General features: G+C 34.1%; 11 protein-coding genes and 1 pseudogene across 13 annotated transcripts; 8 read left to right on the top strand and 4 right to left on the bottom strand.

The window, feature by feature from the left end:
* Nucleotides 1-1,447: 1,447 nt before the first annotated feature.
* On the top strand, nucleotides 1,448-2,448 carry LOC131170672 (zinc finger protein 10-like). Its single transcript, XM_058130317.1, has one exon. It carries the CDS (start codon nucleotides 1,686-1,688, stop codon nucleotides 2,238-2,240), a length of 555 nt encoding a protein of 184 aa, XP_057986300.1. The 5' UTR covers nucleotides 1,448-1,685; the 3' UTR covers nucleotides 2,241-2,448.
* Nucleotides 2,449-9,049: 6,601 nt separating this feature from the next.
* Nucleotides 9,050-13,592, bottom strand: LOC110644870 (bet1-like SNARE 1-1). The gene is made up of 6 exons (XM_021797828.2): nucleotides 13,373-13,592; nucleotides 13,162-13,241; nucleotides 10,382-10,529; nucleotides 9,511-9,567; nucleotides 9,363-9,422; nucleotides 9,050-9,276 (listed from the first exon to the last, which is right to left on the bottom strand). The coding sequence occupies exons 2-6, from the start codon at nucleotides 13,173-13,175 to the stop codon at nucleotides 9,187-9,189; spliced, it is 369 nt and encodes a 122-aa protein (XP_021653520.1). The 5' UTR covers nucleotides 13,176-13,241; nucleotides 13,373-13,592; the 3' UTR covers nucleotides 9,050-9,186.
* Nucleotides 13,593-35,699: 22,107 nt separating this feature from the next.
* On the top strand, nucleotides 35,700-42,522 carry LOC110644880 (deoxyhypusine hydroxylase). The gene is made up of 7 exons (XM_021797836.2): nucleotides 35,700-36,027; nucleotides 37,211-37,344; nucleotides 37,443-37,678; nucleotides 38,007-38,145; nucleotides 38,457-38,583; nucleotides 41,981-42,099; nucleotides 42,187-42,522. The coding sequence occupies exons 1-7, from the start codon at nucleotides 35,862-35,864 to the stop codon at nucleotides 42,220-42,222; spliced, it is 957 nt and encodes a 318-aa protein (XP_021653528.1). The 5' UTR covers nucleotides 35,700-35,861; the 3' UTR covers nucleotides 42,223-42,522.
* Nucleotides 42,523-43,147: 625 nt separating this feature from the next.
* On the top strand, nucleotides 43,148-56,105 carry LOC110644866 (poly [ADP-ribose] polymerase 1). The gene is made up of 20 exons (XM_021797825.2): nucleotides 43,148-43,506; nucleotides 47,508-47,557; nucleotides 47,647-47,830; nucleotides 49,300-49,486; nucleotides 49,611-49,926; nucleotides 50,070-50,265; nucleotides 50,336-50,500; nucleotides 50,583-50,643; nucleotides 50,764-50,827; nucleotides 50,910-51,161; nucleotides 52,566-52,803; nucleotides 52,907-53,019; nucleotides 53,094-53,170; nucleotides 53,317-53,477; nucleotides 54,031-54,222; nucleotides 54,326-54,434; nucleotides 54,547-54,629; nucleotides 54,798-54,935; nucleotides 55,251-55,433; nucleotides 55,763-56,105. Exons 1-20 carry the CDS (start codon nucleotides 43,363-43,365, stop codon nucleotides 55,808-55,810), a joined length of 2,961 nt encoding a protein of 986 aa, XP_021653517.2. The 5' UTR covers nucleotides 43,148-43,362; the 3' UTR covers nucleotides 55,811-56,105.
* A 1,920-nt stretch (nucleotides 56,106-58,025) lies between these two features.
* On the top strand, nucleotides 58,026-59,538 carry LOC110644865 (LOB domain-containing protein 16). The gene is made up of 2 exons (XM_021797824.2): nucleotides 58,026-58,498; nucleotides 59,038-59,538. Exons 1-2 carry the CDS (start codon nucleotides 58,208-58,210, stop codon nucleotides 59,380-59,382), a joined length of 636 nt encoding a protein of 211 aa, XP_021653516.1. The 5' UTR covers nucleotides 58,026-58,207; the 3' UTR covers nucleotides 59,383-59,538.
* Nucleotides 59,539-75,489: 15,951 nt separating this feature from the next.
* LOC110644864 (probable alpha,alpha-trehalose-phosphate synthase [UDP-forming] 9) lies at nucleotides 75,490-80,030 on the top strand. Its single transcript, XM_021797823.2, has 4 exons — nucleotides 75,490-75,686; nucleotides 76,640-78,685; nucleotides 78,777-79,050; nucleotides 79,179-80,030. The coding sequence occupies exons 2-4, from the start codon at nucleotides 76,689-76,691 to the stop codon at nucleotides 79,500-79,502; spliced, it is 2,595 nt and encodes an 864-aa protein (XP_021653515.2). The 5' UTR covers nucleotides 75,490-75,686; nucleotides 76,640-76,688; the 3' UTR covers nucleotides 79,503-80,030.
* A 2,419-nt stretch (nucleotides 80,031-82,449) lies between these two features.
* LOC110647309 (uncharacterized) lies at nucleotides 82,450-99,581 on the top strand (annotated as a pseudogene).
* Nucleotides 99,582-100,494: 913 nt separating this feature from the next.
* Nucleotides 100,495-102,850, top strand: LOC110647315 (30S ribosomal protein S16-2, chloroplastic/mitochondrial). Its single transcript, XM_021801082.2, has 3 exons — nucleotides 100,495-100,853; nucleotides 101,327-101,372; nucleotides 102,380-102,850. The coding sequence occupies exons 1-3, from the start codon at nucleotides 100,721-100,723 to the stop codon at nucleotides 102,600-102,602; spliced, it is 402 nt and encodes a 133-aa protein (XP_021656774.1). The 5' UTR covers nucleotides 100,495-100,720; the 3' UTR covers nucleotides 102,603-102,850.
* Nucleotides 102,851-103,658: 808 nt separating this feature from the next.
* LOC110647313 (uncharacterized) lies at nucleotides 103,659-107,363 on the bottom strand. Its single transcript, XM_021801078.2, has 6 exons — nucleotides 107,201-107,363; nucleotides 106,887-107,051; nucleotides 105,268-105,432; nucleotides 104,955-105,152; nucleotides 104,379-104,482; nucleotides 103,659-104,298 (listed from the first exon to the last, which is right to left on the bottom strand). Exons 1-6 carry the CDS (start codon nucleotides 107,274-107,276, stop codon nucleotides 103,774-103,776), a joined length of 1,233 nt encoding a protein of 410 aa, XP_021656770.2. The 5' UTR covers nucleotides 107,277-107,363; the 3' UTR covers nucleotides 103,659-103,773.
* Nucleotides 107,364-110,841: 3,478 nt separating this feature from the next.
* LOC110647306 (AP-1 complex subunit gamma-2-like) lies at nucleotides 110,842-126,442 on the top strand. Of its 2 annotated transcripts, XM_058140192.1 has the most exons (19): nucleotides 110,842-111,114; nucleotides 112,073-112,146; nucleotides 112,722-113,024; nucleotides 113,197-113,338; nucleotides 113,780-113,953; nucleotides 114,616-114,795; nucleotides 116,207-116,361; nucleotides 116,434-116,524; nucleotides 117,471-117,634; nucleotides 118,245-118,299; nucleotides 119,108-119,230; nucleotides 119,372-119,467; nucleotides 120,222-120,349; nucleotides 121,541-121,645; nucleotides 121,749-122,005; nucleotides 124,349-124,597; nucleotides 124,681-124,856; nucleotides 125,218-125,322; nucleotides 126,037-126,442. In XM_058140192.1, exons 2-19 carry the CDS (start codon nucleotides 112,142-112,144, stop codon nucleotides 126,130-126,132), a joined length of 2,604 nt encoding a protein of 867 aa, XP_057996175.1. In that variant the 5' UTR covers nucleotides 110,842-111,114; nucleotides 112,073-112,141; the 3' UTR covers nucleotides 126,133-126,442. The 2 variants fall into 2 exon arrangements, with proteins under 2 accessions (XP_057996175.1, XP_021656764.2); XM_021801072.2 differs by lacking the exon at nucleotides 112,073-112,146.
* A 1,438-nt stretch (nucleotides 126,443-127,880) lies between these two features.
* On the bottom strand, nucleotides 127,881-129,744 carry LOC110647303 (RING-H2 finger protein ATL47). Of its 2 annotated transcripts, XM_021801068.2 has the most exons (2): nucleotides 128,611-129,744; nucleotides 127,881-128,520 (listed from the first exon to the last, which is right to left on the bottom strand). In XM_021801068.2, exons 1-2 carry the CDS (start codon nucleotides 129,066-129,068, stop codon nucleotides 127,959-127,961), a joined length of 1,020 nt encoding a protein of 339 aa, XP_021656760.2. In that variant the 5' UTR covers nucleotides 129,069-129,744; the 3' UTR covers nucleotides 127,881-127,958. The 2 variants fall into 2 exon arrangements, with proteins under 2 accessions (XP_021656760.2, XP_021656759.2); XM_021801067.2 differs by having other exon boundaries at nucleotides 127,881-129,740.
* A 3,122-nt stretch (nucleotides 129,745-132,866) lies between these two features.
* Nucleotides 132,867-133,424, bottom strand: LOC110647314 (transcription factor PAR1-like). The gene has a single exon (XM_021801081.2). It carries the CDS (start codon nucleotides 133,245-133,247, stop codon nucleotides 133,020-133,022), a length of 228 nt encoding a protein of 75 aa, XP_021656773.2. The 5' UTR covers nucleotides 133,248-133,424; the 3' UTR covers nucleotides 132,867-133,019.
* Between the last annotated feature and the right edge of the window lie 10,755 nt (nucleotides 133,425-144,179).

Here is a 144,179-nt window from a genome sequence, read left to right as displayed (position 1 = left end):
GTGTATTACTGTAGGGATACAATTAAAGGGGAAAAGGGATATTATATTTAATATATTAGTAAAAAAATATAAAATTCTTTATAATTAAGCACATTTTCTAGCTAGGTAGATTCCAATTTTATAAACTTCTCAAGAAATTAAGCTTCGGATGATTATGATCAAAAGGTTGGAGCATGCAAATTGATTTTAGAATTTTTCTTTTTTAAAGGAAAAAGGCTAAGAGAAGAATATATATTTAAGAGATGTTGATTGTGATAACATAAAGTTGATGTGTTCTGTATTATAGTTATGGTTTAAAAGAGGATAGAAAAAAGCTGATACTTGAAGACAAACAGAAAATCCAAAAATGCTCTCTGTTCCTCATTTATCATCATGTATCAGGTAGGAAGGTTCCTCCATCTTTCCTCAGGAATAATGTGATATGCAAGCTCTAATTATAGCATCTCATTTCATGATTATGAGCTAATAATTTTTATTTATACCATATGCTTGTTTAATTTTGGTAAAAACTTGCTTTTGTGTCTTCTGTGGCTTCAGTAATGACTAAATTAGTGTGTGGATATATCATTTTTATTATTAATTTTCATTTAATCAGTGAGCATATGGGTTCAATAATAATACCCATAAATTAACTAATCACTAATAATATATTTCATTATAAATACTTTAAAAAGGAAAACTTTCATTGAAACTCGATTTACTGTGAATTCAAAATAAAATATGAATGATGATATTTAAAAAAAATAAATGAAACTTATATATTTATATTTTAATTTTATGATAGACAAAATTTAGGTAAGTATTTTTATAAAAAATATCAGTAAGCTTTAAAATGGATATGTGCGCGCGCGTGCAAGGAATGTACATATATATGATGCAAAAGTGATGGGAGTGGCTAATATATATATATATATATATACTGTGAGCTAAGAAATGAAGCTTTCCTTCATGTATTAATAGTATATATATTTCGCATTGTCCTCATCGCAAGTCGGCAATCTATGTGAATAGGTTTACCAAATAATGATAAATATAATTAGGTTTAATATATAACATTGGCCATAAATTTTCTACCAATTATCTTTAATCTGCTTTTATATGTTCATTGGAATCTCTTATCAGATTCAGAGAAAAGTACCATATAGAAATAATAGACTTCATGTAAATCATACAAGCATATATATATATATATATATATATATATATATATATATATATATATATATATATATATATATATTGGGTTTTATCAAATGTAAATGTATACTCATAAAATAATTAAATATAAAAAGGAGATAAAAATGACAAAATAAAGACCGTGTTAAGAAAGCCAACAGAGATGAAAGGAACAAGAGCTCTAAGAGGGAGACAAATCAAGGGGAGTTATGTTTTTTTATTTATTAAAGGAAAAAAAATGCTGTCTTCAAATTGAAAATTAAGCCGGCTATTTCAGAAAACCTCTCTCCGCAAAAATCTAAAGACTTTTCTCTGAATCCACACCTTCACTTGAACTCACACTTAGGTGTTGCCTATGTCCCTTATTTGTCTTTCTCTCTCAACCTGTTCTCTAAACCTTCATCTTCCCACCTATAACAATCTTTTTGTGTCTTCCTTACTCATCAAGCATAACCCACTTTTTTCCTATATATCTACTCGTTCTTTTGAAGCTTCCCTAGCTATATATCATGGAATCAAACCTTCATGAAGACTCCAAGAGCTCCAGCGAAGAAGAAACCGATCGATCCGAGCAAGCAAATGATGATATGGGCACAGGTCGCTCCTATGAGTGTGTTTTTTGCAAGAGAGGCTTCACTACTGCACAGGCTTTGGGTGGACATATGAATATTCATAGGAAAGATAGAGCCAAGCCAAGGCCTAGCTCAGTCATTCCTTCAATTTCCAGCAAAGTTGATGACGATTATTATGCAAGTTTAAGAGGCTATCCACCAATTCAGAGCTACCCACCTCACTATTCCACCGCTCATCATCACCATCATGAGGTACTTAGAAATTATCAAACATTTTTTCCAGCAGCGTCTACATGGGATTTTAGACCCCCACATAGCGACGATTTGTATGTGCAAAGCCCTCAGCTTTTGAATCCTTTCGAGGAGGATTGGCGAAGGAGTCTAAGCCTGCAAATTGGTCCATCCCATGTAGATGATAATAAAGGAAAAACAGAAGACGGCAGCGAAGCAGACGAGTTAGATTTGGAGCTGAGACTTGGTCATGATCCATAGTATTTATTATTCTATCAGGTATTTGATGAGGAACTTGCATATATGTTAATTATATATATAGCTGTATTTGATATATTATTGTACAGCTATGGATTTTTCGATGCTTCAAAAAAATGGGGGAAAATGTGGAAAATTATTATGTTGCTTAATTTATAAGTGTATTTTGGCATATCTTTTTGGGGAAATTCTGCTGGGAAGACGTATATGGTAGGAGAGGCAAGTTTTCCACTTGTACGTTCAGGAAGAAAGACAATAAATTATAATAAAAATTCCTAGTTAAATTGCAGATTTTGAAGGAAGTTTTATCAGTCTCCTTCATCCTCTATGGAACCCTATATTGATTTAGGGTTATATGAGATGTTCTTCTCTTTGCAAGTGTTGTCACTTTTCCCTTCAATTTTAAGTTGGAATTCTGCTTATATATATTGATCTAATTAAGCAAGATTTTGCATCATTGCATGCTTGATGATGAGGTTGATTTTTCTTCTATGATTTGATAATATAGACAAACCATTAGATGTGATGATCATGAATACAAGTGTGTGTATATATATCCTCTTTCTGTATGATTAATTAGAAACCCTAATTGCTTATTTCAAGATGGAAGAAACGCTTAATTAATATCCCTTTCTGTGCTCCAAATGTGTGCAAAATATAGCTTGCTTGTTAATTTATATATGTGTGCAAAATCTTAATTTCTTAGAGGAATATTATTTTGATTTATGTGAATTCTGATACATAACATATATATATATATATATAAACTCCACATATATAAACTTGAATTGAATAGCCTACTAGCATATATAATCATGTTAACAGCAAGACCTTTCTGATTATTTTAGTTCACACTGCAAAGCTAGCATTGAAATCAGAATTTTCTTGCAATATATATATGAAGTATGAATGATCATGGATATAATGGTCAGGAACTCTTTGGAATTGTTTGATTTTAATTAAGTTTAAAGAATAAATTAACAATTAAATATAGTTAATCTTGCAAAAACACAGACAAATGAGATAGTGTCAAAAATCTGGTGGAAAATGTGAGGCTAACTTTAGTTAAAAGTTTACCATAGCTAGATTGAAAACAGTAGTGCTTGAAATTCTTAATAATATAATGATGCATGAGACATTTGGCCTTTTTAGGTGTTCGTTTTTGGCTCTACATAAAACCTTTAATGGTCTAAACTAGCTGTTGTGTAGAACTTCAACTTCACCTCCATCAGGAATTAATTATATAGACAAAAGCATAATGCATGAACTAAACATTTGAGGCATATATTTCTTAAATAATCTTATTTTCTTTTCTAAAATTCTTAATATATATAGAAAAAATAGTTTTGTCTAGCGCCTTCTTTTGAAACTGTGTTGTGATTTAATGCTTATCAATCTTAAGAATGAAGGTTGCTTCTCCTCTATATATCTTACCATTTTGATGAAATTATTTTTTTGGTTTAGTTTTGCATATATATATATATAGAGAGAGATTTCAAGTTTAAATCCTACTATTGCAATTTCTAAAAACTATATTATTTATTGTCCTCTTATTTGGAATGTAGAATTTTACAAGAATTCAATTTAATTGATTTTTTTTTTTGTTAATTCTATGTTTGTAATGAAAGTATTTTATTCTTTTTAACTCAAAAAATTTTTATTTTTAAAAATATAAAAATAAATATTTGTGAGAATTCAATTGAATTCTTTTCTTGTAAATAATTTATTCCAAACATTTCTCTTAATATTGTAGTGCTGTAACAAAAGTAAATAAATGTAAAGCAACACACAGGCTAAAAAAATGTCTCTTTAGAATTTATTTGGTATTAACATAGTTTGAGTCAGGTAGAGTTCTAAATTCTTACTCATTGATCTCTTTTCTTTATATTCTGGTATTACTTGATTAAGTAACTACTAGTAGTCATATATATAGCAAGCCTAATAATACAAATTCATAATAAACATGAGATTTCATTTTTAATTTTCTTTTTCATATTTATATAATTAAAATAAATATAAAAAATATATAATGATTTAATTAATTCAGTCGATAAATGATATGATAGACTACTAAGTCTAACTAAGAATCTCACAAGTTGTTGACACTAATTTGTTAAGTTTGTGCTAATAGTAGAGACTTGATTGAATCTATTGTTTCATTATTAATTCAGTCCCATCATTATTAAATTAATTTCTTAATTAATCACAAATTCTCAATTAAAAAAAAGACAAAATTAAGTTACCAATTTAATTAATTATTCGAGTGGATTATCAAATCCGAAGGCTAATTAAATAGGCAATGTACATACGTGTATAATTATATATAACAGTGTTTTGTTTGTTTAGTTACTCACAGACCAAAATTTTGAGAAATAATTAAACTTAATGGTGCTGGCGAAGGCATTTCTCTTCAGCTTTTTTCTGACGTTTTATTATATATGTAGTCAATCAGTCATTCTCGAGGAAATGCATTACACAACAAACTTAAGGTGCCAAAGTCGTCATGGATTTCCATCCTATTTAATTATAACTATAGGGTAATTAATTAAGTTAATCAACGGATGCTACATATATATGTGTGTGAGTTCTTGTGAAAACTTAATTGGGAGTGGATTTATGTTCACGCAATCTTGTTGCTTACAGAAGTCCCGCTTCCATTTTTTTTTTAAATTATTTTTTAATCTTCTAATTTTTTTTAATTATATCATATAAAAAAAATTGGTTAAATCCAACTTAACCCAAAAGCTAATTCAAGAAGTATAGTCGATCCACTACCCGAATAGATATTTGAAGCGTGATCCAATTTCGAGACATGACTTTGGTATTATTTAGAGAAAATGTATTAAGTCTGGTTTAATACTTAAAATTAGTTCAAAGGAGAATAATAGCCCAAATCTTTATTTTTAAAACTCTTACATTATATCCAATTGAATTAAAAAAACAAGATGGAAACTTCGAACAAAAGAGCTAGAATGTGCTCTCCCAATAATCACCATGCAAAATTAGTGCAGGCTAGCAAAAGTATTTTTAGGGCATTATGTCGTTGGAATATTTTTTTTTTTTTGAAATAATTTAATTAGATGTGTAAACATGCAATTTTCCTTTTATTCGTAAATGGAAATTTTATTTATTTATAATCAATTCAGGAAAAATTTAATAAAACAAGTCAATCTAAAGTCCTGATCAAATAGACCAACACAAACATTCACCTAAAATATCAAGAAAACCTGAAAACTTCATGTAGATTACTATTGATATTTATTTTCCATTTACCATTGGTATTGTCAATTGCATGTTGATGGGCAAGTAACACGTATAGTTATAATGTATGCATCAATTTACATTTGAATCTTTGTAACAAAAGGCTCCAATACATTTGAAGCCCCAATTATGAGAAGAATCTCCTCTTGGACTTCATGAATTTAAAGTTCCTTCTAATTATAATATCATAATTTGATTGATTCATGATAAATATTAGTGGTATAACGCATCTGGTCCGTGTATTGCTTAGAGTGGATTTAGTTCCCATTTGAAAAAAAAATAATAATAAAAGCTTTTGAATAGGGTAAAAGTATTTTTTCTTAATTTATCATAATATCATTTTATGTTTATTTTACAGTTCATAGAAAATTAATCTCTTTAAAATTCATGACTGTCCCTCTTAACATAGATTAAATTAGCAGTTATTTTAGTATTATATATATATATATATATATATATACACACACACACAGAGATAAGACTTGGTCTTGAACAGGCATGCAGCAACTAAAGAAAATTTTGTTGAGAATGAGTAATTAATTCAGCCTGCAATGCCAAATTACTTGGTAACCGATTAAACAAATAGAAATTTCAGGGAAGGTACCAGGCTAATAAGATCTTAGGTCATAATCTGGTTTTAAGTTGGAAGGTTTGGCTTGGTTTTGAGTTGCATAGACAAGTCTGGGTCTTGGCCAGCTTCATTTCTTAATTTTCTTGTTTTTTGGATGCATATATAAAAAGTCAAATAATTCAGACTTTCTTTTTATTGAAATTTAATTACTTTTGGAGCTGATGTTTCCCAAGCCATAATTAGTAATCAATTCTTGAAAGACTTGAATGGCATTTGCATCATGGTATTCTAACAAAATTATCAAGATTTTTTATTAGGGTGTTTGCTTTATTCTATTAATTATAACTAAATAATCGAGCTGAGTATTGTTTTTTATAAGAGTGAGTTTAGCTTGATTATTTTTTGTTAGTAATTTTTTATTTTTAATTAAATTACATTTGATTTAGTAATTAAATTAACCAAAATAGTTAATTTTATATTAATTAATATATTAATTATATCTTATTAATAATATATTAGTTACAATTATTATTTTTATAATTTTTTTAATAATATTTAATTTGATTAACTTTATTTTTTAAGTTTAATTTAATTAATATAACTAGAATTAACTCAAATTTTAATTCAATTTGATTCGATTAATTAAATGATAAGCCTACTTTTTATTATTTATATTACTTGCTATTTATGTGATCTTTGTCTTTGAACATAAAAACCCAAAATTCCATTAATCATGTGATTCTATATACAGCCTCCTATGTAATATTTCTTATGTATTAAACAAAAAGTCTTCGGCTTCACGGCAAAACTAAAAGGTAGAAATGTACCGTAAAGTCTTTCTATTTAAATTTAAATTTAATTAATAATTTTAATATTTAATTTAAATTTGATTCTATTGTAAAATCAATTATTATCATTTAAAAAATGCCAATTCATTATATTTTATATATTTTTAATTGATATTTTATATAAAAAAATATATTTTTTACTAATAATTTACATTTTAAAAATTTAATAATTTTATAAATATTTAAATTATATTTATATAATATATTTTTATAAATATTTTTATAAAAATAAATATCTTATATTTAATTAATTATTTATATAAATATATTCAATTAATAGTTATTTAATCTATAAATTTGAATATAATATAAATATTATTTTTAAAAAAATTAATGTGTCCCAAATTCAAATATGTATTACATTTTAGATTGAATTGAATATCTGAAAATATTATTACACTTGTAGCCATCCATCCATACAAAGAAGAAAGGGATTATCTCTATTCCCACAAAAAGACAAGGAGAAGATCACAAATATTTTATTTTATTTTATTTTTCCTCTATCACATAATTAATTACTCAAGAAGATACCTAATTAAATAACTTAATTATCACAAAATTAAGCTTAAACATGATTGTATTTTTAACTTTTTTTTTGTCTATGTAAAAAGTTTTATGTATAATTTTTCTTTCCAATATTTTTTCTTTCACTAGCATTATTTTTTTACTTGTAATTTTTCATTTTTTTTATTTATAAATCTACAATGTTTTAATCAACCATTTGGAACCATCTAGGACCTGTCCAAGTTCGGTTCACCTCTGATTCATCGATTCTGACTAGAATCGGCCTGAATCAGAGCGCTGGCTACCATGTTTCTGTTTTATTGTCGATTTCCTTCTCTGCATTTGTGCAGAGCTGTAAAAGGTGTAAGCGAAATTTTGGCCTTGGCGGAAGCGAAATTGAGACTGCCAAGAGAGAAATAGACACGGACGTTTGAGTTTCATTGTCTCGTGGAAGAATTATGTACAAGTGTCTAGGTATGGGATGGTGACTTATGACACCGAGAGGAAGGGAGATGGAAATCCACAATAAAAAAATTTTAAAATAAAATGCAATTGAAGCAAAAGCCGAGGGACAGCTGGATCGTGAGAGTAAATCTACGGGTTACGAGACACAGAAAGAAAGAAAAGGGTATTGCTGGGTCATAATAGGTGGGGAGCTGGGCTACAGCTCGGGAGGGAGAAGGGGAAGGAGGGCTATAAGCATGTTTGAGTATTAAAATTTTACTTTATTGACTACCGTAATTTGAGTATATAATTTAAATCAAAATATTATATTTGTTAATAAAATAAAATTTAAAAATTACAATTATTTTAAATTAAAAATAAAGATTTGTTTTTTATTACAAATGCTATCGGAAGGCTAACAATGACATCCAATGAAGAAGACTGCACTAATGGATTTGCACAAGATAGGCGATAATTGTTGCGGATTTTTGGGGGAATGTGCTTGAATTCAGCCACCTGGCTCCTGATCTCAAGTTCATTTCCAATTTGAAAAAAAATAATGTTGATTTCGACGTTGGCGTATTTTTTTCAACCAGAATAGCGTGATTTATTGACCAATTTTCAAATAAAGGACCCGAAAGTCTGAAAGAAACATCCATTTGCTTTTCTCCAAGTGCTCATGGTCGCCAATTTTAGATTGGAAGATCTTATTAAAAGCGGCTTAGTTACAGATTGCAACAATAAGGCTCAAGTGTATGGCACTTGGCAGTCAATGGGTATTGGCGTAACGGGATTGCATGGGGAAAAATGATTCGAAGTCAAATCCAGGTACATCAACACGAATCTTTCCGAACGGAAAAGAGAACGAATTTTGTTGGCGTTGAAAACCTTCTCCTTGAATAGGACTTGCATATAAACAATGTCCAGGTAAACAAGGCATTTAGCCTTGTAGTAAAATGATAGTATCATTCATGTTCCTCTAAACCAAAATGAGCTGAAAACCAGACAACTATTGATTCACCTAAGACTCATCTCAGCAAAACTTAATAAGCTTGACTGAGCTCCGTAGCTGAGTATCTGGTTAAGAAGATTAAGCAGCCAAAGCATAGTAGGCTAATGTTAAGTGAAAAAGTGGACCAAAGAACTTTTTACGCCCATTCCATACATTTAACAAGTGTACGACATATTTCAACATCTTTATATAAAGTTTATAAACATGCCTGAATATCTCACAAACAGGAAGTACCATTGATTACAGTAACCACATAAAAGGATCCGGTTCTAACATGACAATAGCAACAGTATCATCAACTTATATTGATTACCTTGTCAGATAGTATACAATAAGGAATATGACAACAAAGGAAGCCACAAGGGTAAACATTCTCCGGCTTGATTTCGTCTCAAAAACCTTCGGTAAAAACACAATCATCATCAGTTATCATTGCCATTAAATATTGCAAACATGCAAGAAAAAATGATTATATAATTACATACCATCTTAAATCGATCCATAGTTCCTGATAGGACACCCCTGGATGAATCCATGTCATTGCCCTATATGCAGTAGATTTCACGTCATTGTAACCAAAACAATAGAAGCAGAACCAATGTAAAATTAACTTCATTACTGCATCATGTATACCATTCTGTCCAGCATGTGATTATGAGTCTCCACCTCCTCATGTATATCACCCGACAACTATAGAAATGTAAGTGCATTAAAATTTGCTTAAAGCATTCATAATCATAATAACTAAAACTGTGATACAGGCAGAAATGAATAAGGTCCATTAATATCCCATTGATTCTTTTAAGACATATTCTAATAATTGCAAAAGCATGTATGATACAGATTTTAAAAATATGAACAGAAGTTAAGAACTACATAAATAGGCATGCAGCATATAACGTTTAACTTAATAATCATGACATTGTTCATTTTTCTACATAAAAAAGATTTTCATTATCGTTCAATCATTTTCATGTTGGATTGCAGAGAAATTAATGTCATGAGTAATTACAAGAAGATTTATAGGAATACTGCACCAATCCTTCCAAACATAGAAATTGGTAAGATGATGTTACATATCAGCCTGCACACTTACTAAAAAAGAGGAACAGAGAGAGAGAGATAGAAATAGATGAGAAAAGAATAGAAATAGATGAGAAAGGAGAAGAGAGTAGATGAGAAGAGAGAGAATATTTCAGAGATGAGAGATATCTTTTATCATTAATGATCTTGGATAGTCTCTTCTTTACAATTAAGTTCCAATTTATACTTCTTTGGATCCTATAACTGCTCTTTATAATTACACAATTAACTGGAGAGTAATTACAATAGGAAACTTCCATTTCTTTTCCCCTTCATGTTGCAACTTCCAAAAGGAAGCATGAATTAGTAAAATAAAAAAAAATATACATATTACACACACGCGCACATGCAACATATATATAAGTCTATTTCTTATCCATTGCACTGACAAGCCTACTTTAATGTTTGAGATAAAACTCACTCTCTTCAGAAGATTGACTCGATCTTGCAATCCTTCCACAGCTCTTTCATTATCTTGCTCATCAATTTCATGGGAATAAGAAGATGAGGCCCTGATGCCACCCTCTTCAATTCCATCAAAAAGAGCAGCTCTATTGTTGCGGACATCTCTGTAGACCAAAGGAATTAGAGTATTGCCAGATGGCAAGATCACACACCACAAAATTATGAATTCAGTAAAGAAAAATGTACAACGCCCAATGGCATTTAAAGTAAAAATAAGAGGATGGACAGTTAAAGGATGAAGATCACATTCAAGAGAGATGCATGCAGATTATCCCATATAGCCATGGTACAGAAATATTCTCAGCTGCACCAATAAGAAGTGATTTTAACTTTTCCAGGAATGACAAGAAATGCATAGCATTTACAAAATGTACATACCAGATCTAAGAAAATGTTGACTTGCATTGAATTTCCAAACCAGGAAGATGGTTTGCTTTTGTAAAATATGAAACAAGGGAAAAATGCTAGAACACACAATTAGTGACTAGAAGAACAATGTATATCTCTTGCTGTGACATAACTATGAGTGAAGAATCAAATAACAAGAATGAAAAAGAAAGCATGTATGAAGACCATTAGCAAAACATATTTGTGTTGATGTGATCTACAATGGTATTGTATTACAAGTTCATGGCACGTGACCTGTCTAATAATGACGCTTTAACCTTGCGCCAAGGCCATCAGAGCTTTGGTCTGGGATTACATCATGAGAAGATGGGCTTCTATCATGATTTTTTTCATCAAAAGAGCATTGAGGATAGAATGTCTCAAGTATCAGACAACACCACAAGGGCTTAGGTGTAGTGATAAACTATGTGTATCCAATAAAACATGAATAAAAAACAGTGAATTAGTTGTCCAGAATCTTGATACATGTCTTTAGCAGGATAATTACCCAGATAAACTTGAAGACATAGAAGGCAGTGAAACATAACCTTATAGATAGTAACATATGAAATCAAAATGGAAACAAAGAACATACTTATTGCAACTCGCTATATTAAACATAGCTTTTGCATAAGCTGATAAGGACCAGGCACTAACTGGTTTATTGCAAAGTGATGAGAGACATGTTTTATGAGAGCTTAAATCTAACAAAGACCAATGAACTCTAAAATGGAGTGCCCATATTTCATATTCTAATTCTAAAGAAAACTAAAAGACCAGATCGATCCTCAAGGGTTTATCATGAAAGTTTTCATGGTAGATGACAGCATAACACCAGTTGCCCAATTCAACAAATAACTGACAGCTCCTTTCCAACCTGATCATGAAGTTACTGTAGATTTTCTACAACAATCAATAGAGAACTCTGTCTAGGTTCATAAACATATCAGCCACAACTAGAACCTCAAGAAAATATGTGCAGCTTTGACAAGCTCAAGCAGCCAATTACACCAGAAATCGATTAGCTCAAACAAAGGAGATTCTCAAGCTCTCATCCAGCTCATCCAAATCAACTAGATTGCTTTCTCTCACCCACTATTGGTACCTAATTTACTATACCTGTCTTATAACCCAATATGCATTACACTAAAATTCATTAGTTCAAATCTTCTCACAAAACCTAGGATGCTCCAGAGTATATACTTTTTGTAAGTCAAAGGGAATATTCTAGAAATATTAAGGATGGGTGTAGGCCTTTATATACCCACACAAACAATGCAGTTATCTTATCAAACAAAATTAGTGGCACTAAGTAAAACGACATTGGAGTAGAATACACAAAAACACCAACTGGAGTCAAAGTGAATAACCTGAGAAATAAGTACTGACACATATAAATTAAGGAAGCAAAATATCAAATTAATATAAGAGAACTGTCAGAAGACCAACTTCTTTATCATGCCGAATACAGCTATTCTACTCCACACCCAACATACAAAGGTTAACTGATCTAGTTTAGCGACATAAAAATATATTCAATAGACATGCAGTCCATTGGTGCAACACCACCGTAATTACCTTATTTTGCATCATATAGTCTCATAAAGAATCCATGTAACACAGAATGATTGAGCTTATTTTTCATCTTAAACCCACTAACTTATCATAAAATAGGACACCCAACAGCTTATTCTTAATCATGAATTAATATGGCCAAAATAAGTATACTATATGACTTTTTGCAAATCTTTTAAATGTAATTAATTAATAATAATAAAAAATATATTCACACACAGTGCGTCCAATTATTGCGTTTTGTCCAGCACAGATACTTCAGAAAGCTGAACTTTTACATAGCAATGTGATATTTGTGAAGACAGATTTAGATATAGTTTAAGTAGTAAAATATACTTCTCTGAAATACAGAGGACTGACATTTAATTAACTCGCATATGAATGATAGTTAAAATATAAGGAAACATAATTAGGAAGCAAACTTTAACAAACTTATTAATTTCCACTAGAAAAAAAACTAACATATGAAGCAATAACAACTAAGCTGAATCTAGAGTGGAAGAGCCCAAGGTGCCTAAGACAGACAGAACATAAAAAGATAAAAATAAAATTCAGGATGTTGTCATAATAACAACTAAACAGAACAAATCTAGGGAAAATTAAAATGTTCAAATTAGAACCAGAAAATCGTTTTTCTCCAAATTAACAGCAAATCAATCGACATTAATCCATATAGAGATCCAATTACTTAATCTAGATCAGCTGGATCAGATAAGCAAGTATTCAAATGTTTAAAAAAACAAAAACTCAATTTTAAATTGCAATTGGAGCAACCTCCTGGAATTCATGGTCTAGATATCACAGATTTCTGTTTGCTGAATTGCCTATGTTCCGATGAAGCAAAATTGAAACACCTGAAACGTCAAAGATCGAAAAAAATTACAAGATTATGTGATACACGGATCAAATTAAACAGGTTAATTCATATTAGACATGAGAGTGAAAAGAGATTAGTGGATGAGAGAGTCCAGATCTGAACTGATACCTTTTTTAGGAGGGACACTTCGATAGGAAAATGAGGGCTAAGAAGCTTGAAGGCACCTTTGGAGGGAGCTTCCCCTACTGAGTAGACAGTGGGAATGAGGAAAGGAGGAAGGTGAATAAGTTTGTTGGGAATATATAGGGTGAGGGAGAGAGGCGAAACGATCAGCAAAATTTGGTAAAAATTGCACGATGGGTCCCGCAGAATTGCGTAAGGTAGGTAGCATATGCATGCGGATTAGAAGAAGGATAGTCATTAATCTTTAAGCTTTGCGTGGAACCCTTGGCAGTGATCACATCTTCTGTGCCGTTCGATAAGAGGGGGTTTTGGACAAGCCTCACTCCGTTGCTTATGGCATGCCCATTGCCCAGGGACCCGTCCGGCCGGCTTATTAAAATGCCGGGCCAGAATTAAAATTTGGCCAAATACATGTACTACTTGGAATCGAAGTATTCGGGTCTGTTTACTAATAAAAAATTATAATAATTTTTAGAGAACTTTTTAATAAAATTAAAAAATAAAATTTTGAGATTATACATATTAATAAAGAGGAAAAAAGATAAGAAGTATCACGACCCTATGGGCCGGACTGGCACAAGGACCTGGGCTAGCCTAAAGTCTCCGAGGCCCGTAGTAAACCTAACTATTCCTCAACCCAAATCTAAGGCCCATTTGGGCCCAATTTCAAGAATTCAACTGGACAGAGTCCGGCCATAAAATGAACATTTCAACGGGGAGTTTTTGACTCACCCGACTTATAAACACAATATACAATCAATTGGGAAGCTCAGCTTACCCTCCAAATACTCAAATGTCATAAAAATAAATGGGAGCTCAGCTTCCTCATCCAGTCCAATATACATACATATAATAAGTTTACAGATCCATCATGGTAATTATATTATAGATCCAAATTAAATAAATATTTCTAACACATGCGAAAATTCTAGGAGTTAACATAATTACACAAACATAAATAAACGACCTGCGAAGAAGAAAAGCAGGTTAACCACAATAATAATCCTCCTGTAGCCTGAAAAAATAATGAACATGAGTGAGCGTTCGACTCAGAGAGTAAAATATTAATTTTAACCATAATTTCTATAGCTATCTAAAACTAATACACCCTGTGAAGTGAAATGCAACATCGACATAATTTTCATACAAATCACATCAAAAAGGCAATTTGGAGCACTCACACACCCGATAATGTCAAACAATACATATATGGAGTGATCCTATACCCTCTTAATCCAACTTTGTGCGTGAAGAACTCAAGCTGGATTTTCGCTTAATAAACCAAATCGGGGTCCCAGCGAAGAACTCAAGCCGTGTCTACCCCGAAGGACCGGGTCCCAGCGAAGATCTCAAGCTGTGTCTACCCGCCCTGTCCATAGCCAACACCACACTACACGTATGCCAACTCATGCACACTGCTCCAAATTACCATAATAACAACCATGGCACTTTAATAGTTGTGAATGTAACATAAAACGTGCTAGAGTTTAACTATATAGATATATACATATAAGTGATTCATGGGCATGCTTGAACATATAATAATATCGAAATTACAATTAAAATTAATATTTTACTCACAGACTTAGCCGAAAGTCACTGTGGCGGCTGGGCGGAGGAGGAAGGCTGTCCCGGCTCACCTGACAATTTTATTACAATTATTTAATACAATTGACTCAATACAAACTAAGAAAAGACCAAATACGTCATAAGTCATACCGAAAATCCGGCAGAGTCTCCCCTAAACCAAGGACCTACCCAACCTGCAAAAAGACTTAAAACACACTTCTATATCCACAAACCATATATCCACAACTCAATCACATCACACAGCCCCTCCTGCGCCCATCTAAACAGTCATCAATCACAACATGTAAAAGTACAATTTAGTCCTCATAATTTAATCCTTTTACAAAAACTACCCAAATGGGTTCTAAAAATTCTAAAACCTTGCCCTGCGGTCCTTAGCATCATTACTAAACTAATGCAAAAGGAATTATAATTTTCTGAGCTACCACGAATATTTTATGAATTTTTGATCCAATTCAAGCACTAGAAAAATTATGAAAAAGTAAGGTTCGGGTTTACCTATGCCGATTCCGACTCCGGGGACGCGCTCGGGACATCTGACAACGGTGGCGTAGCCAAAATCTCTATCCAATTCTAAGATTTTTTCGATAGCCGGTCTGTCTGGCTGGAATTTTATAGACCCGGGCAACCGTCGAATTTCCACAAATTGAAGGTAAATACACGAAACCCACAATACGGGGGTTAATATATAATTTTTTACGGAATTTTCTAAGCTCATTTAATACTCGAAAAAACACTACGAAGTTTCATGGGACCCACCGAAAAACGATGTCAAAAAATTTTGAAATTTATATTGTCGCGAAGCTCTCGACGAGTGGAGCGCTCTGGTACTCTCAGTTTTCTCATGGGATTCACGATTTGCGAGAAATCTAGCCCAAAAATTGAAATGGGCTAAAATTTCCAAGATAAAATTTGGATAAACCGCTCGATGAATTTTGGTGTTCTTGGTGTCTATGGAAAGCTCTCGAGGTATAGATGGTATTTGACATAAGACTCGACCCAATCAGTGGCTGGATCGGCCAGATTTCGGTCGAGAAGCCGAAACGGTGCGCTGCGGGTTGCGCCTCTTTGCGTGTCATTTTCGACCTCCCGAAAGGCCGGTCGGCGGTGGGGGAAGGCTGGGCAGAGTGCCGGCAAGGTGGGGAGGGCTGGGTGACAGCAGCGCGGCTTGGGGATGAGGGAGGAGAGAGAAAACGAGAGAGAGAGGAAGAGGGACGGGACGCGGGGAGAAGGGAAGAAGAAGAAAAGAAAAGGCCAGTCCGATTTGATCGGTCCAATTTGGTCCGGTCAGATTTAGTCGTTCCGATTTAGGATATAAAATTTTGAATTTTTACTCTGCCTTTGGACCAAAAACAAGGCCTAAAAATTCTGAAAAAATTTTAGAAAACTCAGAAAAATTCGTAGAGTCCAAATATATTTTTAGTTTTTGCCACGTGGTTTTTAAATAAATTTTTAAAAATCATCAAAGTTTTATATTTTCGAAAAATCGAACCCAATTTATAAAATCTAAAAAATTTCAAATAATTTCCTAAAATTTAAATAAAATAAAATATTAATATTACTCACAAAATAATAAATTTAAAAATTAGGGGTGTTACATTCTTCCCCCCTTACAGAAAATTCATCCTCGAATTTTTACACAAGGCAGAATAAAGTACAGAATTATACATTGAATAGATAAGGGTACTTGCTATGCATGTCCCGCTCTGACTCCAAGGTGCACTCTTCCACTGACTGACTCCTCCACAAAACCTTAACCCTAGGGATCTATTTTGATCTTAATTGCTTCACTTAGTAGTCCACTATGGCTACAGGTTGCTCCTCAAACGTCAAGTTTTCTTTCAGCTCTATGACATCCGGTTGTAACACATGAGAATGATCAGGAATGTATTTCCTGAGCATGGAGATGTGGAATACAGGATGAACGTGGGAAAGGTTGGGTGATAGCTCCAACCGGTAGGCAACTGCTCCAACTCTATCAGTAACCTGAAAAGGTCCAATATACCGAGGTACCAACTTGCCCTTCTTTCCAAATCTCATGACTCCCTTCATCGGAGAAACCTTCAGGAATACATAGTCGCCTACTACAAACTCTACATCCCTTCATTTGGGGTCTGCATAACTCTTCTACCTACTGAAAGCTTTTTTCAATCGTTCCCTGATTAAAGGAACTATCTCTGAAGTGTACTGTACTAGGTCTACATCATGTACCTTTGCTTCTCCCATCTTCATCCAACACAGAGGAGATGTCACGACCCAACCTATGGGCCGGACCGGCACTAGGACCTGGGCCAGCCTAAAGCCCCCGAGGCCCGTAGTAAGCCTTAACTATTCATTAACCCAACTCTAAGGCCCATTTGGGCCCAATATCAAGAAAACAAACGGATGAGTCGCCATAAAATGGACTTTCCAACGGGGAGTTTTCGACTCACCCGACCTGTAAACACAATAAACAATCCATTGGGGAGCTCAGCTCACCCTCCACATACTCATCAACATAATAATAAATGGGAGCTCAGCTCCCTCATCCAATCCATCAAACATGCATAGCATATTAAGTTTACAGGTCCCAAAATAATAATTTAGTTTACAGACCCAAATCAAATAAACATTTCTAACACATGCGGAAATTCTAAGATTTAACCAGTTTATACAAACATTAGTAATCGACCTGCGAGGGAGAAAGCAGGTTAGCCTCAAAAATATCCTCCTGTGGCCTGTAAAAATTTTTGAACAGGAGTGAGCGTTCGACTCAGAGAGTAAAATATCAATTTTAACCATAATCTCTATAACTATCTAGAACTAATGCACCCTGTAGAGTGAAATGCAACATCAACAACATTTTCACATCATAACATCAAAAAGGTAATTTGGAGCACTCACACACCCTGTAGTATCAATCATAACATATGGGAGCTGATCCCCTATCTGACTCTCTTAAATCCAACTTTGGTGCCGAATTACTCAAGCTCGGACTTCCACTTAATAACCAAATCGAGGTCCCATGAATTACTCAAGCCGTGACTACCCTCAAAGGATCGGGTCCCAGAATTACTCAAGCCGTGGATCGCCTGGTCCTATCCATAGTCCACACCACATCACACGCACGCCAACGCACGCTGCTGCTCCAAATTACCACAACAACAACCATGGCACATCAGCGATTATGAATGCAACATAAATCGTGCCTAGAGTTTAACTACATAAATATATGCATATAAGTGATGCATGGGCATGCTGAACATATAATAATATCGAAATTACAATTAAAATTAATATTCTACTCACAGACTTGACGATGGTCACTGAGGCGGCTGGGCGGAGGAAGAAGGCTGTCCCGGCTCACCTGACAATTTTTATTACAATCATTTAATAAATTTGACTCAATACAAACAAAGAAAAAGACCAATACGTCCTAAGTCGTGCCGAAAATCCGGCAGAGTCTCCCCTATACCTAGGACCTACCCAACCTGCAAAATGGCTCAAAACACACTTTTATATTCACAATCCATATATCCACAGTTCAATCATATCACACAGCCCCTCCTGGGCCCATCAAATCAATCATCCATCACAATACGCAAAATTTCAATTTAGTCCTTATTATTGATCATTTTTTGCAAAAACTGCCCAAACAAGCTCTAAAAATTATAAAACTTTGCTCCGCGGTCCTTAGCAATATTACTAAGCTATTACAAAAAGAATCGTAATTTTCTAAGCTACCACGAATATTTTATGGATTTTTAATCCTATTTAAGCACTAGAAAATTACGTAAAAACTAGGTTCGGGTTTACCTTTGCCGATTCCGACTTCGGGGACGCGCTCGGGACGTCTGACAATGGGGGGCTAGCCAAAACCTCGGCCCAATTCGGAGACTTTTTCGGTCACAGTGCATGCGGCGAAATTTGAACCAGGTCAGCGTCGAATTTCCGCGAATCGAGGATACCTACACGAAGCCCATAACACGGGGGTTAGCACATAAATTTTTCAGAATTTTCTAAGCTCATTTAATGCTCGAAATTACACTGCGAAGTTCCGTGGGACCCACCGAAAAACGGTGTCGGAAAAATTCGAAATTTATGTCGTTGCGAAGCTCTCGACGAATGGAGCGTGCTGGTGGCCTCGGTTTCCTCGTGGGATTCACGGTGTTCGAGAAATCTAGCCCAAAAGTCGAAATGGGCTAAAATCTTCCCGAGCAAAAATCGGACAAACCGCTCGATGGATTTCTGCGTTCTTTGTTTATATGGAAAGCTCTCTTCTAGTAGATGATTTTAGACACAAGACCGGTCCAATCGGTGGCGGATCGGTCGGTTGGCGGAGCTGGAGCGGCAGCGCGGGGAGGAGGAGAGAGAAAAGAAAGAGAAAAGAGATGGACGACGCTAGGGGGATAAGAAAAAGGAAAGGGAGCCGGTTCGATTCGACCGGTCCGATCCGGTCCGGTTCGATTCGAAATACAAAATTTTGAATTTTTACTCTGCCTCGGGACCGAAAACGAGGTCCAAAAATTCCGAAAAAATTCCGTAAAACTCAGAAAAATACTTAGACTCCAAATATATTTTTAGTTTTGCCACGTGGTCTTTAAATTAATTTTTAAAAATCATCAAAGTTTATATTTTCGGAAAATCGAACCCGATTTTTAAAATCCGAAAAATCTCAAAAAATTTCCTAAAATTTAAATAAAATTAAAATATCAAAAATACTCATAAATAATCATATTTGGGGTGTTACATTCTTCCCCCCTTACAGAAAATTCGTCCTCGAATTTTTACACAAGGCAGAATAAAACACATGATTATGCATTGAACAAGTAAGGGTACTTGCTACGCATGTCCCGCTCTGACTCCCAGGTGCACTCTTCCACTGACTGACTCCTCCACAAAACCTTAACCATAGGGATCTGTTTGGATCTCAGCTGTCTCACTTGGTAGTCCACTATGGCTCTGTTTGCTCCTCAAATGTCAAGTTCTCTTTTAGCTCTATCACATCCATTTGCGATACATGAGAAGGATCGGGAATGTATTTCTGAGCATGGAGATGTGAAACACGGGATGAGCGTGAGAAAGGTTGGGTGGTAGCTCCAGCGGTGAGCAAGCTGCTCGGCTCTATCGGTAACCTCAAAAGGTCCGATATACCGAGGTGCCAACTTGCCCTTCTTTCCAAATCTCATGACTCCTTCATTGGAGAAACCTTCAGAATACATAGTCGCCTTGCAAACTCCACATCCCTCCGTTTGGGGTGCATAACTCTTACGCCTCTGAAAGTTGTCCTCGATCGTTCCACGATTAAAGGAACTACCTCAAGTGTCTTGCACTAGGTCTACATCATGCACTTTCGCTTCCCCATTTCTGTCCAACACGGAGGAGACCTACACTTTCTTCCATATAATGCCTCATAGGGTGCCAACCCTATCTTTGGAGTGATAAGCGTTGTTGTAGGCAAACTCCACGAGCTATTTGCTCATCCCATCGACCTCCAAAATCCAAGACACTCATGCGAAGCATGTCTTCGATGTTTGGATCGTCCTTTCAATTTGTCCGTCTGTCACGAGGGTGGAAGGTCATCTTGAAGTTCAACTGTGTGCCAAGTGCCTCCTGCAACTTTCTCCAAAACCAAGAAGTGAACTGGGGCCCTCTGTCAGATATTATAGAAGCAGGAATTCCATACAATCTGACTATTTCTCGAATGTAGAGGGCATCTTGTGCCCGCAGTCGTAGTCTTCTGGTAAGAAGTGAGCTTTGGTCAAGCGGTCTACAATTACCCATATCGAGTCATATCCTCGCGTGGTACGAGGCAACCAGTCACAAAATCCATAGTAATCATTTCCCACTTCCATTACAGGATAGGAGCTCTTGCAGCTTCACGGCGGTCTACAGTGTTCAAACTTCACCTTCGACAAGTCAAGCACTTGGACACAAAGTCTGCTATGTCTCTCTTCATGCCATTCCACGGTAGCTATCTTTCACATCATGGTACATCTTGGTGGAACTTGGGTGAATCTTGTCTGATGTGTAGTGTGCCTCTTGCATGATTTCATTTCTGAGATTGTCCACATCGGGCACACATATCCTAGAACCTTGCACTAGGGCGCCATCATTGGCAAATCCAAACTCACCACCTTCACCTTGCTGTACTCTTTCTATGATCTTCATCAATTGTTGGTCTCTTGTTCTGGGAAACTCTAACTCTGTCCCTCAAGTCGGCCTCCTTGAAAAGTGAGCCAACAATACCCCTCATCCGAAAGATCTAGGATTAGACCTTGAACCATCAACACATGTACTTCTAGAATCAATGGTCTTTTCTCTGCTGAAATGTGCGCCAAACTGCCAGAAGATTTTCTGCTCAAGGCATCTGCCACAACATTGGCCTTCCCAGGGTGGTACTGGATGGTGCAATCATAGTCTTTCAGAAGCTCCATCCATCTCCTCTGTCTCAAGTTTAAATCCCTCTGTTGGAAGATGTACTTTAAACTCTTGTGGTCGGTGTATATCTCGCACACTTCACCGTACAGGTAGTGTCTCCAGATTTTAAGTGCAAAGACTACAGCCGCCATTTCCAAATCATGGGTGGGGTAGTTCTGCTCATGCCTCTTCAGCTGCCTTGAAGCATAAGCCACTACCTTTCCATTCTGCATCAAAACACACCCTAGGCCAACTCTGGAGGCGTCACAGTACACGGCGTATCCTTCACCACTCACAGGTAGTGTCAACACAGGGGCAGTGGTTAGACACTCCTTGAGCTTCTGGAAACTCACCTCACAGTCATCTGTCCAAATGAATGGAACATTCTTCCTGGTCAACTTAGTTAGGGGAGCCGCTATCCTGGAGAAATCTTGCACAAAACGCCTGTAGTAGCCAGCTAAACCCAGAAAACTTCGCACCTCAGTGACTGTTGTAGGCCTAAGCCAATCAGTTACAGCTTCAATTTTCTTGGGATCCACTTGAATACCGTCACTTGAAACCACGTGTCCCAAGAATGAGATGCTTTCTAGCCAAAATTCACATTTCGAAAATTTGGCGTATAGCTGGTGCTCCCTCAAAGTCTGCAACACCATCCTCAAGTGCCACACGTGTTCTTCCTCGGTCCGAGAGTATACCAGAATGTCATCTATGAATACGATGACAAAACGGTCCAAAAATGGCTTGAACACCCTGTTCATCAAGTCTATGAAGGCTGCTGGTGCATTAGTGAGTCCAAAAGACATCACCAAGAACTCATAATGACCATATCTTGTCCTGAAAGCCGTTTTGGACACGTCCTCATTCCTGATTCTCAACTGATGGTAGCGTGATCGTAAGTCTATCTTGGAAAAGAATCTAGCCCCTTGGAGCTGATCAAACAGGTCATCGATCCGAGGAAGTGGATACTTGTTCTTCACAGTCACCTTGTTCAGCTGTCTATAGTCAATACACAACCTCAATGACCCATCCTTCTTTCTCACGAATAGAACAGGAGCACCCCAGGGTGAAGTGCTCGGACGTATGAAACCCTTGTCCAAGAGCTCCTGTAGTTGCTCCTTCAGCTCTTTCAATTCTGCTGGTGCCATCCTGTAAGGTGGCATCGATATGGGGTTTGTACCCGGAATAACATCAATGCAGAACTCTATTCCCCTTTCTGGTGGCAACCCTGGAAGCTCCTCTGGGAAGACATCCATAAATTCTCTGACAACAGGAACATTTTCCATAATGACACCTTCTGCAGATGTATCTCTCACCAATGCCAAATACCCTTGGCATCCACGCCTCAACATTTTTCTGGCACTAATTGCTGACACCAAATTATATGGAGCCACGCTCCTGTCACCATCAAAGCTAAACTCTTCCACACCAGGTATGTGAAAGTATACCTTTTTGTTCCTATGATCTAAGGTGGCATAATGAGTTGCCAACGGTCCATCCCGAGATTACATGAAATCCATTCTTGGTAGAGGAACCATGTCTGCTGGGTGGATCTTTCCATCCACTACCACTTTGGGCTGCAGAATACCATGTCTACTTCTATGTTGTCACTAAGTGGGGTAGCTGCTTGACAAAGGGCACTCTAAAGTTGTAGGGTTTCTACCCAACCTCATGGCAAACACAGGGAGACAAATGAGTGCGTAGCACCGGATCTATCAAAACACGAGCCTCATAAGAAGACAGGAAGAATACACGCCTAATTGCATTGGAAGCTTCGAGCATCTGGTGAGTCAGGTGAAATCCCGAGCTTGACCCCTACCCTGAGTGGCAGAACCTTGATACTGACTTCTACCTCCTGATCTGCCTCCAAATCCACGTCCCCCTTGTCCTCGGCCCTGTTGGCCACTGAACTGACTGCCTGCCATGTTGGAAGCACCCGGATACAATTGTCGAGGAACATTTGCAATAGAACCCTGTGACCCCATCGTGGCTCGTGAACATGGGGCATTCTCTAGCAAAGTGACCCGGTTGGCCACACAAGCATACTCTGATCCCATCAAACAAGGTCTGAATGTCCTCTTCCACACTGTGCACAAGGTGCCAAGGAGGATCTGAACTGGACCGAACTCACTACCCCAAGCTGTTACCACTTCTTTGGATCCGTACCACAGTGCGAATCCTCGTGGTCGATTATGCGAAACCACTTCTCTTGCTCCTACCCTTTCCTCTGTAATTACCACGCCACCAGCATCAGGAGTACCCATGGAAGGGACACCGAGGAACCCTGCTCTGTTTTTCTTTGCTCTTCCATTGTTATCCACGGATAGCTAATCTCAATCATGCGGCTCGATCAACCACCACATCAAAAGCGATCCGACATCATGGCAGGTTCGCATACCTCTGTCAAGCCCCTTTAGGAATCTTTTCACCTTCATAGTCTCTGTAGATCTGCTTTGTAGGGGCATATCTGCTCAATTCGAAGTGCAGTAGCATATTCATCTACAGACCTGCCATGTTGTCTTAAGGCCGCAAAGGCCCACTGCTTCTGATCTCTGAAGCTTTCTGGCACAAACCGATTGATAAAAAGTTCCACAAACTGAGCCCATGTCAAACCCTCCATCCGGGGTAACACGTAGTCATTCATCCATTGCCTAGGCATGGGCCCCATGACGTGCTGCATACATTCTATCAATCTTCTATCAGTCAACTGTAATTCTGTTCCTGCCTGTCTGCAGGAATCCAAAAACCGATATGCATCGTCTGACACATCATAGGTACCAGGCACCAACTTCTTAAAATTTATGATCTATTTGTAAGGTTCCCCTCTTGGTGCGGTGGACTGCTGCTGCTGTGGAGGGTGGACCATATACTGCGCCATCATGTCGATGGTTCTCTGCAACCCAGCTAGAGTAGGCGCCATGGGGTCCATGGGACCTGTGCCATGAAAGCTGTTCTTGAGCGTGGGTAGTGCTCTTCTACTTGAGCGACTCTAGGCCTCCTACCCGCCTCCTCGGGGCGGGCGCCTCATCTGTCTTGACACCTCGTCAGGCACATGCAGTTACAGTGCGATGGCGGCTCTCCCGCTTCTACTCATTTTCTGAAATTCAGACAGATTAGCCCACAAAAATTCAAAGCGCTCATTACGGCTCTATAGACTCATATTTATACATAATATAAGGAGCGAAACTAGAAGCAAAGACGACAATGCAAGACGTCTGTGGACCCTATTTTTCGCATGTGACTCCTATTAGACTCTTCCGATATTTTAGACAAACATTCCCTAAGAATCGGAGCCTAAGCTCGATACCACATCTGTCACGACCCAACCTATGGTAGGGGCCAGACTAGGACACAGGCGACCTAAAGCCCCGAGGCGTAGTAAGCCTTAACTATTCATTAACCCAACTCTAAGGCCCATTTGTGCCCAATATCAAGTAAACATACGGTCAGTGTCCGGTCATATAATGGACTTTACAACGTGGAGTTTTCGACTATCCCGACGTGTAAACACAATAAACAATCCTTTGGTGAGCTCAGCTCACCCTCCACATACTCATCAACATAATAATAACTGGGAGCTCAGCTCCCTCATCCAATCCCTCATACATGCATAGCATATTAAGTTGACAGGTCCCTAAATAATAATTTAGTTTACAGACCCAAATCAAATAAATATTTCTAACACATGCGGAAATTCTAAGATTTAACGGTTTATACAAACATTAGTAATCGACTGCGAGGAGAAAGCGAGTTAACCTCAAAAATATCCTCCTGTGGCTCTGTAAAAATTTTTGAGCAGAGTGAGCGTTCGACTCGGAGAGTAAAATATCAATTTTAACCATAATCTCTATAACTATCTAGAACTAATGCACCTGTAGAGTGAAATGCAACATCAACAACATTTTCACATCATAGCATCAAAAGGTAATTTGGAGCACTCACACACCTGTAGTATCAATCATAACATATGGGGTGATCCTATCTGACTCTCTTAAATCCAACTTTGGTGCCTGAATTACTCAAGCTCGGACTTCCACTTAATAACCAAATCGAGGTCCTAGCGAATTACTCAAGCCATGACTACCCCTCGAAGGATCGGGTCCCAATTACTCAGCGTGGCGCCTGGTCCTATCCATAGTCCACACCACATCACACGCGCCAACGCACGCGCTGCTTGCTCCAAATTACCACAACAACAACCATGGCACATCAATTATGAATGCAACATAAATCGTGCCTAGAGTTTAACTACATAAATATATGCATATAAGTGATGCATGGGCATGCTGAACATATAATAATATCGAAATTACAATTAAAATTAATATTCTACTCACAGACTTGACGATGGTCACCGAGTAGTGGCGGAGGAAGAAAGGCATCGCTCACTGACAATTTTTATTACAATCATTTAATAAGTTTGACTCAATACAAACAAAGAAAAAGACCAATACGTCCTAAGTCGTGCCGAAAATCCCAGAAGTCTCCCTATACCTAGGACCTACCCAACTCGCAAAATGGCTCAAAACACACTTTTATATTCACAATCCATATATCCACAGTTCAATCATATCACACAGCCCCTCCTGGGCCCATCAAATCAATCATCCATCACAATACGCAAAATTTCAATTTAGTCCTTATTATTGATCATTTTTTGCAAAAGCGCCAAACAAGCTCTAAAAATTATAAAACTTTGCCCCGCGGTCCTTAGCAATATTACTAAGCTATTGCAAAAAGAATCGTAATTTTCTAATCTACCACGAATATTTTATGGATTTTTAATCCTATTTAAGCACTAGAAAATTACGTAAAAACTAGGTTGGGTTTACCTTTGCGATTCCGACTTGAGGGACGCTCGGACGTCGACAATGGGGGCTAGCCAAAACCTCGGCCCAATTCGGAGACTTTTCGGTCCGCAGTGCATTCGGCGAAATTTGCAAACCCGGTCAACTGTCGAATTTCCGCGAATCGAGGATACCTACGAAGCCCATAACACGGGGTTAGCACATAAATTTTCAGAATTTTCTAAGCTCATTTAATGCTCGAAATTACACCTGCGGTTCGTGGGACCCAGAAAAAGCGGTGTCGGAAAAATTCAAAATTTATGTCGTTGCGAAGCTCTCGGCGAATGGAGCGTCTTTGGTGGCCTCGGTTTCCTCGTGGGATTCACGCTTTGAGAAATCTAGCCCAAAAGCCGAAATGGGCTAAAATCTTCCCGAGCAAAAATCGGACAAACCGCTCGATGGATTTCGGCGTTCTTGGTGTTTATGGAAAGCTCTCGCCGAGTAGATGATTTTAAACACAAGACCCAGTCCAATCGGTGGCCGGATCGGCCGGTTGGCGGAGAAGCGGCAGCGCAGGGAGGAGGAGAGAGAAAAGAAAGAGAAAAGAGAGGGACGACGCGGGAGAAGAAAAAGGAAAGGGAGCCGGTTCGATTCGACCGGTCCGATCCGGTCCGATTCGGTCGGTTCGATTCGAAATAAAAATTTTGAATTTTTACTGCGCCTCGGGGAAACGAGGTCCAAAATTCGAAAAAATTAGTAAAACTCAGAAAAATACGTAGACTCCAAATATATTTTTAGTTTTGCCACGTGGTCTTTAAATTAATTTTTAAAAATCATCAAAGTTTATATTTTCGAAAAATCGAACCCGATTTTTAAAATCCGAAAAATCTCAAAAAAATTCCTAAAATTTAAATAAAATTAAAATATCAAAAATACTCATAAATAATAAAATTTGGGGTGTTACAGGAGACCTGCACTTTCTTCCATATAGTGTCTCATAGGGTGCCATCCCTATGTTGGAATGATAACTGTTGTTGTAGGCAAACTCCACCAAAGGTAGCTGATCATCCCATTGACCTCTAAAATCCAAAACACACATGCGGAGCATGTCTTCCAATGTTTGGATTATCCTTTCGGACTGTCCATCTGTCTAAGGGTGGAAAGCGGTACTAAAGTTCAACTGCGTGCCAAGTGCCTCCTGCAACTTTCTTCAAAATCAAGAAGTGAACTGGGGCCCTCTGTCAAATATTATAGAAGTAGGAACTCCATATAATCTGATGATTTCTCGAATATAGAGTCGGGCATACTGTGCAACAGAATATGTGATCTTCACAAGTAAGAAATGAGCTGATTTAGTTAGGCGGTCTACAATTACCCATATCGAATTATATCCTCACGTGGTACGAGGCAACCCAGTAACAAAATCCATAGTAATCATCTCCCACTTCCATTCTGGGATAGAGAGCTCTTGCAGCTTCCCTGATGGCCTCTAGTGTTCAAACTTCACCTTCTGACAAGTCAAGCACTTGGATATGAAGTCTGCTATGTCTCTCTTCATGTCATTTCACCAATAGCTATCTTTCACATCATGGTACATCTTAGTAGAGCCTGGGTGGACATTGTATAGTGTATAGTGTGCCTCTCGCATGATTTCATTTCTGAGATTGTCCACGTTGGGCACACATATCCTGGAACCTTGCATAAGAGCGCTATCATTGGCAAATCCAAACTCACCACCTTCACCCTACTGTACTCTTTCTATGATCTTCATCAATTGTTGTTCTCTGTGCTGGGAAACTCTAACTCTGTCTCGCAGGTCTGGTCTCATTGAAAAATGAGCCAACAATACCCCCTCATCTGAAAGATTTAAGATCAGACCTTGATCCATCAACTCATGTACTTCCTAAATCAACGGTCTCTTCTCCGCTGATATGTGCACCAAGCTGCCAGAAGATTTTCTGCTCAAAGCATCTGCTACTACATTGGCCTTCCTAGGATGGTACTAGATGGTACAGTCATAGTCCTTCAGAAGCTCCATCCATCTCCTTTGTCTCAAATTTAAATCCCTCTGTTAGAAGATGTACTTCAAACTCTTGTGGTCGGTATATATCTCGCACACTTCACCTTACAGGTAATGTCTCTAGATCTTTAGTGCAAAGACTGCAGCTGCCATTTCCAAATCATGGGTGGGATAGTTCTGTTCATGCCTCTTTAGCTATCTTGAAGCATAAGCCACTACTTTTCCATTCTGCATCAAAACACACCCTAAGCCAACTCTGGAGGCGTCACAGTACACGGTATATCCTTCACCACTCGTCAGTAGTGTCAACACAGGGGCGGTGGTTAGACACTCCTTAAGCTTCTGGAAACTCTCCTCACAGTCATCTGTCCAAATGAATAGAACATTCTTCCGAGTTAACTTAGTTAGGGGAGTTGCTATCCTGGAAAAATCCTGCACAAAACACCTATAGTAGCTAGCTAGGCCCAGAAAACTTTGCACTTCAGTGACTGTTGTAGGCCTAAGCCAATCAGTTACAGCCTCAATTTTCTTGGGATCCACTTGAATGCCTTCACTATAAACCACGTGTCCCAAGAATGAGATGCTTTCTAGCTAAAATTCACATTTTGAAAATTTGGCATATAGCTGGTGCTCCCTCAAAGTCTACAACACCATCCTCAAGTGCCACACGTGTTCTTCCTCGGTCCGAGAGTATACCAAAATGTCATTTATGAATACGATGACAAAATGGTCCAGGAATGGCCTGAACACTCTGTTCATTAAGTCCATGAAGGCTGCAGGTGCATTAGTGAGTCCAAAAGACATCACCAAGAACTCATAATGACCATATCTTGTCCTGAATGCTGTTTTGGACACATCTTCATTCCTAATTCTCAACTGATGGTAGTCTGATCGCAGGTCTATCTTGGAAAAGAATCTAGCCCCTTGAAGCTGATCAAACAGATCAACAATCCGAGAAAGTGGATACTTGTTCTTCACAGTCACCTTGTTCAGCTGTCTATAGTCAATGCACAACCTCAATAACCCATCTTTCTTTCTCACAAATAGAACAGGGAGCACCCCAGAGTGAAGTGCTTGGACTTATGAAACCCTTGTCCAAAAGCTCCTGTAGTTGCTCCTTTAGCTCTTTCAATTTTGCTGGTGTCATCCTGTAAGGCGGCATTGATATGGGGTTTGTACCCGGTACAACATCAATGCAGAACTCTATTTCCCTTCCTGGTGGCAACCCTGGAAGCTCCTCAGGGAAGACATCCATGAATTCTCTGACAACAGGAACATTTTTCATGTTGACACCTTCTACAGATGTATCTCTCACCAATGCCAAATACCCTTGACATCCACGCCTCAACATTTTTCTAGCACTAATTGCTGACACCAAATTATATGGAGCCACGCTCCTGTCACTATCAAAGCTAAACTCTTCCACACTAGATATGTAGAAATATACCTTTTTGTTCCTGCAGTCTAAAGTGGCATAATGAGTTGCCAACCAATCCATTCCCAATATTACATTGAAATCCATTACTGGTAGAGGAACCAAGTCTGCTGGGAGGATCTTTCCATCCACTACTACTGGGCTACCCAGAAAAATCATATCTACATCTATGTTGTCACTAAGCGGGGTAGCTACAGACAAAGGGCATTCTAAAGTTGTAGGGTTCCTACCCAATCTCATGGCAAACACTAGGGAGACAAATGAGTGCGTAGCACCCGGATCTATTAAAACACGAGTCTCATAGGAATAGACTAGAAGAATACCTGCCACAACTGCATTGGAAGCCCGACCATCCTGGTGGGTCAGGGTGAAAACCTGAGCTTGACCCCTACCTTGGGTGGCAGAACCCTGATACTGACTTCTACCTCCTGATCTGCTTCTAAATCCACGTCCTCCTTTTCCTCGGCTCTGTTGGCCACTGAACTGACTGCCTGCCATACTGGAAGCACCAGGATACAACTGACGAGGGACATTTGCAACAGAACCCTGTGACCCCATCTGTGGCTCATTGAACACGGGGCATTCCCTAGCAAAGTGACCTGGTTGGCCACACCTGAAACATGCTCCTGAACCCATCAGACAAGGTCTTGAATGTCCTCTTCCAAGGGAGGATCCTGAACCAGACCCAGAACTATTGTACCCCGAACTGTGACCACTGCTGGATCCGTACCCAGGTCTGAATCCTTGAGATTTGTGTCTAAAATCACTCCTCTTGTTCCTACTTCTTCCTCTGCAATTACTCTGGCCTCCGCTATCCGAAGCACCCATATGAGGAACACCTGAAGAACCTTTTGCTCTATTTTTCTTTGCTCTTCCACTGTCATCTCCAGTGTAGCTAATCTCAATCTGTTGGGCTCGATCAACTACCACATCAAAAGACTGATCAGACATCATGGCCAGGTTTGCATACCTCCTCTCAAGCCCCTTCAAGAACCTCTTTACCTTCATAGTTTTCTGTAGCAACTGTTGCAGGGGCATATCTGCTCAATTTCAAAAATTATGTAGCATATTCATCTACAGACCTGCCATTCTGTCTTAAGGCCTCAAAGGCCCACTGCTTTTGATCTCTGAAACTTTCTAGTATAAATCGATTGATAAACAGTTCCACATACTGGGCCCATGACAAACCTTCCCTCCGAGGTAATATGTAGTCATTCATCTATTGTCTAGGCATAGGCCCCATGACATGCTGCACTCACTCAATAAGTCTTCTGTCAGTCAACTGCAATTTCATCTCTGCCTGTCTACAGGAATCCAAAAACCAATAGGCATCATCTGACACATCATAAGTACCAGGCACCAATTTCTTGAAATTGATTATCTGTTTGTAATGTTCTCCTCTTGATGCGGTGGACTGCTGCTGTTGGGGAGGTTGGACCATATACTGTGCCATTATATCGATGGTTCTCTGCAAACCAGCTAGAGTAGCTACCATTGGGTCCATGGGATCCTGTGCCATAAAAGACTGATCCTAAACTGGTGGCAGCTGCTCTTCTACTTGAGCAGCTCTAGGCCTCCTACCCCACCTCCTTGGGACAGGCGCCTCATCCTGTGCCGACACCTCGTTAGGCACATCTGGTTCTGGTGCAGTGGCAGCTCTCCCGCTTCTATGCATTTTCCTGAAATTCAATAGCATTAGCCCACAAAATTTCAAAACTGCATATTACACAGCTCTATAGACTCATAGTTATACACAATATATGAAGCAGAAACTAGAAGCAAATATGATAATGCAAGACGAATGTGGACCCTATATTCCGCATGTGACTCCTATTAGACTCTTCCCAACACTTTAGACAATTTTTCTCTATGAATCTGGAGCCTAAGCTCTGATACCACAATTATCACCACCCAACCTATGGGCCGGACCGGCACTAGGACCTGGGCCAGCCTAAAGCCCCCAAGGTCTGCAGTAAGCCTAACTATTTCTCAACCCAAATCTAAGGCCAATTTGGGCCCTATTTCAAGAATTCAACCGGACAGAATCTGGCCATAAAATGGACCTTTCAACGGAGAGTTTTTGACTCACCCGACCTGTAAACACAATATATAACCAATTGGGGAGCTCAGCTCACCCTCCACATACTCAAATGTCATAAAAATAAATGGGAGCTCAGCTCCCTCATCCAGTTCAATATACATGCATATAATAAGTTTACAGGTCCATCATGGTAATTATATTACAGACCAAAATCAAATAAATATTTCTAACACATGCGGAAATTCTAGGAGTTAACAGAATTACACAAACATAAATAAACGACATGCGAAGAAGAAAAGCAGGTTAACCACAACAATAATCCTCCTGTAGCCTGGAAAAATAATGAACAGGAGTGAGCGTTCGACTCAGAGAGTAAAATATCAATTTTAACCATAATCTCTATAGCTATCTAAAGCTAATGCACCTTGTGAAGTAAAATGCAACATCGTCATAATTTTCATACAAATCACATCAAAAAGGCAATTTGGAGCACTCACACACCCGATAATGTCAAACAATACATATATGGGAGCTGATCCCTATCTGACCTTCTTAATCCAACTGTGCGACCAAAGAACTCAAGCAGTGTCTACCCTGAAGGACTGTGTCCAATGAAGATCTCAAGCCGTGTCTACCCGTCCTGTCCTTAGCCAACACCACACCACACGCACGCCAACTCACGCACACTGCTCCAAATTACCACAACAATATCCATGGCACTTTAACAGTTGTGAATGCAACATAAAAAGTGCCTAGAGTTTAACTACATAGATATATACGTATAAGTGATGCATGGGCATGCTTGAACATATAATAATATCGAAATTACAATTAAAATTAATATTTTACTCAGACTTAACCGAAGTCACTGTGGCGGTTGGGCAGAGGAGGAAGGCTGTCCTGGCTCACCTGACAATTTTATTATAATTATTTAATACAATTGACTCAATACAAACCAAGAAAAGATCAAATACGTCATAAGTCGTGCAGAAAATCCGGCAGAGTCTCCCCTAAACCTAGGACCTACCCAACCTGCAAAAAGGTTTAAAACACACTTCTATATCTACAAACCATATATCCACAACTCAATCACATCACACAGCCCCTCCTGCGCCCATCCAAACAGTCATCAATCACAATATGTAAAATTATAATTTAGTCCTCATAATTTAACCCTCTTGCAAAAACTACCTAAATGAGTTCTAAAAATTCTAAAACTTTGCCCCGCGGTCTTTAGCATCATTACTAAGCTAATTCAAAAGGAATTATAATTTTCTGAGCTACCACAAATATTTTATGATTTTTTAATCCAATTCAAGCATTAGAAAATTATGAAAAAGTAAGGTTCGGGTTTACCTATGCTGATTCTGACTCCTGGGACACGCTCTGGACGTCTAACAACGATGGCGTAGCCAAAATCTCGATCCAATTCTAAGACTTTTTCGATAGTCGATCTGTCTGGCCGGAATTTTACAGACCCGGGCAACCGTCGAATTTTCGCGAATTGAAGGTACCTACACGAAGCCCACAACACGGGGGTTAGCATATAATTTTTTACGAAAATTTCTAAGCTCATTTAATGCCCGGAAAAATACTACAAAGTTTCATGGGACCCACCGAAAAACGGTGTTGAAAAATTTTGAAATTTATATTGCCGCGAAGCTCTCGACGAGTGGAGCGCTTTGGTACTCTCGGTTTTCTCATGGAGTTCACGGTTTGCGAGAAATCTAGCCCAAAAATTGAAATGGGTTAAAATTTTCCAGACAAAAATTGGACAAACCACTCGATGGATTTTGGTATTCTTGGTGTCTATGGAAAGCTCTTGAGGTATAGATGGTATTTGACACAAGACCCGGCCTAATCGGTGGCTGGATCGGCCGAATTTCAGCCGGGAAGCCGAAACGACGTGCTGTTCGTCACGCCTATTTGCGCGTCGTTTTCGACCGCCTGGAAGACCGGCTAGCGGTGGGGGAAGGCTGGGGCAGAGCGCCGGCAAGGTGGGCAGGGCTGGGTAATGGCGGCGCGGCGTAGAGAGGAGGGAGGAGAGGGAAAACGGGAGAGAGAGGAAGAGGGACGGGACGTGCGGGAAAGGGAAAAAGAAGAAAAGAAAATGCTGATCCGATTCGACCGGTCCGATCCGATTTGGTTCAATTCGGCCAGTCCGATTCAGGATACAAAATTTTAAATTTTTACTCTGCCTTGTGGTCGAAAACGAGACCCAAAAATTTCGAAAATATTATAGAAAACTCAGAAAAATTCATAGAGTTCAAATATATTTTTAGTTTTGCCACGTAGTCTTTAAATAAATTTTTAAAAATCATCAAAGTTTCATATTTTCAGAAAATCGAACCTGATTTCTAAAATCCAAAAAATTTTAAATAATTTCCTAAAATTTAAATAAAATAAAATAAAATATTAATATTACTCGCAAAATAATAAATTTAAAAATTAGGGGTGTTACAAGGAGAGAGAAAAATGGATATTTTATTAATTTTTGTAGAGATATTCATTATAAAATATTTTTATTGTTATTAGGCATTTTGTTATAAAATAATTTAGAGCACATTAAATGTTTTATTTAGTATTATATTAGGATTTTCGTTGAAAAAATTATTTTTTTAATTATATTTGTTAGAGAGTATTAAAAAATAATTTATAATTAAATTTAATAGATTTTAATTATAAAAATATAAAAATAATAAAATAACTTTTATAAATAATTTTTTTAATAATATTTAAAATAATATTTTTATTTTAAAAAATAATTTTAAACCTCTAAATATAATGCCTCTAAATATAATGCCAAATAGATAAAAAAAATATTGATATAGAATTATTTTATTTTAAAATTAATAATTTTTAAAAATTTTTTATTACAAATGTCGTACCAATAATTTTAATGTTAGATATTTTGTCACGTAAATATTGATTTCAAAACCTCATATATTGAAATGAATTTAAAAAAATTGTAAAATCACATAATATTTGAGTTTATTTTTTCCTTTTAAAAAAGGATTTTTAGAATGTTTTAAAAATCTTTAAGAATTATTTATTTATAAAAAAAATTCATTAAAACTTATTTTTTATTTTTTATAAAGAAAGAAAATATGAAAAACAACTTTACAAGTAAATAATAGAGAATTTTTATAAAGAAAGAAAATATGAAAAACAAGTTTACAAGTAAATAATAGAGAATTATTTTCTAAAATTAAAATTAATAATTATTTATTTATTTCATAATTAAAAAAGTGCATCATTAATTTTCTAGAATTAAAAATTAAAAAAATATTCATATATTTCATAATTGAAAATACATTATTATAAAATATATCTAAATTTTATTTTACTTTTAAAATTTTTAATATGTGTTATTTATTTATTTTATAATAATAACATTAATTATTATTATTATAAATAAATATTTTAAATAATTATTCAGTCGTGATTATATATATTACAATAAAACTTTAATTATAAATGTTATTATTTTCATTTTAAAAGTAATTTAATCATAAATTTTATCTTAAAAAATAACTTAAAATTATTTTATAAATCTTAGACTCTATTTGATTTATGAAAAATATTTTTCTTAAAAAAATATTTTACACATTTTTTTTTGTGTTTGAAACTCTGAAAAAATTGATTAATATAAAATATTTTTTTCATTAAAGAGAAAATAGGGTTAACTTTAATAAAAATAACTTCTTTTTTTGCTAATTTTATTAAAATATAAAAATATTTATGTATATATAATATAAATATTTATTATTAGTTTATTATTGTTATCAAATAATAAATAATATTCATAAAAAAAAATTTTATATAAATTATTTTTTTATAAAATAAACAAAATCTTAAGTAATTTTAAAAAATTTAAAAATTAATTTTTTAAACTAATTATTTAATAAAAATTTGCTATTTTTCAATTTTTTATATAAAACTTTTCAATAAAAAAATCTACATTACTGTTAAAATTGTTATTAAAAAAATAATTTTTTAAATATATTGATTAAAAATAATTTGAAAACCTCAACTTGACACCGGTCCTAAACCATTACTTCAAATAACTCTGCCTCCTGGCAAATAGCGTTACGAGGAGACTCGGATTTTGAGCGGGTCGTTGGCACTACAATTGCAAAGCAGCAATCTGGAGCTGGAGGTGAGCAGTGAGCACCACTCAACGCCGCTAACAACTTAGGCGATTCATGGGTTCCTTGGACGCCGCCACCACAACCGAATCCGGATCCAACATTGAGCAATTTCTTGGCGATCGGTTACTCGACCGGACGCTGCCCATCTCCGAACGGTTTAGAGCCCTCTTTTCTCTCCGCAACCTCAAAGGCTCCGCTCCCCGTAACGCCCTTATTCACGGTTCGCTCTTATTCTGTTATTCCTTAAACATAATTGTTGGCTTTTAACTGCTTTCGTATTTTGAAGCAAGATTAGCGTTTATTGGTTGAATTATGATTTGGTTCTCTTCTATTACTATGAAGGTTTTTAGTCCATCCAAAGCATAAAAATATTGTTTTGTTTGTTCATAAGGCGACCTCTTTAATCATCTATATCCAAAAAATACTTCATAATTGTCGTTTTTGTCTTTGTTGAAGCTTTATGTCTCAGTTTAGCAGTTAAATTTGGTAACTACATTTCCACCCCGTTTTATTGAAATGAAATAGGGATGGAATTCATTTAGATTGAATTCTAGTGGATTGAATGATACAACTTAATATGCAAAATTCAATTGAATTCCATACAATTCATGTTGGGTAATTTTATAATTGACGTTCATTTATCCGTATTTTCGCGGATATCCTTCATAACAAAAAAATAAAGCTTATTAATATTATATAATTTAGAATTAAGTTGTTCTTATTTTTAAAATATTCTTAATATAACAAGTTTTTTTTTTTTTTGTAAGGAATAAGTTTATTTTAATTATGTGCAACTTATGTTTGATATTTAGTTTCAAATATTTATTTTAAATGTTGTGTGTGAGAGAAAGGAAGAAGAGAGAGTGATATAAATGTTTGAGAGAGAGAGAAAGAGAGTGAGGAGAGAGAGAGAGAGGGAGAGAAACATAGGGGGGAGAGAGAGAGGTAGAGAAAAATAGGGGGGAGAGAGAGAGAGAAGAGAGAGAAAGTGTGTGCGTGTGAGGAAGATGGGCATTTTAGTCCAAAAAAATATTATTGCCTTAATTTTTTGTGGAATTTGTTTGAAATTCCACCTCTTTTGATGGAATTAAAATCTAGACATACAAAATATGAAATTCAATTGAATTCCACAAAATTTATGGAATTCATTTGAACCAACCATAGCCTTAGATTTTGAACTTTCTGAGATATTTGTGCAAATTTTCTTTGCAAGTTCTTGTTTCTTATTTTTATTCTTTGATTAGTTTTTTTTTTTTTTTTTTTCCATTTTAGCAATAAGGGACTCTTCGAATTTGCTGGCACATGAGGCAGCTTTTGTGCAAATTTTCTTCGCACATTCCTGCTGCTGCTTTTTTTTTTTTTTTTTTTTTGATAAGGGTTTTTCTTGTCCCTTTCCATTTTAGCAATAAGAGACTCTTCAAATTTGCTGGCACATGAGGCAGCATTTGCATTGGGCCAAATGCAAGATTATGAAGCTATCCCTGCATTAGCAGCAGTTCTAAATGATCTTTCCTTGCATCCAATTGTTCGTCATGAGGTTAGTTTTTATATTAAATTTAGTTTTTTTTTCCCCTTTTTGTTTTGGTTATAAATACTTAATTATGCTCAAATGCAACTTGTTCTGTCATATTGCAGGCTGCAGAAGCTCTTGGTGCAATTGGATTAGAGAGCAGTGTTCCTCTTTTGAAGAATAGTTTGTCTGTAGATCCAGCTCAGGAGGTTAGAGAAACTTGTGAACTGGCTCTCAAGCGAATTGAGGAAATGAATGCTACAGGCACTTGTGATGAATCATCTACAACTGAAAAATCACCCTTTATGTCAGTTGACCCAGCTGCTGCGGCTGCTTCTTGTTTTTCTGTTGTTATGCTGAGGTATGTTTAGTTATGGTTGGAACTGGAAGGTAAAGACTCCATTTGGCATAGTGGTTTAGGAGTCAAAAAAAGCCTTCTAAAAAAAGCATCTTTTTAAATGCTATTGAAAAAGTAGTTTGGAAAAAGCTTTTTTATTATTTTGGTGTTTTTATGACTAAAACATGTCAAATTTAATTTTAAATCGATTTTTAATATACTCTAACTAATATATTTAAGAAAGTGCTTTTCTCAATTGCAGCTCCAATAGTAATGCAAAACAGACCCATAAATTTTTGCCATTTGTATTAATTGATGGGATTGTTTTTACTGATATTAAATAACTGTTAAGGGAAGCTCTCTTGGATGAAGAAAAGGGCATGTATGAGCGCTATGCTGCTCTTTTTGCACTTAGAAATCATGGTGGAGAAGAAGCTGTTTCTGCTATAATTGAGTCTTTGGGTGGAAAAAGTGCTTTGCTTAAGCATGAGGTATGTTAAACTTCCTTGAATCTATACGTTTCTGCTAACTGGGGCTTTTGTTATGTCATAATCCATCAGAGGGGACTTTAAATGAACAGACATATGTTTAAGTTAAACATATTAAGTTGCCCAAATTATGTTATGTTTGGTGAGAATTCTGTTCTAGACATTTCTTGAGTTTACTTGATATAAGAATGCTTCTATCACTTGAATATAGTTATTATTTATGGGAATTTCTGTCCTGTCTGACATGGGTTTTATCACTTTTAATGTAATCTGTAACCTTTGGATGCTTATGTTTGTTTTGTTAAAATATACAGGTTGCTTATGTTTTGGGCCAGTTGCAGAACAAAGCTGCTTCAGCTGCACTTAGCAGAATACTTAAGGATGTAAATGAGCATCCAATGGTTAGACATGAGGCTGCTGAAGCTCTTGGTTCTATTGCTGGTACGTCAATTATTTTATTTCTAATGTGTCTGATGATTCTTCTGATTGTGAGTTATAATTGATTGGACGCCGGGTAGAAAATCATGTTGGTTGGTGGGCTTTCTTTTTCTGCAACTCAACTCAACTAAGCCTTTATTCCAAAAATTTGGGGTCGGCTATATGGATTCGCTTTTTCCACTCTGAACGATTTTGGGTTAAATCCTCAGAAATATGTAATGCTTCTAAGTCATGTTGTACTACTCTCCTCCAAGTTAATTTAGGTCTACCCCTTTTTTTCTTTCTATTCTCTAACCTAATATGCTCTACTTGTCTAACTGGAGCCTCCGTATGTCTACGCTTCACATGACCAAACCACCTCAATCTCCCTTCTCTCAACTTATCTTCAATTGGCACCACTCCTACCTTTTCTCTGATACTCTCATTACGGACTTTATCTAGTCTAGTATGGCCACTCATCCACCTTAACATTCTCATCTCTGCAACTCTTATCTTAGATGCATACGACTCTTCAAAGGCCCAACACTCACTACCATATAACATTAAAATTTTCCTTTTAATTTATTGGGAATCTTACGATCACATAAAACTCACTTCAACCATCCAGCTTTAATCCTATGACTAACATCCTCCTCACATCCCCATCTACTTGAAGGATGAGCCTAGATATTTAAAGTGATTACTTTGGGCCATTCAAACTAACTCCTTCCATATCCTTTGACCTTCACCGAACTTGCAATGCATGTATTCTACTTAACTTAAAACCCTTTGACTCTAGAGTACTTCTCCAAAGTTCTAGCTTCCTATTGACTCCTTCTCGTGTCTCATCTATCAGAACAATATCATCCGCAAACATCATGCACCAAGGAATACTCTCTTGTATATGTTTCGTCAGTTCATCTAAAACTAATGTAAAAAGGTAAGGGCTTATGGCTGATCCTTGGTGTAATCCCATTGAGATCGTAAAATCACTTGTGTCCAGTAGTTGCTCCTTCATACATATCTTTCAATACTTGTATGTACCTAATAGATACCCTCTTTTGTTCTAACACATTCCATAAGATCTCTCTTGGAACACTATCATAAGCCTTCTCCAAATCAATAAAAACCATGTGTAGATCTTTCTTCACATCTCTATATTTCTCCATCAAGCTTCTAATGAGAAAGATCGCTTTCATAGTTGCATGAAACCAAATTGATTGAGAGAGATAGAAGTATCATGACGTAGTCGATGCTCCACAACTCTCTCCCACAACTTCATAGTATGGCTCATGAGTTTAATTCCCTATAGTTTGAACAACTCAGTATGTCTCCTTATTTTTAAAAATAGGTACTAAAATACTCTTCCTCCATTCATCGTGCATTTTCTTTGAGTTTAGAATCTTATTAAATAATTTAGTTAACCATGCCACTCCCATATCTCCCAAATACTTTCACACTTCAATTGGTATTTCATCTGTCTTTACCCACTTTCATTCTCTTAAGTGCTTCCTTTACTTCTAAAGATCGAATCCTTCTAGTGTAATTTACATTCTTTTCTATTGTTCTATAATCTATATTCACGCTATTACCATTTTGACTATTATTAAAGAGATCATTAAAATAATTTCTCCATCTTTCTTTAATGTCCTCATCTTTCACCAACACTTTTCCTTCCTTATCCTTAATGCACCTAACTTGATTGAGATCTTGACATTTCCTTTCTCTACTCCTTGCTAATCTATAAATATCTTTCTCCCCTTCTTTAGTTCCAAGTTTCTCATATAACTTTTCAAAGTGCTCTTGCTTGACTATTTTTGCCTCTTTCTTTGCTATCTTGTCATATGCCTCATTATTATCACATTTAGGTAATTTCTTATACCATTCCCTTTTTCTCTTCTTTTGTACTTCCTCATTCCACCACCATCTCTCTTTTGAGGGTGGTCCATGTCCTTTAGACTCTCCAAGTACTTTTCTAGCTACTTCTCTAATCTTTGATGCCATATCCACATATCATTGGCCTCCACATCTAGCTTCCATAAGCTCATTTTGAACTTCACTTGCTTTACTCCTTTGAACTCCCACCACTTTGTTCGAGCTACACTATTTCTTCTAACCTTACTTGAATTATTCCTAAACTTGACATCCAAGACCACCAACCTATGTTGACTTGTTAAAGCCTCTCCTGGAATGACCTTGCAATCCTTGCATCGAGCTCTATTTGTCTTCCTGGTTAAGAGAAAGTCGATTTGGCTTCTATGTTGTCCACTTTTGAAAGTCACTAAATGTGACACTCTTTTTATAAAGTAGGTATTTGCTAGTATTAGGTCGTATGCCATAGCAAAATCCAGGATGCTTTTTCCCTCCTCATTCAAAACCAAAACCTCCATGAACATTCTCATAACCTTGCCTATCACTTCCTACATGTCCATTCAAATCTCCACCAATGAAAACATTCTCTTCATTCGGTATGCTTTGCATTAAATCATCCATATCTTCCCAAAACCTTTGTTTACTCTCCTAGTCCTATTTGTGGGGCATAAGCACTAACTATATTTATTGTTTCTCCTTCTAGTACTAGCTTTACTAGTATAATTCTATCTCCTACTCTTTATCTTTCAATGTTCTGTCTATGATTATACCCACTCTTATTTCTCTCCTAATTACCCACTTCCTTACTTTTCTCTTCTACCCATTTAGTCTCCTGAATGCAAGCAATATTCACCCTTCTCCTTTCCAAGGTATCCACAAGCTCCATTAATTTTCCTGTAAATGATCCAACATTCCAAGTACCAACCCTGATCCTCCTCCTATCCTGCTCTTTTCTAATAGGTCTCCTTCTATAATATCTTCTATTGTTTTCTATATCTATCTTGTGTTCTGTTCCACTATTTGTTCTACTATCTGTCCTATGGACTAACTTCTTTACCCACACCCGTCCATGATGTGGTAACCCTTGCTCACTTAACACCACATGAACGCCCTACACCCTTGCATATTTCTATATCATTTGAATCCATATCATAGGGTGTGACGAAATTTTTACGCTGGTTGTCACCTACCGCAACCCTCCTCCTTTACCCGGGCTTGGGACCGGCTAAGCGCAAACTACTTAGGCGGAGTTTTTCTTTTTCTGCAGTATTAAAAAAATATAAAATGATTGTATAAGACATGATGCAAAAAATGAGAAAAGTATGAAATATCCCCTTATTGGATAAGCTATCATTATGAAGTTTGTGAAACATGCCAAGATAAAACATAATAGTGAATAGAGATGGGTAATCTGACAGTCTCATATTGTTCTCAGGAGATCAATATCAATAAAGTATTGCACTTCTTGAACCTCTACTGTGTACTGTAGCTTTTGAAGCTCTACATTGTTTTGTTTAATTTAATAGTTGTTGCTTTGGTACTATTCTAGATGAACAAAGTATTGCACTTCTTGAGGAATTTTTGAAGGATCCTGAGCCTATTGTATCACAAAGCTGTGAAGTTGCCCTGAGCATGCTAGAATATGAAAGATCAGGAAAATCATTTGAGGTAAGTGTAAATTAACTCGAGATTACTTGCAGTAGACATTTAGCAATCCTTCCATGAGAAATTGACTTTATAACTCTTTCTTTGCAGTACTTATTTATGCAAGATCCTTTAGCACAAGCATAAATGGATCATCCATCTTCTGGAAACTCCCTTAACAGATGTTCAAGTTTCAAATCATCTCATCAACGCATTCCTTGTGAAGGCAGTGTTTGTGGAAGAGAGTGTCAGCAGAATAACAGAAGATAACTAGGAGAGAATTATATACTCAGAAATTCAGAACTAGTCTTTTTCAAGCTGTACTAATGTAATTCTGTTGGTGACATGGGATCTAATTGTGGTAAATTTTCCCATAACTATTGGATTCTTAACTTTGCGACATCAATTTACGAGTTAGTGATATACAACGCAAAGTATTTACAAAGAGATAGCATGTGTTCCAAAAATACTGAATAATCCCTATAAACCAAAGCTGCATTTCTGCTTGTTGCAGAAAACAAAGTTGACTTCGAATGGTTGACATAGATGCACCCAACTGGCTTCTAGATGTTAGCTCTTAACAGACACAAAGATGATGTCTGAGCTATAAATTAGAAGGCGAGTTAATGCCCAGCATGTTTGGAGTTCGTCACCCAACCCAGCACAGATAAATTTACATTGCACACTTTGAATTTGACTCGTTAAAATAATAATTTAATTTAAAATTAATTTATTAATCAATCTTAGTACAAATTTTGAAGTTCATTATTTTGAACGGTATCATGGCAAAACCCATTTAGAAGCCCTTAAATTAATTGGCTCCTCAAGACAAGAATATCTCAGGAATGCCGTCACATATGGAGTACTTCGATCTTTATTTAGTTTTGTCTTTGATTTACATGTTGGTGAAGCTTATTAAAACTGTAGTTTAAAATTTTTTTTTTTAATATATTTTAGATATCAATAAAAAATAAATTAATTATTTTGAATTTTTTTATAATTAGAATTATTAAATTTAATTTAAAATTTAACTTTAAATTGATCGTAATCGGATCGTTAATTGCTAAAAAATGGAGGTCCGCGTAGGAGCTGCATCAGTAAAGTCACAGACACTGTACAAAGTGAAAACCCAAAATTAATCGGAAGCTTACGAGAGACGCCCTCCAAAAGACCCAGAGATTCTTCCTGCGACTCTTGCGCACGTACCTCTATATAAGCGAGAGCGAGTGCGAGTGCGAGTGAGAGTATCTGCTCTTCTTTCTGACACAGATAGAGAAAGAGAGAGCAATGGCGACCCCTCCAAAGCCATGGAAGGCGGAGTACGCGAAGTCCGGCCGATCATCATGCAAGACCTGCAAGAAACCAATCGATAAAGAGAGTCTCAGACTTGGCAAAATGGTCCAAGCCACTCAATTCGACGGTTTCATGCCTGTATGATTCTGTATCTCTATCTCCTTTTTCCCTTCTTTTTACTGTCTCGCATTGCAAGCCCTAAAATTCCTGCCTTTCCATTTCCCTTCATTTCTCTTTGTTTGTTTGCTTAAGAAATTATACGTTCGCTATGCTTTTTTTTGCGTTTGCTTCCACCGCTTTTACAATTGTGCGTCTTTGCTGGTGTTTTGTGTCCTTTTAGTCTCCTAGCATTTTTCTTCTGTTTATGAATAGGATTCTTTTGAACTAATTTAAGAAATAAGGGATACATGCACGCATATATCAATTTGGTGCTTTCTTTTTGTTTGTTATCTCTTCTTATTCCCACTCCCACTATCAATATTGACGACTTCTATACGTATCTCTTAAGTTCTGGGCTATAGCTTATTTTGCATTTGTATTTGCTCGAAAATTTGTTTTGTTAGTTTACTTTCAGGTACATTCAATAACTATTAAGCAAGCAATTAGCAGCTCAAGTGGAAGAATTGTAATTTTTATGTCGCGGAATAGTTTGTCTTTCTTACGCCTATTTGTTCACCTAATCTTTTATATTTTAACATCTTTTTGGTTTCCACTATCTTGTGGAAATCTATAATCAACATTCGCTTGTGCTTAAATTGTTTAGTGCCAATTATGACCTCCTAGCCCATTCTATTATTTTGGTTAATGATTTGCTGGTGTAAGCTTTGAAATCTGGCCTTGTGTTGTTTTCCAATTTGTATTGTTTACTTCTTTGGACATTGAAACGGAATTGTTTTGAAACATACCCAGCCCTAACTGGTTTGGGATTAAGACTTAGTAGTTGTAGTTGTTGATTGTTTAGCTCTTTCAGTGGCAGAGCTGGACATTTTCTTTGAGGGGCCATTGTATATTTAACAAATTGAACAAAAATTTAAAAATTATGATTTATAACAATATTAATAAATTAAATTTTATTTACTATAATAATAGTAAATTAATATTAAAATATTTAAGGAGTCTATATATTTATTTTTTATTCAATAAAAATTTTCTTTTATATTTTAAGCTATATTTTTCAAACAAAAATATATGCAATTATATGTGAAATAGAGAAAAAATTTAGCAATAATTTGTATGGTTAGAAAAATAATAAGAATAAATGAAAACAACAACTAACCACCACATCAATTTTATTTATTTTATGAATTTACTTAATTTTCACAAATAGATAATAATAATAATAAAAAAATCATTGATTCCTTCTAATGAGAATTAGTTTAAGCTAATCATTACAACTCAATTCAACTAAGCTTTTATTCAAAAAATTTATTTGGGGTGGGCTATATGGATTATATTTCTCCACTCTAAACTATTTTGGGTTAAATCTTTGGAAATATGTAATGCTTCCAGGTCATATTGTACTACTCTCCTCCAAGTCAGTTTAGGTCTACCCCTTCTTTTATTTATATCCTCTAACCCAATGTGCTCTACTTGTCTAAGTGGAGTCTCCGTATATTTACGCTTCACATAACCAAACCACCTCAATCTCCTTTCACTCAACTTATCTTCAATTGGCATTACTCCTACCTTTTCTCTAATACTCTCATTAGTAGACTTTATATAATCTAGTATGGTCACTCATTCACTTTAACATTATCATCTCTGCAACTCTCATTTTTGACACATATGACTCCTTCATTGCCCAACATTCACTACCATATAACATGGCCGGTTATGGTTGTACTGTAAAATTTTTCTTTCAACTTATTGGTAATCTTGCGATCACATAAAACTCTCGTGGCACGTCTCCACTTCAACCATCTGGCTTTAATCCTATGACTAACATCCTCCTCACATCCCCCATCTACTTGAAGGATTGAGCCGAGATATTTAAAGTGATTACTTTGGGGGAATATTACTCCATCCAAATTAATTCCTTCCCTATCACCATTTCGGCCTTCAGTGAACTTGCAATGCATTTATTCTGTCTTCGTTCTACTTAACTTAAAGCCTTTTAACTCTAGAGTACTTCTCCAAAGCTCTAGCTTTCTATTGACTCCTCTCGTCTCATCTATCAGAGCTATATCATCTACAAACATCATGCACCAAGGAATACTCTCTTGTATATGTTTCGTCAATTAATCTAGAACTAATGTGAAAAGGTAAGGGCTCACAGCTGAACCTTAGTGTAATCCAACTGAGATAAGAAAATTTCGTGTCCCCTCCTACTGTGCACACAATAGTAGTTGTTCCTTCATACATATCTTTCAACACTTGTATGTTCTTAATAGATACTCCCTTTTGTTCTAACACTCTCCATAAGACATTTCTTGGAACACTATCATAAGCTTTCTCTAAATCGATAAAAACCATATGTAGATCTTTCTTCACATCTCTATATTTCTCCATTAAACTTTCAATGAGAAAGATCGCTTCCATAGTTGATCGGCTTGGCATGAAGTCAAATTGATTGGGAGAGATAGAAGTGTCCTGACGTAGTCGATGTTCTATAACTCTCTCCCACAACTTCATTGTGTGATTCATGAATTTAATTCTCCTATAGTTTGAGCAACTCTGTATGTCTCCCTTATTTTTAAAAATAGGTATTAAAATATCCTTCCTCCATTCATTGTTCGAGCTTCAATATTTCTTCTAGCCTTACTTGAATTGTTCCTAAACTTGACATCCAAGACCACTAACCGATGTTGACTTGTTAAAGCCTCTCTCGAAATAACCTTGCAATCCTTGCACAGAGCTCTATTTGTCTTCCTGGTTAAGAGAAAGTCAATTTGGCTTCTATGTTATCCACTTTTGAAAATCATTAAATACGACTCCCTTTTTATAAAGTAGGTATTTGCTGGTATTAGGTCGTACACCATGGCAAAGTCCAGGATGCTTTTTCCCTCCTCATTTAACCTTCATGAACATTCTCATAACCTTGCCTATCATTTTCTACATGTCCATTCAAATCTCCACCTATAATAACATTCTCTTCATTCGGTATACTTTGCATTAAATCATCCATATCCTCTAAAAACCTTTGTTTACTCTCACTATCTAGTCCTATTTACAGGGCATAAGCACTAACCACATTTATTGTTTTTCTTTCTAGTACTAGTTTTGCTAGTATAATTCTATCTTCTACTCTTTCACAGCTATTACTGCATCTTTCAATGTTCTGTTTATGATTATGCCCACTCCATTCTTATTCCTCTCCTTTCCGGTAAACCACAGTTTGTGTCCTGAATTACCCACTTTCTTGCTTTTCTCTTCTATCCATTTAGTCTCCTGAATGCAAGCAATATTCACCCTTCTCCTTTCCAAGGTATCCACAAGCTCCATTAATTTTCCTGTAAGCGATCCAACATTCCAAGTACCAACCTTGATTCTTCTCCTATCCTGTTCCTTCCTAATTGATCTCTTTTTATGATATCTTCTATTGTTTTTTATGCCTATCTTGTGTTCTGTTCCACTATCTGTTCTATTATTTTTTCTATGAACTAACTTCTTTACCCACACCCGTCCATGATGTGGGAACGTTTGCTTATTTAACACCACACCTGGGCACGGGCATAGCGCGTCGCTTTCAGTTGACATCCTACATCCTTGCATATTTCTCACTACACCCGAGCTCCGATGCAGCACTTCGTAAGTAGAGGACGTCCCAACGTTTATAACGTAAGAATTTATATCTAGGCTTGGGACTGGCTAAGTACAAACTACTTAGGCGGAGTTAGTCGGACCCAATTACACCCAAAAAAAATATTGATCTAAAACAAAGTAGTTTACACGGTCAATAAGACAATAACAATACTCATAGCTACATGTAACCAACTCGTGGACAGTCTACTAGAACTTTGAGTTGTCACTTCCATTTCAAAGAAAGCTTAATTAGCTGCTCTAATGAAGGGGTTCATGAACTTTTCCTGTTTTTATCTGAAGTATATTACTATTTGCAATTTGTTCCCCCTTCTTTTTATAATCACCTTGTGATTGGTGAAGAAAAGGAATAACCTAATATATTTTTATTTTCTAAATAGATGTGGAACCATGTTGGTTGCATACTGAAGAAAGCAAAACAGATAAAATCGTAAGTGTTTTGTATCATTCACGGCAGTTACATGATATAATCTACATGGATTGCAATGATTAACATCTATGTATTTGTCATACTTTTAGGATTGATGACGTTGAAGGTATAGAATCATTACGATGGGAAGATCAGCAAAACATCAGAAAATATGTTGAGGGTGGTGGTTCCTCAAATACAAATGCTGTCAGTGCTATGGAATATGGTATTGAAGTTTCACAAACTTCTCGTGCTACTTGCAGGCGCTGCAACCAAAAGATTATGAAGGGACAGGTGACCAATTATATTTTTCTATCTTTGTTTTTTGGGAAATTATCTTTCAACTGCACTTTTTGCTCTTCTATTTGAGTAACTAGATATTCATAAATCATCTGATATTGACGGAGTAAAGTAACGTAAAAATGCATTTCCTGCCCATTTATTCAGTGACCTATAGTTATAAGGGTGCTGCAAATGGTGGATGAATAATGGAGCACTGGTTTTTTTAGATGATTTGCTGATCTCATTATTCACTTGAAGGCTAAAGTGCAAAGCATGTTTGTATTTTGCAATATTATGTAAATAGTTGCTTATTTGGTTGTCTGGTTTGCATTTGATTGCCTTTGTTAGCTCATGAGAGCATGTAGCAGCAAATCCCTTATGGTTAGGAAAATTATGCTCTATTGGGGACAAGAAATTATGGGGAAAGGGAAGGAAGAGAGAAAGACAGAGGAAGAGAGAGAGAGAGAGGGGGGGGGGGGGGGGTGCGGCCTGGCGGCGGAGGAGAAAGTGATGAGATAGAAAATGGGGGTGGAAGATCATTCTTTTATCCTCTCTTGTTTTTGAAAGGGTGAAACATAAAAGATAAGAAAGTAGGGGAAAGCAAATTGGAAATTTAAAATGCATTTTTGCATAGTTTAAAAAGTTAAGTTTTCAAATTGGAAAAGGGAAAATGAGTAAACATGCTATAGATTCAATTTCTCCCCACATTGGGGTGAATGATTTTTGTGGGACCAAGTAATTAATTTTTAATCTATTTCCTCCTCCCCTCTTTTTCTTGTTGAAAGTTGGATTCCTTCTCCCTGGCAGCTTCCCCTCTTCCTCTCTTCACCTCTTTTTAAGTGTCTTTGGTTCAAGCCTCCAAGGTAAACATTCCAGTAAAATTTAATGTTAACTTCACAGGGTTATGTTGTAGGCCATTAATAGACGGGGCAAGAAAATTTTCACACCTGCCATGAATGCTGTATTATGGTACTGTTGTTAAAATTACCACCTCAACATGACTATGCTAGCCAAAAAAGTTAAAATGATGAAAATTTTCATCTTTTTTGCATTAGTTTTTAGCATTGTACCAAACATGTCTAACTATTATCTCTTAAAAATTACTTTTCATTCATAGGCGCAACCCATTACACTTAAAATAATTATGAATACATCCCAAAATTATTCCTGTAACATTTCACCCTTTTATTTTCCTTGCCTTGTGCCAAATGTGACCTTGTTTATTATTAGGAAGTTGTGACCATCTATGCTAGCAGTAATTTCCTAATGTTAGAAAATAATAATGACTTTAAGACATTCCTGTGCATTTCCTTGGTTTTGTTGTCTTAATATTATTCTTATGGCATTTCCTGACACCCTTATTTACACGGTACAGATTTTGCTATATTCTGAATGTTCTTATATCTGATGAGATCGCATAAATATAGCTACTAATGATTAAATGATGATACTTACATTATTTAAAAAAAAAATACAATTAGGTTCGTTTATCCTCGAAGCCTGAAGAGCCACGAGCTAAGGGGTTGGCTTGGCATCACTTCACCTGTTTTGTGGATTTGTACCCATCTATCCAAGTGGAGAAGTTGTCTGGATGGGAAAGTCTCCCACCTGCTGATCAAGCAGCAGTTCATGCACTTGTTAAGGACGTTCCTTCTACTGCAAAGAGTGGTATGATATAGAGAACATTATCCAGTGCTATAGTAACTACTATAGATACTTATTTTTAGGCATGTACATATGTAAATGTAAAATATGTGTGACTGTTTCTTACTCATTAGAGTTTTCTTCTCAGGTGCTGTTGAGGGAAAAGAGGATAAAGAATTGCAACAATCGACTTCCAGAGTTGGTATAAAACGTAGAAAAGATAGTGGTGATGGTGATGATCAAAACTCAAAGGTTGCTAAGGCCGATGGAGATGTGTCAAATCGCAGGTCTGCATCTACAAAGACTGCTAAGGAATTGGAAAGCAAACTGGAGGCTCAATCTAAAGAATTGTGGGCTTTAAAGGATAATCTTAGAAAGCATGTCACAACTGCAGAGTTGCGTCAAATGCTTGAAGCAAATGATCAAGATTCTTCTGGAGCAGAACTTGATTTGCGGGACAGATGGTAATTTCTTCTGAAGGAATTTTAATTTTGCAATTTAGGAATCTTTCTTCTGTGGGTTTACTGCTTGATGATTATCAATATCAAGGATTTTCATGAATGCTTTTCATACATTTTTTCACTTTTACTGATTTAATTCTTTTTAGTGCTGACGGGATGATGTTTGGAGCACTTGGTCATTGCCCGATCTGTTCTGGTTTTCTCCGATATTCTGGAGGAACATATCGGTGCAATGGATTCCTGTCAGAATGGAGCAAATGTTCATATTCCACTCATGAACCAGAGCGCCTAAAGGGGAAGTGGAAAGTCCCAGAAGACACAAATAATCAATATCTAAGCAATGTAGGAAACTGACTTGTCTCATTTACTAAGATTTTGTTAATCTCAACTTAATGTACTGCATTTCATGCAGTGGTTTAAATCACAGAAGAGTAACAAACCTGCTAGGGTTCTGCCTCCACCATCATCTGAGAATTCTTCTGGAACTCAAGCAGCCAACAGCCAATCTCCATCTTCAAAGAGTGAAAATTTGAGAGATCTGAAAGTTGCTTTTGCCGGATTACCTAGGGAGTCTGTGGTATGACCATGAATTCCATAGATATGTGAAATTATGCATCATAATTAATTTGGTACATTTTATGTGTGTGCTGGTTGTGCAGGAAGAATGGAAGGCCAAAATTGAGGGAGTAGGCGGGCAGGTACATGCCAAGATAAAGAAAGGTATTTTCTTTGTGGAATAGGTTTTAATGGAAAGTTTGTTGCAAACACAGAAAAATCATGCATTTTTGGTGACTTGAGACACCTTAGCTTAGTTGTTTTGCTTGATAAATCAAATTACAGATACAAACTGCTTTATTGTAAGTGGAGTATCAGATTGTGAAGATGCTGAGATGAGGAAGGCAAGGTAAGATTCTTCTCATTAACTGGTATTTAATATATTTCTTATTTATTAATGTTAATTTGACTTTGAATGGTTCAATTGGCAGGAGAATGAAATTGCCAATGGTCAGGGAGGATTACCTTGTTGAATGTTTTAAAAAACACAAAAAGCTTCCATTTGATTTGTACAAAGTGGAAGCTGTAGGTGGAGCCTCTAGCATGGTCACTGTCAAAGTGAAAGGGCGAAGTGCTGTGCATGAAGCTTCTGGTTTGCAAGATACAGGTCACATTCTTGAGGATGGGAAGAGCATCTATAATACTACTTTGAACATGTCTGACTTATCAACTGGTGTTAACAGGTGCGTCTATAAAATTATGTCTGTTTGCTATTACTGTCTTTTCAGATGATAGCTATGGCTTTTCTTAGTTTGGCCATATTACTCTATCCATTTGTTTGTTTATCTGTCAAATTGAATTGCGCAAAACCTGAAACTGATCTGGAATTACTAGATAACCACTGTAGTTTCTGTTTCTTTTTAAGGTGAGGTGGTAATCTAACGGAAACATTATAGGTAAATGTGAAGGCAGCATGGCTTACATTAAGCTGCTGATCAAGTGCTTTGCTTGTTTTGAATTTAGTATAATGTTGAATATGTGTCAGAACAGCTTACATTGCTGTTAAGGTTATCTGCAAAGAGTAGCCCACTAGTGCCTTATCAAGAAGTGGCTTTTCCTTAAATTGGTGCAATTCCGCCAATTGACATGCAAATGATCTTATATGCAATTATGAAGTTTCGTATTTTTGAAAACTAGAGACAAATTGGATTATTTTCTAGTAAGTATTTTCTGTTGAAGGGGATTGGTTTCTAGATTTGGCTGTGTGAGCTAGTTAAACTGTTCAACAACCATTCTCATACTCTTCTGTGTTTTAGATATTCCTATTAATTGGAATTTCCATCATCAGTGGAAATGATTCTTCTACAAGATATCTTAGTTCTCAAAGATCTTGTTTCCAACTTTCTGTCTAGTACATAATGTGCGGTGCATCAATTTGGTTGATACACTATTGGCTATTGAACTTTTTGTATTGTTCTATTTCCTTTTTTGGTATGTCTGATTTGGCAGTGGTCTTTTTAATGTTAAATAATTTTAACAGCTGGGCAACTGTAATATCTTTGTTTATTTGAAAATTTGAATTTCTTTTCAGAGGACTTTTGGATATTTTTATCTGAATGTCTCTCACATAATGCACACAGCTAGAACATTTAGATTTATTTACATTTGAGTTTCTGGAGGATGATCTGTTTCAATCTATGTCAGTCTATGGCTCACTTAACCCTAACTAAAATTTGAAATGCATGTCATTACAGTGGTGCTAAGAGTTGCATCACCTGAGTTTGAATGTCATATGACTTGTTGATGTGGGAGACTAGTTAATGGGTAGATTTCACCTAGTCAGTAATCGTGATAGGAATTACTTTAGCAGATGAATGAATGTAAATCATAATAAGGAAGACATGGGAGGACAAGCTGCCAAGGATGGAACAGCATAAAGGATATGGTTTGAGATATTACTTGCAATAGAACAGAATAACGCAAAAGGGTTCATATGTGAAATTAGGGCTAAGTTAGGTTTGATCATGAGTTGAGCATTCAATGTGACTGGACTTCAGAATTGTTGCCTTGTCTATGAGAGTTTTTACTATTAAATATTAAATACTCTTTTTTCCCACTTCTGACTTCTATTTGCTGGTTATGTAAAGCTACTACATCCTTCAGATAATCCAAGATGACAAAGGGTCAGATTGTCACGTGTTCCGTAAATGGGGTCGTGTAGGGAATGACAAAATTGGAGGAATTAAACTTGAAGAGATGTCAAAATCAGATGCAGTCAGTGAATTTGAACGTTTATTCCTTGAGAAAACTGGAAATTCATGGGAGGCATGGGAACAAAAGCAGAATTTTCAGAAGAAACCTGGCAAATTCTTCCCATTGGACATTGTACTGCTGTTTTCCCCCCCATTTTTCTCAATTCTTTGGAATGCTCCTGCTTAGGTAGAGGGTAATCATTTCTTTTAGTTATTCTTAACTGTTTGAATGTTAGGACTACGGAGTTAACAAACAGCTGAAGCATAAAAATAGGAGTGGCGCAGACAGCCAACTTCCTCATCCACTTGTGGAATTGATGAAGATGCTCTTTAATGTGGAAGCATACAGGTAGAGCAATCGTATGTTTTTCCCTTCATGTTTTGTAAATTTTATAGCTGAAGATCAGATCTTGTGTTCTGCAGGGCTGCAATGATGGAATTTGAGATTAATATGTCAGAAATGCCACTTGGGAAATTAAGCAAAAATAATATCCAGAAGGGTAATTTACCTAGAAAATGTCATTCATTTTCCTCTGGTGTCAAAATTTTGTTTGTTCTCTAATTGAATTCATATTGCAGTGTGCATAATAGATAATGGGAACTATGACATGGTTGCAATTGATTAGTGCCCTTTATGTTTTTCCAGGTTTTGAGGCATTGACAGAAATCCAGAGTTTATTAAATAGTACCACACATGACCCTTCCATCAAAGAAAGCTTGATTATTGACGCCAGCAACAGATTTTTCACTGTTATCCCTTCTATTCATCCTCATGTTATTAGAGATGAAGATGATTTTAAGTCGAAGGTATTTGTAATTGCATAATTGGGTTTTTTGCATATTCTCAACTTAGTCGTCTTCTGTGCCTCTCACTAATGCTGAATAACATTAACTTATTGAAACTTGGTTACTTTTGTCTTTTCACTTGGCAATTTTTTGTGGTTGGTCTGCTAATTGAAGTTAATTTTGACCTATTTTATTTTGTGACTGACAAATTGGTATAGTGTTTAGTTTTGGCAAGGGCCTCCTTCTGTGTGTGTGCCATTTAGCATTCTGATAGGTGCAAATGTTTTACTCAAAGACATTCATCTTGTGGATCCCTCATCTTTCTAAACCTTCATCTTTTAATTATTCTTTGAAAGTTAACTTTTCCTTGAATTAAATTAAATTATAGGAATTTGACAAATCTCATTAATGCAATATATGTGAAAGCTGAAAATTGGAGTTAAAGCTATATTAAGATGTTGGGCTATGTTAATGACTCTCTGATTAACAGTGTTAACCAAACAATCAAGCTCACCATTTATTTTGTCTCTTGCAGCATGAGGAATAACACTTCTATTTCTTGCTCACATTTTAGGTGAAAATGTTAGAAGCACTCCAGGATATTGAGATAGCTTCCAGATTAGTGGGTTTCGATGCTGATAACGATGACTCCTTTGATGATAAGTACAGGAAGCTTCATTGTGAGATAAATCCACTTCCTCATGATAGTGAGGATTACCGGTTGATTGAGAAGTACCTTCATAATACTCATGCTCCTACTCATACGGTGTGTCAACTTTGGATGAGTTTTTACTTTCTCCATCTCTTATCTTTTGTAACTCTTCTTCCCACCTTTTTGACAAGTTAATAGCTTTTATTGATACTCTCAGGATTGGAGTCTTGAACTGGAAGAAGTTTTTTCACTAGAAAGGAAAGGGGAAATTGATAAGTTTGCTCCCTACAGAAAAAAGCTCAAGAATAGAATGCTACTCTGGCATGGTAAGTTGCAATTTTAGCCACCTATTTTTCTTGGAATCTGGTCTACATCATGGTCTATATGAACCCACTAGTTGACTATGTGCAACTGAGAAAAAAAAAACCTCCTTTGCAGGTTCTCGGTTGACTAACTTCGTGGGAATACTTAGCCAAGGACTTAGAATAGCTCCTCCTGAAGCTCCAGCAACTGGATATATGGTTCTCTCTCTCTCTCTCTCTCTCTCTCTCTCTCTCTCTCTCTCTCTCTCTCTCTCTGTGCGCCTTCTGTTAAATAGCTGCAGAAATACATTTGTCCCTACACATGCATGTGCATTGTTGTGTGGTCGTCATCTATAAGGCTGATGTTTGAATACTTTCATATTGCAGTTTGGTAAAGGAATTTACTTTGCTGACCTGGTTAGTAAGAGTGCTCAGTACTGCTATACTGATAAGAAAAATCCAGTGGGATTAATGCTTCTTAGTGAAGTTGCCTTAGGAGAGGTCTGTGAGCTGAAGAATGCCATGGTGAGTTAACATACCATGATGCATTTCTATTTGTGTGTGCATGCATGTGTGTGGTAGTCCTTGTGTTTGGATATTGAATTGGCAACTGTATGGTGCATGCTTTCGTTAAATCTGATGTTAATTATTTTGAATTTAGCTTGCTTAATTTTGTTATTTCCTGTTAGTATTTTGCATAGTAGTGGTGACATGCTCCCCCAGCATTTCTTATTCTCAACTATGGCATTTGGGAAAAATTGGCTTATTCAGTCTGGTGTAACTTATTAATTTTTGTTCTTGAAGATGACTCCCTTTTGAATGTTAATCAAATTGTCACAGTATATGGACAAACCTCCTGAAGGAAAGCATTCAACAAAAGGACTTGGCAAGAAAGTACCTCAGGAGTCGGAATTTGTGAAGTGGAGCGATGATGTCATTGTTCCTTGTGGTAAACCAGTGCCATCAAAAGTCAAGGTCTCTGAGCTGATGTATAATGAGTACATTGTCTATAATACAGCTCAAGTAAGTCCTATCTTTGCTCATGTCAGTACTCATCGCTTGTTGTTCTCTGCATGCTAGCAATTTTACATGATAAATCTCAAGTCTTTAAATTTTTGTATGGGACTCGTAATATTGCATTCTCATGTATTGAATTCTAAAAGTTGTTCAACATGATTGAATTGGCCATCTTTTACTGGACACTATAGTGAAAATTGAGAGGTTATATAGGCACTGCCAGCTAATTGAAATGTGTCAAGGCAAGGCCCTTGGTGTTTCACATGATTGTACTTTTTGAGGCTTAATGCAATTTGGTGTATATGATTATATGATAAGGTGATTTTGTTGGACAGGTTAAGATGCAGTTCTTGTTGAAGGTTAGGTTTCATCATAAGAGGTGATGTTTCCTAGTGCCGAGGGGTTAGAATGAGATGCAGTTCTTGTTGAAGGTTAGGTTTCATCACAAGGGGTGATATTTCCTGGTGCTTAGGGGGTAGAATGGCATGCAAGTAGATTATTATTTTGAAATCCAGCCTGTATTCTGCAAGCAGATTTATGTCTAGATAAGGTCTCATTTTGGAGAGAAGTAAAAACTTGGGTTTTGTCTATGTAAATAGTATGAGCATGGTGGAATGTTTAAATAGAATATTTTGAGAAGAATATCAGCTTTTATATTAAGCGGTTATTATGCCTTTATGGGATATTGTCTTAGATGGAGCAGGATTTTCATAGCCATGCAAGCGTATGAGCACCTGAGCCTCATGGAAATGTGATTTTTAGTAAGTTAACCCACTCTTCATTTTATGGAACAAACAGGTGGCGATTACCATCCGTCGTAATGAGCTTTGTCAGTAAGATCCATGCCTCTGTAAATATCGAGCTATGTCTTGAAACAGCTTTTAGACGGTAGCCAGGGGTTGCTGTTGATGTCCATCTAAGAATTAGGAATAACTGGAACCAACACGATGTTTGTGGAATCTTTACTGGACGTTTGCGTATGTATTGTCTTTGTTTATGTTGAGTAATTTGTCCGAATTTAAGATCAACAGCATTTTAGGTCTTCCATTTCTTTTTAATTGGAGATTAATAGATGCGTGGTCACGCGAAAACAAGAAAGAACATAAATAAATAACCCTTGATTTCTAATCGTTAAAACATTTTCATATGCGAGCATGATCAACACGAGGCAAAGAATATTAAATCGAACAGATAAAATGAAGTTTCCTTAATTGGAGGCAGCTATGTTGGTTGACCTTGGACTTCAATTCATAATTTGAGAACCGACTCTTCGAAATCGAAATCCCAGGTGAAGTTGAAATTTGATAAGGCTGCATGTGAGAGGATGATGTGGTAAAATTGACTCCAGAATCCAAAAAATATGATGATAATGTCATGGGGGGTGATTAGATACTGAAACTTGCGTGGGTTGGCATTGGCATTTTGGCAAGGAAGATGTGATGCAGTGAACTAACATAACATCATTTTCATTTCTGCTTTTTTAGGTGCTAACATCCATTTTCCTTTGTTAAGGATGACGATTTCTTCCATGCTCTTCCTGCTTCTCCCTTCACCATTGTCACGCCCTCTTTTTCACTCTCCTTTACTTGTTTTTTAATCAGCTTTTAAAGTGATTGCTAAAACATATGTCACTTTCATTTGCCGTTTTTTTTTTTTAATTACTAAAAGAGAATTTGAGTCCTTAATTTCAAAGTGAAAATTACCTTATTTGAAAATGTGGTCCAAGATTAAAGTGAAGTGCATGAACTGTTCAAAAACATGTTTGCAATGTCAAATAAAGACAAAAGAAATATCATCATATCAGATTTTATGGCATATCAATCATAGATAGATAGATAGTTGATTCTAAAAACTTGCTCAACACTAATCTACTGAAGATCTATCACGTTTTGTTGGTGGGTGCATCGTGCATTTTGATGTTTTATGCTGATGATCCTGCCAATACTTCTCACTTCAAACTATCTTCAAAATTGTTTCTTTTTTCCCTTTTCTTTGTCTCTTTCTCACATTGGAGGCAAAACAAACGAGGGTAACACACTAATTTCACCAACTTTGCTTCCACTGCAATCGCTCTTTAGGATCGTTTAATTTTTCTCTAAATGTTTAATAAAAGTAAGAAAAAGAATTTAATTAATACTTAAAAGGAAGACTCCAATTGGGCTACGCAGACTTCCCACTCCTGGCATAAATAATCATTCGAAAGTAAAAAATAAAATTTGCTCTCTATAAAAACACAAAAGTGAAGTGTTGAATTAGTAGACTGGTTGTCGGTAGAGATAACCGGCAGGTGGCTGTAGGCCGAGAGCCACAAAGCGACAACCAGCAGCAGTTCCCAGGTGCGGCGTTCGGCGGAAAAAAGAAAATAATACTCAACTTAATATTATTAAAATAAAACGAACTTGAAATTCCAAAAGCAAAACTATTTAAAAAAAAAAAAAAAAAGGAAACTAAACATTTCTCATATAATAAGATGGTCCGTCCGATTAAAATATAAGCCTCAAATTGCATCAACCATTAGCAAATGTTCCCTTAGAACCCTACATCAAGACCTTCCATGTCCCCCATTCACTTCTCTTATAAGCACCCTCCCTTTTATGTCCCTTTGTCCCAAAACCCACTTCCCTACCCTCCACCCTTAAGACCCCCCCTCCTCTCCCTCCCTCTTATAGCCTTATTTTCTTGCACCATTTCCTAGTGTGCTCGTGTGCCTAAATTATATTTCAAGATTCTCCATATCTCTCTCTATTATTATTATTATTATTATTATTTTTCCCACTGCCATGGCATCATCTGGAAGTGGCACCGGTTCTCCTTGTGGAGCATGCAAGTTTCTCCGGCGAAAATGCGCGTCGGATTGTATTTTTGCACCTTATTTTTGCTCGGAGCAAGGGCCTGCTAGATTTGCAGCCATTCACAAGGTTTTTGGTGCTAGTAATGTTTCCAAGCTGCTTTTGCATGTACCAGCAGCTGATCGCTGTGAGGCTGTGGTCACAATCGCCTACGAAGCTCAAGCGAGGATTCGAGACCCAGTTTATGGATGTGTTGCTCATATTTTCGCCTTGCAACAACAGGTTCTTTCCAAGCTACCTGCCTACCTATATCTATATACTTTCTTTTCTTGAAATCTTTATCCCATATATTTTCACATATACATAAATTATAATATAAATGTTAATTATATATTTCTTTTTTAAATTACATACTCTTTTCATCTTGATTTTCATCCATCACTTATCCACCCAGAATTTTATGCAATTTGATATCAGTTCTTCCTACATTAATTTTTTTAATAAAATCATATTTATAGTTAAACCTTACTTTCTTATATATATATATATATATATATATATATATATATATATATATATATATATATATATATATATATATATATATATATATATATATATATTTTAAACTCTTGTTGAGTATTTTCTTATATTTTGCCATATTGTTGGTATCATCAAAATCTAAATACTAGTTTAATTTTCATCAAAGCATGCCTTAATTTTCCAGCTTTCCTTGATGATATAGCGATATATATAGCTCTCTAGTAAGTGAGCTTTTGGCAAGTCTAATAATAAATAATAAATCTACAAAATTTTCCCAGGTAGCATGCTTGCAAGCCCAATTGATGCAAGTGAAAGCTCAGCTGGCACAAAATCTAGTCGACTCATCACGCAATATAGAGAATCAATGGCAAGGAAATATGTATGGGGTTCAATCATCATTTCCAAGTAATTATCATCATCAAGCTTATAATTGTATGATGAATCCAATCTCTCCACAGAGCTCACTGGAATCTGTTGAGCATAGCAATGATGGGATCATAAGCATGCAAGATATACAAAGCAACAGCGAAGATTTTTCATTCCAATCTTGTACCAAGAAAAAACCTTACGAGCCAGACTTGGGTGAGCTTCAAGCACTTGCACTTAGGATGATGAGGAACTAATTATTATATCAATAAATTTATAAAACATCTTGTTTCTTTGTGTGCTCAAACTGATGTGTATATACTTATGAGACCATCTAAGAAACTTGAGTTTTGATAAGCCTTAGAGGCATTCCCCTTTTGTTCAATCAAACAGATCATATAATGCCTTGGAAATTTCTTTCCTCTCTCTCTCTTAAGCTAGTAGCTTTATGTATTTAATATACTTTAAAAAGAAAAAGAGCTTGAATTTTCTATCTTTTACATTAAGAAGTGGACACTTAACCAAACACAAATAAAATTTTATTTTATTATTTTATGTTGTTTATTAATTATTAAGAATTTGTAATTATACAAAGACTTGGTAGCTAGCTAGAACAAGTTAACTTAACAGATTGGTTAACTTTAATTTCTAATAAAGATAATATATATATATTTTTTTTTTTACTGAACAACAATAATGGGGACAGTTCAGCTTCAATTGTATTAGTAAATGCTTCATTTTATATTATTCTTCTATCAAGTTAAGCGACAATATACATAGAGACAAATTTGAACCCTCCATTGTCCTTTGCCAGGATCATAATAATAATAATAATAAATACAGGGCTATTATAGGTTGGTGTAGATGATGACAATGTTGAGTGTGTATTTATTAATTATATACGAAACCCACGAGGTTAATTTTAGATGTTTCTTCCTAGTCAAGGTGACTGGTCTGGTCCTGGCTTTCTTTGTCATCGCTTGACAATGATGGATGCCAAATTGAGACAAGAAAAGAAACAGATTAATAAAAAATAATAATAATAAATGAGTTATTGTAAAATGAGATTATTTCTTTATTTATATTTTTTTATTCTAATTTCAATGAAATTAGAAGCCAATATATTTTAATGAAAATTTAAAATATTTAAGTTGGGCTTGTTCTAACATGTCTAGATGCAAATCACAATAATGGTTGGTGATTAGGCAAAAGATGAATGGAATGATTATGTGTAATACTCTTTGTCCCATAGCATTCTTTAAAATAAATTATTTATAAGTATCGAATTCTCACATAATCATACTTAATTTTTATGAAATTGAATTCTTTAATTTTAAATATAAAAATTAATTAAAAAAATTAATTGAATTAAATTCTCTTAAAATTCTAATTTTCAAATAGGAAAATAAAGACACACTCAACCTTAGGGTTAGTAGCCTATTAGGGACCCACTAGCCTGAGAAGTGAGGCTCTAATAAGTAGGTTTAACTAATGTAATACATTTCTTTAATTTTATGGGTTTAAATATGTATACTCATAATCTATGAGCATTGTATTCATAAAAATAGACAAAGTGTTCCCTTGATTGAATGCAGGAGATTACATTATGAGTTAGTAGCCTTTGACAACTTTTATCAAACCAATTAACCTAATTATTTCTTCTGCTTCATCCAAATCTTGTAATGGTAATCATCCCCTTTTTTAATTCATAATTTAATCAACAAGGAACACTCTTGCCCAGTTTCAATATGAGAACAATCATAAGAAATATGCCCTCTTTTTACAGCTTCAATTAAAGTATATATATATATATATACTAGCTAGTGATTATCAATGAATTATATGTAAAATTACGTAATCTTGAAATTAAGTCATAATTCAAAATTAAATGAATTAAAATATTCAAAATTTTATATTTTTATCATTCTAATTATTAAAATTAAAAAAAAAATAATTTTACAAGAATATATATTGGGATGCAGTAATTTTTTTTTAATAGGACAATTAGAGAAATAGAGACTCAAACTTAAGTCTGCCAGATAAGTAATATACCTTCAATTATGTAGATAGGGGGGTCGTAGTAAGGCGTAAGGCGAAATATCATTCACTAGAATTATATAAAATTCATCAGGTAATGCCCAGGAAAGATGGTGGAGTCACAATGGTCTTACTTAAGCACCACCTCCTTAGACAATATTTTCTAGACATGCATTTCATACAATTCTAATAGAATCAAACCACTGGTAAGTATCGTCTTCTTATAATACTACCACGGTACTAAAAATTTATGCCATTAAGGCATAGATAGACAGGAGTTACCATCCAGGTAATAACCATGACATATTCAGTATTTCTTCTTGGGGTTATGGATGGTAACTTACTCCTTACAGAGTTTCCACAATCGTCATTACCATAGCCCAATGTTGTCACGACCCAACCTATGGGCCGAACCGGCACTAGGACCTGGCCAGCCTAAAGCCCCCGAGGCCGGTAATAAGCCTAACTATTCCTCAACCCAACTCTAAGGCTCATTTGGGCCCAATTTCAAGAATTCAACCGAACAGAGTCCGGCTATAAAATGGACAATTTAACGGAAAGTTTTTGACTCGCCCGACCTGTAAACACAATATATAATAAATTGGGGAGCTCAGCTCACCCTCCACATAATCAAAATGTCATAACTCAAATAGGAGTTCAGCTCCCTTATCCAATTCCATCATGCATACAGTTAATAATTTTACAAGTCCAATATAACTTTTATAATACAGGCGCAAAATAAAAATAAGTGTTTCTAACACATGCAGAGTCTAAAATTTAACTCAATTGTACAAAATACATTAAATACTATTAATAGACCTGCGAAGAAGAAGAGCAAGTTAGCCACAACAAATAATCCCCTGTAGCCTGAAAAAATAGATGAACAGGAGTGAGTATTCGACTCAGAGAGTAAAATACCAATTTTAATCATAATCTCTATAACTATCTAAAGCTAATATACTCTGTGGAGTGAAATGCAACATCGTCATAATTTTCATATCATAACAGCAAAAAGGCAATTTGGAGCACTACACACCCAACACTGTCAAGCAATACATATATGGGAGCTGATCCCCTATACAGCCCTCTTAATCTAACCTCTGCCAGCGAGTGTCTCTCAAGCCGGACTTTCGCTTAATAAACCAAATGCGAGGTCTCAGCGAGTGTCTCTCAAGCCATGTCTACCCTGAAGGACCGAGTCCCAGCGAGTGTCTCTTAAGCCGTGTCTACCCGTCCTGTCCATATCCAATACCATACCACACGCACGCCAACGCGCACACACTGCTCCAAATTACCATAAACAACAGCCATAACACTTCATTAATTTAAAATTCAACATAAATCATGCCTAATATTTAACTACATAGATATATATTTATAAGTGATGCATGGACATGCTTAAATATATAATAATATCGAAATTACAATTAAAATTAATATTTTACTCAGACTTAAATTGAGGTCAATGTGGCGGCTGGGCAGAGGAGGAAAGCTGTCCCTACTCACCTGACAATTTCATAGTAATTATTTAATATATTTGACTTGATACAAGCTTGGAAAAGACCAAAGACACCCTAAGTCGTGTCGAAAATCCGACAAAATCTCCCTTATACCTAGGACCTACCCAATCTGTAAAAGGGCTCAAAATGCACTTCTATATCCACAAATCACACATCCACAACTCAATCACATCACATAGCCCCCTCCTGGGCCTATCCAAACAGTCAACAATCACAATGTAGAAAATTATAGTTTAGTCCTTATAATTAACCTTTTTTGCAAAAACTACCAAATAAACTCTAAAAATTCTAAAACTTTGCCCTGCGGTCCTTAGCATTATTATTAAGCTAAGGCAAAAGGAATTATAATTTTCTAAGCTACCACGAATATTTTATAGATTTTAATCTAATTCAAGCACTAGATAATTAAGAAAAAGTAAGGTTCGGGTTTACCTATGCCGATTCTGACCCCGAGAATGCACTCGGGATGACTGACAATGGTGGGGTAGCCAAAATTTCTACCCAATTCCGAGTCTTTTTCGGTAGTCTGTCTGTCCGGCCTGAAATTTACATACCTGGGCAACCATTGAATTTCTGCGAATTAAAGGTACCTACACGAAACCCACAACACAGGGGTTAGTACAAAAATTTTACGGAATTTTCTAAGCTCATTTAATACTCAGAAAAATACTACAAAGTTTCGCGGGACCTATTGAAAAACGGTGTCAGAAAATTTTAAAATTGGTATCGCCGCGAAGCTCTCAATGAGTGGAGCACTTCGGTACTCTCGGTTTTCTCGTGGGGTTCACGATTTGCGAGAAATTTAGCCCAAAAGTTGAAATGAGCTAAAACTTCTTGGACAAAAATTGGGCAAACCACTTGATGGATTTTTATGGGTTTTGACACAAGACATGGTTCGATCGGTGGCCGGATCGGCCGAATTTTGGCCGAAAAGACGAAACGGTGTGCGCGCGTTGGGTGGGCTTCGATCGACGTTTCCGGCGGCCTGGAGGCTTGCCGGCTGCATGGAAGAGGCGGGGGAGGTGCGCCAGAGTGTGGGGGAGGGCTGGGTGGCGGTTGGCCTGCGAGGGGCGGAGAGGGGAGAGAGAAAACCGGTGAGAGAGAGGAGAGGGTCGCACGACGCGGGAGGAAAAAAGAAAAAGGAAAAGGCCGGTCCGATTCAATCAGTCCGACCCAATCCGGTTCAATTTGGTCAGTTCGATTCAAGATACTTGAAATTAAATTTTTACTCTGCCTTGGGACCGAAAACGAGGCCCAAAAATTTCAAAAAAAATTCTGAAAAACTCAAAAAAATTCGTAGAGTTCAAATATATTTTTAGTTTTGTCACGTGATCTTTAAATTAATTTTTAAAAATCATCAAAGTTTTATATTTCAGAAAATCAAACTCGATTTCTAAAATTCGAAAAAATTTTAAATAATTTCCCAAAATTTAAATAAAACAAAATATAAATAATTACCCATAAAATAATAAATTTAAAAAAATTAGGGGTGTTACAAATGTCTAGATTCGGGATAGTAAGTACGTAAAAAGAAGGTGTTAGACACCCCTTATGCCTGGTCTAATCTCATTAATTCAAGTACCAGTCCTCCACTAATGTTTCTAGAAGTCTTATTTATTATTCATCTATTAAACTTTATCCTAAAAATGCAATTCGAATCCTACATACTCAAGTAATTCATAAAAATATTGTTGTTTACAAGCAGTTTTTATGCACAACTAATTTCCATCTATGGGGTTGCTAATTATTTAAATAATATTTACTGGATGACTAAAATTAATTTATTATTGAGAATTTAATTTACAAACAAATTCAATTTCAAACAACCCTAAGTTTCTATTTAACCTAATTAATTAATTAATTTTTTTTTACTAAGTTACCCTAAGGACAATTAAACTAAATTAATTATGTATATGTATAATTTATTTTGATATCACATAATGCCCAAATAATCACAACCTAATAAAGATTTCTATAGTGCTAATTTATTTTACAATTACCAAGTATTAAATTAAATTTATTTTATATGCCAATGTTAGTTTAATTTACAAACAAGATTAATTTTAATTTACCAAGTATTTATTTAAACTAATTACATGCAAAAGTTGATTAAATTAAAAATAAAATTAATTTTAATTTACCAAATAAAAATCCTATTATTACTACAATTTCATGCTAACAGTTATTCTTAGAATTTAGGGCTACTTACTTATTAGTAATTATAGTTGTCATTAAGACAAGCTACCCTTAAAAAAAGGTATTCTCTTCTAGTATGGTAATGATATCTCTGACTTACTCCCGTTTAGTTCTACGTAAATGTCTTCTTTGGTACTTATCTTAGAGCTACTTGCCAATTTTGTTTATAATAAAAAAAATAAAGAAAACTTAAAGAAAATAAAGGAAGTAAAAAAAATAAGAAAATACTAATAACAATTCGCATTAGATACGAACTCCAGTCTCTTAAGGGGTTAAGATTTCTAATTAGTTACAACTACCTAAGGGTCCAGATCTCTAACATATTTCAAACACTTCATAACACTTCTTAAATTAAAAGGACATAGAAAAATAAATCAAATATCAGTTGGAACCTAAGAACACACAAGAACATGTATAACCATACAATTCTCAGATTCTGACAGATTGATAGTAATAAGAAATTTAATTTTTGAAAAATAGTTACACATGCCTAAAAATCCTGAAAAAATTACAGAAAACAGCTGAAACATCATACAAGATCATAAAATTTATGGACCAAACAAAACCCTAGCCGAATAGTCTACACAAATAGTAACTTTTCCTAGTAACAGAATCGCACTACTTTTTTGTAAAATTCATAACTCACCAACCACAATAGATATGAATGCGAAACCAATTGAAAAAGATTCATAAGATTTTGAACTTAATTTTAGATGCTAGATTCACACAAAAATATTAAGAAACAAGGGAGATACGTGTTTCATAATTTAGGTATACTGCAAATCAGATTTTACAGGAATCCTAACTTCAAACAGCCATAACTTACAAAATACAAAAGCTTTTTCAATGATTATTGAGCCTAAAATTAATAAAATTTCGTATAAAATATAAATATAATTTTTCTAAAATTTTTACAGATTCAGAAAATAACAAAAAGTAATAAAAACATAGGAGACAAAAAAAACTGAATATGTGTAGTGTTATGTATCCCTCCAAATTAAATATAATTACATAATCTACATGAACATGCAAGATAAATTAAAAGACAAAGAATATAAAATTAAATATTATGTGACAAAGATCTTGAAAAGAAAATAATAAAAACCAACATTCAAGAAATCGTACAAGAAAATCTTCTTGAATAAAAGAAAAGAAAAGAAACAAGAACTAAAAGAATTTTGAATATATCTACAATATCTCTAAATAGCTCTGAATTTTCTGAATATTTCTAAATCTCTTTTTTTTTTCTTCCCCCTCAGTAGGGTATTTATAGGGTTTTGGGAGAAAGGTGTGGTGGGGTTTAAAGTCTTAGGGTGATAAAGTTTAGATAACTTCAATAACTAGAATTGGGAAATTTAGGTGAGACTAGGATATGGGTGAGGTGTTTCAACTAATAAGAAGAGAGGGAGAGGGGGCAGTACCAATAAGAAATGAGGAATAGAGTGGGGCCGAGTAAAAGAGAGAGTTTGTATGGGAGAGAAAAAGAGAAAAAAAATATTTTTTTATTTTAATTTTTAGAAAATAAATTAAATGGATTATATTTAAAATTCCTAATTAGGCCAAATTAAACTTAATTATGTCCATTTAAGAACTACTAATATTAAATTTAAACAAAAGAAAAATTTTATTTAAATTTAATTAAATTAATTTCTCAAAAAATATATTTTTTTTTTCAAGATCATGCGATGTAATTAATAATTCAGCTCTATGTCTCCAATTATATCTTATAATCATACAATTTTTTCATCATCGGATTTCCCACAGCCTTAATGCACATACTCATAATAAATCATAAAATAAGGGTCTTCAAATTACTGAACTAAATCAGGTTAAACACATTGAAATGTGGTGATTTTTTGTTTTCAAATAGAAAAATTAAAAGAATGAAATCTCAAACCTAAGTCCACTCAGACTAAGCATGTTGGGACGTGGAGAATTGTTAATGATAGAATATGAGTTTTCTGTGGAAGGCAGTATACATTAAGTGGTGAAATAGAAATATAAATAAATAAGATTCAGTGAATATATAATGATATGAGTGGCTATATAGGCTTATATATATAGGCAATTGATCGATGCAAGAAAGACAAAGAGGATAATTGGAAACCTATAAAATTGGCTCAACTATGGAAATAATGATTTCCATCAAGATTTTCTTTTTATAGTGGAACAACTAGATACTATTTTCTACACTCTGCAACTTCAGACAAAGTGAAATTTTCAAACATCGGGAAAGATAATTGATGAATGAAAATCTATGATTTAATATATAAATTATCACATAAATATAATTTTTTTTTTCAAATTTCTTAAAAATAAAATAGAAATTAATCATTTATGAATAATTTTATATATATTTATAATCATTAATTATAATTTATAATTAGCATTGGGATTATTTATAAAATTGTAATATGAGTTTAAATTTTAATTGAAATTAATTATAAAAAATAATAAACCTTAAATTTCTGTAGATTTCACGATCTCAACATGCACAGGTGTAGATGACCTGACAACACATACCACGAGCAAATAGTTTCGCCAAGTTGGTTAACAAATGCATGCATCTCCCTCAAATCAGACAAGAAAAATATAAAATTTTGCTGAAATTCGAAAATTTTTTGAGAATAATTTATATTATAATTTTTGAGATATAATAAAATTTATATTTTAATCTTTTAATTTTTTTTTAGATAAAAAATAAGTTAATTTCTTGAATATATTTCTGTAAATAAATTATTTTTGGTACGTAAATCTCAAAGGGCAAACTTAGTAAAGCCGCATATGGGATTTAATCAAACCCGATGATGGCTTCGAGCCCATGGCCATTTGTAAAATGCGTATATATTATAGCCATAGTCAAGCAGCAAGCAACCACTTTCACACTTTGGCCTTCCCAGTTGTACAATAGCAAAGAGAAATATAAATATATAAAAAGCTCAAAAACCCTTTAATTAATTAATTAGATTAATTCTTGGAGTGTTTTGCAGTTAATTAAAAAGACAGGGAAGTGATTATTATTCCAAAGACCCATTAATTAAATGGGTGGTGAGTGATGATTAGTTGTTGTGTTTGAAGTGAGAAACCCTAAAGAAGGAGAAGACAAGAAAAGAAAGAACAAGACTTTAATATAAGCCTCCCTCCAGCCTTTAAAGATAAAAGAGAGAAGAAAGAAAGCTTATTGATTTCTTCTTACTTTGCCATATTTCTCTGTTGAGAGCGCATGTTCTTTTGTCTGTTTGAATATGGTGGATTATTACGGACAAAAAATAATTAATTAAATAAATGAAATAAAGTTTTGCGTCAAATTCTCTATATTGGATGCATTATGATATATTAAATTCATTGTTTATGAACAACAATTCACCAATTTTAGGGAGAGACTCACTAAAGATAACTCATTAATGGAAAATAACTTGCACCCACAAAATTATTATTATTAAATTTATTTATTTATCTATACAAGAATTGGTTTGTTGTAAAGCAGTTTTCATTCACATGACACCAATGATTTATTAGTTTTTTCTTGTCATAAAAATATTGAAAGAAAACAAAAGAAAACAGAAAGATAAAAGAAGCCGTTCAGGCTAAAGCACATATGACATATATATATCAATCAGATCCTTCATATTTATTTTATAATTCATGGAATATTAATTCCTGAATTCTCCCTTACAGTGAATTTTTTTTTATCCAATAAATGAGAGTTCTTCGAGTATAAGAGTTATAACCCCTTTAGGCCACAAGCCTAGAGTGATTGGTTGACGTCCTCATTTAATTTAATTCTATAGAAAGGGACATATCACAATGACACTCAATGAAACGAACCATTTGACAACTCGCTATCTCCTTTCATTGCGCTTATAAGTAAAAATAATATTTAATTATATCATATTAGTGCGGGAAATCGAACTAAGGTAGAATAAAGCTATTTCACTAAGTTAACAATCAAATTAACTCGCTCAATAAATTTTATTATTACACCCAATTCTTATTAATATAACTAAAGCATATATTTAATCAGGAAGGTAAGGTTTTGTTATCATAAATTTATTTATTTATTGCTGTAGGATTTAAATAATACAAAAATTTTTGGCAATAGAATATGCACACACGTGCAATCTTAGCCATGTGATTGTGGGGCCAGTGATGTGTTGAATGGATGTGGAAGAATATGTCTTTACATATAAGCTTTTTAAGTATGCAATGATAGTGTTATTTTTAAAATATGTATATATATATGGGGCAATTTTAAGATTTAAAGTTCCATTAAAAACAACATAAATCATAATTATTATAGAATGTAATTAAGCCAAATCGTATGAGTATTGTTTATTGAGTACGTTATGAAGGAGCCGGAGTAGTAGGCAGGAATCATCTTGAGGCTTCAAAACCCACATGATAATAAAAATTATCAGGAGAGGAGATGGCCCATAAACCCAGCCCAGTCGTCGTTGCATTTCCGAATCATAATCGATATATATATATATATTTTTTTTTTTTTTGAAGAATCAGTCCTCAAATGCTATTCTTTCACTTTTTGTATTATTATATTGTATATTATATGGGCAAAACCCATGCAAGATACAAGGATCATGAATCACAAAATAAATGGGCCTAGCCCAAATACACTGAATATTGACCAAATTAAGCACAACATAGGCCGTAGGCCATGACACTCACTGACTATAAGCCTATGGTTTCCTTGCTGGGTTTTGGGTCTTTGTTTTCTTGGGCTTGGATATGGGCTTAACTAGGATCCCTTTCTTGTAATCGGCTTAGGGCCTTATATCTTTTATGTAGTTTAATGAACTCTGCCATGTTGTAAAATTTTGGAGAAATATAGAAAATGAAGGAATAAAATAAATAAATAAATTGAAGGGAGATTTTCATAGGCAAAGCAATTCTAAGAAACTATTTTTAGAATAGTAATTTTTCCTCTAAATATAAAAAGTTGAATAAAAATTCTATCTCATGATACAATGCCTAATAAGAAATTAAATTTGCACTATTTAATTTTTTTTACCATAATAACTCAGCCAAAAAAATGATAGAGAAAATTCAAATGCAATATCAAAACCTTTATCCATTTTCTATAATTAAAATATTAAATAAACATTCACCATTCTCTCTCTCTCTCTCTCTCTCTCTCTCTCTCTCTCTCTCTCTCTCTCTCTCTCTCTCTCTCTCTCTGTGAATTCAATAAGATAGGTGAAATTTTACCCTTACGTTGTAGAATACTAAAAGCATGAGTTCAAATTGCTTGAAAGAAGATAAGGAAAGAGGCACTACATTGAATACTTTTATAAAGGCAATTGGTAAACTTTGCAATTGAAGATAATTTGTAATTTGCCATTTTTAAGCTGCGGCAGCAAAGTCTCCATTATTTTTATTGTAAAAAATTATATTTCGATCTAAAAAAAAAAAAAATAGATGAAGGGAGGGGTGCTATGCGTATCGGTGCGTGAAAGATAGGTTCGGAACATTCCATTTTTGAAAAGCATTGGGACCCACCAAACGGGTGTTTGGATAGGAACGAGCTATCCCGTGAAATGCGGCGACCAATTAAAATGTGGTCCCACAAGCCACGAGGACGAAAATCTAATCACTACCCTTGGCCTCCGTTTTGGTTTTCAATTCACTGGCCTCTCCCCATCTCTCACGTGGTAACGTGGAGGAGGGATGACTGTGGGCAGGGTCCGACAAATGGACAAGTGAGGGCTTGACGCGTGTTGTTGATGGTCGATACACTGGATTGGGCTTTGGTGAACGAGGAAGATGGACGACGAAAAAGTCCTTTTGGAATCCTCGTTGTCCCTTCCCTTCTCATGTGCCCACATTACATAGTTTTTATATATTTCACAGCAATTTCCACATAATTAATCAATAAAATTATAATTTAATCTTCTAAAATTTCACATTAATTATAAATAATATATATATGTATAACTTATATAATAATAAAAATTTTATTAAAATTATTATAATTTTAATAAATATTTATTTTTATTACTAAATTATGTATGTATCTATCTACTAATAAAAAAAGACATTCTTAAATAAAAATAAAATATAAAATTGAGTATCTTAGTGTGATTTTAATTGAAGTCCGAAAGTGAGTAGGGCATGTTCAGGAATTAATCCTTCAGATCCCATATCAATCATGGACAGTGCGCATGTATAAATTTATTTTATTTTAATTCTCTTTTTTATTTTGGCTAAATTAGCAAATTCAGATGAAAATTATGAAGAAAATGATTTGCCGAACCCAAAAAAGAAAGCAAAAATGCCTTTTAAAAAGAAGAAATGAAGACAGCAGCACTCGTGTGATTGCAGATTCATCAATCAATTATTCCGCCACTATCTGAAGCTATAAAACTAACAGAAGTCATTGTCTCAGGCTTTGAACTTTGCTACTCCCACCATTTGCCATTGAATCAATCGATTTCACATTTCTATTTTTATTTTTATAAATATTTTTTTCTAATTATTTAATTTTTATCTTACTTGATTTTTATATTATTTATTTTATAATTATATTATATTTCAATAATTTATTTAATAATTTTATAAAAAATAATTCATTCAGTAATAACTGTTGTACACATGGCTAATAATTAATAGTTGATAACTGATTATAATTGATATATATTAAATATCTAATAAAATTATGTCTGACTTTTATTGTTATATATAAAATAACTAATAAAAAAATATATATCATATTATTTATTTTACTATTGAAATAAATATATAATTATTAATTTATTATATAACATATTAAAATATAATTATTTTGTAAGTATAAATAAAAAGAACATTATAATTATTATATTTATAATATTTTATATTTATTTATTATAATTTTAAAATAATTTATTGATATAAAAAATTATTTTAAAGACACAAAAATTTTAATTAATAATTAAAAAAATAATAATATAATTTAAAGAAAAAATATTAAATTAACTATCATCTGATAAAAAATAATTCTAAAAATAAAGTTGATATAAACTATAACAGCCAATGAATATCTATCAATTGTCTATCATTTATTAGTTTTATTTATCAAAAACCTTGATTTACCCATTTAGATGTTTTTTTAGTGCATAACAAATCAACAACTCACTTACAAAATAAATTGGTTTTTATTGAAGAGGGAAAATAAGGATGGCAACAGGTATCCGTGAAAACCACTGTATCTAAATTCAAACCCAATTAATATTTTTAAAAAATTCTAAATACGATTAAAATTTATTGTCAACTAATTGAAATCGTCTCAAACCCGATTATTATTACTTGAAAAAAATTTTCACTCGTTTAATTTTATATATTTTAATTAATATTTTACATAAAAAATTATTTTGATTAATAATTTATATTTTAAAAATTTAATAACTTTATAAAATATTTAAATTATATTTTATATAAATAAAATTTATAATTATTAATATAAAAATATATATTTATATTTAATTATATATTTATATAAATAAATTTGAATAATAACTACTCAATATGTAAAATTTAAATTCGATTTAAATTTATTACAAATATTTTTTTAAATATAAATTTATTTTAAATTTAATTATATAATATTTAAATCCTTCTTATTAAAATTTAATTGAATCAAATACCCATCAAACTATAATCCATTGCCATATCAGAGAAAAGTCGTTACTAGAATTTGACGAAGTCCACATTTGATAATTGGTAAATCGTAACATAGGCACGCAAACATTTTGAGCATTAATCCTTGTTCATACCAAAACGGAATGGCAATCATGTAAACGGGAAAGAACCACGTGAGTAATTGTCTGATGTGAAGTCACAGCATTTGCTTTTCTATTTTGAAATGCTTATCCAGTTGAGTTGCCAGCTAGGAAGTGGTTCTGTCGGGGCAGCGCCGTGATGTCTGGGCCACGCTCTCCCAGTCAAAGTCCTCTTTATCCATAATATTACAATTTTAGCCTTCTTTTTTTCTTTTAATAAAAAAAAACACATTTATTAAATACCAATATATTCTGCTTTTCTTTTTTTTTTTTGACCATGACGCCACCATGACCATGGTCCAATGTCCATAGCTCTCTTTACATTAGCCAAACGCTTACCCAGCTGTCATTTGCGAGCACACAGCTCATCTTATCTTCTGACAGATAGCCTTTTTACCAGCTGATGGTCACCTAACCTCCGTTTTATTTACTCCTGCTGTGCTGACTTTCACCTTATTGGTTAATCTTGGTATATTCCATTTTGCTCCTCAATTTCACTTGCAATGTATATGAATTAAAAAATCCAAGTTGCTGTGAAGTTTTACACACTGTTTGGATATGTGGAAAAGAAAAAGAAAGAAAATAACTAAAAAAAATAAATTGAGATTATATTTTTTTATTTAAAAAAAAAGAAAAATAATAGAAAAAAGGAAAATCAAAATTATTTTGCATTAAAGATAAAATAAAGTAATCAAGAGAAAAAAATGTAATTTAATTAATGAAATTATATATATCTCTCATTTTTTTCATTTTAATTTTTTAAATAATTTATAAAATTGAAACTAAAATAGGGATTTTAAAAAATTAGTACTATTTTCTTTCCTGAACCCTCTTCTCAAATGAGAGAAAATAAATTTTTTTCTCCTTTTCTTCGCTATTTTTCTTCCTTACCCAAACATAGCGTTAGATTCCCCCAAACTGGCTGACGGCTAACCCTATGCCACGCCCAGGAAGTAAAATATAAATTATCTTTTGAAAAATGCTATATTGTTGTTAGTTTAAATCTTATTTTAAATAATCTCAAAATTATTTTACTATTAAGTAAAATATTATGTTTAATTTTTATTAATTTAAAATTTATTTATAATTTATAATTCTTTTACTTGTTACATTAATTTAAATTTCTTAATTTTATTAAAAATATTCACTCATTATTTTTTATTTTATGAATTATCACATAATTTAAATAAACACAAAACAAAAATTGATTCAATATTATATAATTTTAAGGTTTAGTGTCATAAAAAAAAATCCTTAACTATAGAAGCATCTCTCTAATCCTAGTTCTCATGTATGCACCTTTCCAACCATCGACAGGTCAAAACATTATCCATCTCTACTTGTACTCTTCATAAAGAATTCTACATAAATGTTGTAGACTTTTGAGTCTTTTTAATATTATTGTTGAAACTGCTATTAAGAAAAATAATTATATATATATATTAGTCATAAAGTATTAAAAAATAATTTAAAATTAAATTTAATAAATTTTAATCATAATAACACTAAAATAATAAAATAATTTTTTTAAATTGCTTTTCCTTTTTCACCGGTTCACTGGCCGACTAATTCGGATCAGGTACTGTAGAGGTTCATTGTGGGGTGACCCTCCCAATCCAGTCTGCTCCATCCACAATGCCATAATTCGAACCTTTGACATTGCTTAAGAAACCTAGCGTCTCATCTCGCTAGATCAACGGTTAGTTTTGAATCTCTAAATGTAATGTCAAACAGGCACTTCTAAATAAATATCCATTAATCTTAAATTATATTTGACACGATGTAACTAAAATTATAATGCAATTATAATTATATTAAAATACATTCATATGTATGTTTTTATATTATTTATAGTTGAAGAATTCTTTGATCAAATTGTATTGGTATTGGATCGTTTGTGCTTATTATCTTATTATAATTATAGAAACTATGTGTATTAGCCAATTAAAGCTTAAAGATTTAATGATTGGACTATTTTTTTTTCCCAAGTCAAGGCAGACTATGGTTCAATCCCTAACTAGACGTTGCTTGGACTATAAATTATTAACCCCATAACCTAAGAAGAAATAATTAATAAAAAATAAGAGAGATAAATGGATTTTTTTAAAAATAAATTTAGATAAATTTTTATCTAAATTAAATTTATTATAAATTTAAAATATAATACATGTCCTACATGTAAAATAAGTGAGATCTATATATTTATATTTTAAATTTAATATATCAAATTAGGTGAATTTTTTCCTAAATTTTGTTTTAAACTCCAAATTTGACATTATCTTGTGGATTAAGGAATAGATAAAGAAAATAGCAAACCATGTGTTAGTGGAGGATATTATAAACAAATGATTAAGACTTGAAAAATCTAATTTTTGTATGTCTAAATTACCCCTTATCCTTTTTCATTTTGTCACGTAATCTTAGATTAGGAGTAGCACCACCAACCTATATTGACCATAGAGTTTTATTGAAAAATATTTTAGGTGAGTTCTTCTGGCTGTTGCTAATAAAGGGACCAATTTCAAATGACATTTGCCTTCCATCCCCATATTCTTCTGTCATCTCAATCAAGACTCACCAACAGACAAGCTCAAGGTAAGTTCCAATCTAATTGCAGGTGAAAGCTCAAGCTTAATTTCTCAAGCTAATTATAAAGAAAAAATAGAAAGGGCAGTTTGGTAAATGGATAGGGGGAGTTGAAAACTGGAAGCGTGATACAAAATGAAAACTAGAGTTAAAAAGTAACCAGAGTGGATAGTTGGGTCGGCTCTGACTCTATCTCTATCCAATAAGGAGACGCCTCCTATATATACATTTCCTTCTCCCGCTTTCTCATCTTTTTTTTCTCATTTCATCAGCCATTTTTTCTCTCTCTCTCTTCATCTCTATTGGAAATCAAACACAGCTTCCATTTCCTATGTCTTTATCAAGCTTCTTAAGTTTCGTCCTCTTTTTTTATACCTAATAGCTAATCTAAACTCGCCGGTTTTTCACCTAATTCTATGCGCCTCCGGTCATCGGTTTATTAATCGTAAGGTAAGCCCGCCAATTTTGACTCTGGAAAGCTCATCTTTATCTTTCATCTGCTGTTTATGTACAGTTCCTTTTTTCTCGAATTTTCCTGCTTCTTTTCTGCTTGTTTACCGTGAAAATGCGGAGGATGGGAGGTATAGAGTATAGGTTGAGGAGAGAGAAATTTTGTTTATTTGTTTATTTATTTATTTGTATGGTTGGGAGCGTTTTTTCGGCAACCAAATGGAAAGAAAATGTTGATAGCTTGATCTGATATTGGTTTAAGTTTTGTTTTAGACTTGTAGTTTATAAATATGTCTATGTATATGTAGGATCGTTGAGTTTGAATTATATTTAGATAAGTTAAGATCCCGTAATTTCAGCTGTGCTCTGTGTCCTTGGCTGTGAATCGATCTGCTTTTATGTATAGCTTTGTGACTATTAGCTTCTTTTATTATTTGTCTCTGGTTTATTGAAGTTTAGTATTTGAATAAATTATAAATCTACAGGTACTGCTTTCATTGTATTGTAATCTGATTTCATTATTTAACCCAGAGAGAAACACAGAGTCCTCTTGCGTAGCCTTTTCTAAACCCAGACAGCCATGTGGAACAAATTTTTTTGGTTTTGTGTTTTTCGTCTTGGCAGGGGTGAATTTGTGATTATTTATCAGTTGCAGTATTCAAAGGAAAAAAAAAATGCTTTTCTTGTTTTTCAAGGATGATTTTTTAAAATATGCAAGTGGATGGTGCATTTTTTATCTCGTTTGGACTAGCTATTTTTAAGTAGGCAATTGGCATGGGTATTCTGAGCTGTCTGTGTACAATCAAGTAAATTGGAAATTGCTAGAGCCATACTGTGCTTGATGTTCATTTATTATAATGATCTGAAAATGTTGTGGAAACTGAAAGGATGTAAATGGCATAGATTTTTATGTTTGGATGAATATCTTATTATTATTATTATTATTTTTGTAGGTCTGTGGGCAAGCTATTTGTGGTGGGAAGCGTGCTATCTTAATGAGTGATGGTGTCTAGATCCTATATGAATTTTTTAGACTTGGCTTCTGGGAACCTGTTGGAAATTCCTCATACTCCAAGGTCTATTCCTAGAGTTATGACTGTTCCTGGAATTATCTCAGATTTGGATGGTTATGGGCCTCATGGCAGTAATGATGGTGACTCAGAGATTGCTTCATCCATTTGCCATGAGCGGAAAATTATAGTGACAAATATGTTACCTTTACATGCTAAAAAGGATCCCGGAACTGCCAAGTGGTGCTTCAGTTGGGATGAAGATTCGCTTTATTTGCAACTAAAAGATGGGTTTTCTCCAGAAACTGAATTTATTTATGTGGGGTCTCTTAAGGCTGATATAGATGCTAGCGAGCAGGAAGAAGTTTCCCAAAAACTGCTTGAGGATTTCAACTGTGTTCCCACGTTTCTACCTCAAGACCTACAGAAGAAGTTTTATCTTGGGTTCTGTAAACAGCAATTGTGGCCTCTTTTCCACTACATGCTGCCTATGTGCCCAGACCACGGTGATCGCTTTGACCGTACTCTTTGGCAGGCATATGTTTCAGCTAACAAAATGTTTGCTGACAAGATCATGGAAATAATCAGTCCAGAGGAAGATTATGTTTGGGTTCATGACTATCACTTAATGCTTCTGCCAACCTTTCTGAGGAAAGGCTACAATCGAGTTAAGCTTGGATTTTTCCTCCACAGTCCATTTCCTTCATCAGAAATATACCGAACTCTGCCAGTTCGTGATGAAATTCTGAGGGGACTTCTGAATTGTGATCTAATTGGTTTTCATACATTTGATTATGCAAGGCACTTCCTCTCCTGCTGCAGCAGAATGCTTGGCTTGGACTATGAATCTAAGAGGGGGCACATTGGACTTGATTACTTTGGCCGTACAGTTTACATCAAAATATTGCCTGTGGGTATACACATTTGCCGGCTTGAATCAGTAATGAATCTTCCCTCTACATCTGCTAAAGTCAAAGAAATTCAAGAACAGTTTAGTGGGAGAAAAGTGATTCTTGGTATTGATGACATGGACATATTCAAAGGCATCAGTCTGAAATTATTGGCAATGGAACAACTCTTGCAGCAACATCCAGACTTGCAGGGAAAAGTGGTCCTCGTCCAGATTGTGAACCCTGCACGAGGATCAGGGAAAGATGTCCAAGAAGCAAAGCGTGAGACATATTTAACTGCCAAAAGGATCAATGACGTTTACGGTTCACCTGAATATGAGCCAGTGATTCTGATTGATCGTCCTGTTCCTCGTTATGAGAAGACTGCCTATTATGCTTTAGCAGAGTGTTGCATAGTGAATGCAGTGAGGGATGGGATGAATTTGGTGCCTTACAAATATATTGTTTGCAGGCAGGGAACCCCATATATGGACAAAGCCATGGGTATAACATCAGATTCTCCTCGCACAAGCATGCTCGTTGTGTCAGAGTTTGTTGGTTGTTCGCCTTCTTTGAGTGGAGCAATTAGGGTAAACCCATGGGACATAGAAGCTGTGGCTGATGCCTTGAATTTGGCCATCACCATGCGTGAATCTGAGAAGCAGTTGCGCCATGAGAAGCATTACCGATATGTCAGTACTCATGATGTGGCATATTGGGCACGCAGCTTTATGCAGGATTTGGAGAGAGCTTGCCAAGATCATTACAATAAAAGGTGTTGGGGAATTGGGTTTGGCCTGGGATTCAGGGTCGTGTCTCTTTCTCCTAGCTTCAGGAGGTTGTGTATTGAACACATTGTCTCAGCTTATAAAAGGACAAATAGAAGAGCAATATTTCTGGACTATGATGGTACTGTTGTACCACAGACTTCTATTGTTAAAAGCCCCAGCTCTGAAGTCATCTCTGTTCTAAAAGCTCTGTGCAATGACCAAAATAACAGTGTGTTTATTGTCAGTGGGAGAGGGAAAAATTCATTGAGTGGCTGGCTTGACCCTTGTGAGAGATTAGGAATAGCAGCTGAACATGGATACTTCATGAGGTATGTGAATGATATGGATTTGAACAAAGCTTGGGATATGAAAAAATTTTAAAAATGATTATTTGTTCTGTTCTTTTGTGTGTCTTTTCAGGTGGAATAAAACCTGTGAGTGGGAAACCCATTCTGTTGCCGATGATCTTGATTGGAAAAGTATTGTGGAGCCCATAATGAGATTATATACAGAGGCAACTGATGGCTCCAGTATAGAGGTTAAGGAGAGTGCTTTGGTGTGGCACCATCAAGATGCAGACCCTGACTTTGGATCCTGCCAAGCCAAAGAATTGTTGGATCATCTTGAAAATGTCCTCGCAAATGAACCAGTTGTTGTTAAGCGGGGTCAACATATTGTTGAAGTTAAGCCGCAGGTACAACTGGCCTACTTAACCCCTACACACAGACGGCCTCTCTCTCACACACAAACAAAATCATGTATGATTGTCTTAGGAAAAACAAAATTTTATTAACTAATGCATTATGTATTTTTAACATTCAGGGAATAAGTAAAGGATCTGTTGCTGAAAAGGTTCTTTCGAACATGGTTGATCAAGGGAAGCCACCTGATTTTGTGCTGTGCATTGGTGATGATAAATCAGATGAGGACATGTTTGAGAGTATATTAAATACAGTTTCTGCTCCAACTTTGCCTTTAGCACCAGAGATCTTCGCCTGCACTGTTGGGCGGAAGTCAAGCAAGGCTAAATATTATCTCGATGATACCGTTGATGTTGTGAAATTGCTTCAAGGCCTTGCAACTGCTTCATGCCCCAAGCCCAAGTATATTGAACAAACCCTGGTCTCCTTCGAAAGTATTATTTGAGTAAGCTGGCACATTCCACTTACTGGGACAATCATTTTGATTTTGAGGGTTTTACACCTGTGAATGAAGATAAATGGTTGGCTGTTGATCTTTGATTTGATCTGATGAATGGTGGAAGCTTGCTGTTCTATTCTGGTTTTTGGGCATCTCTTGAAATGGCATGCCAGGATAGACAAAGATGGATTTGTGGGGAGACGGACTGACAATTCTTATTCAGGTATTCTTGTATAGGTGGAGATGCATTTACTGGTGCCAGTAAGAGTTGTCCTCAGCCGCTGGCTTTCAAATTTATATGGCGACCCATCCCCTCCCACCCTACTTTTTTTTTTTCTTTTCCCCTTTCCCAGATTATGAGTCACCATTAACTTGTATAGGTACAATGTTATTGTCACGATACGCATGTCAATGTGACTATTCATAGCAATTTGAATCATTGGAGTTTGTAGCTAGTCATGTTGTAAATGATTTTATACTATCAAGCCATCTCGGCATTTTTTTTTTATTTTCAATAGAATGTTGCTCTCTCAATCTGTGTGTTTGTTGAATTTACTTGCATTGCATGTGAATTGAAGCAACACGCTACCAGTTTGTTTCCGGCTAATGGATGTCATTTAACTCTTTTCTGGTTAATTGATTGCTCGAATATACATATGAATTGTTTTTTGTGGATTTCTGTGTTTTATCACTTATGCGTGTGAATTGTGCATTTGAGATGGTTAATCTTTCCTTACTTTGAGCTAATCTTAAATTAATTAGTTAACCAGCTATGACTTGGATTACATTTAAACTTGCAGATGTTCGCAATTTTCCTGTTATTTGAGAACAATTTATAAAGGACACCAAAATTAGGTTGCTTGTACTTGTTGATCAGTCTTTCTACCTTAAATATGGCTCCTGAGGGACGCTTGATGCTGACAGCGAAGTAAGGGTTGACCTGTTTCGGCTGATATAGATATATCATCATTTTGCCTTTTACAAGTATGTACTCTAAAATAGTTGATAAATATTCCTCAATTTGGCCAGATAATAAGAAAATCTTATCCAACTTTGATTTTATCATTGTTTTCACAAGTACAGTTGATGCAATAAATGGGAGTCGTTGACATTGAGGTTCATGGGATTAATTAGAAAGAGAACGTGCCAAGTGGGACCAAGAAGGGGGAGTAGACTCTGATAATAGATGATGGTCCCCAACCCAATTTATCAGGGAGAATGGACATAAACAGACTTAGAAATCAATGGAAACCGAATCATTTGATACGAAATGAATTTGTCTGTTGGTGAAATGAATTTATCAATGTGATGAGTTTTGAAGGAAGGATTCTAGAAAACTTAAACAAAGTAGATGAGCATGGGATAGGAATATGGTGGATCATACAATGGCGTTCATAATTGGCCGAAGGCTTATCACTAGAGGAATATGCTGCACTTTCCTTTTTGTTTTTATTCACCCAAAACAATTATTAGCTTAGCTCATTATTCTATTTGAGTTAAATGAAACAAAGTGAAGAGTCTATCCCAGGCTGCAATTTGTGTTTATTTTATCAATTTGTAAGGAAGCTGTATCTTTGGTTTTAATGGTGTAATCTATGAAATGGTTCATTTTTTTTTTGCCTATCATTTTGGTTCATAATTTGGGTAACAAGGGATGTAAAAGTATAAACTCAGAGAATGATGTTGTAATTTAAAATTTGTGGAACGTACCTTTATAGCTCCATTCATTAAGTTGGCTAAGGTTTCTATAGATATATGCAGTTACACATGCACAATATTCATTTATTGAAATTTGGGATAGCTCTATGGTCCTCCAATATCATGTATCTATTATATGCAAAGGGTATAACTCAAGCCAAATACATACTTGTGCATTTTAAATATTTGAAATTAATTTATTGAATTGCTTTTTTTTTACATTAAATATTTAAATTTATAAAAATTATAATGATTAAATATAAAAAAAAATTAGAAATGATTCCACTTGTTAAAATTAAAATTCAGCATCATAAGTTTAACATTTATATAGATTTTATGCTCAGAAGCCATTCAAACTTCTTCGAGCTATGCTTCTTGGTTCATTGTCATTATGCTCAATTGTTCTGGCATGTAGTCCAAGAGGAGGAGAAGGACACCAATGTTTTGGAAGTAGAGGGGCTAGAGTGGTAGAGGGGTGGGGTTGGCCTACAAGACGGCCCAGCCAGGCTGCCTGCCCAGACCAGCTTTCGTCACTAGGCCAATCTGGAGCTCATCAAACCAGGACAAATGGGTTTTACTAGCTTACCCAGCCCATAGTGTAAGTGCAAGCTCTTGTTAACTGTTAGCCTTGTCTTGGGATAAATGTTCCCTATGCGGCTATTCCCGCTGCATATCATAACAGGCTAGTCTCAAGATACCCTTGGAGCTTGGACCACTCAACCATCAATTGGAAAGTGGCATTGAAGTCGCTATCAATGTTAATTTTCTCCCAAAACCTCCCTTCATTTTACACTCTTTTATTAATGCACATATGCTAAAAAAAATAAAAAGTCTACAATATATATTAATCATAATAAGATTGACCTATTTCACACACGTCTGACCACCTACCTCATTTCTTTAATAAGAATTTCAACCATTGTTACAAAAATAGTAAAACGCAAATGAGAAAAATCTAATCCACATTTAAGAATAAATTAATAAAAAGAAAAGCAAAGGGAGGTGGATTAGGAATAAGTCAAGAGCCCATTGAAGGCTCAGGGGGTGGATGAGGAACACATAGGCTCAGTGAGAGTTTAGGTGGCGAATAAATGTGGTGCGGCTTGCTGGTTGTCACTTGTTGCTTGTTATAGTTATATAAGCCAATTAAAAAAAAGAGAGAGGCATTTAAGCACGCAAATCACAGAATAGAGCATATAATTCTGGCAAAATTTTTACCTTAAACTGGTGTGCTGTGGACCAATCTACGATTCTCTCTCCCTCCCACTGCATTGCCCCCATTGTGCCGGGGACCTCAATTGCTTTTTTCTCTTCTTTTTTTATCTTTGTCCTTTTCACCATTCCTATGCTCTATTCTTACTGTGCTACTTAAAAATACAGCTCCTTCTTCTTCTCTGGTTAAAAGCCAAAAGCATTTTTTTGTAAAGTACTATTTTGAGCATCTCCCTTCAGTTCCATTTCATTTCAAAGCCAACTTTCTTATTCAAACCCAGATTAGGAGTAGGGTTTCTTACAAATGCCTAGAGCTTGAATCTTCATTTTTGAGGTTTTCTTTGGTTTCCTATTCAAAATAGAATAAATGGATGTGATGGGTAAGAATGTGTTGCTTTTGTTCCTTATGATCTTGCTGCTTTTTGGAATTGTCTCTTCAGCTCCTTCTACTACTTCACCTTCAAGTGAGTTTGTGTATATGATCTTGGAAGCTGCTTTTCTGTTTGATCTGTTTGTGCTTACTTAGCTTCTCACTTGATTGTTTGCATCTTTTTTTATTTTTCTTTTTCAGAGATTGTTAGTGGGTTATTCTCAAATGTCGCTTCTGCTTTCATGAAATGGTTATGGTCTCTCAAAGCCACTAGTAAAACAAGTTTAGATCTCTGATTCTGACACCCACATTTTTTTTCTTCCTCCTTTTTTTTCTCCTTTTTTTCCTGTGGTATTCACTGTTTGTGTGTGGATTTATGTGAGATATGGTTTGTGTAATTTGTTTGCATAGCGATTTCTGGCTGTCCTATGATGAAGTTTGAGAGTGGATATACTGTTGAGACGGTATTCAATGGAAGCAAGCTTGGGATTGAGCCTTATTCTGTGGAGGTGTTGCCTAGTGGGGAGCTTCTAATTCTGGATTCTGCTAATAGTAACATTTACTGGATGTCCTCTTCGCTGTCTCTATGTAAGTGGGTTTTTGTAATGGCCTGGGATATTAATTGGTTGGCCTTGTTTTGTTGAATAACTTTTTCTAGTTTGTTTGGCACTATCATTTCTAATATATTATTTGTCAACTTTTTGCCTCTACCAAACTTCTATTTGTCAAAAATTATTCTGTCACACCTTACTCTCTCTATAAGATATGATATGATCCATAGTATACCTAATAAATTATCGAAATTCGCCTACCAATAATCTATTAAATATACTACAAAAAATTTTGACAGAATAAATTTATTTTTAAGTTTAATATAATGGTAAAATAATTATTTAAGTGTCTTCAATTTAAGTGCATGCCATAAAACTTATTTAGAAATAGATAGGCATTTTTAAAATTTTATGAAAAATTTATGTGATTACGGCTGTAATTTTATTAAATCACAATTTTAAAACCTATTAAATTCACCTGTGACAATTATATAACATAATTAAATACAATCATTATTCAAAAATTTTATTTCTTTAATCCACGAATCAAAAAGTATGAAGCTTTTACATTTACAATACAAGAAACATTTTATTACAAATTTACATCCATTGAAATTAAGAAAATTCGTATTACAAAATTTACAAATGTTCAATCTCACAAGAAATAATATTACAACAATTTACATTTGATTAAAGTCTTAAAAATAATATTATAAAATTTCTGTACAACTGTTTGAATGTAATTACATACATATAGTTACATGATTACATCAAAACCTAATATATAAGGGTATACCTATGATATACTCAAAGAGAACTCCAAATCAGCTTCAAGTAAGCTCACTCAACTGCCATATCTTTTCTTTCACCTGCGACAACATACAAAAATTATAGCTGAGCGGTGAACTCAGTGGTGCACAACTAATAATTTAAAACTCAAAGTAAAACATTATCAAATCATAACAAGGAAATTGATGTATTCAAATTTTCCATAATTCATAAAATTAATGTCAACATTTTTAATCATACAAATCCTTTGTTTCAATAACATTTTATCAAACATTCACAAATCAAGGGTATATTTGCAATATTCACATTTCCATGAAATCATCATAACATTTTGAAATAATTGACAAAACATTTATTCTTCAATCCCATGTTTATCAAGAAATCACAATGTAAGGGTGTTGCAAACAATTCACACAGTTGGATCTATAATACAAAATTTTCGATCAATATCGTATTGTACACCATGATAAAACAAACTCCTCTCAAGAACCGAAGCTAAAGGGAGGCACCAAAGGCTAGCTAGCTAATGAATACTTATCCAAATCAACCTCAACTGGCAAGCCAGAGAGGGGAAGCTCAACCTCACAAGTGGAGGAGACTAAATCAAATATCATCTCACTAGGCAAGCTAATGAGGAACACAAATCATATTACCATGTCTACTGTGATTTTAAAATATATTCAAAATAATTTTCATTCACAAAACGCTTTTATAAATCAATAAACATATTTAATTATTATAATTTCATGCACATGGTTGGCAACACATCAATTTCGCAAAAATACTTCAAAACACATTCAAATACTGGCCCACCCCTTTGCTACATTAAAATTAAGGGCCAACATTCGTCTTTGCATAATATAAGATTAATTCCCAATTCACAATCTTTAAAACAATGCATTAAATTCTTAAATGCATAAAAGAAATTATATTTAAATCATACAAGGTCAATTCAACTGTAACAACCCAGAAAAAAAAAAAAAAAGGTGATTTGAGTTTGGATTTCCATTGTCAAATAATTAAAAAAATTTCAAACGGAGGAGGAACCCCCTCCCCATTCTCTCTTCTCTCTCCTCCTTCCTCTCTTCTTCTTCTTTCTTTCAAGAGCCAAGAGAGAGGAGAGAGAGAAAACGCGTGCATAGTGGGCCAGCCTTTTGCGCGCGATTTTCATTTCGGCGTGATTGAGGCGCGGTCAGTGGCGTTGGAAAGCTTGTTCCGAGAGCTTTCTTTTAATACCAATTTAAATGGAGGCCTGATGAGTGAGATATGGAGGAGAGAAGTTTGAATTTTTAAGCTTTTGGATCAACGATCCGAGACCACTTATGAGGAAGAGGAGAGGAACATGGTGGTATGATCAGATTCGGCAAATGCTATGGAGGTGATTCGACTTCCAGAGGCTTCCTCATAAATTTTTGGAATTTTTGAGACACAGATAAACTTCGGGTAAGAAAATTTTTATTATTTCTCTGTCTGTAGAGCATAAATACAGTGTTTTTTAAACAGGAAAAATTGGAGAAAAATATATGATGAAAGTAAAATTTATTTGGAGATATTCTATGGTGTTTGTTGAATTTTTGAGTGATTGTAAAATATTTTTGAAAAATATAGATGGAATTTAGTTAGATTTATAGCATATGGGCATATAAGATTATTTGAAATTAAGATAATTAAATTTTATATAATTGGTTGAAGCTTGAGGATGGAAGTTTAAATATGTGAATATTTGATGGTGCTAAATCCGCAAGTATACGGGTCGTTTATGAATTAAGTCTATTGGGATTTGTCTTGGGTCATCCAATTTTAAAAGAAAATAGAGTTTGAAGGTGATTGATTCGAAAATCCTTTGATATCTTTTTCAAGCAAACCAAAGAGTATTTTAAGAAAACCAAACCTACTTTCGTACGATATTTGATTAACTTAAAACCCATTAAGTTTTGTAATCAATCAATGAATCCTCTTAAAGCCCTAGTTTATTTCTAAATCTAGGGGATTTCAAGTTCTAATCCTTGATTATCTATCAATGATTTTCACCTTTCGGTCCTTCAATCAAAGATTAAAAACTAGACCCAATGGGATCCAACATTAGGTAAGTCATAAAGCACACAAGAAAAAGAATCAAAACTCATATTTATATAAATCTAGATAAAACCCAATCCAAATTCACAAATAGATTCAAAATAGTGCAACCCAACTCTGAAATCTTAGAAAAACTATTCTATCATGATAAAATTTACAAGAGAAAATGATAAAACTAGCAAAAGAAACATAAAAATAGACTAAGAAATAGAAAAAGGAGAGCCCAAAGCTGTGGACATCACTTGGAAATGGCGTGCTCCTTCTCCTTCTTATTCTTTCTTGCGTTCTTTTTTTTCTTTTCTTTGTTTCTTTCCGTTTTTCTCTTTCTCCCCTTCTCCTTTTGCAAAAGCTAGGAAATGATGAATTTATATCGTCCCAAAAAGTTGCCCTAAAAGTAAATAAGAGCCAAGAAGTGGATAGGAAATGAGGTGTAAAATTATCCAAGTACTATTCACGTTGCGTCAGCAGTAGCTTAGCCGCTTAACCCTAAGCTAAGTTTTAGCAAATTTCTTTCTCGTCGTCACTGCCAAGGTTGCTGCCGCTTCTGAAAAATCTCGGCGGACTTAGAGTAAAATAGACTTTTCGCTCATGCTTGACTCGTGTTGCACCTTAAGCATATCTTAAGCAAAGTGTCAAGCAAATTTCGGCTAACTTGCTCTTTCAAAGCTTGATATCTTCAACTTTCCTCCATGCTCAAAGAATCCCAAATTTCTTCAAATCACTTCCTAATGCACTCATTGATCTTCGATTTGCCACAAAATCCTATCAAAACAACAAAAATTACGAAAATCAAATATAAAGTATCTAAAATTAATAAATAAGATAAAATAAAGCTAAAAACATAAAATATACTAAAATATAAGGGCAAAATGGATGCAAAACTACCCTAAAATGCCTATATGAAATGAGTGTAACAAATTCCCCCAAACTCAAACCTTTGCTTGTCCTCAAGCAAATTAAAACAATTAATGCAATTTGGGGTACCTTATCTTAAATTTATGAAAATTACTTATCCAAACTCTCAAGCTTACTTTTAGCCACCAACAAACCATATACCCACTTTCAAGGTACAAAGAGTTTAATCCTCACCAAAGTTATCACCGCTTAGCCTTGGGTCAATTATCCATATCATCAAGCCCAAACCGATCAATCACAAAGAATAATCATGCCTAAATAGACTATAGGGTAATCCATAAACTAAAGCGTCTCAAATAATGATGGAAGTGAATGAATATATTAGTGATATCACAATCCCATAGGCAATTCTCCTATTCCAATCTCCACTAATGTAGCAAAACACTATCAAAAGATCAAAAGGACTTTCAAGGGTTGTAATGGGGCTAAGGGGGTGATAATGTGGCTAACAAGGAAAGGATAAAGGTAACAAAATATGAGAATAATCAAATTATTAAAAGATCAAGACACACAAAAATTTTTTTTTTTCTCTTTTTTTTTTTTTGAATCAAATGGGGGAAGGAACTTTACAACTATTCACCAATGCTAGCATATAATTTTGAAGCTTTTAGAGGGACTACATAAATAACATTGACTTTGAATTATAATTGTCCCTTTCAATTCACCCCCAAACTCATTTCTTTGTGTACTTGGGTGGTGAATTACTTTACATACCATAATTGAATTTGCTAGCTTTTTTACTTTAGCCACTTCTCCCAACTAATTGTTATATATATATATTTTTTTTATTTTTTTTTTATGTGTATCTATCACTCAAAGAATTATTCTCATGGAGGGTAGGTAAGTGTTTGAGTTTATGGCTAGGTAGTAATGTGGGTTCCAAAGGAATAAGAGGGATAAATGTTGGCTCAAATTGGTTCCAAAGGGAAATTTTTAAGTGAGGTTGGCTAAGGCTAAAATATGGGTTTAAAATTCAAAAAATGCCTAAATCATTTCTTTCTCAAGTGCATGCTATGATTTCGCCTTGAAAGGTTTAGAAAGATTGTTCTAGGATTGGTGAGACATCAATTAGCTACTTCTCACCCTAGAGTTTTCTTTAGGCACTCAAAGTCAACGCAATTGATTGGGTGGCCCTTGGCTAAGAAGATATAAACTAAAGCAAGAATCTAATAATTTTGCACCTATCCAGAACTTTCAATCCACCAAACCCTTCTAAAAGTAAGCTCAATTGCTCTTCAAAGCAATTCTCAATCCTCTAAGGACAAGGTAAAAAATTATTTTTATGATATGCATGATCCTAAAATGAATGCATAAATCAAATTAAAACTAAGTGTAATCTATATGAAAACTACATGCAAATGTATGTGTATGAGTATAGACATGTGTGTGGTATATGTATAAGTGTATGGATTATCTATATATGAATGAATGAAATGCAATAAATGAATGAAAGAAAATTTTAAAAATTTTGCAAAAATTTTGCCCTCACCCCCAAACTCAAATGAAACATTGTCCTCAATGTCTAAAATGAATGCAAAGATGGGCAAAATTGTGTGAACTAATCAATTAATGAAATATATACAATTGGGGATTAAATTAATATAAGCTCAAGTATTTCAAAATTAGCTCAAAATGATATTAACAATGAAGCTTTAGAGAGAAAAATGTGAAAAGGTATCCCAAATGTATGAATTTACACTGCTTAAGATGTTGCTTAACCTGTTGAATAGGGTAAAGCGAAAGCATAAGCATTGGCAACATACCATAGGCATAAATAGTAAAAGGGTAAGCTGTTACCTCCAAATGATGTGAAACAGATGCGGCTCAAAGAAAATTGTGCAACTCATCAATGTCAACAAAATTAGGATTGAAGAAAAAGATAAAGTGCAAAAATAATGTGCAAGAAGATGAAAAAGTGTAAAGAAATAAAATCTAACAGTTAAATCAAGAATTAAATCAAAAAGCATTCACAAAATAACTATGTCCATAGCAGAAGATAAGATAAAATAAAATAAACTAAAGGAAAGAAGTGCAAGTATAATTATAAAAACTAATTACCAAAGTATTACAACTATTACTAAAGTTTGAAAATTAAAATAAACAGATTACAAAATAAACCTAACGAATTGAAAAACGCACTAAAACTAATACTAAATTCTCTGCATCGCTTTCAGCTTTGCTCTTTGGCTTTCTTCTTCATCGTCAGTCTTCAGGTTTCTGTGATAGTTTCATTGTGATAAATTTTCTGTGAGGTCTTTCATTTCTTGAAGCATGTCTTGGCCCCAATGATATAAATTGTTATAAGATTGGGCCAATTTGTTATTTTTATAAAAATGGCGGAAGTTTTGGGCTTTTTAAAATGTGGGGAATCAGTAATTTGGGCCATGCTTGGGGTTAAGCATAAGGTTGAATTTGCTTAAGACTTTGCTTAGTAAGCAACATCATGTTTTGGGAAAAATTATGGTTTTGCTTACCAAAACAGTCCAAATGCTATGGAATTCATGACCCTTAGCAATTACCAAATACACACAAACACCATAAATTTGAGGACTTTAAGCTCATCATCTCTTAGAACTCATCAAACACTATATATTTTCATTTAGCTTATGCAAGCATTTTTCAATTTAGGCATCAATTTTGACTACCTTTGTGCACACTTAATGAAATGGTCTCATTTCTCTACTTATACCAAAGGTACATTTCAACAGCATTTGAGACAAGTTCCAATCATTCAAGAATTGCAGAAAAGACATAGAAATTGACCTTAAAATCAGATTTCAAAACTAGAATTCAAACAAAAACATGCAAATTCCTATCAGACTACAAAATTATATATACACTAAAAGGTGAAACTCAACAAACACTATTTTTGCACTTCAATAAAGCTCACATCAGTCCTAAATATCAAAATTGATCCTCATCCAAGTTGTATTTCACAGAATTTACACAAGACACAAAATTAAACATGTGCTATCAAGTAGATTGCAATATCAGCAATTTAGCACAAGTTTAAAGGTGTTGCATAAAGTGCAGAATTTTGCTTTACACTTGTTCCTTCTCAATTCTTCATTTTTGCTACAAGTGTTAATTTGCCCAATCTTCATGAATGACCTACAAAAGATAAACAAATGTCACTTTTGAGTTTAATGAGGGAAAACTGAAAATGAAATGAAATGGACATTAATAAACTATAAAAGGATACGCTTGGGTTGCCTCCCAAGAAGCGCTTATTTAAGGTCATTAGCTTGACCCCTTCAAATATGCTAATCAAAAAGCGACTTCCTTCCATAATAATTATCATATAATATGACATATGGGTCTTGATGTAAAGTGCCCTCAAGATTGGCCAGATTTGATGCAAATTTGCATGTAGCATGAACAACACTTGGAGTTGAATCACATACTTGGGTTGAAGAAAGCTTAAGCTCATGTAGGATATAAAATGATGAAGGAGGTATCCATGAGAGAAAAGGGTCTTCTGGTGGTGTATGTGAAAGATCCATCAATGAGCTCAAGTTAATGGTTTTATCAATTTCCTCAACCACCAACTTCTTTTCTAACTCATTTCCATATAAGCCCTCTTCCAATGACTCTCTAAGGATAAAAGAGTTGTTTCCTTCAACTTTAAGTTCTATTTCTTCTTCAAGTAACTCATTTTCTTGTGGAAACTCTATTGGTAACTCATCTTCAAAGGATTTTTCTTTTTCTGATTGAGGCTCCACTTCTTCTGCAGATTCAAATTCCCATGAAGCATTATCATAGTTTAACCCATTGTCCCCAACTTGAGTATTTTGTTCCTCCTCATAAACTCCATTCATCATCTTAATTGATGGCTCATTTTTTTTCATTGATGTTTCAAGATCATCCAATTTAGCTACCATCTCTTTAAGTTTCATTCCTTTGTCTTCTTGAATCTTCAATAATTGGTTAAAGAGATTTTCAAATTTATCTTCTACCTCTTCATGTCCCACTCCCTTCTCTTCTTCAAACTCAAATGATTGGTCCAAATATTGGGTTGTTTGTGGTATGGGGATATTGGTGACTCGAAGGGTCCCAATGCCAATGGTAATCAAAATTCGCCATGTCATTCAACAAGTGAATGACATCCTCATGACCTCTTTGAAGAACATGATCACCAGTTGCCCAAGCTCCATAATCCACCCAATTTCTTGTCGCTTCATCCAAACCATCATAGAAACAAAGAATTAGAGATTGATTTGAAAGGTTGTGGTTGGAAAATCTCTCTACCATATCATTAAATCTTCCCCAAGCAGCATAAAAGGGCTCCAAGTGCAGTTGAGTAAAACTTGTGAAGACTTGTACATGAAACATTTTGAAATACCTCACAAGATAAGCAAATGGAAACAAAATTAGAAATAAAAATTCAAAAAGAAAAACACAAAGTAAAGTAATAATAAAAGAAAATTAAAGAAAATGTCTAAATTAAACAAACAACCAAATCATCTAATATCAAACAACAATTAAAAACTTGATGGTGCTAAATCAAGTAATAGAGTGATAAGTAAAGTATCGTTCCCACGAGGAATTGTGTTTGAGTACTAGACTATGGTTATTTCGATTATTTAGACTAATGACAATTTGTAAAAACTAATTTTACTAAATGCAGCAATTTAAGTAGAAAATAAAGAAAATAGGTAATGGGTAATGTAAATAAAGTGTTAATCTAAGCAAAAATTAACTAAATTAATAATGGGCAAGCAAAAACAAAGACTAATTAATAGTAAAATTGATTCCAAAGTTGGGGTTTATGAATTAAGTCTATTGGGATTTGTCTTGGGTCATCCAATTTTAAAAGAAAATAGAGTTTGAAGGTGATTGATTCGAAAATCCTTTGATATCTTTTTCAAGCAAACCAAAGAGTATTTTAAGAAAACCAAACCTACTTTCGTACGATATTTGATTAACTTAAAACCCATTAAGTTTTGTAATCAATCAATGAATCCTCTTAAAGCCCTAGTTTATTTCTAAATCTAGGGGATTTCAAGTTCTAATCCTTGATTATCTATCAATGATTTTCACCTTCCTTCAATCAAATATTAAAAACTAGACCCAATGGGATCCAACATTAGGTAAGTCATAAAGCACACAAGAAAAAGAATCAAAACTCATATTTATATAAATCTAGATAAAACCCAATCCAAATTCACAAATAGATTCAAAATAGTGCAACCCAACTCTGAAATCTTAGAAAACTATTCTATCATGATAAAATTTACAAGAGAAATGATAAAACTAGCAAAAGAAACATAAAAATAGACTAAGAAATAGAAAAAGGAGAGCCCAAAGCTCAAAAGCTGCAGTGGACATCACTTCTCCTTCTTATTCTTTCATGCGTTCTTTTTTCTTTTCTTTCCGTTTTTCTCTTTCTCCCCTTCTCCTTTTGCAAAAGCTAGGAAATGATGAATTTATATCGTCCCAAAAAATAAGAGCCAAGAAGTGGATAGGAAATGAGGTGTAAAATTATCCAAGACTATTCACACTTAGAGTAAAATAGACTTTATCTTAAGCAAAGTGTCAAGCAAATTTCGGCTAACTTGCTCTTTCAAAGCTTGATATCTTCAACTTTCCTCCATGCTCAAAGAATCCCAAATTTCTTCAAATCACTTCCTAATGCACTCATTGATCTTCGATTTGCCACAAAATCCTATCAAAACAACAAAAATTACGAAAATCAAATATAAAGTATCTAAAATTAACAAATAAGATAAAATAAAGCTAAAAACATAAAATATACTAAAATATAAGGGCAAAATGGATGCAAAACTACCCTAAAATGCCTATATGAAATGAGTGTAACAATATTGAATTGGGTTGAATTAAGAATATGTTAGTTGTTGGAAACTTATGGAATTGAGTAAAATTTTTGAATAAAATATTCATGGGTGACTAGAAAATTACAATTCATTTTGCAATAGCCTTATAATATTATTAAGGACTGCGGGACAAAATTTTAGAATTTTTAGAGCTTATTTGAGTAGATTTTTACAAGATGTCAATTATAGGGACTAAAACGTAATTTTTAAAGTTTTGAGTATTGCTTAATTTGGAGGGCGCAGGAGGGGCCATATTATGATAATGAGAAATGAGTTGAATTTAGAAGTGTTATTTGAGCCTTTGATTTATTACCTCTTTAGAGTTTTATCTTAACTTAGTACTAATAAATTTATAATTTAATTATTAGGTGATCGAGGTCAGCTATTTTTCTGCATCCAGCAGTCACAATAGTCATCGGTGTATTGTGAGTAAAATATTAATTTTAATTATAATTTCGATATTATTATATGTTCAAGCATATGCCCATGCATCACTTATATGCATATATTTATGTAATTAAACTCTAGGCACGATTTATGTTGCATTCATAACTGTTAAAGTGCCATGGATATTGTTGTGGTAATTTGGGTGATGTGGTGTAGACTATGGATGATTTGGTTTATTGAGTTCTGTTGGATTTAAGAGCCCATATATTATGATTAATATTACTGGGTGTGTGAATGCTCCAAATTACCTTTTTGTTGTTATGATGTGAAAATTATTGCTGATGTTGCATTTCACTCTACATGGTGCATTAGCTTTAGATAGTTATAGAAATTATGGTTAAAATTGATATTTTACTTTCAATATTTTGAGGAATTATTTTACAGAGCAACCTATTTTCTTCCTCGCAGGTTTAACGTCGATTATTTAATTGTTTTACTATCTTTTCTAAATTTAAAATATAGAACTCTGCATGTGTTAGTAATAGTATGGACCTTGTTAGAAATTGTGTTAAATTAAATTTTTGAGATTTATAAATGAAGAATTGTATAGTATTTAAACAGTTTGTAAATGAGGATTTTAGTTAAATGAAATTATTTTGATTTAAATTATCTTATATGCATATTGGCTTCAATTGTGGGCCTGGTTATGGATTTGAGGAATAGTTAGGCTTATGACATCAACAAATTAAAGTTCTCAAATACAAAGAAAAAGCATAATTCATTCATATAAGGCTCATTCTAATCAATTATAAATTTAAAAATAAAGGAAAAAGCTAGTTGTTCACAAACCTTCTTTGATTTCTCTTTTCTTGGCTTAATCATTCCCTTCCTTGGGAGGCTCCTTTTTCCACTGAAATTACACAATTGTAAAGTCTTAATACTCATTCTAACCTTTACTAATAGCTAATCAAATAATTTCCTAAGTTACCATGCAATTTAATGATTTCTGGGTTCAAGGAAGATTCAAGACCTGACCTTAGAACCCAATTTCAATCTAATTTTAGTCCTTATTTGCTAAAGTGATCTTCATGAAAGTTGTTCCTCTATGTCTTAGTTTTATCTTCCTTTTTGAATCACTAAATTTGGAGTTCTGAATCTCAAGTTATAGCTAAATTACTAAATACTGTTCCAGGTGTCATATCCTGAAATTCCAAGTTTTTCAAATTTATACCTTAAATTTGCATTCTATATCCAAGCATCTTAAGCTCATAACTTGGCCCAAATCCCTAAAACAATGTTTTAGGCTTTTGTCTTAGGTTTCCAAATAATTTGGAATCACTTCAATTAGAGTTTTGTAGAGGAAGTTATGACCTGATAACCATTCGGAGGTCACAGGACAATTTTGTTGAAGTGCAGGATTTCCATATTTGGTATTTCTGACTTACCCCAACATTTCCCCTCCTTTGCCCTATGAACTGGGTTCAAGTCAAAAGAGAAAAGTTGTAGTTCTATGTATTATGAGAATTTTGGCTTTGAAATCATCTAATTTGCTATTGTGTAGCTTAAGTTATGGTAATTTTGCAAAAACTGGTCGGATGCCTAATTCTTCACATTTTTCAAGTTCAATCCTTGATTAGGGCAGATTTGTTGGACTAATTTTATCTGGCAATTTAATCAAGTTAGGATCATAATTTGGTTTCATGGTCCTCATAAGAATTGTTCTCCTATGTCTCAGGTTTCCATTGGTTCAAGAATTACCTAATTTAGAGTTTCCTAGGGTGAGTTATGCCTAATTAAATAAGTATTGTTCATATGGTCATTTTCTCCAGGTTCAGAATTGCAATTCCGGATTCAAGCCTAAATCGGAATAATTTATGGTAATTTTCTGGGTAGGGATTCTTCATGAAAGTTTTAGCCCTATGTCTTATGTTTCATTTTCAATTGGTTTCACACCAATTAGAGTTGTGTAGCTCAACTTATGAGCTTCTAAACATACTAGACTCAAGTGTCCATATTCAGAACCAATTGTTCAATGTCCCTTCCACTAATTCCTACACCAAACCAACACCAATTCTTACTCTATACACCTCAATTGACCTTAATTTGGCATTACAAACCCTAATTGCACTTTATATCACCAAAATCCTAATTCTCCAAAACCCTAATTTCTCAACTTCTCAATTTCACTCAATTCCAAACATACAAATCATGCATATATCATTATTCAACCTTAGAAATCACATTTAATTGCATTTAAACCATCAAAACCCTAACCTCCTAAACCCTAACCTCCTAAACCCAACTGAAATTCATACTTCCCCCTTCAAGCATGATTCTCATGATTTTTTCTATTATTTTTACTCAAACTAACTTCATTTCAAAGAATGTATACTAATTAAACTTGGAAGAGTGCTTACCTCACTTAGGCAATTCCAAATCTCCCAATTTCTTCAATTTTCTTTCAATCCCTTGCTTCTAATCTTTCAATCATAAGCTAATTCAAGGTTTTCTATTAATTTTGTACGGAATTTAAGGGAGGATTGATGGATTAAAACGCTTGGAATGGTTAACAATGAAGGAAAAATGGGAAGGAAGAGAGAGAGTGTGTGAGCCGGCCATGGTTGGAAGATGAATGAGAATTATTTTGATTTTTATCACATTTTTGTCTTCTTATATGTATAATAAAATAATTATTTTTAATTATAATTATTATAATTTTAACAATTGACTTAATTCCCTTCATATCCCCTTTAATTCTTCCTACACACTTTCACTTAATTTAAGTCTTTTCTAATGTTTTAATCTCACTTATTTTAATAGACATTTAGGTCAAAAGTCAACTCTTGAAGTGAATTGATCAAAATGCCCCCTTATCGGATTATTATCCATCTTTTGCAATAATCCTTAGATTGTGATTCACTTGTTTGTACTTGTTCCCTATTTCATTTCTTTATTTTTCAAATTCCCAAAAATGTCTAAATTAATCCTTGATTTAGGACTCTACCGAGTTCCACACGAATTTAGGATAGCAACTGATCTTATAATCACTTCCCGTGTAGGTCACCTATCACCGGGACCTAAGCTCATTTAACCCATTTATACTTCATTTCTCTTATTTTTATCCAACTTTATTTAATCTTTATTAATTCAATTTATGACTTCTTTTTGTGGTGTAGGTATAATTTCAGGCATTCTAACTGTCCGGACAGACATTAATTACTAAAATAATAGAATGTACGAAACTGTTTAATCTGAGGGTGTTACATATTGTGTTTAATTGGTTTTTGTTTAAACCACAATCAACTTCAGCTTTTGTAAAGACGCAAAGAATTTCATTTATAAAACCACAAACAACTTGTGCTCATTTGTACTAGATATGAATTAGTAATTAGGTGTTTGAAAAAGATAGCTTCATGATTTTAATAATTTGCCGTGGCTTTCATCTAAATTTTGTGCTTAAAATGTCCAATGCAACTATACAAGGAATGCACAAGTTGCTTATGCAATATTTGAAGCCAGTTGTCTTAAGTGGCAAGCATTATATCAAAAGCGATCTCTCTTGTGCTCTAGTTGCTTTTGGGCAGAAGATACCCAGAGAATGAATCTGCAAAATAAAATATTGTTCTTCTATACCTTTTTGAAACCCTTGTCTTATGTAGTAAGCATTTGTGTGTAAACCAAATTTGTTTTTGGTTGCATTCTATTTGGTCTTGGGAAGATTGGATCTAGAGATTGATTTTATACTATTTTGTAGAAATGAAAAAGTTAGAATGGTAGTTGAAATGTTGTTGAGAGATCCTAGCACAAACTTTATTTCTCATGAAAAAGGGTCTTATAGTATGTGAAATGCTCAGTATATCTTTCCATTATTATGTAGGATATAAAATTATGCATGATACAAATAGAAAAGGTTATTGCTTCTATTTTTCCATTTGCTCTATATCAGCTTCCTGAAAGAAAACATAACCTTAAAGTAGTAGGGCAATAAAATTCCGCACATTCTCTTCTGCATCTTTTCTTCTTATGTGTTAAAATAAGAATTCCATTAGTTGAGCTTGTGGGTTTACCAAAGCTAGTAACATAATTCATGTTATTCTGTTAATGAACTATCACTCTTTTGTATGTGTGATATAATTGAGGTTTTTGGTTTTTAATCTTCCCCCCCTGTTTGTCATTTTTTTTAATGAAATCGTGGTGCAGACAGCAGACCTAAGCTGGTCGCTGGATCTCGTGAAGGTTACTCTGGACGTGTAGATGGGAAAACCAGAGAGGCGAGAATGAACCATCCAAAGGGGCTAGCTAATAGTAGATGACAGAGGAAATATATATGTTGCAGACACCATGAACATGGCACTCAGGAAGATAAGTGATGTAGGTAAATGCAATCCCTGTTTTGTATGTGAAATCTCACAGAAAATCTAATGGGGGTCTTAAGGCAATTGTTGAGGCATGTTTTTAGATATATCTCTAAATCATTGTTGGAATTGAATTACTATCATCATTATAGGTTGTTATTAGTGTTAGCTTGGGAATTAAAGTTCGATCCAAGCTACTAAATGCTGATATGATGAAAATATTCCTGCAGGGGCTACAATAATTGCTGGAGGGAAATGGAGCCGTGGAGGAGGCCATGTAGATGGAACAAGTGAAGATGCAAAATTTTCTAATGATTTTGATGTAGTATACATTGGAAGCAGTTGCTCTCTGCCTGTTATAGACAGAGGAAACTAAGCCATCAGAGAGATCCAACTCCATTTTGACTACTGTGCTTATCAATATGGAAGTGGCTTTGCCCTTGGTAAGCAAACTTTTCGATCACAATCTAAAATTCTATTATTTCCTCAATATAGTAGATTTTTTAGGCAATCCCTTAATCATTGCAGGGATTGCAATCCTTTTAGTTGCTAGCTTTTTTGGTTACATGCTGGCTTTTCTGCAACGTAGGGTGGGAACAATTGTTTCTTCTCAGAATGTAAGTGTCACTTGTGAATCAATCTCTAGTTATTTCTCAGCAACTTTATGCCATAAGATAATCATCAGGGCAGGATTTACATGCTTGCACCAATGATTCTCCATTCAATTGCTTGAAATTTATATATTGTTCTATTTTCTCTTATTTGGAACTTTTGTGGTTGTGGTTGGTAATTGGATAAGTAGCTTCAATTAAGATTTCCAGACCCTGCTTTCATCTGCATGTCAAAAAAAAAAAAAACAAAAATGCAAACAAACTTCAAACGAAAATTCAGTTTCTTTGGAATTACACTCATTGTAGCACAGCTCTACTTCATTCATTCTAGCTATGCATTTCCAAGTTGCAATTATAGTTTGATCTGATGTGCCAAAAATAGCCTAGTCTTCACTGCAAAACATTTGTGTAGGTATTGACAATATCCACTGTGTAACAAGGACTTTTTTCTTGATTTTGTGTGCTGTGAAGGATCCGGATGCAATGAAACAACCACTGCAGCAAATCCATATAAGAAACCTCTTAAATTTGTCCGGCCATCTTTAATTCCAATTAAAGATGAATAGGAGAAGCATGAAGAAGGCTTCTTTGGATCCTTTGGCAAGCTTTTTGCTAATGGTGTGGCATTCTTTCTTGAAATTTTGGGAGGAATAATTCCTAGTTTTAGAAAGAAGCCACTAAGCTATCAATATCAAAACCAGCCGCAGAAGCATTCAAACTCTTGGCCTGTGCAGGACAGCTTTGTGATACTGGATGAAGATGAGCCTCCATCAATTGAAACTAGAACACCAACACCAAGGAAATCCTACCCATTTATGTCCAAGGATGCAGAGAAAATGCATCAATTGAGGCAAGGTCGAGCTTTCTATAGTGGGTGGGATGATGATTTTTAGCAGCAGCACCAAAAATAGCAGCAGCATCATCGATATCAATCTACCAACCCACACACATACTATGAGCAAAGCTAAACCAATGAGATTGTGTTTGGGGCAGTTCAAGAGCAGGATGGGAAACGTGAAGCTGTGGTGATGAAGCCTGTCGATTATGGAGATCCCATTTACAATCACCGCAATATTCGCTTTAGAACCAATACTGTGGATTACAGTAATGGGTATTAATTAATAATCATATACAAAGAGATTTTGATCCAGAGTGCCTTGATAGTTTAGTTTAGGTATGGTCAAAATATTGTAGTCCTGTTCCATAAAGTGGCACTTGTAGTTATGTGGAATTGGTGGAAGAAAAGAAGCAATCCCTTTCTCTCTTAGATTCATTGTCTGATGCCTACTCTTCTCTCTCTCTCTCTCTCTCTCTCTCTCTCTCTCTCTCTCTCTCTCTCTATATATATATATAAATGTAAGTGTCAATCAATAAGTTACATGGCAGGAGGTTTTTCCCTTGATTCTCTTTAAATGTGAAAACTCAAATTTAAAATTTTATATATATATATGAGCTAACAAAGTATGAGCTTCGAAGAGCTTGAGAAGCTGGCAAATGAGCAGCGTTATTTCTTAGAACCTAAAGTGCCTGCTTGGGATGCAAAAATTGAAATAGATGAAAGATTAACACTCCTTAATTTAATATTTGCGAAAAGAAAAAAAAAATTTTCATAGGCTTTTTTTTTTTTTTTTTAAAGCTTCATAGGTCTATTTAATTTAAGCCAGCAGCTAGCAACAAACAGTATCTCATAAAAATAATAAAAAAAGTTAAATTATGATTTTTATTATACTTATGAAATTAAATAATAAATTATCCTAAATTTTAAGATAATTAAGAGTAATTATTATATTTATTCTCTAAATTTTATCTCGTATTTCACTTATATTTTATAATTTCAATTTATTATTAAAAAGATCTTCTACTTTAATTTGGTTGTATTAAATTTTTTTTAATCTATTGTAAAAATAGATTTATTTTTTGAAAAGAAAATATTAACTAGACTTTTTTAATTTAGAAATTTATTATTGTAAATTAGGAAAATTTTTTAAAAAATAAAAATAAAATTTAAAATTTTTTTAATAATAGATTAAAATTAACAAAAAATGAAACATATAATAAAAATAAGGTACGGAATATAAAAATTACCCGATAATCTACGAACGTCTTAAATTTAGCTATTGGAATCTCAATCGCTAAACGCTAATTTCAACGGCTGAATCAAGCGGGCAGTAAACCTAGACTACGTCGTTTGATAAATAACATATTACGTTGTTTAGGGCTTGAGCGTTTGCGCCCACGTTAGAAGTGTGGTTCAATCACAATTTTTCACTGATCCATTTTGCGAATTCCTCTTACAAACCCTGAACCCTCCTCCGATTGCAGCAGCCGCACCATTGTCGTTCACCTTTTTATCATTTTAGTGAGTTCGAAGGCTAACTTGTTACCCTGTCGAATTTCCTTGTGAAATTAATCCCAAAGTAGAGAAGATGGTGGTGAGGATCCGATTATCGAGATTCGGATGCAAAAACAAACCATTTTATCGGGTCATGGCCGCTGATAGCAGATCCCCAAGAGATGGCAAACATCTCGAAGTCCTTGGTTACTACAATCCCCTTCCAGGTACTGACTTTCTCTCGCACTAGAAATATTTTTCTATGGGAAAAATATGCTTTTTTCTTCCCTAATGCCTTAGTAGATACTTAAAATGGCTTTGGAAGCAGCGAAAATAGAGTTGGGCAGTAACATTTCCACTTTCATTGCCAAGAAATTGTTCCGAACGGAGAGCATTTGATAATTTGAACGCAAAAATTTCACATTTCCTTTTCTTTTGGATCACTAATGGAAGAAAAATAAGTGATTTTGTTGCGACAAGCATCAGAACTTTCCTTTAGCTAAGCTGACGGTTCAGTTCTAGAATTGACATTTTGGGAAAGACAGCACTCAATTTGGATCTCAGAAGAGCAATGAAAGAAAAGGAAATGCTGAAATTTTGATTAATGAAGTTATTTAAGCATGTTAACATTTGCCTTTCGATTTGGAACATGTTGTCTTGCAATTTAATATATCTTTGCATAATATTGTGTCTTTGACAGGTCAAGATGGAGGCAAACGGATGGGTCTTAATTTTGAGAGAGTGAAGTAAGCTTATATTTTACTACCCCCAAAATCAGTGTATTTGTTCATATGTTTCGTTATATGTCCCATTTTGAAGTATTAATCGATTTCTTGAAACTTTATTTCCATTTTTTTTCCATATCCATATTCAAATGCTTTTTACAAAGTGCATGAGTGCATACTGCATAATTACTTTTTATTTAGAAGATTTCTGGTTAAGGAGTATATTATCTCATGTCTTTTGAGGCTGAACTTATCCTCCATCATCACAGCCTGTCACTATTTCCATAATCCATCCTAGAGCTTTGACTTCTATAAACACTGCAGAAATTCAAACTCATAACAAAGTGATTGGGGGTACTAAAAAAATCTTTTGCATCAAACTTATATAGATTTTGAATTCCCAGAAGGTCTAATAAATAAGAACAGAATCAAGATTATTGTTCATGAATGCTAAAGTGTTCCTCTTTGACAAGAAGGGGGTAAAAGGATGTTCAGAATTTGTGGCCCAATAGCATTGTGCATATGCTAAAACAAATTTAACTAAAGAATTGAGCTGTACTGAATTTAAAGTAGCTTTTGACTGAAGGATATTCAGATTTGGATTTTTTAGTATTAACGCTTTATTCCTTTCCTGGAAATACATAAAACTCTTGTGAAACTATATATGTAACTTTATGGTCATCATTGATCTGAAATTTTCTGGTCAACATTGTAGTTTGGCTGTCGTTTCTTTCCACCTAGTGTAAATTGTGGGTTTTTTTTTTCCTCTTTCTAATATGCTTCTTTAGATTTGTGTTTTCTAGAATTTTAGAATCTAATTTACTTGTTTCATTATTGTAAATTAAAAGCTGTATATTAATCGATTATGTTATTTGCCTTGGCTAAAGTGAAAGGACGAAAAAGTTGTTATTTCCTTTTAGTCTACAAGCTTTTAATAATTGCTGCCATTTACATTATAAAATTAAGGGAGCAAAATAGCAGAATTTGTTATCTATATTTTAGTTAATTTATTCTGCTGGTTTCTACAGGTATTGGTTATCAGTGGGTGCTCAGCCTTCAGATCCTGTCCAACGCATCCTTTTCAGAGCGGGGTTACTACCCCCACCACCAATGGTGGCGATGGGGCGTAAAGGTGGACCTCGCGACACACGTCCAGTTGATCCAATGACTGGACGAATTTTGGATCCAGAGAAGATGTCCAATGTTCTGCCCAATCAAAAAGCCAAGGAAGCTGGAACAACCAACCCATGAAACTTCCATTTTCGCAGTTCTCTAGTCTTTTCTCTTTCATAAAGGAAGGAGGACCTTTTAGGGTGGGTGAGTAGGTGTGATTCCACAATATTTGCACTTTGATCGCCTGAAGGATGAATATTGTGAAAAATAACTCACTGAACATAATCCAGTGCTTACCAGGTTCAGGGATGAATTTCTTGGACGTCCCGGAATCAGCTTCAGATTTATCTAGCTTTGGTGCACGCCTATGTCATAAGTTTTCTTTATTGATGCCCTCTGATCTCTAGATTCTAGCGATGTGTGTGCATGATATAATTAATTATATTGATTTGGAGCACATAATATATATATATATGAATATGTTGAATAATAATCAACTGACATAAAGTATAGAAATAAATAAAAGTAAATATTTCATTAAAAAAAATAGTTATTAGATAAAAAGAAAAATGAAACGGTATTAAAGATATTTTTTTTAACAAAAAAATTATATTAGAGTGTATAATTATGATTTTGTAGGTTTCCCTTTTATATATTTGCTTCTCTTTTATTAAACTGCCATTTCATATAAAATTGCTTTTACATAGGTTTCATCAGAATAAAATTAAATTCCATGTACTTTCTCATATTGGTGTGATATAAATTCATTTTACCGGTGAGTTATGTCTTCTACATTTCTGATTTCTTGAACTTCTTTCAAAAGAGAGCAAATAAATGAAATAAGCAATTCAAGTAGCAGGATTAGGAGATAGGTTGCAGTTATGACAAACTATTTTTAATATTTTACATAGCAGCGTGTTGAATTTTTATTTTATTTTATTTTGTTTATTTATTTTTCCAGAGATATAGAGAGAGCAGCATTTTAGTTTGGAGAAACTCTCGGTCATCACGTGCATATTTTTAAATATCAGATTCAAGCCGCCCATGCCTTATTTATATGCAGGTCTAGGCCATTTTCCACCTACCCCCAATATCGGTGACTTATTTCCATCTGTTTCTTGGCAACCATGTCAGCCTTTAATTCTTTTGGGTTCATCGACTTAGAAAGCCATTGGAACTGAAGAAAGGAAGATATGCAAGCAAACACATGCTCAGAGGATACCATTTTAATTTAGGATAACAAGCATGTTTATATGCGCAAAAGTCTCGCAGAGAAAGAGATTTAAACATGGAGAACTCACTAGCTAATTCATCTCCTCTTGACTAAGCATCGACTCCCTACCAAAGATCCATTCAGTGATGTTTCTTTGGCCACTTTGGCAAATCCTATGATGTTGGCTTTTATCATAGCATCTATCCTTCCATGGCCATCCAACAAAACATCATCCTGGTCTTCTTGCTTCAAATCTTCGTTCTTTGAGTTTGACAATTGCAAGGGACCATTCACACTTACTAAATCCTTTAATTCATCTGGAAGTAGCTGTGACTTCTCCATCTCAAAGCTATTTACATCAGAATCAAGCAAAGATACAAAACCCTTGCTTGAAGTTTGAGAACTGGTGCCCTTCCTAGAAGCATGTAAACCTAAAGTGTTAATACCGAACAAAAGTGACAGATGAGATAGGCTCAGCCATATGAACCTCCTCAAGAGTTCATAAAGCCTGGAGCTAGCAACTACGCTTCTGATGTCGAAGCAGAGCATCCATACTTGTTTCACCGGATTGATTAGGCAAAGCTTCCATGTCTTGCATCGATGAAGCGGACTGAAGCCTTCCTGTCTATAAAGTTAGTTTAGAAATGGTGCAAATAATCCGCTAATTTGGAGAAACACTATATGAACAAACAAAAACTTACATGGGAGCTAATAAAAGGACGGATCACAAACCCTATGCCGAACCCCAGTAAACATGATAAGGCCACTCCAACAGCAAGAACCCAAAAGGAAACCCCTCCCAATGCTGCAAAAATTACAATAACAAGATTTGGTCAACTATCAAAATGCACCAAAAGAAAAGAAAAGAAAAATATTAGTTAGCACTATCTCGTGATCCTTCCATCCCTCTGACAAACTCAGCAGTCCCACTCCAATTTGTTGATACAATTCATGTGAGAGGCAGAGAACGCAGGATGGTCCAATGTAATAACTTTTGTCATACAACAAGCAAAGCATGAATTTCAACAAAAAATTGAGTCTCTGCCAAAGCCAGACTCTTACTAGAGAAAAATGCAGTAAATTCATGCAGGCAAAAAGAGACTGAAACTTAAAGCAGTTCATGCCTTTAAGGTTCACTCATCAATGGAGAAATTCAAATTTACATTCTTTTGATGTTAAAACTAAAAGATATCACCGGATAAGACGCTGAAATGTTTAAATCTACTACTAAGTGGAATAAATGCACTCCATTCTACACCAGGAGACAGAGAACGCACCAGATTGAGAACCTCTTGCACAATTCTCTGGCTTAAGATCAATCTGGCGAAGCAGTTGATTCCCGTGATCCGAAATCAGTAACGCGCATACTTCAGGAACAAAAGACACCTCAAAATCATTGGAGAACGTAGCATTTTGTGCAGGACCATCCTCATGGCCAATCCCTTCGGATTGCCCTCCAGCAATGGTGGTCACGCCTAGAGAAGTAAAGCATAAAGATGAAAGAAGGTAATACCAAAAACGACACAAACAAACTGCCGTTTCAAGCTCTGAAACCACAATCACCATAACACTAATCAAGACAGCAAGTACCTGAGTCGCTTATCTTTCTTATAGCACCATTACGTCTATCAGCAACATAAATATTCCCTTTAAGATCCACAGCGAAGCTCTTCGGTTTATTGAATCGGGCGGAACCTGGTGCCCCATCTAAGAACCCAGCAACTCCATCTCCAGAATACCGCTTAAAAACACTCCCTGCAAATTTTCCAAGTTAAAATAAACAATCTTGAAAAAATATGCTACATGTAAAAAGTAGCGGTGTGCATGGTTTAATCTGGAACCAATTTGAAAATTTATATTAAAATTAAAAAATAGCAGTAAGCATAAGAATCCGATCATATTAAATTTATATTATTCATTATTATAATTTAATTTTTTTTTTATTAAAAACTGAAACAAAACCTTATTAGAATCGCAAATTAACTTAAAAATCAATTTTGAATATACTTTAATATTTTTAAACGTATTATATAATTTTAATAAATTATATATATATATATATATATTTTTTTTTTTTTTAACTTTGTGTTAAGATGAACAATTTAAAATTTAAACTTAATAAAATTATAAATTTTCATAAATTGATTAGAGCCACAAATTTATGTTAAACTTATAAATATGAAAAAATCTTGTTTAAGTGTGGATTTTTTTTAATATGGGAATTGAAGAAATGAAACCTTGAATCTAAGTCTACTAAGTAAGTCCTTTAACTACCAAGTTATGCTTAGACTTATTTTTGTGCAATTAAAAATGCTTTTTAAAATAATATTATTTAGAATAAATTCTCAATAAATAAAATGATATCATTTAAAATCTACATTTATTAACAATTTATAATAAAATCAAATTCAAATCTTTTATTTTATACTTTAATATTCAAATATACCATAATATTTTTCAAAAAAAAAATTAGTTACAAAAAAATTATAATTTTTAGTTATATAATTTGATGTTTTAGTTATATAATGTAATTTTCAATTATATATAAATATATTTTAATTTAAAATTAAAAAATTAAAAAATAAATTATTCATCCAATTTATTATTAATTATATCAAAACTACCAAAATAATATTTAAAATTATAATATACATTTTATTATAAAATAGTCCTACATTTTATAATATTCATTATTTTAATCATAATATGATCATTTTATTTTATAGGTATATTATGTATTTGAAGTAAAAGAATTTAATAAGAAAATTTATGTAATTTGAAGTAAAAAAATATAGAAAGACCAATATGTAATATGTAATTTTACTAAAACATAAGGATTACCCTACCAGTATTAATGACACAAAGGTACGTTTTTGTCACAACAAGTTCCTCGTACCGTACAAATGCACCAAACAACATACTAGATTGTAATTTCCCCCCTTTAATATTATTATTTTGATATTAAAAATTCAGATTTATCTTATTTTTTAAGATGAAAAACAAAAAGATTATAATTTTAAGGAGAGAAATAGAGATTCAAGCTAAAATTTAAATTAAAATTAACACTAAAAATAAAATCGAAATTAGAATCAAAATCCTACAAAAATTATTTACAATAAAACTCAAAATTTATTTCCAATTTTATTTCTTTAAAAATAAAGAACCGAGATTTCGATTCTATTTTTTAAAAAGGGTGTGAGAGAAATTACCCTGAGAAATGGGAAATGATACGGTGTAGAAGACGCTCTGGAAAGAATCGAGGACTACGAGATCGGACAATCCAGGCCGAGGGAGAACCATACATGGATTTATTTTCAGCTTGTTGCCGTCAATCACTGTGGTCACCTTGTAGCCATCTTCTAGAATAAGATCCGCTGACATTGAAAATAGTCAAAAGCACGTTTATTTCAACTCAGAAACAGGAAAAAAAAAAAAAAAAAAAAAAGGGGGAGAGGAAGGGGGGGAAGGGGACCGGCGCGGCGCGCGGTAGAAGGCTAATTATTAGGCTGATAAGAATAATAACCATGATCTGAAGCTACATGGTCTGAAGCTAGAACGAAGAACCCGAGGAAGAAGAAAAGGAGTAGATGGGAAGCCATGGGAGATGATCAACACTGAAGCAGAAGACTCAGACGATATAGGCCTTCCAGTTAGTGTTTACTTATAGACGAAGTTGAAATGTTATTGGAGGATAGGGAATCTTGCCTGGCTTCTGCTTAAAATTACTGCTTTGCCCATACACTTTACCTGTGGGCTCGTAGGAAGTCCATCTCCAAAATGGGCCCAGCCTGTTAGGGGCGCAGTTTTTGCTTCGGTTCTAAATTTCGATTTAATTTTAGTTTGATTTTAAATAATTATAATTATAATTATAATTATAATTTAAATTTAAGTTTAATTTTGTTTCAGGTATCTAAAATTGTAATATAATGTACCACTTAATTTAAAAAATATTTAAAAAAATTGTCATTTGAAATAATTTATTTTATTTTTAAATTACTAAAATCTTATTTTATCAAAAAATTAATAATTATTAAAATTTTAGATTGCATCTTTTAAAAATTTTAAAATTTTTAAGTTAAAAATTTAAGACATTATAAAACTATGCTATCATATTATTTACTTCTGAAAATCAATTATTTTTAATTAAACTTTCAGTCATATTAAATAACGGTGAATTATTCTTAAAAACTAATTATTCAATCAAAATTTTTTTATAAAATTTAAAATTTATTTTTAAAAAATTTCTTATATTTAAAATTTTCAAATTGTAAGAATGGTCACACGTTATATATATTACTTTGTTTATCGTTATATTGATATATATTAATTAATTCAAAAAAATAATTTATTAATCAACTTACTTATTTATTAATATTTGAAATAAAATTATAATTAATTAAAAATTTTGTTAATATTATGATTATGAAAATATAAAATATAAAAAATACATTTAAATTATATGATTAAAATAAAAATAAATACTCCACAAGTGACAAAACAACTAGTATTAGTGCGTTTTCTTTTAAAGAATAAAAATAATTATATCAAACGACCAATAAAAACAGTAATGTATACTATAATAAAATAAGACTAATTAATCAATTAACAAAAATACCATTTATCAATATCCAAAAGAAAATTTAGAATGATTTTATTATTACAATTCTATATCTTTGAAATTAAATAATTTTAATTATATTTAATATAAACTCAATCTTATATATAACTAATTTAATAATTATTAAATTAAATATTTATATTAATATTTATATAAAATTAATTAAATTATATATAATAAATATGCGATTCAAATATCTAATTTCATAATTTTTAGACGTATATTCATATAAAATCAACCTTATGAAACCGACACCTAATAACTTTTGCTATATTTTCAACTCAGAACTTAGTTAGAAAAACTCAAAATATTCATACTAATAAATTATTATCCATAAAATTTATTATTCCTTTAATTTAATAGTGAGAGATTGAGAGTTAATTTTGTTGACCCCACAAGCTAAAAGGAGCATAGATTTTGATGATACCAAAACTCAACTAGAATCAAACTAATATTGTTTTAAGTGTTGTGCTTTTTAAAAAGCACAAAAGGAAAAGACACAAGGATTTTATGATGGATTTGTGCTTTTGAAGAAAGGATGACATTCTAAAGATAACACAGGACGAATCAAAGGAGATAAAATAAGAAAAGGTTACCTTTCAAGGTTACCTTTCAAGGCTACATTGAAAATCAAATTTGAAGGTACATATAGTATAGAAGTTAATTTTATTTTTTTTTTTAGGATTGCTTGTAAAAAGAATTAAAGAGTAGAAATCAATGATACTTATTTTCAATCCCTCAAAAGATTTTCTCCCTTAAATATCATTATTGGCCTAAAAGTATTTGACTATAATTTAGTGTAAAATTTTATAGTTTTGAAAGTTATACAGAAAAGTTTTCCTGGTATGCTAACTGGTTTGCTACTTGTTTAGTATGCTAACTGATTTGCTATTTTCTCCAATATGCTAACTGTCTCAACTCTGCACAACATCACAAAAAAAGATAAAATAACGACTATTTTCTTGAAATTCATAATTGTAACATTCAAATGAGTTCTCAAACGGTCAAAAACGTTACAAATCTATAAGTACACCTACCTTTGGCCATTTTGCACTTAATGAAAGTCTCTCCACTGTTCAAAATCATAAAAGCTTTCATTCAAAGTGCTCAAAGTGTTTTTATTGCTCATCATTGGCTTATCTACTTATCTCTTCTTTATAGATTCTGTTGTATTGAGAGAGAGTGAGTTCTAAACACATAAGTACCCATTCAAGCTTGATTGTGAAAAGTGTTTGAGATAACACTTGATAAAAGTGTGAAGCTACTTGTAAAAGTTTTGGTGAGAATATTTGTAAAATGTTTTTTTGTCTCTTGCCTTTAAAAAAGAAGAATAGTGAAGTGAAGACTCAAAGTGAGATCTTTGAGAGAGTGGATGTAGGCTAGTTGAACCGAACCACTATAAAATTTCAGTGTCATTTTCTCAACCCTTGCTCTCTACATTTATGCATTTTAACTTTATGATTAATATGCTTTTGCTGATATGAAAGTTGAGGCCATTTGCTGTTAATCTTCCTGCAATCTGAGAAAATCAATTTACTACTAAATCTGCTGATATCTGATATAATCTGCTTGTTATTTGATTTGCTGTCAATTAATATATCTGGTATACTGCTCTGATTGCTGTGTTAAAAGTTTTATCCAAATTATTGATATCTCTACTGAATGCTAATATAATTTGTTAGATCAGTATACTGATTACATATAGCCTAACTTTGAATCAACTTATCAATAGAACTGTATTGTTCATATTTCACATTAGTCAATTGAGTTGAACCTAGCTGCAATTTTCAAAGGTTTTGAGCAAGAACCGAAAATTATTTTTAGAGTCCAATTTACCCCCCTCTTGGATATATTTTGGGACATCAATTTAGTATCAGAGCTTGTCTCTCTTGCTTGAGGATTAAACCCCTTAGAGTGATCCATACAACACGGCTAATTCATCTACAAACTCAGCTGGTATACCTAATTTAATGTATTTACAAAAAATCATATATCTAATTTAATGCATTTACAAAAAATTTTATTGAAAATAAAATTTTAAAAAGTAGTAATTAATAATTTAAAATTATAACTATCAATTACTAACACTTAACCTTCTAATCACCGAAATAAACACTGATTAAATCGATGAAAAGCTTGATAGGTAGATAATAATTACAAGATTATAATGTGCACTGATCCTTAATCACTTGAGACTTCCATATGATAATCATAAATTTAAATATTTTTATTTTTTTTTTAAAGTAGTCAATGCTGATTGATTTATTTAGATTTTAAAAAAAAAAAAATTAAAAAAATTGAAATTACTAATCTAATTTCTGCTACTACGGAGCTTTTAATAAGCGCAAATTGCATCCAAACACCAGCAGTGAGCTTCCCATCTCTAAAGACAAATCAAATCACGTTTCAGCCCGTGACATATAAACAACTGACACGCTTCACGTCAAATTAAAAGATTGAAGTTGGCAATTTCACATCACCCGCAGGTGAACCAATCACTGTAGCACCAGAAAATTTCAGTGCGCTTTTTTTTTTTGCGAAGACGATACAAGTTAAAGAAAATAAGAGCCCTATGTCTCTCTCTTGCTGTGTCATCAGATCCAAATCTCTCTTCCTTCTCTGCTCTCTCCAAGATCCCTGAATAAACCTATTCGGATCTTCGACTATCGAGTTCGGGTCCATCTGTTTTCTCTGACTGAATTCGGGGGATATTTGATCGTCTCGGCTTCTTTTCTTTCATTTTGATCTGATCGAGCTCGCCGGGGAAGCTTCAAAACGGACCCAATCATGAATCCCTTCTCGTCCGGTACGCGTCTAAGGTGAGTTAACCATCTCACTCTGGCCATTTTATTAGATCCTGTAAGCATTTTTTTTTCATGTTTTTGATAATTTTGGTGCTAACCAACCTGTTTGGGAGCTGGAACTGCATAATTCTGGTTTAAATTGGATTGCCTTAACTGAAACTGAAGTATAATTTTGATTGGGCTTGAATCTGCAATGTTCTTTAAGCGTTTTGTTTCATAATTGGGTTGTGGTAGCTGGAGTTTGTTGCTTTTGGATGGTCAATGCGCGTTTGCTTTGAAAGTATAGAATGTATTAGCTTTCAGCTGATTTTTTTTTTAGTTGCAGTTAGATAGAGGACAGTGAAATGCGGAAAACTCCTTGCCTGGGGCGGTTTGCTGAAAGAATTTAGTTGCAGTTGGAGGGTTAGAGTTCTATTAGCCTCTAGACATTTTAGTTGTGCGGGAGTGCCAATATATTACTGGGATATCTCCAATCTCTACCAATTTTTTAAACTTCATAGGGCCTTCCTAGCTCTCAATGATCCAGTAACCTATTCATTTTGATTGCTGCCCATGCTAGGAAAAGAGGATGATGTATCACATGGAGGGTAATTCTTGCAGGCCACTTTTAGAATATTTTTTAGATGATCCATCTACCGGTAACTTAAAGTTGAATTGTGAATGTAAAGATTCCTAATTGCGATGAGTGTGTAGCAGAAGAGTTTGGTTAAAAAGAGGCACCTGCATCATACATGTACATGTGCAAGTTTAAGGCACAAAAAGCATGAGCCTTCATCTAGAGCATATGCTTTGTTCATGAATGCCATTTCTGGACGTCTGCTTAAAATTAACACTTCAGGAGATTTGTTTCTTCCTAAGCATGCCCCAAAAGTGCGTTTTCAAATCAGCATGTCTCAAAAGTGCGTTTTCAAATCATTTAGTGCCGTAAATATAGCATATTGAAGATTTGCCAACAATTTATGACTTCCAATAGGAAATGATGGAAAGCAGATGTAGTTTAAGCCAGCAGGTGGTTGGTGGAATTCCATAATTTACCAATATTATGAAGTAAGCTTTTCCTATTCCAAGTTTGGCTTGTAATAGTAAATGTGTGCCAAAAGGTTCATAGTGTAAATTAGAACTAGCAGGAAAATTATTTCCCAATGCTAATTCAGGGTTGCTCAAGCAAAGTGCAGAACAGTTGACTTGAGACCTTGAGACTGACAGTGCTTAAAACTAAGCCTATTGCTCATGTCTTCTGATGATAGTGTGTTATACTTGATTAAAACATTTTGCAAAGATATATGCATTATTGGTCTTAGTAGACAGTTTTATTGGTAACTTTTTCCTTTTCCAATCCATTCACGTGTGGGCTATGGGGAATTGCCATGCTTGCAATTCTCTTTGCAGACAAATACAATCTGCATTTTGAACCAGTAGTCTGTGCATCTTATACACAATATGGTTCTTTGGCTTTCCATATTAAGACTGGGGCTGTAATATTTGTACATATTTTCTGTGATCTGGAGGCTTCTGGTTATAATTTTGCCAAATGATTGAAGCAACTTACAGAATTTTACATTTCATCAATGATTATTGATAGACCTAACTATAAACATGGACATGTCTATATTATTGTGCAGGGACATGATTAGGGCAATACGTGCTTGCAAAACTGCTGCTGAGGAACGTGCTGTCATAAGAAAAGAGTCTGCTGCCATTCGTGCAGCGATTAATGAAAATGATCAAGATTATAGACACCGCAACTTGGCAAAGCTCATGTTTATTCACATGCTAGGTTATCCAACACATTTTGGTCAAATGGAGTGCCTGAAATTGATTGCATCTGCTGGATTTCCAGAGAAGAGAATAGGATATCTTGGCCTCATGCTACTTCTTGATGAAAGACAAGAAGTTCTAATGTTGGTCACAAACTCATTAAAACAGTATCCAATTTAGAATATATGTCTTTTTTGTTGTAATTTGTTTCTTTACAAGGCTTTCCTATATCCTTTTCTTGACTTTGTCAATGGTATGATATTTCTTGGAATAGCCAAGTAATGAATGAAAAACAAGGAAAGCCCACTTTCTGCTTTGGCAGCCTTAACTTATTTGCAGAGATCTCAATCACTCGAACCAGTATATTGTAGGGCTTGCTCTCTGTGCTTTGGGAAATATTTGTTCAGCAGAAATGGCTCGTGATCTTGCACCAGAAGTGGAAAGATTGCTCCAATTTCGTGATCCAAATATTCGGAAAAAGGTGAGTTTTTTTTTTTTTAAATAATGAAAAAGAAGCTTTTTTTTTTTTGTTGGGGGGTTGTTGGGGTTTTGTGGTGTTGGGAGGTGGGGTGAGGGAGTTTGTAAGATAAAGCCGTGAATATCGAAGATGTATACTCTGAAAGAATGTGGCTTTCATAAATTGGTTACTGGACTAATTCACTTGTGTCACATGATACATTAGAGGTGGTTTGGTCTTTATTACAATTGTTTTTGGTTTTGTGTTGTTATGAATGTTTAATTAAATACCCAATCCCCAACACACACCTCCCGAGGAAAAAAGCCAAAATGGTGCTTTTCTGATTTTTTTTAGGGGTTTATTTACTTGTGGAGTCTTTATGATGCTTATTTTATAATTTGGTTATCTGGCTTTGCACCTTTGTTTCACATTCTTCTAATGACCAATGCTTTTTGATGAATATAGGCTGCACTGTGCTCCATACGGATTATAAAGAAAGTACCTGATCTGGCAGAAAATTTCATAAACCCTGCTGCTGCCTTACTTAAAGAAAAGCATCATGGAGTCTTAATAACAGGCATTCAACTCTGCACAGATCTATGTAAAGTCAGTCCAGAAGCCCTTGAATATTTCAGAAAGGTAATTGCCATGGCCTTTTTTAATCTGTTTACTAGAATACTAGAAGGTATACAGCATTCTTTTTATCATCCCCATCAAACCCATACCTGGATTGTGTGCTGAAAAGGTTAATGTAAGTTCATCTGCTTGGTCACATATTAAGACATTTTTTCTTATTTAACTGACATTAGCGTGCATTTCTATGAGAACTCATCTTGTAGACATCTTCTAAGGGTTAGGTTCAGGTGATTAGAACAATTCAGGACTATAGATTTTGTGTGCAAATTGTGGATGCATATGGTTTAGTTGAGATCCAACTCTTCGTTACTGAATATTAGTGCTATTCTTAACAAACTGAGAACCGTAGCTTACAAATAGAGCATGACTTAATGGTTAAAGTGCTAAAATTTGAATGTCATTGTGCGCTTTTTTTTTTGAAATGATCTTTTTGGTACTTATTTTAGAGCAAGGCTTTATGATGTTATTGTTTAAAATATAACTAGGGTATCTTTCATGAAAATAGCTGAACTTTTAGGTGGTAATATTTGGTTATCTCAAATGATGATGATGATGTGATGATGATGATGATGATTATTATTATTATTATTATTATTATTATTATTATTATTATTATTATTATTATTATTATTGTTATGACAAGTTTTAAAATCACTAATATGTAGAAATGCACGGAAGGTTTGGTCAGAACTCTAAAAGACATCATAAACAGTCCTTATGCGCCTGAGTATGACATTGCTGGCATTACGGACCCTTTTCTCCATATCAGATTGCTTAAACTTTTGCGCATGCTAGGCCAAGGAGATGCTGATGCTAGTGACACTATGAATGATGTACTTGCACAGGTCAGTGGCCTTAAAATGTCTTTCTATCATATTTTGTACTCTCAGTTTGGAAAGAATTTTGGTTTATTGGAAATATATCGGTTGTTGATGACATTAATATCTTCTTAAGTTTTGATTATATGTATCAATTTTAAGCAGAATTGAGGATATAATTTGAGAAGATTAACATTATCAACTTTTTAAGTTATTCTTTTTGGTGATTCTCAATACTTTGGTTATAAATTGAATTAGACTAATTTCTAAATGCGAGGTCCTTCATAGTGAACTTTTTCTCCTACCTTTTGGATAATTTAAGTGGGTGGGTATGAAAGAGCTAATTGGTTTTTGAGCTTGTGTTAAATCATGAAACGAGACTTTGGGCTGGAATCCTTACTGAGCAGGACAGTGTGGAGCTCTTTTTTATTCCTTATTCTTCTATTTGAATGTTTGACCAGGTGATGTAGAACAAAGAGGAGCAAGGAACTAATCCTTAGGGAAAGAGAACTAATTGTCACTATTTTATTTAATCTCTATAATAATCATAATTCAAAGCTATTGAATAATAGAAAATTAGCACTATTTATATAGATTACAATGCTAATTAAATTAGGAGTAGAAACCCTAATTCAACTAATTAGGAATACTAAATAAGTTAAACTATTAAATATTAGACCTAATAATGATAAAATTCTTAAACAATAAAAGCTTTTTAAATTTCTTAATTCAATAATAATTAAAATTCCTATGTAGAATTCTTTTCCCATACTGCATTACTAGGCTTCCTTGTGATGTCTCACAGTAGTTTGTGTTGTTTGTTTATGATGCAGTTCTCATTTATAGGGATAGGATCTGTAGGAAGGTAGGAGAAAAGTACTCTTACCATATGTACTTCTAGTGTGTGGATGACAGTTTTGTGGTTTGAATTTCTAACTGATGAGGAATATGAAGTGAATTTTGCCTAAGCAAAATTATTTATGTCATCTGAACTTAAGATTATGTAAAAGATTGGTCATCAGTCATGCTTCAGTTATACGACAAGATTCTGTGCTTTGGTTTGAGCAGTCTGATTTATTGGGCTTAAGTCATTTAGGCACTATCAAGTCATGCTTGTGTCAATTAATTTCAGATCCAGAAATCAGTTGATCAACACGTGATTATGTGAAGCCCAACATCTAATTGGGCTAACCTTGTGCAATTATTTCTCATGACTAAATTGCATACTCTTTTGTATAGTTAGTGGATCCTTTTCATATGGTCCTTACCTTCGATTGAATGTGAACTTGTCTAGTTCATTAATCTATATTCTATAATCACCTTATGTATGATTGCAAGTGCTCACAGTTCCTTAAACCATTGTTTTTTTATTACATTTGGCATTTGCTTCATAAATTTACTCTTCATTCTTTATTTTGTGACTTGGCATTTTCCATAGGTGGCAACAAAAGCTGAGTCAAACAAAAACGCTGGGAATGCTATTTTATATGAATGTGTGGAAACTATCATGAGTATTGAAGATAATGGTGGTTTACGAGTGCTTGCTATTAACATCTTGGGAAGATTCTTGTCAAACCGTGACAACAATATCAGGTTTTGTTGAACAAATTTTTCTTTTAAATAATATATAGCTTCCTTTACAATATTTTTTTCCCCCTGTTTTAGATATGTTGCATTGAACATGCTGATGAAGGCCATTACTGTAGATGCTCAAGCAGTGCAAAGGCATCGGGCAACAATCTTGGAATGTGTTAAGGTATTTGTTATGCCAATCATGACCTTCTGTAGTTATTATTTACAACTAAAAATGAAGAATCTTAAAAAAAAAAAAATTATGATATCCATCTAATAATTTGGGTATCACAAAAATGAATTATTTAAATGGTGAAAATCAATTGTTTGGACAAATTTGCCGTTCCAAAAGACTTTATCTCCTCCAACACAGTGCATGTTGGTGTAGTAGGTAATTGCAAAGTTATATTTTTGTCAAATAACTGGAATTAAAATAGAAAACAGTGATTGAGGGGTTATTCTGAAATGAGTTCAGGACTGCTACCATATTCTGTTCAATTTGGTATTCATCATAGATAGGCTGATGCATACAATATTTATAAGAAGGATAAATTTTTCCATGTTTATAACTTCTGGAACAAAAATGGATGCATGTTTCAAATTTGGGTTCATTACTATAGATTTTTAGTAATACAAATATTTTTAATGAGTTTAATTAATATATATTTTTAACTTAAGAGGGATATTTAGGATAGATGAGTCTGGACTCTGGAATTATTGCACTTTAGAATTCACTCATATTTTCTCAAGATTATGTAACACTTTAACTACTGGATTAATAGAATTAACTAATTTTCCATTAATCTTTGGCTCTTTGGATATGGGTCTTGGATTTTGATTTGTAATTTTTTAGAGAAATCATCAGACCTAAGGATTTAAATTTGGCTAACATTGTTTTTTTTCTTTGGATCTTTACCTCCCCTGTTAACTCTTCTTACTATTTGATTATCATTTTTCAATTCCTGCCAGTCTATCTTCTTACATTTTGCCAGTTAATATTTTTAACTTTCAGCTGAGTTGCTAGCTGAACCTGATGCATTCCTTTATTTTTTCATTCTGCTTGCTTTTGCTGCAAAAGTAAGTCTTTGAACAACTCAGCAAGCCTGTTGTTTGGCCTTTTTCCCTTTCAGGATTCAGATGCTTCAATCCGTAAAAGAGCCCTTGAACTTGTTTACCTTCTAGTGAATGAAAGCAATGTAAAGCCTTTGACAAAAGAGCTAATTGAATATTTGGAAGTAAGTGATCAAGAATTTAAGGGAGAGCTTACTGCCAAAGTTTGCTCCATTGTTGAAAAGTAAGTTGTGCAGTTCATAAATTATAATTTATAGTTTTTCCGCCTGGTTATTGGATACATTTATATTGGTTGTCTCACATTTGCTGCATTATTTCAGTGAATACAACATTGGTTCCACCTTTTTTTTCTGGGAAGGAGTCAATACTTATTTTTTTTTATAGCAAAACAATATTTAGAATTAATGACTCATTGAGAGATGGTAGTCAATTCAAAATGGTGCTTCCAATGCCCATTGTTATTTTTGTGTACTTGTTCACATTTTTTCTGGGGACAAGGTAATGGTGGATTTTCAAGCTAACTGTGGAAGATTTTTCTCGTAATGGGAAAATAATCATTGAATTTATTTATTTTTAACATAAATGTATCTACATTCCATCTTTCCAAAAAGTTTTCCTTTATTTATATTTTTATTTTCTTTGTCAATAATGGCAAATATTGATTCTGTTCTATGTTACACCCCATCCTGCTTTCATGAGCCCTCCCATGTCTTTAAAGGTTAGGGATAGAGGGTAATATAATTGAATTCAGTTAGGTTGGTTTACTACCAAAGTCATTTTGAACTATTGCAAAGATGTTTAGTGTATTTACTTTTTGGTTTTTGGTGCTTTAGGTTCTCCCCTGAGAAAATTTGGTATATTGATCAGATGCTCAAGGTTCTTATTGAGGTAAGAATTCGAATGTCATGTTTGAAGTTTGTTTTACGACATTTCAATGTTTTGATTGGTAGAATGATATTAATCGTGGCTTAAAAGGCTTTACTATCGGGGATTGCTGAAATAAGCAAAAATATTATTTCTATGCAAATACTAGGTATTCAGTCAAGATACCAGAATGGGGCATTGGTTCTTTTTCTTGAATCAATTGGAACAGGATTATATCGTGTTTTATTTAGGTTAAGTCATGATCTCTCAATATTGTTCCCCACGTTTCTTTGTTCTATAATTATCCCTGTGGGCAATTTCATCTGCGACTATAGCTCTCTTAATTTTGCATTTCTAGACTTGTAGATGTTACATTCTCTACAGTGGTGAATTGTGCCTCTTGTTCTAACTTCTTCAGTCCTTTACACAAAAAGCTATCTTCTTTGTATTTTGATGTTATATATTTATTACAAGTTCATAATGCGTTGTGCTTGACCCACCTAATTGATCTAGTTTTAAGTTCAATACCTGCTTCAGATATATGCATTGTGCAATGTGTTGCTGTTGTTGCATTATACATCTCAAATAACCTTGGAGCCTGTAAATGGAGACATTTTGTGAACTTGAGAAGTTGAGAGTTAAAGAAGTTGCGTAAAAGCATATATTTTAGAAGTAAAACAATCATAAAGAAAGATAAGCCCCAAAAGAATAGATTGACTATATAATAGACCAATCTCTCAAACCATATGGCATCAGTTAATCTTTAATGTGAGCAGTTTTAATGATATATTTTTTTTGTATAAAATTCTGATCTGAATGCTATGCTTAGTAGGCTGGAAATTTTGTAAAAGATGAAGTGTGGCATGCCCTTATTGTTGCTATAAGCAATGCTTCTGATCTCCATGGATATACAGTCAGGGCTTTATACAGATCATTTCAAACTTCAGCTGAACAGGTATTTAACTTTTCCTTTTGACATATGGATGTGTATTAGAAGCTATCAGCTTGAGCATTCAAGTTTGCATTCTTAAAAAGGAAAGATGTACTTGATATTCGTATCACTCTTTTTGAAGGTTTTTTCAAATATTTTCATCAGGAAACCCTTGTTCGAGTTGCAGTATGGTGCGTTGGAGAATATGGTGACATGTTGGTGAACAATGTTGGGGTGCTTGACATAGAGGATCCTACAACTGTGAGTATTATTGTTTCCATGCATTAGTTTGTATCTATTTTGTGTTCACTGGAGTATTGGCAGTATTATAACAAGTCAGCATATGTGGTGTTAAGTACAGGATCTTCTGATCAAAAATATCAAAGAAATTCTATTGTGAATCTTCTTTATTCCCTTTTCCATAATCTCTACCTGACATGCAATTTTAGAACGAGGGATTTAGGATAAGGAAATCTCACTTTAATGTTCGTACATTGGAACTTTTAAAGTGCACTTGTGTTAATCTATGGGTATGCTTCCATTTGTTCATTTGTATAATTTCTTGTTGAAAGTGATACCAGCCTGCTGCTAGCATACTGAAATGTTGAAAAACAAGTTTCAGCACTGAAACTAGTGACTTCCGAATTGTCCTGTTCTTTTCTCTCTATTATTTGAAATTACATAACTTTAGTACGGGAATATATGATAATATTGATTATTTATCTTTTGTGCACTGAATTGAGTCCCCATAGCATTCTTTGCATGGTGTATGATTACTTATCAAGCGGTTTATCTAACTTGGTTTATTTAATGCTTGTGAGTCAGTCCAATAGCTGCAGCATTTAATGTTGTTAACAAAGGTTGAAGGGTTGGACATGTTAATTTGCGTATAGCCTCTTCGAACCAAAAATAAAAAATAAAAAATAAGGAATGTTTTGTAAGGATCTTTGGGTATTATCATGGTTCTCTCTTTTTCCTTGTTTAATGGTCTCCTAAATTTAATATTTCTAAGCAGGTAACAGAGTCTGATGCTGTCGATGTTGTTGAGATTGCTATACAGCGTCATGCCTTGGATCTCACTACGAAAGCAATGGCTTTGATTGCTTTATTGAAGCTCTCTTCCCGGTTCCCATCTTGCTCAGGGTATGTTGTTTGTTGTTTCTTTTGCAATTTTTCTATTTTTCTTACCATTTTATAGATTCTCTTTCTAGTGGCCTTTCTATTTTATTAAGCTCCATGAAATATGTAGAAACCTATACAAGAGACTATACATATCTGTTGATGTCTAGCCGTGTAGGTAGTGCAAAGCAGATGAAACTTATTATCATGATTTTATATATAAGTGGCATGCTCTAATTATTTGTTAAACATAATGGATGATTGCTTATGTATGGATGTTTCTTAAAAATAGTGCTAGTCACAAGTGTAGACTTAGATGAAGTAAATAAAATAGTGCTAGTCACAAGTTTAGACTTAGATGAAGTAAATAAATTTGTCGTGACTTTGTTATTACATTATTCCTATCAAGAAACCACTCAACCTAAAAGTTTAAGTTTGTAGATGAGGACTCCAAGAATAGTTTTATATTTCTCTATTACACCTCCACACGCAAAAGCTCACTAGGCTTAAAGCGTGAACAAGCACAAACCCACTTTGCCTTATACTGCAATTTTCAACTAATAAACGGGGTGGTCATGATTCGAACTTTGGATCTTTTAGTCTGAGAGGCTATGATACCTTGGAGAGAAAAATGGATTGAGCCTAACTTCACCACAAAAACTAGCTCAAGTCTTATATAGACTTATTGATTAAAAAAAATATAAAAAAAATGAACTGGGTCTAACTCCACTCTAAAAGCTAATTCAAGGGGAGGGGGTTTGCCTAAATCCTATATATAACACAAACACCTTATCCTAAACCAATGTGAGAAAATATACTCCCTCGCGCCCAGGCATAAACATCTGAAGCGTGAAATTTGCAGGCAAATATATCTGCCGGTGACCCAATATTAAAGAAAGGTAGGCTCTGATATCATATGTACAGAAAATGGTCCGGATCTAACTCTACCCCAAAAGTTAGCTTAAGGGGAGGAGGTTTGCCCAAATCCTATATATAATACAAACATCTTATCCCAAACCAATGTGGGACAACAATTCCATTTGGACATGCTCCAACATTTTTAGTTTGAATCTCTAATTATAGTAAATAATATAATTGTGCAATTCATTGTCATTTGTTCTTATAACATGAATTTGAATTACACTATTAAAATGGTATTTGTGGGATGATCCGTAATCTAATTGTATGGGTTTTTTTTCTTGGATAATTTTCTAGGAGGATCAAGGATATAATTGTTCAATATAAAGGAAGCTTTGTTCTTGAATTGCAGCAAAGATCCCTAGAGTTCAATTCTATTATTGAGAAGCATCAGAATATCAGGTATGCGGTCAAATTTTTACTATATTAGCTCATCATCCTTCAAAAGTTTCCCATGATTATAGCAATGTCGTAGATTCATAAGCTAATGGATAAGTTCGTTCAGGTCTGCTCTGGTTGAAAGGATGCCAGTTTTGGATGAGGCCACTTTCTCTGGAAGGAGGGCTGGTTCTTTGCTGACAACTGTTTCAACTTCCAGTAGGGCATCTCATAATCTTCCAAATGGAGTTGCTAAGCCCTCTGCAGCTCCTCTTGTAGATTTACTTGATCTTTCAGATGATGCTCCTGCACCAAGCTCTTCTGATGGCAACTTTCTTCACGATCTTCTTGGTGTTGATTTAGCACCAGCTTCAGCACAGTCAGGTTAGTTTGGGATCTTTTCTGGTGTAAATCATGCAAATCTTCAACACTGCACTTTCTTTTGTTTTCTAAGAACCTGCATTTTCTTTGTCAAGGCTCTATACCTGCTCACAAGCCCAAGGCCAAGTCACATGAGTATGAATGGTATTTGTTTTGTTTGGTCAATATTTCTGTTGTACAACTCCAGTAGCCATAGTACACACATTACATGGGATTCAGTCAAATTCCTATTTGGTTTTATGTGAAATGATCCAAGACCATAAGCTAATTGACTGAGCCCTGCCTAGACTTTAAAATGTACTGGATATTCCTATAAATCAATAACACTTCAATTCAACTCAACTCAACTCAACCCAACTAAGCCTTTATCCAAAAAATTTGGTGTCGATTATATGGATTCTCTTTCTCCACCCTAAACGATTTTGGGTTAAATCCTCAGAAATGTGTAATGCTTATAGGTTATGTTGTACTACTATCCTCCAAGTCAGTTTAGGTCTACCTCATCTTTTCTTTCTATCATCTAACCTAATGTGCTCTACTTATCTAACTGGAGCCTCCGTATGTCTACGCTTCACATGACCAAATCACCTCAATCTCCCTTCTCTCAACTTATCCTCAATTGACACTACTCCTACTTTTTCTCTAATACTCTCATTATGGACTTTATGTAGTCTAGTATGGCCACTCATCCATCTTAACATTCTCATCTCCGTAATTCTTATCTTAGACATGTACGACTCTTTCAATGTTCAACACTCACTACCATATGACATGGCCAGTCGTATGGCTGTACGGTAAAATTTTCCTTTCAACTTATTGGGAATCTTGCGATCACACAAAACTCTCGTGGCACGTCTCTACTTTAACCATCCGACTTTAATCCTATGACTAACATCCTCCTTGCATCCCCCATCTACTTGAAGGGTTGAGCCAAGATATTTAAAATGATTACTTTGGGCCAGTACCACTTCATCCAAACTAACTCATTCTCTATCACTAGTTCGGCTTTCACTGAACTTGCAATGCATGTATTCTGTTTTCGTTTTAATTAACTTAAAGTCCTTTGACTCTAGAGTACTTCTCCAAAGTCTAGTTTTCTATTGATTTCTTCTCGCTTCTCATCTATCAGAACTATATCATCCGTAAACATCATATTTCGTCAATTCATTTAAAACTAATGTAAAAAGGTAAGGGCTTACAGCTGAACCTTGGTGTAATCCAACTGAGATAGGAAAATCTCTTATGTCCCCTCCCACTGTGCGCATAATAGTAGTTGCTCCTTCATGCATATCTTTCAACACTTATATATACCTAATAGATACCTTCTTTTGTTTCACAATCTCCATAAAACATCTCTTGAAACACTATTATAAGCCTTCTCTGAGTCAATAAAAATCATGTGTAGATCTTTTTTTTCCATCTCTATATTTTTCCATCAAGCTTCTAATGAGAAAGATCGCTTCCATAGTTGAACGACCAGGCATGAAGCCAAATTGATTGGGAGAGATAGAAGTGTCATGACGTAGTCGATGTTCCACAACTCTCTCCCATAACTTTATAATATGGCTCATGAGTTTAATTTCCCTATAGTTTGAGCAACTCTGTATGTCTCTCCTATTTTTAAAAATAGGTACTAAAATACTCCTCCTTCATTCATCAGGCATTTTCTTTGAGTTTAGAATCTTATTAAACAATTTAGTTAATACTTCAACAGTATCCTAAAATAAAAAGTTGTAGATAGTTTTAGATTCTAAAACAAAACTTATATGCTGGTTTAGGTTCTGTAATTTTAACTGAATGTAGGTCTAGTAGCGTGGAGCTTGACTTAAATCCATTTAGACCCAAATGTTATGTAGGCTTGCAATGCGATATGTTCTGTGAGCTCTTTTGTGTTGAACGGCATTTAAAGTTGTAATTATTTCATTTCTTCAAATGCTTTTTGAGGATGTGAAAGCATTAAAACAGAACCTGTTGGCTTAAAAGGGTAACCCAGTGCTCAAAGCATTCTACACTTGTGGGCTCTAGGGAGGGTTGATGTATGCAGCCTTGTCGAGAGGCTTTTTCCATTCTGGCGGCTTAAATTCTGTCGATTTTGTCTCAACCTTGGATTTTTATTTACTGTTCCCACCAAGTAATTCTCATACCATGCCTCACTGAGCTTTTAATAAAGAATCACATTTTTTCTATTTTAGGTTGGAAAACTGTTAATTGGTTTGGATGTTCTTTTCGTTGAATGCGGAGCTTGCTTAGAAGTTGAACTGTTTTTCGATTAAGAATTTATATTTTTATTTCATTGTTGATGAGTCATGCTAATAATATTGGTTATAATCTTTCTGCATTTTTTAGGCACAAACCAGGCTTCCAAAGCTGGCACAGATGTTCTACTAGATCTTTTGTCCATTGGATCAACTACTCCTGTACAAAGCAATTCATCTACACCTGACATGTTATCATCTGGTCTAGATAACCAAAAACAAATTGCCACGTTAGATGCACTCTCATCACCTTTACCATCAGCACCAGCCAATTCTTCTGTTGGAGCTTCTTCCATGATGGATTTGTTGGATGGCTTTGCCTCTAGCCCATCAAAGCGTGGTATATATTTATCCACCTTGAAATTCTGTGTGGCTACATTTTTAATATCCTAATAATAGTGACAACCTTTTTTCCATGAACAGAGGATAATGGTTCAGTTCATCCATCTATAGTTGCATTTGAGAGCAGCAACTTGAGGGTGACATTTAACTTCTCAAAGCCACCTGGGAACCCGCAAATGACATTAATCCAGGCCACTTTCATAAATTTGTCATCTGATGCATTTACAGATTTTGTTTTCCAGGCAGCAGTTCCAAAGGTGCGTCGAAATGGTGGCCCACTAAGCATTCAATTTTTCTTGCCATGCTTTCTCATAATGTCTTTCTTTACTTATGAATGAACTTTTCCACCCTTTGCAGCATGAAATCTGGTTCTCTTCCCTACTTTTGCATGTAATATGAAGACTTCAATAACTTTTAAATATAAAGCTTCTCGTATGCATGAAAGTGCTGTGTTTTCAGTTGGTGGTTTGACAATCCATTATATTGATTATGTATGTCACACCCTTTACAAGACAACCAAAAGAAGTATAACAGGAGTCTTGATCCAATTATAGTGTGGAAAAGTTTCACTTCTCTTTCAACATGCCATTCTGATATTTTTCTGTTATCAATTTACAGTTTCTTCAGCTGCACTTAGATCCAGCTAGCAGCAATACGCTACCTGCAAGTGGTAATGGTTCGGTTATGCAAAGCTTGAGAGTAACTAACAGCCAACATGGAAAGGTATATGTTTTCCACTTATGAATTCCTGGAGTCTGGAGCATTTCATAAGTTGTGGTGTATCATATAATGTCATCTAATATAATCTAATTTTTTAGTAACTATTAGTAATTTCCTTGTTTCTCTGTATAGGAAAATTATGTTTCTACCAACATGATTAATAATTATGTATGGTTTGAAATTTAGAGTTGACTCGTCTGGTGTCATGCTTTTCTTAAAATAAAATAATGCTTCCTGGTTCACCTAGGTGTATCAAATTTATAACAACCACAGGCTCCCTTTGGCTATAGTATTCTTAGCGAGGGTTGACTGAGTATCAGCAAAACTGAAAGGCAGAAGTCCGGGACGTCTACTTTCTTGCTTTAATTTTTTTTTTTTAAAATTGAGATATAAATATGAGCAGACTTAATGTCTATCAGAGTTGAATAACAAAAAAGAATTAATGTAGCCGACTAACTAGTTTGAGATCAAGGCTTAGTTGTTTTTGCTCATTGCTGAGATATAGATATAAAAAATTTTCTGCAGTAGCAATCTCTAATGTGCTGCTTACATATTGTGCCCTAGTATTTGTGTTCTGGCAACCTCAACATGATTTATTAATTTATAGCTTCATCAGTTCATTTTGCTTTCCAAAATCATCTGCTATATATTTTTCTCTCTCCGGTTTCATGGTAATGGATAATATTAGATGGTGAAATAATTCATATTTGTTTCCAGAAATCACTTGTGATGCGCATAAGGATAGCTTACAAGCTGAACAACAAAGATATGTTGGAAGAAGGACAAATCAACAATTTTCCTCGGGATTTGTGAAGTTAATTGGTCCAGTTAGTGGTAATGGTGCCTTATTGCCATGCATGAGCTCCAATTTTTTTTTGTCCTCTGAGAAGCACCTTACTCTTTGTAGTAATAGTAAAATATATTGTTTGTATTCTTCTACTCGAGGGCAGTATTTTAGCAGTTGATATTTTTTTTTTTTTTTGGGATCGTGCACTTTTCACAAGATTTTCCCCTTAAGTGTTTTGTGTACATTATTACAAAATTTCTGTTGAATTTTGCCTTTTTGAGGCTCATAGAGAAAGGTCATCGTCCCATAATGGAATCAGCCTCAGGTCTTTGTTTATGCTCATATTTGTTAATTTCAATTTGACACTGTACATGTATTTTGGATTATTAATGGGTCCATGGGATGTCTTCAGTTCAATATGTTAATTAAAACATTGAACACTATAATGGTCCAACTTAAATGATATATAATATAACATGAAAATTAAATCAACCTGCATTAAGAATTGCTCTTGGCTGGCACTAATGGAGAACGGGGACATTTCCTTCATTCTTTATCGACAACAGATCTCCTCTCAACTGCCCATTTATCTATACTTTTTCTCTGGAATCAGAAGATCAATTTGCTCACTTCTCTCTAACATGATCTATAATCCTGCATTATTACATCAGCCCGAAGAGGACAGTGACACTTGGGATATCTTGACTTATGTGCCTTGTCCTTGTGGAAATGTTATTATAATAAATGATCTCAACTTACCAACTGCTGATGTTGCATTCATCACTATGATCTTTTTGGCTTACCTTACCTGCTGTCATCTTACTGTAGTAGCTAGCTAGCAGAGTCTTTGTGGCAGTTGCACATTGTTGTAGTGGTGTTTTCTGAGTGGGGTACCCTAATAGTCTCCCATCATATCAAACATCAAACTGAAACTAGATTTTGTCTTCTATTACCTTAGTAAAAGTTCTCATCTTATTTGTATGCCAGATATTACCAATTTCTTGCATCTTTATTTAATTACATGTAAATATTTGTTTTGCAATCCATAAGCATAAGCATGCAAATGTATAGATATAGTTATTGAAGATGTTTTAGGGGAGATGAGTGGGGTAGGAAACACAGTTTTCTTTCTTTAATAAATTTAACTTTTAAAGGGGGGGTGCAGGGTATGGTAAGTATCGAACAACCAGTAACATTGTGGGGGCAGTGGGCAGCCTGCAACCCCACTTGTCATGTCAATGATCCAAATCATGACTCCTCATCACAAGAGTCCCTCAAACCACTTTTCACGGATCCCACCAACATCATTAGACCCACAAAGAGAGGGACTCCAGAGAAATCTTATGCCCGCTAAAGACCAACTTGTGATTTGACTATACTGTAACCCTATTTTCCCAAGGCATCTCCTTTAGCAAGGCATCTCCGCTTTCCAGCGGGAAAATGGAATGCAAAAGGTCCTGTGAGCCTGTGACATTTGAATTACCCTTTTAAAGATCACAGTTTTGTGGTTCACAAGCAAAGATTTTTTTTTTTTTTTTTAAATGCTTCTTTGTATGCAGGAGCAGGAGACCTAAAGTTCAGCAAGAAAGAAAAGCATTTTCTCAGCCTTGTGCATGCAAGGAATTTCTCTGAAAAGAAAAAGCTAAATTGCAGTACCATTTACCACAAAAGTGTTAATTTAAAGAAGAATATTGGCAGAGGCTTCATTGCTATGAAAATTAATAAAAATTGTAGTAATCAAATGAAAGAGCATACAGCAAAAGCTCAAAAAAAAAAAAAAAAACCCTGAAATAATTGGATTAATTGATATCATGTGAACGGTGCAAACTACAAAGAAAGCTTGGGAAAAGTATCATGTGCCCTGAGTTCTATCACTCCATGGCAAGCCAACAGATACAGAAGAAACACCCATGTGGGTGTCTGATAAACTTGGGAATTTACCTTTCCTAGACCATTGCCATATCTTGGAAACAGAAAAGCTTTCACCATTACTTCTGTTAATCTTCTTCCCCTCAACATCTCCATCAGTTGATGAATTCCCATTTTGTCCATTTCTTCCTTTCACAAGCTTTATACGACCAGGACCAGCACCTGTGCCAGGGCACAAAGCCACTTGCAAATCCAAATCAGCAACCACATATTGGTATGACCCCATTGAAAAACATCTTCTTGCATCCAAATTACTGCTACTGGTCTCTCCCTCTCCCCTCTCTACTGCTTCGCTGTTTGAGCTTTTAAACTTGCCTAATCTCACAGAAAACACCCTTTTTGAATTGATTCTCTCATTCTCTGCTGATTTTTGGCCAAGCGATAGCCCACTTCCTGCAGTGCTTGAAAACCCATCTTCTTCCCTTGGTTCTTCATAATCAAAGTATGGATTTTCAAAGGGAAGCCCTGGTGTATAGAGTGTCCTTCTGCAAAGGGGGCAAGTTGAATTAGATAATAACCATGTGTCTATACAATCAATGTGGAAAGCATGACTACATGCGGGGAGCAATCTCAACTTGTCTTCCTCTGAGAACTCAGAAAGGCAAACCGCACAATCAAATGGCTCTTTTAGACCCATAATCTCCTTGTAGAGAAACACAGGCAGTGCATCAATAAAAGCTTGATCTAGGCCAGAATCATGAAGATGGAAGAGTTGCTGTAACTGTCTTTGGAAAGCATCAGACCCGGACATTTCAGGGTGTCTATCGGATTCAGATACTGAAGAAGATCTATGCTTTATGAGAAATCTAGCAAGCAAGTGGAGAAGACCACAAATGAAAAATATAACAGCTAGAATAACTATGATAAAAAGGAGAGCTGGGCTTATTTTGTTACCAGAAGAAGATTGTTTCTGGTAATCGCTATTATATGGCAATGAAGGAGAATATGAAGAAGAGGAGGATGAAAGCAAAGAGTAAGGATGGTGAGACAAGTGACCACCTTTGTGGATGATTTGAGATTGAATCCAAGACATTTTAGTCAATCACCATTCCAAAACACCATCAATTATCTCAAACTTTCTCGGATTGAACGGTTCTGTCAGCCATACACAATCTCAAAAGAACCCCATATTTTCCTTTACTTTTGAGATCAAACCCAATACTCAGATACCAAGTACATTATTTCTTGCACACGCAAGAAACCCAGCTCATTTTAATCAAGAATTTGAAGAGAAGCTTTGTCATCAAAGTGGTTGCTTAAGTAGGAGATTTCACAGCTAAAAAGAAACCAAATTTTTTCTCTTGCTTTCACATGAAATTGAAAACCAAGTCATTGGCGTGCAAGTAAAAACGGAAAAAAAAAATAAAAAAGGAAAAACCGAAAGGCCACTCAATAATTGGGATATGTCAAAGAGTTGTTGTTTACCTACCTCAGCCCCTGCAAACAACTGCCATTAATGGAGCCCATAATGTTCATTTCACTATCCTCAGACAGCGGTTGTTGACTTGTTGCAGAAAGCAAAAAATAACCTTAATAAGAGCAAAGGCAGTCTCTTGAGGGTTGAGTTTCCTTTATATTGGAAGGAAAGGTCGTGGAGAGAGCCGAGTGATTAGAGAGGGAGCGGAACTGTAACAGCGCTAGTGAACTCCAGCCAACATAATCACCATTGAAATAAAATCAACTTTCGAGTTTTAATCCAGTGATATGAAAATTATTCAGTGATTTCTATTTTCTTAATGAAATTTTTTTTAAGTAAAAAATTAATTAAATTTTTTTATTTTAAATATAAAAATAAATAAAAATTTTAATTAAATTAAACTCTCATAAAATTACAGGATCTAAGGTACTACAGTACTAACACTATTTGTGCTAAGCTAAATCTTACAATTGGTTGGACGTTAGGTGTATTGGGCAGCAACCTATGACATTGTTTACACTTGGCCACGGGTTGTTTCATTGTCTTTATCGCTGTTTTGACATTGATTTTCAAAATAAGAAAACACATTTTTTAGAAATAACATCATTTAGAATCATATTTTAAATAATTATTTAAAAAAAAATTTCTGTTTTAATATTTTTACAATTAAAAATATATTAAATTTAATTTTTTTTAATTAAAAACTAATTTTTTTTCAATAATAGTTTTAACACTGATACTAAATAAATCATTTATTTATTGTATTTGGGCAAAGGTTCTCTTGTATCAGGCCTAAAGAAGAGTTAAATTATTAAATTTTTTTATTACACAATTTTGAAATTTTAAATTTTATTATGTTTTAAAAAATAAATAAAAAAGACTAAATTATTATTTTCTTTCAATATAAATCTAGTTAAAGCTGTACAGAAGCTTTGTAAATTATTCGATAAAGAATAATTTATTAATTTATTATAAAATTTAATAGATATATATAACTTATTGATAAGCATCTTGTCTACTAAAAGATTTTCATGTATGGTTTTAACTGAATTTATATTATAAATAAATTATGTTTCATCCTTTTTTTATCTAGTTTTAAAAAATTAGAGTATTTATTTATTATCAAGAGTTTATTTAATTTATTTTAAAAATTTAAAAGATTTATTTGATTTATTTTTTAAATTGAAGGATTTAGTTAGATATGGAAACATACTTATGCCCTATTTGGTATTGGCTTTGGAGTTCAAAATTATTTTTTTGAAAAAAAATAATTTTTTAGAGGATATTGAAAAAAATAATTTAAAAAAAAATTGTTTTATTATTTTAATATTTTTTATAATTAAAATTTATTAAATTTAATTTTAAATTATTTTTTAATATTTTTTAATTAATATATTTAAAAAAAATAAATTTATCAATAACAATTTCAAAAGACCTTACTGAACGCTATTGCCAAAAATATAGAATGAAACCTAAGAATGCATTTGGTCAATTTTTTAGTAGGATTAGTTTTAGTTAGCAGCTAAAAAGTCATTGTTAATGGACACGCCACACACGAAACTATTTGGGATTGGGAGCTTGGTTTTCAGAGTTGCGGTCAGTTGTCAGTTTCGAGACAATGCCTAGACATTGAGATCTGCAATTGTCTTCTTCCGCAATCGAAAACCCCAATTGGGCATCTATTTTGAGTTGAGTGGCCCATTTTAGACCATTCAGCAACAAGAAGTATGCTGGATTTTGAGCTTCATGGGCTTTCCTGAGGTTCCTAACTATGTCCACTCACACAATTTTACATGGACCTCGGTATTACTATGTCCACTTACTCTTGCAATGCCGTCAGCTAGACTCAAGGGACAAATTAATTCACTCGCTGGAAATGCAAGCTGCATATTAGCAGGTGCTGTGCTGTCCACCTGCAACTGCAAATTTAGATATGAATCTGCAATACAGCTTGAGAAGATGGTAGGCCATGCATATGCATTTCACATTATATACATATGTATATACATATGTATAGACCATAGGATTGTGGCCTAAGAAGCTTCCCTCTCTTGGGGTATATGTGACCCATAGGTATCATGCCCCGTGCATGTACAGGTGGTCTGATTTAATGCTTTTTGGACACTTGTTTGGAGTTCTCTCATCTCGTCTGCTTAAATTTTAGGATTTTTCAATGCATGATTTAGGGTATGTTTCATATAAGTATTGAATGTAATTGATGATTGATAGTTGATAATCGTTATTGTTAATTGATAACTAATAATAACTAATTTATGTTAAGTGTTTAATAAAATTATATCTAACTGTTAATCCACTTTGCAACTTATAAATTTATCTTTTACTATATATATATATATTTTAACAAAGTTAATTTAATCATTTATTTATCTATTTATTTTGTAAGCTTTTAAATTTGAATTATTCAAAATCAAATGAATCAAAAATGATTTCTTATAACCATGGTTTTGTGAGGTACAGATGAGATGAAGTGGGTGTCCACAAGAACTCGCAGTTTGGAAGTAAAAGTAGTAATTAATTACTATAGGTAAAACAGCCCCCAATAAATTTCTCCTACCGACAGTCCTGCCAACCTTGATGTCAATGAGACCACTTGCGAATGTTTGCTGACAAATATGTTATAAATACTAGTCCTTCAAGCATAGTAATTTTCTTATGTGTTTAGATTTTTAAGAAATTTTTATTTAAAGCTAATCTATCATGAATAAGTGAACTCTATTTTATAATAAATTAAATTTAAATAAGAAAAATGTATATGTATATAAATATGTATATGATTAACCTCGATTCATAGATCATCATATTGGTTTTTTTTTTCATTAAGCTTATTTTTTATGTTGCTAGGCTATAATACTGAAAAAAGAAAAAATGAAACTGGTACTGAATAGTTTGGGAAGTGCAGGCCTGATGGCAATGCAAAATACTGATATCTCTCATAATTGAACTACTGTTTGTTCATTGAAATAATTCATTTAAAGGCTGAAAAAAAATATTATATTGGAAATATATATATAGAGAGAGAGAACTTTGGAGGGCCAGGAATGTAAAATATGTGTCTCACAAATCATCAATGCTTGATCAAAGAGCTCCCTAAAAGAAAATGCAAGATCAAAGAGGAAGGTTGGCGCAAGGAAATCCTATAAGAAAAGAAAGGGAACTTTGAAGTTTGAAGGGATACAAGTATCAAATTAACTTGAAACCCTAAGAATATGGTGGCAAGAATGAAGAAAAGGAGGATGATAATTGAGGAGAGAAAAAGTTACATGCAATACAAAAACTAAAATCTTTACTCAGGAATTTGGATTTGATCATCTTTCAATGCTCAAAGCCCAACACATTGTCATATTTTTGCAGCAAGGATAAGCAATGATAAAGAACTAGCTCAGCCAGCGTATATAAAATTAATCAGCCAATGGCATTATATATATTCATAATTAAATTAACAAGCTAGAAAGGAACATTCTTGCATTTTAATCATATTACAAATTACGTCGATATATCTTAATTATAAATATAAATAAAAAAAAGCAAGAAGCATAGCTTTAATAGTCATGGCGTGTAAATCTTGGAAAGAGCTTGTAAAACATTAACTTGCAACCTTAAATGCAATATATAATCCGCCGTCCTCGAGAAAAGCCGATCCGGCTTCAACCCTTGCCCTCCTGGAATTAGTCTTTGCAACTTCTTCACCTTCATTCGGACTGAGCCGCGGACAGCTCTCCTCCGCCGCCTCCTCCACTTCACCTTGGCAAAATCTCTGCACCCGTTGATCTCCATTACCTCTCTAGCTATAAAGAAAACGAAAAGAGACAGCAGGCAAGGCAATGCCTGCAATGGTAGTATTGAATAATAGCTAGGGACGAGAGAAACGGAGAGAGTTGTGGAGTTTGAAAAGCTGCAAAGAAAAGGAGAGCTATAAAATGATGAGAAAGGGCAGAGGGTTATCAGTGACAGTTATAGTTATAGGACGGGCCATGTGAGCCGAGCCATGAATATTTAATATTTATTTTTATATATTTTAAAATTTTGATTTGAATATGAATGATTTTTTTTTTAATTTCTCTGGCACGCCCAATCTTTTGTCGTTTTGCGAGCTGTGGAGGTATGTGGGTTTGTGGAGGGGCACGGTAGGGTGCATTCTGCTTCAGCTTTCAACGACCTACGCACGTGTCTGACAGCTTTCTCGCACGCTCACGCCAGCCACTAACCCTCCCTTCAACCATGTAATCTGTCCTCGTAATCCCCGAATCCCGACAGTTACTTTCTCTTATACGTGTCCCGATTCACCTGTCAATGCTGCATTAAAACTACCTTGCTTATATTAATGCAAACGATCTATGCCAATCCGAGCAGACTAATTATTATTATTATTATTATTATTATTATTATTATTATTATTATTATTATTTTAAAATATAAGGAGTGGATATTAAATAAAAAAGTGCAAACGATTTATGAGACAAAACACTATGAAAATCAATTCTGTATACTGTGATTGAGATGATATAGTTAATAAAATAAAATAGCTATTCTCATATTTTTTTTAGCAATTATATATGATGTGTATACTTTATTTTTTATTACTTGAGAAGAAGAATACAATTAAGGAGATCAATTTGAATCTCGGTGTCTTTATCATTAAGTTAATTGCAATACACCAAAATTTTAATTTTTAATATTTTTGAATTTTTAGATTTTTTATGAAAATTTTTTATATTTTGAATTTTTATATTCTACACGTAAAGCCAGCTCACAACAGTTTTAATTATTTTTAGACTTTGAAAAATTTTTATGCATGTTTTCTAATTTTCAAAAAATTAATTTTAAATTAATAAAAAAATTATTTTTAATTTTTTAGCTCTTCTTATGAGGAATTTTTATTTGGTGCAATCATTATATATGCAACGCTTAAATCATAATTATTGATCACAGTGAAACTCATGTGAGACCCACCACAATCAATGATTACAATAAAATTATTATACATATATTGATTTTATTATATAATTTTTCCCTTGGGAGAGGAGAGAGGAGAACATCAAATCAGAGAAAGAAGGGGGAAGGGGGTTGAGGGGGATTGGGTGTGGGCGGGAGAGAGGAGTGGGGAGGGCGCATGATGGGAGGGAAACCCCTCCCCAAATCATTGCAAAAAGCCCTTCCATCGATGACACCTCCAGCAACTCTAGCACCTGTAGGCAATTTTAGCAAGTATAACAATTGTCACGACCCAACCTATAGGCCGGACCGGCACTAGGACCTGGGTCAGCCTAAAGCCTCCGAGGCCTGTAGTAAGCCTAACTATTCCTCGACCCAACTCTAAGGCCCATTTGGGCCCAATTTCAAGAATTCAATCGGACAGAGTTCGGCCATAAAATGGACATTTCAACGGGGAGTTTTTAACTCACCCGACCTGTAAACACAATATATAATCAATTGGGGAGCTCAGCTCACCCTCGACATACTCATATGTCATAAAAATAAATGGGAGCTCAGCTCCCTCATCCAGTCCAACATACACGCATATAATAATAAGTTTACAGGTCCAACATGATAATTATATTACAGACTATAAGTTTATAGGTCCAACATGGTAATTATATTACAGACCCATATCAAATGAATATTTCTAACACATGCAGAATTCTAGAAGTTAACAGAATTACACAAACATTAATAAACAACCTGCGAAGGAGAAAAGTAGGTTAACCACAACAATAGTCCTCCTATAGCCTGAAAAATAATGAACAAGAGTGAGCGTTCGACTCAGAGAGTAAAATATCAATTTTAACCATAATCTCTATAACTATCTAAAGCTAATACACCCTGTAGAGTGAAATGCAATATCGGCAATATTTTCACATCATAACAGCAAAAAAGTAATTTGGAGCACTCACACACCCGATAATGTCAAACAATACATATATGGGAGTTGATCCCCTATACAGCCCTCTTAATCCAAACTGTGCCAGCGAAGAACTCAGGCCCGGACTTTCGCTTAATAAACCAAATCGGGGTCCCAGCGAAGAACTCAAGCCGTGTCTACCTCGAAGGACCGGATCCCAGCGAAGATCTCAAGCTGTGTCTACCCGTCCTGTCCATAGCCAACACCACACCACACACATGCCAACTCACGTACACGGCTCCAAATTACCACAACAACATCCATGGCACTTTAACAATTATAAATGCAACATAAAACGGGCCTAGAGTTTAACTACATAGATACATACATATAAGTGATGTACGGGTATGCTTGAACATATAATAATATCGAAATTACAATTAAAATTAATATTTTACTCACAGACTCAACCGAAATCACTGTGGCGGCTGGGCGGAGAAGGAAGGCTGTCCCGGCTCACCTAACAATTTTATTACAATTATTTAATACAATTGACTCAATAGAAACCAAGAAAAGATAAAATACGTTCTAAGTCGTGCCGAAAATCCGGCAGAGTCTCCCCTATACCTAGGACCTACCCAACCTGCAAAAAGGCTTAAAACACACTTCTATATCCACAAACCATATATTCACAACTCAATCACATCACACAGCCCCTCCTGGGCCCATCCAAACAGTCATCAATCACAACATGTAAAATTACAGTTTAGTCCTTATAATTGACTCTTTTTGCAAAAACTACCCAAATAAGCTCTAAAAATTCTAAAACTTTGCCCCGCGGTCCTTAGCAATATCACTAAGCTACCACGAATATTTTATGAATTTTTAATCCAATTCAAGCACTAAGAAATTATGAAAAAGTAAGGTTCGGGTTTACCTATGCCGATTCTGATCTCGGAAACGCGCTCGGAACATCTGACAACGGTGGGGTAGCCAAAATCTTGATCCAATTCTAAGACTTTTTGGGTAGCCGGTCTGTTTGATCGGAAATTCACAGACCCGGACAACCATCGAATTTCAGTCAATTGAAGGTACCTACACGAAGCCCACAACACGAGGGTTAGTATATAATTTTTACAAAATTTTCTAAGCTCATTTAATGCTTGGAAAAATACTATGAAATTTCGTGGGACCCATCGAAAAACAGTGTCGAAAAATTATGAAATTTATATTGCCGCAAAGCTCTCGACGAGTGGAGCGCTCTGGTACTCTCAGTTTTCTCGTGGGGTTCACAGTTTTCGAGAAATCTAGCCTAAAAGTCAAAATGGGCTAAGACTTCCTGGACAAAAATTGGACAAACTGCTCAATGGATTTTGGTGTTCTTGGTGTCTATGGAAAGCTCTCGAGGTGTAAATGGTGTTTGACACAAGATCCGGACTAATCGGTGGCCGGATCGGCCTGATTTTGGCCGGGAATGTGAGGCATCCCGCGCGTGCAGGGGAGGAGTTCACGCGCGTTTTCCTGGGACGTCGGCTGGCCGTGGGGAGGCACTGGGGCAGCGCGTCGGTGAGGTGAGGAGGGCTGGGTGGCTACGGCGCGGCCTGGGGAGGAGGGAGGAGAGAGAAAATGGGAGAGAGAGAGAGAGAGAGGTCGGGACGCGCGGGGAAGGGAAGAAGAAGAAAAGAAAGGCCGGTCCGATCCAGTTCGGTCCGATTCAAGATATAAAATTTTGAATTTTTACTCTGTTTTGGGACCGAAAATGAGGCCCAAAAATTTCGAAAAAATTCTAGAAAACTCAGAAAAATTCATAGACTCTAAATATATTTTTAGTTTTGTCACGTGGTCTTTAAATTAATTTTTAAAAAACATCATAGTTTTATATTTTCGGGAAATCAAACCCAATTTCGAAAATACGAAAATTTTCAAATAATTTCCTAAAATTTAAATAAAATAAAAATATTAATATTATTCACAAAATAATAAATTTAAAAATTTGAGGTGTTACAACAATCAACAAAGTCAAATGTTGATATAGAATCACAACTGTCGAATGATTTGTTTGCCATTTCACGAAAGGACTATCAATTTCTATGTTTTAGGATTTATTGGTTACGTTCACAAAGTCACAATTCATATTAGTAAATCCTACGTCCATTTTTGAATGTTGATATGATAGAATAGTGTTTTTTTTTTTTGTAATAGGAGTTTTTAAATACCATGCACAATTTGTGAATATTAATTATAAATTATATGTGAATGATTTTGGACTTTTGAGGATATAATTAATTAATTAAAGATGTGTGAATACAGGCAATGTATTTAAGCGTGAAAGGATATATAAATAATCATACCTTTGCTGAGAATTGAAATCAGACATAAAATTAAAGTTTTGTTTGATAATATTAGCTATTCTAATAGCTATTAATTGTTAGTTGTTTTATTAGCTGTTAGCTGTTAAATATTAGCTGTTAGTAGTTAACTGTTTCTATAGTTATTAAAGTATAAGTGTTTGTTAAAAATAACTGTTAGATTAGCTTTTAAATATAAAAATAGTGATAAAATCTTATTGAAGAGATAGCTTTTCATGAACCACTTTCTCAATCTCTAAAAACTAGTATAAACACTAGGACAGTTTTTCATGAACCACTGTCTCAATAACTAAAAATTAGTATAAACACTATGTCGTTAAACAATATAAATAGGAAAAGTAGTGTTTTGACTCTGGTCAAAATGCTAAATGCTATCTTAAAAGTTATTGCCAAATAAGGTCTAACTTGATACTTAATTGTTGTAATGTCCTGAACTTCTGAGCTCTAAATAGTGTAATTTTCAATCAATAAATAGTATTATTCAAAGCTAGTTTGAGGACTAAAAATAAGATGAAAATAAATTGAAATAAGTAATATAAAAATCAAAGTGACCATTGGGTTATGTACTTAAACGTCATTATAGAAAAAGATTGACTATAATCCAATGAGAGGCATTTTGGTTAATTCACTCCAAGAGTTGACTTTTGACCTAAATGTCAATTAAAATGTAGGAGATCAAAATGTTGAAGAAAAATTAAAAATATGAAAGTTGTATGGAAAATTTAAAAAGGACATGAAGGGAATTAAGGCAATTGTTAAAAATTATAATAAATATAATTAAAATTTTAATTAAATGTTAGGATAATTATATATATATATATATATATGAGACAAAAATTATTAAATGCAAGTTTATCTTCTTCTCTTCTTCTCCTTCATAGCCGGCCACCCTCTCCCATTCCCTTCCACCCTTGTTAACCTTTTTAAGCTCAATTTCCATATTTTTCATAGCCCAAAATATTAAAACTTACTATTAGACCTTGATTAAGAGATAGGACACAAAAAGAAGAAGAGAAATTGAAGTTTGGCAATGTCAACAATTTGGTCAAGTGAGGTATGTGCCAAATCAAGTTTAAATTCTTGTAGTCTCCTTGAATTTAAGCTTAATTGGGATGGAATTACATGAGAAATGTGAAAAAATATGCTTGAATGGTAGGGTCTTGATTTCGGTCAACCTAGGTGGTTTGGGAATTTTGATAGTTTCATGAAGTTAAGCATAAATCCTAGTGTTAAATGAAGTATATGTATGAATTGCATGTTGAATTTGTATGAAATGGTATGAATTTAGAAGATGTGCAATTAAGGTTGTTGGAAATTTGGGGGTTTAGTGTTATGATGTGTGATTAATATTTTTGTAGTCAAATACTGACCAATTGATATGGAATAATTGAGAATTGAAGTTAGTTGTTGAGTGGAATTAATGAATTGGAAGTTTGGTCAATGTGCTTGAATTCTGGACACTTGTATCTAGTGTGTTTGAAAGGCTATAAGTAGAGTTATATAGCTCCAATTGATGTGAGGCCAATTGAAGATGAAACATAAAATATAATGCTACAATTTTCATGAAGAGAGCTTGCCTAAAAAATAATCATAAGTTGTCCTAATTAAGCCTTGAATCCGAAAATGGCAATTCTGGACCTGGGCAGAATGACCATATGAATAATACTTAGTAATTTACGCATAACTTATACTAGGAAACTCCAATTGACCTAATTCTTGAACCTATAAAAACTTGAGACATAGAAGAACATTTAATATGAAGAACTTAAAGCCAAATTAGGACCTTAGCTCAAACTAAATTGCTAGGCAAAATTAGTTCAGCAAATCTGCCCTGATCCTAGACCAAATCTGAAAATTTTGAACATTCAAGTACGCGACTAATTTTGGCAAAAGTGTCATAACTCAAGCTACAAAATTGCAAATATAGTAATTTTAAAGCCAAAATTCTCATAAGACATAGAACTACAATTTTTGTGTTTTGACCTGAACCTAAATCTTAAGGCAACTTAGGGAAATTATTAGAGTAAGTTGGAAATGACATTGCTGGAATTCCTACAATTCAGCAAATTTGCCTTATGACCTTCGATTGATTATCAGGCCATAACTTTCTCTAAAAAACTCCAATTGAAATAATTTAAAAAGATTTGGAAACCTAAGACAAAGGCCTAAAACTTTGTTTTAGAGACCTAAAGCCAATTCTGAGCCCAAGGTGCTCGGATATTAGTTGCAAAACTTGATGAAATTTTGGAAAACAAAGAAAGTGTAGGGTTTAGTACCTTGAAATAGTACTTATTAAATTAACCATAACTAGAGCTTCAAAACTCCAAATTTAATGATTCAAAAAGGGAATTAAAGTTTAAACATAGAGGAACAACTTTCATGAAGAAAGTGAGGCCAAACTGATTTTTCATCATGGCCAAATTGCTAGGGAAAGTTAAAGCACAAATTCTAAAATTCATGAAATCTTCTTAAAATGACTTGGAATGTGACTTGTACTCAACATAAATAAATTGATAAACACATAAACCATATGAATATGTAATTGGGACTTAGCTTCCCATCATAAATGGAATGACAATGTTATGAATAATAAATAGTGCATGAAGCGAAATAATGAGAATTGTGAATACTTAACTATACTAGCTTGCCCATGTATGCCTAAACATTGTGTATGGGTTGGATAGATTGGCATGCCAAGAAGGGATGAGTTTAGCAGTACTGCATATGGCTTTTAAGCCATTCTTTTGATTATGGCTTCTAGCCATTCTGTTGCATTATGTTGTATATAGCTTTATGCCCAATTATGGTTTTAAACCATTCTATTGCTATTATGGCTTTTTAGCCATTCTGTTGCATATCTGGTTGATATTATGTGTCTCATGGTATGACGACCCGAGGCACAACTGTGTCCAGTGCTTGTAATACTCATGTATCCAATCCAGTCAGTATGTTATAGGTTACTTGGGCATTGAAATGAATTAAGAATTTGGATATTAAACAAATTGATATTAAAAATCTATAAAATGTGAAAAGATATCATAATTAATTAGAAATGCATCGCTTATGAGACTGCAACCTAAATTAATTATTTTATTGTTTAGTTCAATTTATTTTATTTACTATTGCACCACTAAGCAATATGCTTAGCGCGATGGATTTTCCTCGCGTAGGTACTAAAAATAAAGCCCAGTAGACATCAGACTGGGATTTTGGAGACCGGATTTATAGTGGTGTAGGGTTGTGTCACCTCCTCTCAGCAGTGCATTTTGGTAGGGTCCACACGAGCCATATTAGTACATCTTCTGTACATTGTAATTAATCATTAAGTTTGTAATGTAAATTATGAATTTGTATAGTTAATTTGTACATGATGTAAATTAATAAATTTAGTAAATTTCATGTATGAATTGATTATGAAATGGATGTGATTGGAAATTGTTTTATGATTTGAATTAGATAATGATGATGAGATTATGAGTTGGAAAGATGTGATTATTCATGAGATATTAAACAGGTGACTACTTTAACAAGTCAATTGTTAATAAAACAGGTGTCAATTTCTCCATTTAAATATTATGAATTAATTAATAATGCAAATGAAATTAACAATGAACAAAATAGTATAAGATAAGGTACTTCGGCACAGAATGTAGTATTCCTTACTCGACTATAATGTAGATTGGATAAAGGGTGTTACAATTGTTGGATAAAGTGAACGGCAAACATTATATATATGATGCGGGCATAGACGACGTGGTTTTGTGTTGATGGGATTAGGCTTTGCATGTATATTTTTTTTTATGGAGGAAAAACAGTCGGGTTGAATTTATTATACATGTTTATGCATGTATTATGACAATAATTTAATACAATTATTAGATTAGTCTTGCTACAGATTTCGAAAGCTTACAGGCGAACTCCCAACTTACAATTTGATATGTGTGTGGTGTGATGTTCTAAGGCGAAGTATGATGGCGCAGTTACAAAACAGAAGAAGAAAAAGGAAATGGGAGATTGAGTTCACATGCGTGTTGTGATGAATCTGGTTTATAGTGTTATCCAACTGGGTTCCAGGTGCGAGCTGAGCTTGCAAGTTATCGTGTATGATGTGATCAAATCTTGTTAGTGGTGACCCACTAAACAAGTTGGTAATGCTTTTGACCATTGGATCTGATTCAGAGATAGGATTCTGTGTGGATCTCTCTTTCTCTCACCACCTCCTTCTATCCACGAATAAAATTGGAGAACTACTATGAAATGTTTGGCTGGCAAGAATTGGATTCACTCGAGAGAGTTAATGAATTTGATTGGATGTTTATATCGTCCCAGCATGATTTTTTTTTCCCTTCTGATATTTCTTATATGCCCAAGAATATATCAAGAAATTATCCAAAAAATAATATAAAATCTTGCTTATTTTGGATATTAATGGTTGAATTCTGAAGAATTAAATACACGTAATAGCGCGGGCAATATTTTGCCAACTCGTCCAATGCATGCCTTTTTAAGTCATGAGGAGTATGAGAAGTATTGACCCTGGGATTCTTGTTATAATGTGAGGACTGAGGACTCTCTTTCATTTTTTCAGAATGTATGGAACGTGCACGTTTCCATCATATTATTGTAATAGGTCCAAAAGAAGACATGGTTGACTGTTCATATATCCATGTCTGTTTTCTAAACAGGTTTTGTGGATTCAATCTCAAATCAATTTAAAAATCAGTTTAATGATATCTCAAGAACTTGGAGAATTAAAGGTCTCTAATGGCAATAATCAGTTAATTATTCTAATAACTTGGATATATATACCAGCATAATTGAGTTGGACGATCACACTAGAATAATAATGTTTCCTGGAAATGTTGTGTAGACAATAGATTTTTTTTTTTAATCATAAAAATTTGTTTGCATACTTCAAGCTTAATTAATAATTATTTACGTAGAAAATTGAAATCTTTCAGATCACTCATATAATAATATAGCTAAAATTATATATATGTCATGTGTGATGAACAATAATAAATCGATAAATTCACATTGAATCTTGTCTCACAATTATTTGAGATTTATTGTCCACATAATAAATATATTTATTTGTTTATGAGAGAAGGAACGTTAAATTTATGTGATCTGATAGTGTTGTAGAAATTTCCCATGCAAGTCAAGCTTGGAAGCCACAAATTACAGATAAGTAGCAAAGATCGAAATGCATATAAAAGGGTCAATTTGTATTGATTACAAAGATATATAGACATGGGCTTGTGCATAAATGCAGAAGCTGCCAAGCCAGCAAAAGCATAAATGAGCTAAACGGTCCCCCCGAGTGCATCAGAAGCTTCCAAGGGTTCACGAGCAAATTTAAAGCCAATATATAACCCATGTGAAGGAGGATGATGACTTTTGACAGACGAGTGGTAACTCATTATTTACATCTATAGTACATGTGCATTTATTGAAGCTATATATATAGATATTATTCACAATACGTGAAATGATGCAAGTGGGCAGGAAAAAAAGAAAAGATGCAAGTGGCTCGCGCCTCGTGGTGGCCGGCCAGTTATTGCACATAAAAGTTGGGAGGTGATTGATCCATCTATGAAGATGGTTGCACTTGCATTGGCAAGAACTCATGTGCGTTGTCCTTTAAGCTAACATGTTTCCATCTTCAGTTTGATTTATTGAATATTAAAGGAAAAAAGAAAAGAAAAGAAAAAGTTCGACAGTTGAGAGTTTTTAACTTTTGGCATTATTTCAACATCAAATTATAAAATAAATTAGGAAACTTACTCTTTTATTTATATAAATATGAAATTTAATTTTCATAATTTATGGAGGAATAAAAAAAATATATATAAGTGTTAGAAATGATAAAATTATATCCTCTATATATCTAATAATTATATGATATTAAAGATAATTCAAATTGAAAAGATTGTATTAACCATAAGATTGTACACTTCCCTCGTATCAACCATCTCATTTAATGGACGATTTGTAAACTTCTCTATAATCTCTCAATTAGGGTTGATCGTATGCTTTGGATTAGGAAAGTCTCCTCTCACTTAATTTTTTATTTTTTTAAAAAATTGTACTCCTCTCTCATCTTTCAAAAAATTAGGTCTCCAAAATATTAAAGTTTTAAATTCTCAATACTATAAATAATATTATTAAAAATATATAATAAAATTTGAAATTTTAATATTACATTAATTAAAGAATATAAATTGTTAGATTACCAAATATTATTCAAATTTTGGAGGTTAAAAGTTAATTTTATCTCTAATCTCCATATGATAGTATATGAAAGGTTTTTTTTGGAATAAAGCATTTATAAGGAAAAAATTCAATTGAATTCTAACACAGTCATATTTTAATTTTTTTTAGTTAAAAATAATTTAATTGTTTCATTTCAAATATAAAAATTGATAAAAAGACATTAATTGAATTAAATTCTTATAAAATTATAATTTTCAAATAGGTAAATAGAGATAAAACCAT

The sequence above is a fragment of the Hevea brasiliensis genome, chromosome 2, assembly GCF_030052815.1.
Source record: "Hevea brasiliensis isolate MT/VB/25A 57/8 chromosome 2, ASM3005281v1, whole genome shotgun sequence".
Taxonomy (NCBI): domain Eukaryota; kingdom Viridiplantae; phylum Streptophyta; class Magnoliopsida; order Malpighiales; family Euphorbiaceae; genus Hevea; species Hevea brasiliensis.
Note: the sequence above shows the minus strand (reverse complement) of the source record. Positions and strands in the feature narration are given on the sequence as shown.

Excerpts from the sequence above, each read along its gene's own strand:
- LOC110644865 (XM_021797824.2), top strand. The coding sequence starts at position 58,208 with ATGGCATCATCTGGAAGTGGCACCGGTTCTCCTTGTGGAGCATGCAAG. Across the intron at positions 58,499-59,037 it reads TTTTCGCCTTGCAACAACAG|GTAGCATGCTTGCAAGCCCA; the intron begins GTTCTTTCCAAG and ends AAATTTTCCCAG.
- LOC110644864 (XM_021797823.2), top strand. The coding sequence starts at position 76,689 with ATGGTGTCTAGATCCTATATGAATTTTTTAGACTTGGCTTCTGGGAAC. Across the intron at positions 78,686-78,776 it reads GAACATGGATACTTCATGAG|GTGGAATAAAACCTGTGAGT; the intron begins GTATGTGAATGA and ends GTGTCTTTTCAG. Across the intron at positions 79,051-79,178 it reads TTGTTGAAGTTAAGCCGCAG|GGAATAAGTAAAGGATCTGT; the intron begins GTACAACTGGCC and ends TTTAACATTCAG.
- LOC110644870 (XM_021797828.2), bottom strand. Across the intron at positions 9,423-9,510 it reads ATCACATGCTGGACAGAATG|GGCAATGACATGGATTCATC; the intron begins GTATACATGATG and ends TACTGCATATAG. Across the intron at positions 9,277-9,362 it reads CTATGGATCGATTTAAGATG|GTTTTTGAGACGAAATCAAG; the intron begins GTATGTAATTAT and ends TTTTTACCGAAG.
- LOC110647306 (XM_021801072.2), top strand. The coding sequence starts at position 111,083 with ATGAATCCCTTCTCGTCCGGTACGCGTCTAAG. Across the intron at positions 116,362-116,433 it reads AACCGTGACAACAATATCAG|ATATGTTGCATTGAACATGC; the intron begins GTTTTGTTGAAC and ends CCCCTGTTTTAG. Across the intron at positions 125,323-126,036 it reads CTAACAGCCAACATGGAAAG|AAATCACTTGTGATGCGCAT; the intron begins GTATATGTTTTC and ends ATTTGTTTCCAG.
- LOC110644880 (XM_021797836.2), top strand. The coding sequence starts at position 35,862 with ATGGGTTCCTTGGACGCCGCCACCACAACCGAATCCGGATCCAACATT. Across the intron at positions 37,679-38,006 it reads TTTTCTGTTGTTATGCTGAG|GGAAGCTCTCTTGGATGAAG; the intron begins GTATGTTTAGTT and ends ATAACTGTTAAG. Across the intron at positions 38,584-41,980 it reads AGCTCTTGGTTCTATTGCTG|ATGAACAAAGTATTGCACTT; the intron begins GTACGTCAATTA and ends GTACTATTCTAG.
- LOC110644866 (XM_021797825.2), top strand. The coding sequence starts at position 43,363 with ATGGCGACCCCTCCAAAGCCATGGAAGGCGGAGTACGCGAAGTCCGGC. Across the intron at positions 53,171-53,316 it reads CAAAAATAATATCCAGAAGG|GTTTTGAGGCATTGACAGAA; the intron begins GTAATTTACCTA and ends ATGTTTTTCCAG. Across the intron at positions 54,435-54,546 it reads TAGAATGCTACTCTGGCATG|GTTCTCGGTTGACTAACTTC; the intron begins GTAAGTTGCAAT and ends CCTCCTTTGCAG.
- LOC110647314 (XM_021801081.2), bottom strand. The coding sequence starts at position 133,247 with ATGGAGATCAACGGGTGCAGAGATTTTGCCAAGGTGAAGTGGAGGAGG.
- LOC110647303 (XM_021801067.2), bottom strand. The coding sequence starts at position 129,068 with ATGTCTTGGATTCAATCTCAAATCATCCACAAAGGTGGTCACTTGTCT.
- LOC131170672 (XM_058130317.1), top strand. The coding sequence starts at position 1,686 with ATGGAATCAAACCTTCATGAAGACTCCAAGAGCTCCAGCGAAGAAGAA.
- LOC110647313 (XM_021801078.2), bottom strand. The coding sequence starts at position 107,276 with ATGGCTTCCCATCTACTCCTTTTCTTCTTCCTCGGGTTCTTCGTTCTA. Across the intron at positions 107,052-107,200 it reads CCATGTAGCTTCAGATCATG|CGGATCTTATTCTAGAAGAT; the intron begins GTTATTATTCTT and ends TTTCAATGTCAG. Across the intron at positions 105,153-105,267 it reads AAGAAAGATAAGCGACTCAG|GCGTGACCACCATTGCTGGA; the intron begins GTACTTGCTGTC and ends TTACTTCTCTAG.
- LOC110647315 (XM_021801082.2), top strand. The coding sequence starts at position 100,721 with ATGGTGGTGAGGATCCGATTATCGAGATTCGGATGCAAAAACAAACCA. Across the intron at positions 100,854-101,326 it reads TTACTACAATCCCCTTCCAG|GTCAAGATGGAGGCAAACGG; the intron begins GTACTGACTTTC and ends TGTCTTTGACAG. Across the intron at positions 101,373-102,379 it reads CTTAATTTTGAGAGAGTGAA|GTATTGGTTATCAGTGGGTG; the intron begins GTAAGCTTATAT and ends TGGTTTCTACAG.